The sequence below is a fragment of the Biomphalaria glabrata genome, chromosome 6, assembly GCF_947242115.1.
Source record: "Biomphalaria glabrata chromosome 6, xgBioGlab47.1, whole genome shotgun sequence".
Classification (NCBI taxonomy): domain Eukaryota; kingdom Metazoa; phylum Mollusca; class Gastropoda; family Planorbidae; genus Biomphalaria; species Biomphalaria glabrata.
Window position 1 is genome coordinate 51,931,018 of NC_074716.1, and position 144,179 is coordinate 52,075,196.

At 36.6% G+C, this 144,179-nt stretch overlaps 5 protein-coding genes across 20 annotated transcripts in view; 4 read left to right on the top strand and 1 right to left on the bottom strand.

The window, feature by feature from the left end:
- The first annotated feature begins 1,470 nt into the window (after positions 1-1,470).
- LOC129926976 (molluscan insulin-related peptide 7-like) lies at positions 1,471-32,172 on the top strand. Of its 5 annotated transcripts, none has more exons than XM_056033910.1 (4): positions 1,471-1,628; positions 29,086-29,209; positions 29,908-30,086; positions 31,670-32,172. In XM_056033910.1, the coding sequence occupies exons 2-4, from the start codon at positions 29,091-29,093 to the stop codon at positions 31,876-31,878; spliced, it is 507 nt and encodes a 168-aa protein (XP_055889885.1). In that variant the 5' UTR covers positions 1,471-1,628; positions 29,086-29,090; the 3' UTR covers positions 31,879-32,172. The 5 variants fall into 5 exon arrangements, with proteins under 5 accessions (XP_055889885.1, XP_055889888.1, XP_055889886.1 ...); XM_056033913.1 differs by having other exon boundaries at positions 1,473-1,628; positions 29,089-29,209; XM_056033911.1 differs by lacking the exon at positions 1,471-1,628 and adding an exon at positions 12,354-12,658.
- Positions 32,173-39,179: 7,007 nt separating this feature from the next.
- LOC106070486 (RE1-silencing transcription factor A-like) lies at positions 39,180-66,565 on the top strand. Of its 2 annotated transcripts, none has more exons than XM_056033233.1 (19): positions 39,180-39,289; positions 43,657-43,762; positions 43,856-44,112; positions 45,642-45,989; positions 47,485-47,653; positions 48,308-48,463; positions 49,398-49,454; positions 49,595-49,777; positions 54,576-54,703; positions 55,145-55,301; positions 55,423-55,527; positions 55,929-56,093; positions 57,821-57,996; positions 58,155-58,283; positions 59,194-59,360; positions 60,490-60,609; positions 61,938-62,094; positions 62,738-62,942; positions 64,276-66,565. In XM_056033233.1, exons 2-19 carry the CDS (start codon positions 43,708-43,710, stop codon positions 64,827-64,829), a joined length of 3,288 nt encoding a protein of 1,095 aa, XP_055889208.1. In that variant the 5' UTR covers positions 39,180-39,289; positions 43,657-43,707; the 3' UTR covers positions 64,830-66,565. The 2 variants fall into 2 exon arrangements, with proteins under 2 accessions (XP_055889208.1, XP_055889209.1); XM_056033234.1 differs by lacking the exon at positions 39,180-39,289 and adding an exon at positions 42,143-42,403.
- A 3,712-nt stretch (positions 66,566-70,277) lies between these two features.
- On the bottom strand, positions 70,278-74,876 carry LOC106070488 (uncharacterized). Of its 2 annotated transcripts, none has more exons than XM_013230409.2 (2): positions 74,000-74,876; positions 70,278-71,360 (listed from the first exon to the last, which is right to left on the bottom strand). In XM_013230409.2, exons 1-2 carry the CDS (start codon positions 74,712-74,714, stop codon positions 71,335-71,337), a joined length of 741 nt encoding a protein of 246 aa, XP_013085863.2. In that variant the 5' UTR covers positions 74,715-74,876; the 3' UTR covers positions 70,278-71,334. The 2 variants fall into 2 exon arrangements, with proteins under 2 accessions (XP_013085863.2, XP_013085862.2); XM_013230408.2 differs by having other exon boundaries at positions 73,938-74,876.
- Positions 74,877-83,140: 8,264 nt separating this feature from the next.
- LOC106070487 (histone-binding protein RBBP4) lies at positions 83,141-96,147 on the top strand. Its single transcript, XM_056033521.1, has 15 exons — positions 83,141-83,257; positions 83,576-83,723; positions 85,967-86,017; positions 86,240-86,334; positions 87,157-87,330; positions 87,443-87,497; positions 87,984-88,044; positions 88,156-88,248; positions 88,836-88,903; positions 89,798-89,924; positions 90,367-90,444; positions 90,565-90,641; positions 91,105-91,162; positions 91,819-91,929; positions 95,280-96,147. The coding sequence occupies exons 1-15, from the start codon at positions 83,230-83,232 to the stop codon at positions 95,346-95,348; spliced, it is 1,293 nt and encodes a 430-aa protein (XP_055889496.1). The 5' UTR covers positions 83,141-83,229; the 3' UTR covers positions 95,349-96,147.
- A 4,737-nt stretch (positions 96,148-100,884) lies between these two features.
- Positions 100,885-144,179, top strand: part of LOC106062819 (ralBP1-associated Eps domain-containing protein 1-like) — a 59,792-nt gene continuing 16,497 nt past the window's right edge. For 6 of the 10 annotated variants that reach the window (XR_008778378.1, XR_008778379.1, XR_008778376.1 and 3 more), the window contains exons 1-15: positions 100,885-101,224; positions 103,411-103,534; positions 118,472-118,519; positions 123,768-123,822; positions 126,458-126,605; positions 128,615-129,038; positions 130,695-130,877; positions 131,920-131,983; positions 133,356-133,501; positions 134,140-134,222; positions 134,407-134,502; positions 135,134-135,221; positions 137,805-137,996; positions 139,696-139,881; positions 142,121-142,203. Coding sequence is in view for 5 of the 10 variants with exons in the window: in XM_056032085.1 (XP_055888060.1) it covers positions 101,075-101,224; positions 103,411-103,534; positions 118,472-118,519; positions 123,768-123,822; positions 126,458-126,605; positions 128,615-129,038; positions 130,695-130,877; positions 131,920-131,983; positions 133,356-133,501; positions 134,140-134,222; positions 134,407-134,502; positions 135,134-135,221; positions 137,805-137,996; positions 139,696-139,881; positions 142,121-142,203 (2,070 nt within the window). In the remaining 5 variants the exon portion in view is untranslated. The remainder of the gene's footprint in view (positions 101,225-103,410; positions 103,535-118,471; positions 118,520-123,767; positions 123,823-126,457; positions 126,606-128,614; positions 129,039-130,694; positions 130,878-131,919; positions 131,984-133,355; positions 133,502-134,139; positions 134,223-134,406; positions 134,503-135,133; positions 135,222-137,804; positions 137,997-139,695; positions 139,882-142,120; positions 142,204-144,179) is intronic. The other 4 variants (XM_056032087.1, XM_056032088.1, XM_056032089.1 and 1 more) reach the window with 4 other exon arrangements.

Genomic DNA, 144,179 nt, shown 5'->3' on the forward strand with positions numbered 1-144,179 from the left:
CTAATTAACAACATAAATAAACTAAAACTCTATATATAAGCAATTTATAACAAGGGTGTATTACTGGTGTAATGCTTTTGCGTGACAATATACTGACTATATTATTGGAATGGTTTGTTTTTTTTTTGTGAAGTCCTCTGATTTTGCGATTCTTGAACATAAATATAGTATATTAAAGAACTGTTTGTTTTATTTTGTCTGTAAACTTGGGCTACATTTGTTTTGCCTTGTTTTATTATTTTTTATAGAAAATTCCGCAACGGAGTTTACCTTCAAGGGAGTCTAATCATACATATGTGAAAATTCCAGTGCCGTCAGTTGCCTCCCCTACTAGTCCTTGTATTTATTCAAAAATAGTTTATTAGTGTGTTCATACATATGCATCATTTCAAGAAGCACGCTTTAAAAAGTCGCACCTATTTTGGTCTACGCTGGAGGTGAAGGGGCCATTCTATTTTGTTCCGTGCTTTTGGTTTCTTTGTTGTTGTTGTTGTTTTTATTTAGCTGTGGACAAGACAGCAGACAACACAAACACAATAGTGGAAGAGGATTTGCTAAAGCATCTTTTTAACAACACTTTATACAATAAACAAAAATAACATAAAGTATAATAATAGCACTGTAACCATGAAACTATAACAATAAATATAACTATAACAGGAAAAAACATAAAATACTTTTCAATGACGATATCAGAAAAAAAAAAGGCCAAGCTCATACGAAGTGTAATTCTATTAGTTAGTTTGGATCAGTCATGTAATTAACTTTGGTTTATAAATCTAGACCAACAACTATAAACCTGTGCGATTAGAAATGTTTTTACAAAGCTTATATCAACTCACTCTGTCTGTCTGTCTGTCTGGTAAAAAAGCTTGATCACGTTATTTCTCCGACACCCAATCTCGAATCAAACCGAAATTGTGTCACCATTATTTCTTTAACCTGACAACATAAGAATAAAAAACAACAACAAATTAGTTAACGAACTATTGGTTATTAATTGTTTTGCAAGGTATCCCGAACAAGGGAAAGAAATCGTACTTGATTGAAATGATGGTATAAGCTGAAACTCTTTACCAGACAGAGTGAGTATGAGCTTTGTAAAAATAACACTAAAATGATACCATCGTGACAGAATAGAATATCATTCAATTTTCGATCTGAACAGCGCGAATAAAGTCTTGCATTAGCAGACGACCTCTCACTAGCCCCACTCCCGCCGCATTTTTTTTTTTCCTGATGTATTTCACAGACAGCGGAAGTATCCAGCATCCACCCACCGTTTGTATCATCCCCCAGGTACCTCGCGCCACATTTATTGTACTTCAACCCTCCCGCTGCCCATGCTCCCTGGCACCCTGGTCGCTGACACTTCAAAAGAGAGATCCACAAAAAAAAAATAATAATAACTACAACCTGGCAAATCGTCGCGTCTCCAACTGTTACGCTATAAAACAGCCTCTGTTTTGGTTCTGCGGTCTTTTGGCCTGCGTCTCTCGCTCTCACTCTCTCTCTCTCTCCCACGTGCACAACCCCCTCCTCCTGATACTTAAACTACAGACCCCGGGCTTTGACAGTCTCGGTCTTGTGGGGCCTTTCAGGGGCGTGTGAAGACTAACTAGATCAAGGTGAGTACTTAGACTGAGTGATAGTGCGCACGAGTGCATGGTGTGTGATAGAGTGTCTTGCATTTATTTATGTTTTTTTTCTTTATGTATCTGAATCAGTTAGGTTGTATCGGAATATTACAAAGCAAAGAATAAAAAAGTTTTCAAAAGTTTAATATCTGATTATTTGTTTACATTATGGGGTCTATTTAAGCTTCCAGACAGAATCTATGTAAAGAGAGTCTTTTGATAGTTAAGATGTTTAAGTAGTCCTTTTTCATTGGCACTTTTATCTATCTATCTATCTATCTATCTATCTATCTATCTATCTATCTATCTATCTATCTATCTATCTATCTATCTATCTATCTATCTATCTATCTATCTGTCTGTCTGTCTGTCTGTCTGTATGTTTGTCTTACTATCTATCTATCTATCTATCTATCTATCTATCTATCTATCTATCTATCTATCTATCTATCTATCTATCTATCTATCTATCTATCTATCTATCTATCTGTCTGTCTGTCTGTCTGTCTGTCTGTCTATCTATCTATCTATCTATCTATCTATCTATCTATCTATCTATCTATCTATCTATTTCTATCTATCTATTTATCTATCTATCTATTAATCTGTCTAAGACTTTCAGTCCTAGCCAGTACTAAAGTGTAATTCAGCAGTAATTCATACAGGTTCTAATAGATATGTGAGATGCCAGTACATTTTCTGTTACTTGTTTGTTGGTTATGACTGTCAAGGTCAAGGTTGATTTCGGTAGCTAGTTATGTCATAAAACTCATCTGGTTTCCATATGTTTTTATCTGGTTTCCACGTGGTTTCTCAGGTTCGGGCCCGTGCTTACAGCTGGCCTCGCTTTGTCCAAAAACATTCACTGATACTTAGCAAAACTACCAGGACCCACCCCCCGTTCCGCCCCCCCCCCACCCCTCAACGTATCTCCCGTAACGACCCTGATCGTCGTTTAGTACCAAGTACCATCAGTAGGTGCGGGGAGGGTACTCAGCGTCAGCGGGCTGGCCCCGCCCCTCAGGTCTCATTAAAAATGTATTAGCTGCGGAACTAGTTCTACGCAGGGGTGCTGATGGGGTTATTTAGAAGTCACAAGATTTGGCTCAAAAAAAAAGTCTCCAGAAATTAAACTTATGTTTTTAAGAATTTTACAGTCATTCCTTTAGCTTCTCAAGTTTTAAATTTATTAATTTTTTTTTTGGTTCTTTTCTTTTTGTGTCGCGTATTACCTGGCAATAAATACCTAACGGTAAATGAAAAATATACAATATAGTCAAAAATGAATCTATATTCTTGGGAATAATTGCCAGTGTGTATCGTGTCCCTGGCAGTGTCAATATGTTTAGTATATGTTATATAAGAATTAAAATCATGTTTTAAAAATGGTATGTTTGTATAATTGCCTGCATATTTAATTTTATAAGTTATTTAAAAGACAAAAGTCTCCTTTGCTGTGGTCAAATAGAAATTTCAATAGCGTTTTTAGATTTTATGATCTAAACAGACAGACGGACGGGCGGAAGGTCAGGATGCATTAATCTAAACGAGTTTTTTTTTACTTTTTTGTGGGTTGTTTAAAAAACAACCAGGTTTAGAGACTAGTGTCACCCTAGATTTTATTTGGCTGTATTTAAAGAAGAGAAGAAGAAAGATGTGTTTTTTTAGTTCTAGGGAAAATACCCCAGCTTCTGCATACCTGGGATCATCAACAAAACTATCTTAACACTAACACAATCATTCATCTTCCCGCCTTTTTTAAAGCCTTTTAACAGATGTCAAGGTCACGCCAGAAAAAAATCTTAATAAAAAACAAACTCAAAGAAGAAAAAAAAAAAGACCAGCCTCCTTTATTTTCCTAAACTAATGTCATGCTGGAATCAGGGGCGTCCAAACAAACAAAAAAACGGAAATTCGAAATCACAGCCTTCACCTAGATTCGAACCCCGAGGCTCCCTCGGTTCTGAAGCCAAGCGCTTTATCACTCAGCCATCACGCTTGTATCAATATATATCTTTGACTTTTTTAAATGTTAGTTTTTTATTGATTATACTCGTGTCCATCAGATGTGGCAAAATGTGTAGGTCGTATTTTGGATCTCGTTACCAAGTAAAAGACTGCATGTTTCCATTCATCTTAGAAAACAACGCCTTCTTATAATTCCAAACTCCGCCCCTGGTCTGTCTTGGAAAAATAGCTGGATAATTGAGCTTCCACTGCGTCATGTCTCTCTATAGTTTCAGGTCACTGACCTAAATCGTAGACTATCATTATCGAAGCCCCATTAATAATATTTGTTTTTTTTTTCTTTTGAATCAATTTGTCCAATTTTCGAGATACATTTTTACAAAGCTTATGTCAACTCACTCTGTCTGTCTGTCTATCTGTCCGGTAATAAGTGTGTAAACGCTATTTCTCACACAGAAAAGACATAAATCAATTTTTTTTTAAAAAGGAACCAAACAGACAATTAATTACGGATGATTAATTATTTTGTTTAGTAGCAACAAGGGAAACTATAACTTCAGTATACACTTATATGGCTAAATTTGTTGGGTTTAGTCCCCTTAAATAATTGTTAACGTTTTTTTTTTCCTCGCGTACTCTCCGATCAACTTAATACTTTAAACAATTATTTATTTTACCTAAAAACGTGAATCAATAAACAAAAACACTGAATTAGTCAATCAATTATTGGTAAATAATTATTTTGTTTGAAATCGAATACGGGAAATAGCTTGTACATATTGGTTGATATAGCTTTAAGGGCGGAGTTCTTCCCCTTTAGATAAGCTTAAGTTGTTGTTTTTTTTAGGGATTTTTAACACGTGAATCGGCTCTTTGTTTATTTAGAGATGCTTTAGATTAGGCTTGCATTCATTGGCCTGCTTCAGTCGTAGAACGACTATGGTTCATCTCGAACACTTGTTCATGTGGCTGTGGAGCCCTATTTTGGAGAGACACTCCCGTCCACATATATTGCAGGTCAAGGTGGCTTTAGTTTTGGTGGTAGAGGAGCCGGCCATTTTCCGTGTGGCACGCTTCTCTTCAAGAGCTGAGGCCCATGTTTTCCCGCTGTCTATAGCTTTCTTGGTCACCGTCTCTCTCCATCTAGTGCGGTCTAACTCCTAAGGCTGCGTCTTCCCAAAAACGTACATTATTTCATAGAACATATAAATAAGCGATAGGGGGAAATGTGGTGACGATATAAGGTAACCTAAAAAAAAAAAAGGGGGGGGGGGTAATTAAGAAAGGAAGATCAGCAGAGATTTTAAAATGCATAGATCAACTTAACAATGCCAGGTATTATTATTATAGATTTTATATAGCGCTACTTTCATGCTTTCATGTTCAGAGCGCTTTGGTCCAATCTCATTTGTGGACCAGTTGGGGGGGGGGGAGGGGGTATCTAGGAGTTGGTTTTCCGTGCTGCCTTTAGGCAACACAACTCTGCCCGAGTCGGGTGTCGAACCTCGAGCCCCCTTCTAGGTAGCCAAGACAAGCCAAGTTCAAGCGCACTTAGTCTCTCGACCACGCTTCCCACCGCTTCACTGTTGCCAACTACGATATGAAAATAAATTTTCGCTACAGGAGAAAGAGTTAAGAAATTTGATGTTGTGTGGCATCTCGAGAGATGATCTATTCCCTTTGCAACTTCTTGTGTGACTAAAGAGGCCAGTCCTTGATACACAGCTGCGATCACAGTTTTTGATGCTACAGTGCAAGAATTAGCACAGAAAATGAGCCTAATTCTTTTAAAATATATCAGGTATCAAAACGTCCTGCATTCCGTACACAAGAAATAAAGAGCTAGCCATTTCTAGCTATCGGCAGTAGTTGCAAGTCTATACAATACAAATCTAATTAATTTCTTCCTTTTTTTCCCGTCATGTTTTTAGAATATCTACACAAAAAAACTTAATAAGACTTGGGTTCAGATCTATGTTTCTTTTGGGTATTTATGTTTCATCAAAGATTCAGAGTTATTCAAATCAATTTTTTTTTTGTGTGGGTATTATTTGAAATTGATAATTAGTATTAAGTTTCATTCCCTTCTGGAAATGTTTAATCTTCCTTTGTTATTGTCGCGTGTCGGAGCAGAGAGCTCTTTGGATATCATAAAATAGTTTTCTTCAAATGATTTTTCTGTCTTTCTCTCTCCTTCATTTCTTCCTGTTTTCTTCATTTCCTCTCTTCTTTTGTTTTTTTTTTTTGTTTTTCACTATTTCATGATCTGCCTCTCTGTCTACCCTCCTTCTCTCTCTCTCTCTCTCTCTCTCTGCCTTTCTTTCACTTTTTAAAAAGCTTAGATCAACTTACTCTCTTTGTCTGTCTGTCTGGTAAAAAGTTTATACATTTTATGTCTCCCACACCCATTCTCTGATCAAGCGGAAATAAATTTTACACAATTATTTCTTGTATCTGACAACACAAGAATCAATAAAAAAAAAAGTTAATTAACTATTGGTTATAAATTATTTTTGTTTGGTATCTCGAAAAAGGGAAAGAAATAGTAATTGACTGAAGTGGCGGTATAAGGTGAATTAATCCCTTTTATAGGTCGCCGTCTGAGAGTAAGGGAACACAAACCTGAAAAATAAGCCGACACTATAGAAACAATAGATAACTAAACAATCTTTAATGTTCATAAGCTCTCCACTAAGCAAAGTGGTTACCGTGTTGGCTTGAGAAGCCTGAAAAGGCTTAAGCCGTAGGTTTCCCCCTTTTTAATTGTTTATAAATGCTTGTTTATAGTTAATTTAGAGCTATTACTAATATAATTACATGATTGATCCAAACTAATTGATACAAGTACGCTTATTTTATGCTTTGTGTTTTTTTTAAGTATTTTATTTATAATTTTTTTTGTTTCACTTTTTTTTTGCTCCTTCTACTTTCTCCTTTCTCTTTCATTCACACTCTCTTTATCTCTCTTCATCTCTCCCCTTCACTCCCATTGTCTCTCCTCATTTTCTCTCTCTCTCTCTCTTTCTTTTACTATTTCTGTTTGACAGCCGAACAAAAAAAAAAGGTGACTAAAAAACAACAACGAGATATTTAATTAGTCAATGTACAATCAATCTTTTAAAATCTTTTTTTAAACAAAAACATCCATACAAAACAGCCTTCAGTCAGTCAGTCAGTCAGTCAGTCAGTCACCATTGTTTGTTTGTGCTACCATTCTTACGTAACATAACGCGTTGGCCATGACATCTAGTGATAAATGATAGCCACTGGCGATACATGATGTTAAAACACTTGAATTGATAATCTCGAAACCAAGCTGTTTACAACATAGCCGTGATCTATTCATAGATAAAAGTGTCTTATAACACAGCTATTTCCCTTAGGGCTCATCATTCGTCAACTTGTGTAATCATGGTTGACTCTTGTCTTTCGGAAAGTGCATAGGCCATCTCTTTTAAAAGAGAATAGTAACAAGAGTTTCTGTTCAATTCTTTTCTAAGGCTGTTCACTGTCGTAAACTTTTCAGAGAGGCCTGCCAAACATTTCAGCAAAGACCACCAACTTAGTCACTGACGTAAGAATTGAGCTTAGGACTCAACACTAGACCAGTGTTTCCCAAACTGTGTTCCACGGAACCCTAGTGTTCCGCGAGGCCTGAATAGGTGTTCCACGAACCAAAACCATCGGTCTGTAATACTATTGATAAAAAAAAATGTTAGTTGATAGGCCTACCCAATATCTATAACTAATTAAAATTAGATCATAATTTGTATAGAAGAGATAGAGAAGCACGTGGCTTGTTTACGATTGGTGAATGAGGTCCATCATTAACTACGAGGCCACGACAATAATTTCTCTAAAGAAATAAGCAAAATGTTCCGCTAAATACACAACATGTGTGAAGTGTTCCGCTAAATACACAACATGTGTGAAGTGTTCCGGTATGGAGAAAGTTAGGGAAACACGGCTGTAGTGTAGACCAACTGAAACTCCCCCCCCCCCGCCTCCTCAATTATACAGTTGTTCTGTCTGGGAGAAAGTTAAGCTGATGTAAATACGTTATATCCCTTTTACCGATAGGACTAGAGGCCGAGCACACCAGGGAAACGCCTCCATTTTCATTCTATTTATTATAGTTGCCAAAAGGGTGTCTTCCATAAAAAAAACGTATAGGAACGCTGCTTGGATTGTGTCATAGGAGTTAGGGCGCTCTTACATTCCCGCTAGTTTTAGTTCTCAGGCGTCCAACAGGGTTTTATTTTGCTTCCATTTGGGCCTAATTGTCTCCTCTTATGACCGTTTCCATTCGGGCGACACGTTGAGGCCCTGAAGCGTTGTCCGTGGAAAAGTCCACCAAATATTTCTTTGAGGTCTACCAAATATTTCTTTGAGGTCCACCAAATATTTCTTTGAGGTCCAAATATTTCTTTGAGGTCCACCAAATATTTCTTTGAGGTCCACCAAATATTTCTTTCAGGTCCACCAAATATTTCTTTCAGGTCCACCAAATATTTCTTTCAGGTCCACCAAAACTTTTTTGTGAAGTGCAGCAAACATTTTACAAAGATCCACCAAACATTTTACAAAGATCCACCAAACATTTTACAAAGATCCACCAAATATTTTACAAAGATCCACCAAATATTTTACCAAGATCCAACCAAATATTTTACAAAGATCCACCAAATATTTTACAAAGATCCACCAAATATTTTACAAAGATCCAACCAAATTTTTACAAAGATCCACCAAATATTTTACAAAGATCCAGCCAAATATTTTACAAAGATCCACCAAATATTTTACAAAGATCCAACCAAATATTTTACAAAGATTCACCAAATATTTTACAAAGATCCAACCAAATATTTTACAAAGATCCACCAAACATTTTACAAAGATCCACCAAATATTTTACATAGGTCCAACAAACATTTTACAAAGGTCCATTGCACATTTTAAAAGGGTCCACCAGACGTTTTACAAAGGTCCACCAACCATTTTACAAAGATCCACCAAACATTTTACAAAGATCCATTGCACATTTTAAAAGGGTCCACCAGACGTTTTACAAAGATCCACCAAACATTTTACAAAGATCCACCAAACATTTTACAAAGATCCAACAAACATTTTAAAAAGATCCACCAAATATTTTACAAAGATCCAACAAATATTTTACAAAGATCCACCAAATATTTTACAAAGATCCAACAAACATTTTACAAAGATCCACCAAATATTTTACAAAGATCCAACAAACATTTTACAAAGATCCAACCAAATATTTTACAAAGATCCACCAAACATTTTACAAAGATCCACCAAACATTTTATAAAGATCCACCAAATATTTTACATAGGTCCAACAAACATTTTACAAAGGTCCATTGCACATTTTAAAAGGGTCCACCAGACGTTTTACAAAGGTCCACCAACCATTTTCAAAGGTCCACCAATAATTTTACAAAGGTCCACAACACATTTTACAAAGGTCCACCAAATATTTTACAAAGGTCCACCATATATTTTACAAAGGTCCACCAGATATGTTAGAAAAAAATCCACCAGATATTCTACAAAGGTCCACCAAACATACAACATGAATTTCAGAGATTCTGGGGAAGCTCTAACCTTTTTTTATAAAATCAATTTCTCGAGATCAGAAGTCGCCCCCTTTCTCCCCCCCCCCTCTCCCTCTTTCTAATGTGTGCTATTATCTTTGTAGACATATTATTTGAAAGTCTTTGAGAATATTGACCGAATGCAAATCATCAACAAAAGAGTCTGAGTCTAGATCACCGGTTCTCAAAATTTTAATCATCGAACTTGAACAAATCAATTTCGTTTGAAGCATTCGTAAGCAGGGCTGAATTTAACTATAGGCGACATAAACTAAAGCTTAGGGGCCCCCAGCCCCCCAAAAATGGTTTTAGTGATATTTTCAATCATTTTAAAGAAAAAATCAAAGGAAAAATTGAGTTATTTTGATTACACGGGGCCCCATATCCCAAATACCTTAGGGCCTTAGCAAGTGTAAATCCGGCCCTGTTTGTGAGTTTTTAACGGTCTGTCATTTCGAGTTGGGGCAGGGGGTTGTGTTGGTGCTATTCATTCCAGATATGTTGTCAAACAATGGACGTTGTTTTTTCAGAAATTAAACATCAAACATCTCAAACAAAGGAAAGAAATAGAACTTGACTGAAGTGGTGGTACAAGCTGAATTAGTCCCCTTTATATTAGGCTTAGTGAACGCAAACAAGAAATAGAAACACTAGATAAATATACAATCTTCCATGTTCATAGACTTTTCGCTAGCAGAGTGGTAACCGCGTTGGCTTGAGAAGCCTGAGAAGGCTTTAGCCTACAAGTTCAAATTAATGTAGTTTCCTTTGTTATTTTTTTTTTAATTTATTTTTATAAATGCTTTTTTATTGTTAGTCAAGATCTATTACAAATTTAATTAATTTAATGGAATGGATACAATTACGCTTAATATAAGCTTTGATTTTTTAAATTTTTTTTTTGTTTTTATTTATTTTATTTGTCACGCATAAGTCGTTAACAGAACGCTGTAGAAAAGTCAGAAGAAATAAATTCGACGGGGCTGACATGTCGAAAACAGTCGCGTTCATTTGAAATGGTTTTCTCTAAAAAAAAAATAATAATAATATTTAAAAAAAAAAAGTCTTGAGTCTCCTGTCAATGTTGTTGAAGACGCCTGTAGGCGAATTAATAAGGACTATTAAAATACTAAAAAGATTTTGTCCCCTGACCACTTTAGCGCCCCCTTAGCACATCGTACCACTTAGGGGTGCGCCCCCCGCAATTTAAGAACTGTTAATCTAGATTTTTTTAAAAAGGCGAAATAATAAATTAGCGAAAATACGAATTCTTTTTTTTTTTTTCAAAGGTATATTTAGATTTTAATCTCTGACCGAATACAACTAACTACTTTTGACATTTTTTTTTTCAAACGGCCATCGACTTTAGTAGTAGTCTACTAGAAGTCAGGCTTTTAATTTAACTATAAAATATTTGCGTAACTTGTCCTAAAACATTGGATTTAATTTGGTGTTTGTTTGTTTTTTTCGATGACTTATTTTTATATTTAATCAAATTATCTTTTCCTTAAGAAAATGTAGATGACTCAAATAGTAAAAACGTTTCCTAAAATTAAAGACAGAAATGGAGTATGACGGCCCCCTGGGGCGGAGGCTTGACCTCTTTAGAGGCCCCTGCATTTTGAAGTGCAACATCATGACATGAAATAATGGCTTAATATTTAATGTAAAAACACATTTCGGACGCTCATTTCTGAGACCGCCTCGAGTGGGGGCCCGGGTGGGGGGGGGGATACCAAATTTGGACCCCCACCCCAGCTACGCCTTCATGACTAGAGAAAAAGTTGTTTATAAGATAAGATAAGATAAGATAAGATAAGATAAGATAAGATAAGATAAGATAAGATAAGATAATTTTCATTGGTCCAGAAAAAAAAAAATGGGAAATTCAGTTTGACTACAGTTGTCGACCTCAACATTGCTGCTATTACAATAATGATTTAGATGTGAATACAGACTCAAAACACAAATACAATCAACAAAGACACATCGCTAGATAAAGTAGACTTCGATGCAGGTCTTAGCGGTGAGTTTTAAAAATCTTTCAACTCATGCCTGGAGATAAGCCAACCACTTCGTCCAGAGAGGATGTAACTTTGGTGTAATGGGTGTGTATGTATGTATGTATGAATGTATGTATGTATGTATGTATGTATGTATGTATGTATGTATGTATGTTGTATATAATCTGTGTATGTTATATTGTTGGCTTCCTTCAGTCGTAGAACGACTATGGTTCATCTCGAACACTTTTTCATATTGCTGTGAAGCCCTATTTTGGAGAGGCACTCCCGTCCACATATATCACATGTTAAGGTGGCTTTCGCTTTGGTGGTAGAGGAGCCGGCCATTTTCCGTATGGCACACTTCTCTTCCAGAGCTGAGGTCCATGTTTTCTATCTGTCCATAGCTTTCTTGGTCACCGTCTCTCTCCAACTAGTGCGGTCTAGTGCTATGTCTTCCCAATGTATGCATCTATGTATGTATTTGTGTGTGTGCGTGTGTGTGTGTGTGTGTGCGCGCGTTCGTGTATGTGTGTGTGTGTGTGTGTATGTTTGGTACCTGGAAATGAAACTGTTTCAATGTGAATCTCAGAGAATGTCTTAAACTGTTTCAATGTGAATCTCAGAGAGTGTCTTAAACTGTTTCAATGCGAATGTCAGAGAATGTATTAAACTATTTCAATGTGAATGTCAGAGAATGTCTTAAACTGTTTCAATGTAAATCTAGGAGAATGTCTTAAACTGTTTCAATGTAAAGTTCAGCAAACTTCAGCAAAGCGTGTGGGTTGAAAGGAGGCCTACACAATGGATTCTACATGTACAAGTATCCATACATTTTACCAAACAACCTGTCATCTGTATGTCAATAATTCTATGTCAAGGTCACTTCTGCTCCTCAACACGAAATCTGGTAGTCATTAAAAAGTCCCGGGGGTAGGGGGACAACGGGAGCTTCCATGTCATAAATCCCGCTACGATATCACCCCCCCCCACCCCACGCCTCCGCACATGTAGGCGTCCCTACCAAAATCTCATTCCCTCCCTTTCCCCAGACCCCCCCCCCAACCACGCTCTATCTATCCACGTCTGCTTCAGTTTGTAGTGCAAATCCAGCAGGTTAAAGAGCTCACAACTCGTATAGCGCCAAAAAAAAAAAAGCGACTCCTGTCTTCGCATACCGGACAGAGTCATCGGAGCCAAGATGGTCTCAGGGACGCTATTATCATTATTGGATTAACTGATACATTATTTTCAGACACAAAATTGTCTTTTTCAAAATAGGCCTATGAGTTACTAGTGTGAATATTGTTTAATTGTTTCGTTATTGTTATACTTTCTTGTGTCGTCTTCTTTTCCTGTTTTTATACGCACCCGTAGACGCAGAAGTCAGATGTTTGGTATTAGAAAGACAAAGCCAGAAAATTATGTAAGTTGTTTTTATGTTTCATTCAAACTGTATACACTATAGAAATTCTACTTCAATATAATTCATACTTTTTTTTTGTCTTAATGAGAATTCGGGGATAGCGATGGCTGAGTGGTAAAGCACTTGGCTTCCAAACAGTGGGTCCTGGGTTCGAATCTTGATGAAGACTGGGATTTTGAATTTCGTGATTTTTTTATGGTGCCCCTGAGATCACCCTGCTCTGATGGGTACCTGACATTAGTTGGGAAAAGTAAAGGCGGTTGGTTCTTGTGCTGGCTACATGACACCCTGCTCGCTAATCGTTGGCCAAAGATACAGATAATCTTAACATCGTCTGCCCCATAGATCGCAAGGTCTGAAAGGGGAACTTTACTTTACTTTAATGAGAATTCGATTTGTTTTGTAAAATGTTTTACATAATTCGGATGTTCCTTCAGAGTTGAAGATAGTTTACTTCCTAGTCCAAATCTCCCGCAGGACGACGGGGGATGGGAGCGGGCAGGGTTTGAACCCTCGACCGTCGATGAATCCGAACGACAGTCCAGCGCGCAAACGGCACGACCAGGCAGAGTTTAAGTCATTAATTGACGTGAACGACTTGATTAACAAATACGGGAAGGCCGTAATTATCTTATCTTTTGAAGGAACGTCTGTTATTTATAAGATAATACAAGTTAACGGCCATCTAAACTTTAGTTGGACCGGACAGGCATAAGACTGGTCACTCGGTCCTTGCCAAGTGGAATCCCAGTGGTACTCTTTCAAATGAGAAACATTTCTATGGCCTGCCTCTTCACCCACCTGTGGAAATGTTCAGGGTATTGATGACGTCGTTCAAATCAGTGGCGTAGCATGGGTTTTTGGTCCCGGGGGGGGGCCTTTTTAGGGGACCCCTGTATTTTGACATTTGACATCATGACATGAGATAATGTACTTATGTAATCATATAAGTCTAATGTGTTGAATACATGCATAATGGTCACTTATTGACATAACAACATGAATAGCAAGATAACATGGCTTTGGCTAGATATTTAATGTAAGAAAAAATGGTGACACTCATTTGGGAGAATCCCCTCATTTTGGGGCCCGGGGGGGGGATTTTAAAAAATTGGACCCCCCCCCACCTCCTCCCACACCTAGATACGCCACTGGTTCGAATGCTGTGTATTTATTATTCGACTCCAAAAAAGAGGCTAGAGCTTGACGACACAAAACTGACTAGATGAAGATTTTCATACATGGCGGAAGAATAATAATAGCTAGTTTTATTTTTGGGTGTAACCGGTGTACGAAATAAAGTGTTGATGATAAGTTATTTTTTTCTGGTAAATGGTATATCAAAATAGTTGTGCCACAGACCTATATATATATCAACAAAATAGTTGTGCCACAGACCTATATATATATCAACAAAATAGTTGTGCCACAGACCTATATATATATATCAACAAAATAGTTGTGCCACAGACCTATATATATATCAACAAAATAGTTGTGCCACAGACCTATATATATATCAACAAAATAGTTGTGCCACAGACCTATATATATTAACAAAATAGTTGTGCCACAGACCTATATATGTTAACAAAATAGTTGTGCAACAGACCTATATATATTAACAAAATAGTTGTGCCACAAACCTATATATATTAACAAAATAGTTGTGCCACAGACCTATATATATATCAACAAAATAGTTGTGCCACAGACCTATATATATATCAACAAAATAGTTGTGCCACAGACCTATATATATATCAACAAAATAGTTGTGCCACAGACCTATATATATATTAACAAAATAGTTGTGCCACAGAACTATATATATTAACAAAATAGTTGTGCCACAAACCTATATATATTAACAAAATAGTTGTGCCACATAACTATATATATATCAACAAAATAGTTGTGCCACAGACCTATATATATTAACAAAATAGTTGTGCCACAGACCTATATATGTTAACAAAATAGTTGTGCAACAGACCTATATATATTAACAAAATAGTTGTGCCACAAACCTATATATATTAACAAAATAGTTGTGCCACAGACCTATATATATTAACAAAATAGTTGTGCCACAAACCTATATATATTAACAAAATAGTTGTGCCACAGACCTATATATATATCAACAAAATAGTTGTGCCACAGACCTATATATATATCAACAAAATAGTTGTGCCACAGCCCTATATATATTAATAAAACAGTTGTGCCACAGACCCAGTGGCGGACTGGCTATATGGGCATTTGGGCAAATGCCCGGTGGGCCGATACCTAAATGGGCCGGTGGGCCAACGAAAGAGCCGCATGGATGCCACCATGTATTAAATTGTCAAAGGTTTTATAATGTTCTCTTATAAAAGCGGCATCGTGTTTTTAAAAAAATCTCTCTACAGTGTAATACTAATTTGATCTAACACATTTTCCGAAATAATGTAATAGCCTACATCCGTAGACAGTGCTACTAGTAGGCTTCATCCTTTTAAGGCCTACACACTTAGCGATTGAAAAGCATCATAAGGCCTATATTTCTGGTAAAAATATAGAGCTCATTTTATTCGATACTCGCCATACCGATTTTGAGGACATGCATGCCTATAATTGGATGCCCATCATATAATATGCAATTTATGGGCCTGATTGAATAGAAATGCCAGGGCCGATTTTGACACCTAGTCCGCCCCTGCACAGACCTATATATATATTAACAAAATAGACCTATATATATTACACCTAGACGGGACATGGAGATCTCTAACACTACACAAAAATGTCTTGAAAAACTAAAAAAAAAAAGCTGAAGCAAGGCGTTGTTTTGTAAAGTAGTTATAAGAAGTAAAGGTGTTGTTTTTTTCAACACTAACCTATGTAACAGACCGAACCTGAGTTTGTCTGGGACCCGTTAATGCTACCAGTGAACTGTATCGAGGACCTCGAGCGACACTGGGAAGTGTGTCGGTGGTCTGTACTAGTGTTTAGGTAGAAAAGGACTTGTAGAACTAAAGACAAGACTCCTTGTGACTTGATAGATGAATTCCATGTCTCACTGTGTATCTTTAACTGTAAATTAATAGATCGTCTATTTTTTACATACTTTCGTTGAGTAGTAAAGTAAAGTAAAGTTCCCCTTTCAGACCTTGTGGTCTATAGGGCAGATGATGTAAAGGTCATCTGTTTCTGTGGCCCACGGTGTCATGTGGCCAGCACAACGACCAACCGCCTTTACTTTTCCCTAATTAATGTCAGGTGCCCATTAGAGCTGGGTGGACTCAGAGGTGCCCGAAGATCCCGAAATTAAAAATCCCAGTCTTCACCAGGATTCGAACCCAGGACCCCGGTTCGGAAGTCAAGCGCTTTACCGCTCAGCCACCGCGCCTCACTTTCGTTGAGTGCTTGCCTTAAATTGACTACAGTGTGTATATTCAATTCCTAGTCCTTGTTTTCTATTATATACAAAGGCGGTTAGTCGTTGTACTGGCCACATGAAATCATCATCGCGAGTAAAGTTATACGTTGAGACCTTGCGATCTATAGGGCAGATGATATAAAGGTCATCTGTTTCTGTGGCCAACGGTTAACGAGGGTGTCATGTGGCCAGTACAACGACTAACCGCCTTTACCTTTACCCTACTAATGTCAGGTACCCATTAAAGGTTGGTGAACACACAATTAAAAAAAAAACAACACTAGACGGATTCGAACCCGGGACCGCTCGATCGGAAGCCGATTGCTTTACCCCTCAGCCACAGCGCCTCCCACACTTACTCGCCAAATGTAATCCCGATAGCCAATTTATGGAGCCGCCTTTTGATTCAGTAGGTTAAACTTAAATAGGCGGCTTGTACACCCACGACAAATGACGTCAGGTGAGCGAGGGAAAGTTTTGACAGTTTGACACTTTCACGTCACACACACACACACACGTCACACACACACGTCAAACACACACATATCACGTATGACAGAAATCGTAACTCGTCAGCAGAGCCAGTCCAATGCGTGGGTCAAGTAATTCTGTTTATGAAATGCCAGAGGCGTACACGACATCTACTTCAAGGGGGGGGGGGGGATTAAAGCCTAATTGCATATCATGTGCGGTAACTGTTGCATGTCTGACGGAGTTTCGTTGACGACCTGGTTTCACTTCACTTTTTATTTGGCTCCTTCTCTCTCGGAAGACATAGCTCTAGACCGCACCAGATGGAGAGAGAGAGAGTGACCAAGAAAGCTAGGACAGTGAAAGCACATGGGTCTCAGCTCAGGAAGAAAAACGTACAATCCGAAAAAAACGGCCAGCTCCTCTACCACCGAAGCAAAAGCCACCTTAACCTGCGCTATCTGTGGACGGGGGAGTGTCTCTCCAAAATAGGGCTCCAAAGCCACATGAGGAAGTGTGCTCTGAGATGAACCATAGTCGTTCTACGACTGAAGGAGGCCAATGGATGTCTCGGAAGACAACAGATGAGTCACTAGCTTTGGTTTCATCTTGAGACGGGGAAGAATCTGGTGTGGCTAATCAAGGCAATTCTGGAGCGGTAGATTACGTCTATATTTCATAATATAAGTTTATGCATGTGTATTCATCTGTTTTAGGGCTAGCTGACAGGGCACCATTTTTTTGTCCTTTCTCTTGACTAAGGCAGCTTCGTTATTGCTTTTTTTTTATGTTGGCGTGGTTCGTACCAGCACACGCAGTCTGTCTTCATGCTGTCCGATTTTGGGCTATCTCCTTCCACATACTTTGGTTGATGCCTCTAGTTCTCATGTATCGCTTGCAGACATCTCTGTAAGTTAGTCTTGGGCTGCCTTTGGATCTAACTCAATCCACAAGCTCGGCATATAAGATATCTTTAGGGATTCTTCCTTCTGACATGCACCTAACTTCTTATCTGATATACATGTATATATATATTCAAAACTTTAAAAATCGTTTTTGTTACATAGTTTACCAACGTAAGTTCGTTTAAGATTTAATTATTTTTCCCATCCCTCGCACTTTTTGCCTCTGGCTATGATGTAATGTAAGGATTTGTGACTTCAATATATTACCAATAATGTGAATGCTAACCTCTCGGAAGATTTACAGAGTGAATTATTCAACTTAGATAAATTTATATTACCAATTTTATTACTATTACTTTTCTTTTATATTCAATTTATTTTCATCTTCAATTCGAATAGAGCAGTAGCATATATAACGATGACTGATTTGGTATCACTTGTGCTTTATGGTAAAACACTTAATCGTATTACAAAACAAAAGTTCAAATGGAAAATAGACGAAAAAAACGAAATTTCCGATGGTCTTAGGCGACCCCTGGCAAATGCTCAACCTGTGGGTCGCGAACCCCTGATTCTAAAAGAAGGCTGATTAGAAATTGTGATAATAATTTTAGAGCCAGCCTCATGGGACAACAAAATATATTTCATTTTTCGTCCTCGGATTGTCTGGACAAATACATTCTTTCATGCGTGTCGATCAGTAATAGTCGGATTTTTTATAAGCTCGCTTTTTTTTTTTTTTTTTTTGCAGTTCGTGTTTCTGACAGCAGCTCTACCCTCCCCACCCCACCCCCACCCCACCCCAACCAAAAAAAAAAAAAAAAGATGAACTTTTAAATAAAAGTCAATTTACAGCCGGGAAAAAAAAACAACTCAACTACCATCATGTAAAATGCATTCTTACAACCGCAGACAAAAACATTTTCTACAGAAGGGAATTCCCCTCTGTCTTCACCTTGTCTCAAAATAGACCTACATTATAAGCCAATGTTTAATAGGTCAAGACCTAGATTAAAATGAAATGAGAAATTTCTGTTTGTTTATTTCAAATATTTACGAGACGTCTATCGAAGCCGTAAAGCGTTTAGATGAATTAGATCTTAGCATTTCAGAACGCATTCCTAAAGATGGTCTCTGTTAATTAACAATGAAAATTAATTGAAACCACTGGAGCTTAAAATCATATCAGCCAATCGAAACTGTTATTGATATTTGATATCTTATTTCCGCCCTGCTGGCCCCCGTGATCATATCACTTCAGCTACAAAGACCCACATATTTAAAAGACAATGATCTTCGTGAATGGGATATCACAGGGTGGGGGGGGGGGGGGAATTTCAGATTTAAAAAAAAAATTCATTGATCAACAGTCGGATGACCTGTGACCTGGAAACTAGCAAATATGACATTAGCTATGTCATTCTGATCTTGCCAATGTCACCTGACCTATTTAGATCCCGAGTAAAGTTATCCAGATAATTTTATCATTTTGAGCAACGCGGTTGCTGAAGTGCGAAATTTCTAAATCTATTCGTACCCTACTTGCTACCTTGTTGTGTGGTATGCGATGAGGACTATCGTCTCAAAGGTCCAGGGTTCGAATCCTTCCCGCCGGCATCCCCAGATGTCTTGCGAGAGGCCTGGGCTACAACGTAATAATCACACATCAGAAGAAACACCTGAAACAAGTAGCAAGTAGCAACAAAAGCTGATTCTTTTTTCTTTCAATTTCAATTCTTCCTTTCTGAAGCTGATAGTGCTCTTTAATTTATCATTCTATTATTATAACTCTGCTCTTACGCCGACGCCTTTGGTACGCACCAGCGCACTGTTCAACACAAGCGATGATAGGATTTAGAGAAGGAACTAAAGAAATGGTGGATTCCAGCTCATTTCTATGGAAGAAACTTTGGGTTCCGACGGTTGGATTATCCATATTTTTTTATTTGATGAGCGATTGTCCTAAATTTATAACACTATTTATATTCTAATACTTAAATATTGCTAGGAGTCTGTCCAGTAAGATTGCACATCAAGTTCTTCTATTATAGTCTAACTTCTACTTAAGGCGGTGCGTAAATTGTTCATGAAAGTATGTGGCCAGCACAACGACCAACTTTACTTTTCCGCAACTTAAGTCAGGTACCCATTAAAGCTGGGTGGACTCAGGGGCGCCCTGAAAATCCCGAAATTTATAATTCCAGTCTTCACCGAGATTCGAACCCAGGACAGTAGGTTCGGAAACCAAGCACTTAAGCACTCGGCCAACACGCCCCCCCACCTACTGGATGCTTGCGAATCTTAGACGCTAACTGCAGAACTAGAGAGGAGGATCCAAGCGATGGAATTGGGTTCTAGAAGGCTCCTAGGTATCAACTACAAAGACCGCATCAAAAATGAAATTCGGACAATGGTCATTGGGCCTCACGATGACCTGCTGACCACTGTCAAAAAACGTAAACTAAAACTGTATGACCACAAGGTCTCCCGGGACTCGCTAAGATCTTTATTTGGTGAACAGTACCAGGTTTTTTTCCTGGCTGATTCAGGCAACCCATTCCCATGATCTAATGACACTAGGGAAGTACTGTAGGAATGCAGTACTAGCATTTGGAATAAGAAATGTACATTTATGAATGAATTTATAAGGTCTGCCAAAGTTATGTACTTTTATACTGTGTGAATATATTTTTTAAACGTTTTAGATTATTTTAGAACAAGATTTGGGAGGCAGGTCGTGTTGATCCTAAACAGTACAATAAGGAGGTTAACTCTTTGTATCAAATGTAAAGTATTGTTATAACCCTGCTATGCACACATTCTGCACTATCTTGGATGACGGTGTGCATAGCAGGGTTATAAGTTGAGTTACCTCCCTTCAGTTATTACAGTATGATTACGACTGACCCGCAGGGGCCGCCTTTTAATAGCATTATTCTAATGATTTGTATATCCCCGCACTGTTTCCTCAACTGCAAGGCATGCCAAGAGTGCTGACCGAAAGGGAGGTAATAGGGCAAGGTCTCCGACTTCGAAGAATAAGGGGGAAAAGTAGTATTGTACACGACCATGCAAACCCAGTTAGGACCTACATAGTTTGCCACATTGGATGCAGACAAATCTGTAGGTCTATTTAAGTGCTCTTTTCGTCATGTCTTCGGCAAGGGTCCTTCTAAAGCAGGGGTTCTCAACCTGTGGTTCGCGACCCCCTTGGGGGGTCGATTGACCATTTGCCAGGGGTCGCCTAAGACCATCGAAAATATGGATTGTTATTGTCTAGTCTTCTATTGATGTATGTGTGTGTGTGGGGGGGGGGTCGCGTCAGAGTGGGGGATTGTAAAAGGGGGTCGACGAGCTTAAAAGGTTGAGAACCGCTGTAATCTAAAGGGGTCTCAAGTTGTTTTCCCCAACCTTCTCTTTTTCAGAGGCTATCAGCTGCTTGCTGCTTTCCTTTATGCCGGTGAGGGCAAAATGGCGTCTGATTTGCTTTTTATAGGGCTTTTGTAAAAAAAAACTTTGTTATCTATAGGTTTATCACAAAATATAAGAAGTATTTTTTTTTATTCTTCTATCATTTATTTAGCGCTCCTGGCTGTTACTGCTAAAACTGTACTTGTGTAACAATGATTTCTAATCGCTCGTAGAAAAACGTGAATATTACTTTAATATTTAAAACAGAGATATTAACGTCCTTTTATTCACTTTGTATTTCCTCCGGCCTTCACCTTGATGTGCTATTTCCCATTGTTGGATGCGTCGTCTGCCAAACTCATTGTCCCATAATCCTTCTGGGGCAGTGTTTCTCAAACTTTTGCCAGTGACACCCCCCCCCTTCCCAAACGAGAAGAATTTCGTTGCCCCCCCCCCTCCCAACAGCTAGCTGGAAAGTTTGTGTTGAGCTGGCGGTTATGACAGTGGGGTAATGAAAATGTAATGAAAAGACATAAATATACAAGTTTCCTTTTATATTTTTTCGCATAATTATTTACAATAGGTTTCGAATCCAACAAATTGGCTCATTAAGGATCCTTGAGAGGACCTCGCGACCCTCCACAGTTTGAGAAACGCTATTCTAGGGTAGTGTTCCTCTAGTCTGATACGAATGAAATATGTGAGAATCAAGTGTGCCTGTTGTTAGCTGAATCAAGCTCAAACTTTTTTTTTCTTTTGACTGTTCGTGATTCTAATGTCTGTGTATATGTGTGTGTGTATATATGTGTGTGTGTGTATATATGTGTGTGTGTATGTGCGTGTTGTTGTTGTTGCTATACAGACATCCCCTCTCCTTACTTATCTGTGGATGTGTGTTTGCTGCTACCTATTCTGGAACATCACGATGTCATTGCTTAAGTGTATGCGTGTGAGCATGTTGTGTGGGTGTTCGCATTTCTGCGTGAACGGCTGCGTGCGGGGGTGTGCTATAAAACTGGACCAGTCCCCGTAGAGTATTACACACGACCACCGGACTGTCCATCAGCTTGATCGTCCCACCAACCAACAAGGTAAACTGTTTTAAAACCACTTTATATTTAATGGTTGATTAGATTCTATAAATAGAACTTGATTGGTCTTATTTAGAATACTACTTAAAATTATCCAAAAATGTTAAACCGTAACTTTATAATTAAAAAAAAAAAACAACTAATAAAATACTCAAAAAGACACAAAGCATAAAGCACATTTCTTATTCCATATGCTAGTATAAGTTCGTGCAAGAGCTCCTTCTTCCCTAGTGCCATTATAGAATGGAACGGGTGGCCTGAATCAGCCAGGAAACTCAATGAAGTAATATGCAGTACAAGATTAACACGTGGTTAGACGCAGGACGTAATTATCTTTTCTTTATGGAACGTAATTTATTCTTGTAAACTAGCCGGATATGACCCGCGGGCCATAGTTTGTGTATTACTGATCTAATGGGTTGGATTTAGATGTATGTTACCCCATAGAGAATGTTCCCTTAACATTTTAATATATATTTTTTTTTTCCACGAAAATGAACAGTGAGAAAATGGGTTTACCCGATATGTTAAGTCTCTTTCTCTAATCGAGATAAATTTAGGTCATTTTTTTTTTTACGAACTTCCGGTTGTGGGAGGTCCATTTAACATACACTACAGTCCCCACCATGATCTAAAGAACATTAATGTAAAGTATTAAGATTGGTCAAACAGTTTTGGACCTCTATTCGGTACATACATACATACTCCTTACATTCTACTTTATATATTACATTTTTATCAATTTTATTTCAAAAACTAAAGTTTAATAGATATGATATATGATGGAAGTGAGAAAATTCGAGTGGGAAGCGTGGTCGAGAGGCTAAGTACGCTTTAACTTGGCATGGCTTGGCTACCTATGAAGGGGGCTCGAGGTTCGACACCCGACTAGAGCAGAATTGTTTATTGAGTGCCTAAAGGCAGCACGGAAAACCTTCTTCCAGATACCCCCTCCCACATATGAGATAGCTCTCTGGGCATGCTATATGCATGAAAGTAGCGCTATATAAAAAAAGCTATAATAATAAAATGAGAATCGTGTGTAGCGCTGTTAAGAAACAGTGTAGTCTCTTATCTTAGATTAGAGACGTTACTTCAAAAAAAAATAATTACATCCTTACGCCTTTCATGTGTTAATCTAGTCCTGCATGTTAATCAATGACTCTGTTACGTCGTTGGTATTCCCATTGAGCTATGGGAACCTAAAGACATTAAAAAACAAGAATTAAGATCAATTTTAATAATTTTTAAGCAACTAGGTAGAATGTGGGGAAGCTTTATCTATTGGCTCAGTACCAGTGATTTACTGATTATTTACTACTGATTATTTACTATTGATTATTTACTACTGATTATTTAGGCCCTACTACTGATTATTTACTACTGATTATTTACTACTGATTATTTACTGGTGATTATTTACTGGTGATTATTTACTGGTGATTATTTACTGGTGATTATTTACTGATTATTTACTGGTGATTATTTACTGGTGATTATTTACTGATTGCACGCTAATTAGCTTCATTTTTTTTTCGTTACGCTGGTCACCCTCGATAACATTTAACAGTAAAAAAACAACAACAAAAAACTGCGATAGTGACATCTAAAAAAAACTTTATTACACATTGGAGTTTATTTCTGATTCAGTAATGTATTAGTGAATGGCATCAAACCGAACAAAATGCACATTATGACCAGTAGTGCACAAGACTTTAAAATGGACATCAGTATTGGAGGCTGGCTGCCTGGTCGTGCGGTTTGCGCGCTGGACTGTCGTTCGGATTTATCGACGGTCGAGGGTTCAAACCCTGCCCGCTCCCATCCCCCGTCGTCCTGCGGGAGGTTTGGACTAGGAAGTAAACTATCTTCAACTCTGAAGGAACATCCGAAACATGTAAAACATTTTACAAACAAACTGTCAGTTTTTTAAATACCTCGGAGCTGAACCAAATCTGGCCAGAATTGCGCAATCCATAGCGGCACTTACACAACTCAAGAAAATCTGGAAAGACATCGCGCTCCTCGGTCAAGGCCACATCATTGTATGCTTGCTAATCTTACACGCTAACTGCAGAGCTAGAGAGGATTTAAGCGATGGAATTTGGGGTACAGAAGGATCCTAGGTATCCAACTACAAAAACCGCATCAAAACGGATGAAATTCGACATGGTCCTCGGGACTCGCTAAGATCTTTTATCGGTGAACAGTACCATGATTTTCCTGGCTGATTCAGGCAACCCAATGCTCTAAGTCTAATGGCACTAAGGAAGTAGTACTTTTTTTTAAAAATCTGTCCTAGCATTTGGAATAAATGTGTATTTATCTTTCTATTTTTATTATGTTTTGATTTTGAAATGTATGGTTCAGTTCTTTATCTAGGTCAGGGGTTCTCAACCTGTGGATCGTGACCCCCTTGGGGGTCGAATGACGATTTGCCAGGGGTCGCCTAAGACCATCGAAAATTGTTTACTCTTCTATTGCTGTATATGTGTGTGTGTGTGGGAGGGGGGGGGGGTCGCGGCAGAGGGTGGATTGTAAAAAGGGGTCGCCGAGCATAAAAGGTTGAGAACCGCTGATCTAGGTTTATCGCGACTTTACTTTTTAGTCTTCTGTCCTAACGCCTCTTTAAATTTTGGGATTTTACTGATGGCGATACTCTGATTAAATGTGACTATTCGTTTGTTATATATCTAACTACATTTTGCGGTTGTTCTAGATCAGGGGTTCTCAACCTGTGGGTCGCGACCCCCTTGGGGGTTGATTGACCATTTGCCAGGGGTCGCTTAAGACCATTGAAAATATGGATTATTATTGTCTACTCTTCTATTGCTGTATGTGTGTGTCGGGGGGGGGTCGCGGCAGAGTTGGAGGTTGTAAAAAGGGGTCGCCAAGCTTAAAAGGTTGAGAACCGCTGTTCTAGATACTATATCTTGTGTAAGATGTCCCAAAACAGAGGATGCGTATTCTAATTTTGGTGTTACTGAGGTTTATGCCTGGTCGTGCGTTTAGCTCGCTGGACTGTCATTTGGATTTATCGATGGTCCCGGGTTCAAACCCTGCCCGCTACCATCCCCCGTCGTTCTGCGGGAGGTTTGGACTAGGAAGTAAAGTATCTTCAACTCTGAAGGAACATCCGAAACATGTAAAACAAACATTAGTTTTGTTCTTTTTGTAAAAATGTCTTTCAATAAATTCCTAGTCTTTGATTCTTTTTTCGTCGATATGGGGACTCCTTGACTCCCTCCCTCTCTCTCTCTCTCTCTCTCTCTCTCTCTCTCTCTCTCTTTTAAACATGCGAAAACTTTTTATGCTAAAATGAAAATTTGTCCTAGACTAGCATTATGCATTAGTCCAGTCCAGTGATGCTCAAAATACGGCCCGCGGGCCAGATCCGGCCCGCGACGTGGTTCCATCCGGCCCACCGAAACGTCGGCACAGGGTGTGGAAATTGTCCATCCAAACAAAAAAAAAGGTTAAATAAAATTTTGCCTACGTTTGGACCCTCACTTTTTCTATGATGGATCGCTATCATGATCTTTAACATTTGTGTGTATATGAAATGGGACTCTGGATATAGAATCTACCAGTAAAAGTATACATATCTTTACTTTGTTGTTGAACATTATAATAACCCAACATATTTATTTTATAAGGAAAGTGTGGCTGTTTAATATAACAACAACATAAAAACGTCATTATAAAATAAATATGGCGGCATTCTTGGTTTGAGTCGCAAATAAAAGATTGGAGGTTCCATGGGAATAGTTACCAAAAAGAAACCACAAAATGTGTCGTTGATAAAGCTACTTACACTGTTGCTCGCATTTTAAGTAGAAATGAAGCTATTTTCTGACGCGTAAAAAATATAATTGTCAAATAACCTATTAATTAAGTCTTACACCCACAGGTTTCTATCAAAATAGTTACAGAACAATTTCATTTCGTTTTTGTAACTTTTCGCTCATGTGGCCCGCGAGACGAGTTAGAAATAAAAATGGCCCGCGGGTCGAATAAAGTTGGGCATCACTGCATTAGTCAGATAACGGGACTAAGCAAGGGGGGATAACCAAGTTAACATTTAAATGAATGGTCCGAATCTTGTTTAGCAAGAGTGAACTGCCCTTGTCGCTGTGATGTGGAATTTTAATGAACTGATATTACCATAAATAAGGGGCAATCACCGAATGTGAACTCGACCTGGTTATAAATGTGGACTTAACATTATGTTTAGACTCGATCATACTCGATTTTTTTTTTAAATCGTCTTATAAATTAAAAAAAAAAAGTTCATTTAAAATTACTATCCCTGGAACACATTCTGTCCCCGGAACACACATTCTATAACACGACCAACACACATTCTATAACACGACCAACACACATTCTATAACACGACCACCACACACTCTATAACACGACCACACATTCTATCCCACAACCACACATTCTATAAGACCAAACATTCTATCCCACAACCACACATTCTATAAGACCACACATTCTATCCCACAACCACACACTCTATAACACGACCACACATTCTATCCCACAACCACACATTCTATAAGACCAAACATTCTATCCCACAACCACACATTCTATAAGACCAAACATTCTATCCCACAACCAAACATTCTATAAGACCAAACATTCTATCCCACAACCACACATTCTATAAGACCACACATTCTATCCCACAACCACACATTCTATAAGACCACACATTCTATCCCACAACCACACATTATATCCCACGACCACACATTTATTCTATCCCACAACCACACATTCTATAAGACCAAACATTCTATTCGACCACATATCATTTCCAACATTGAGTAAGCTTTTACTCAAATGACCTCTCTCTCCTCTCCCTAAAACACACACATACACAATTACAGAGGTCCTCTTATCGTAACGCCCCGACCAAGTTCGGGTGTCGGGTTGAGGTCGTGACATTTCAAGTGCGACATCCCCCCTCCCCGGTCTTGTATTACATCAGAAGATTATATTGTCTCCAAGTTCGGTTTCAATGGCTATTAGCCGCTTAAATCTTACTGGCTCTTTGTCTGAGAATGAACAGCGCTCACGCACACACACACACAACTTACACACATACACATATACACGTCCTCACACACATATACACTGTTCTCTATTTCATGGTTTAACATGTCTGATCTGTAAAGGGTTGTTAACATTTCACATTTGATGAATCAAAAGAAAACCAAAAGGGAAAAAAAATGAAACTTTTTTTTTTTAAATTATTAGAAAGTTTCTAACTGGATGATGCAACATTTATTTTTTACAATTCCTCTATTCAGCTAGTAAATTCATGGGCATTGGGTGGGTGGACGCGGTTCTCGAAAACGGATCTAACGATTTTCCTAGAAATTTGACAGCTGGTGTATATTCACCTTGGGAAAAGAATTTCTAGCTCATTGGCCACACAGGGGAAACTCTGGTTTAACAATTATTTTTCAAAGTTTTAAAAAAAAATTGTTTATTTGGCTACAGGACTAGGTCTAACAGTCTTCGGGTATTTCCGCATGTATGCCCCATTAATTAAGTCGTTCGGTAACATTTCGCGAACTGTTTTCTAAATTTAAATCTATAGGCCTATCACTAGAATTGTCTATACCAGTGTTTCTCAAACTTTTTTGTCTGGCGGCACAGTAAAAAAAAAAACTACAAAAGTTTCGCGGCACACCACGAAGAGCAACAGTTGTTTTATAATAAAAAGAAAGAAAAAAATACCTGTTTTTAAGTAATATATTTAATGTTAAGGGTGTGCCTGTTTTTGAGAGCAAATTTGATCTAACCGAGGCTCCAGAGTCGACAAACAAACTAACATTTCATCGTCCATTGTAAGAAGTCTCTCTCTTTTCTAAGACTTGATTTCAGTCAGTGCTCAAAATCCAAACTCACAAAACCATGAAGATGCAAATGGAAGAATTAACGTATTTCTCCATGGATAACAATGAATATAAGGCTTAGTGATAAATTATTAGCATACACCTAACCAATTTACATGAAACACATCGCTTATTATTATCGTTACCAATTCGAGAACTGCTGTGCGTCTGCTAAGGCGGCCAACATTTTATTCATTATAATAATATATGTATAGTGGACAATTCCATAACCTGAATAGCTAACACCCCTTTCCGTCATAATGGAAAGATCCACTACTATTACTGGTCATTGCAAGTTGGGATGTCATCGCAACGTAAAATAAAAATTTAATATTAGGCAGACCTGTGTAACGCTGCACGTGTGGCGTTCTAAAAACTCCCGCGGCACACCTGCAAATCTTCGGCGGCACACTAATGTGCCGCGGCACACAGTTTGAGAAACACTGGTCTATACCCTGACTCAGTAGAAAATAGATTTAAACCTGGATTTTTTTTTTTCGTGGGTAGGGCGGGGTGGAGATGTTCTTGTTTTGTTCTTTTTATTTCATTCATTAGTTTTTAAGAGTAAAATATTCGCTTTTTCCGAAACAATATTCAGTTTTATAAAGGCGGAATTATTTGTTTTTATTTTTAAATTTTGTATGGTACTTTCCATAGTAGTAAGTCATAGACAAGAGAAACAAACCAGTAGAACCGATGGAAACCAGTAGAACCGATGGAACCAGTAGAACCGATGGAACCAGTAGAGCCGATGGAACCAGTAGAGCCGATGGAACCAGTAGAGCCGATGGAACCAGTAGAGCCGATGGAACCAGTAGAGCCGATGGAACCAGTAGAGCCGATGGAACCAGTAGAGCCGATGGAACCAGTAGAACCGATGGGAGGGCCAAGAAAAACTACTTAAAACGTGTTTAAATTGAAATGTTAGTCTTGATAGTACCTTGACAGTACCTCAATTTCTTTCAACTCTATTCCAAACTGAGTTGAGCTCGTGAAATTGGGCACATTTCGGTTTGGTGTCGCCTGGTGCTGTTCGCCCACCCCCACACCCCGCCACGCCACTTAAATGTGAGGAGCTATTTAGAATGCATGCCAACTCAAGTATAGTTTTACTTGTGAAAAAAAAACCTCAGATCTAAGTAAATTTGTGTTTTTTTTTTTTTTATGTTTTTTTTTTTTTACAATGATTTCGTTCTTGTTTTGACAGTAGAAATGAATGCTGGGATTGACGTCTGCTTGAGCTTCGTAGTCGTGTGCGTCACGCTATTCGTGGGGCTCTCTCTGGGTCAAGACATCAGTGCATGTGATGTCAGCAAGGGGACTCATGGAAGGTCAGTATAAGAACTTCTATCTATAATTGTAGGGGGGGGGTAGGCAAGGGGAGTACTGAAGGGCCTTGTGGTCAGGGCTCTTAAGTTACGATCAAAGCTTAAGGATTTATCAAAAAATTTTACACAAAACAAAAAAAAAACTAAAAGGTTGTAGGCTTATAACCTGGTTCTTGGTTATGCCAATATTAGAATATGCGTCCTGTTTTTGATAGAGTACCACGAGTGATAAAATCTCTAAATTTAGACTCTTCAGGACAGATGACTAAAAAATAAAGTAACAATTATTCATAAAACACTGAACCATAATTTACTAATACAAAACCAAAAATACTCAGAAAGACACAACGATAAAGGCACAATCTAAATTCCATTCGCTAGGACACTTACTAATGCTCCTTATTCCCAAATGCTATTAGAGCATGGAATGGGTTTCCTTAATCAGCCAGGAAAACACATTTTAATGACATTCCAGAAAGATCTCTTCATTGATTCTTAAATACATCTTTTTTTTTTTTTATTAACCTTTAAAGCGCCTCAATGTGCGACAGGGGAAACTACCAATTATAATATATTTTCCTTACGGAGTATCAGTAATATCCCTTTTGCACATGACCGCCCCCATGCAAAGATATTAAAGTTTAGTTTACTATATTATTCGAACATAAAGTAAGAATTGGTGACTTGTTTGTTTTTCTTAGAGGTATATGTGGCGCCCGCCTGGCCAGAGCTCATGCCAACCTGTGCTTCTTGTTGCGTAACCAGTTCCCAGACGTGTTCCAAAGGAAGCGCTCAGTGGAGAACAGCATTGGAGACGTGTTCAGTATTCCTTTGTCGACACTAGCAGACGTGGACCTCGCTCGGGACGACTCAAACAAGAGTAAGTCATTTCTTTGTTCTTCCACTGTCCAAATCCACGTAGTAGCCTGTTTAATACATCTCTCTAGACTTGGCCACATTTTCTTTCAACTAGGGAGAGCAGGTGTTGAGGGTTAAGTGATTTCAAAGACTGCTAGGATCAGTTCTGGACTTACATGTAGGCAACATAACCTATAGTTTAGGGACCCTCCCCCCCCCCACCCCCCTGTAAAATGTTTATGGTTCTTCTTCTGCTTGTTGAATGACATTTGATCTTGATATAATAATTAGGACACGATTTGTTTCGCTTGAGTTGCTGTACTACTTTTTATGTCTTATGACAACTAACATTAGCACAGCACAACAAGTATTAACAGCAATCAGTTAACTCCTCTAATAGCAGACATTTATTTTATTGAATATAAAATAAGATACACATATGCATGGCCGATTCCGCCATAAATACATATTTTGTCACATAAATCCAATGAAATATTCTATAAGTACAGGACTGCTACTCTATTAATAAATCAACTACATAAAACGTCAATCCAACTCAAAGACATGTCTACTACCACTACTTGACCATGTGAACTGATCTCGCTAACGAGATTTTATTCTTCCCATGATGCCCCTGTGTCCCTTTGATTTCCACGCGAAACATCTTATTCTCCATCAACAAGTGCATCTCGTGGTCCACAACCAATAAATGTCACCAACTATCAAGTAATGATGTGACACCCCCCCCCCCAAAAAAAAAATGGTCCCAGCGATATCTTCACAATCATTTAGAAGAAGAATTACAATGGGGATATCTCATATCTTGGGGGGCCTTATCTACTCCAAATTCGGAGCTGGCTATGATGGTTTCCCAAAGGATAGTAGGCCTATTTAATAAGAAATAATACTTCGTAAATAGTCCCTGTTGGATCCATCAAATTAGCTCTCTATAAGCCTGAAGTACCCTGATGCCTAGGTCGAATATGACTACTCAAAAGTGTTCAATACGTTACCAAGGGTATTATTTACATGTGGATTCGGAATTAGATGAAATAAACATTAAACATGCTCTAGAAAAATGACTAAAAAAACAATATTTAAAGTTAAAAATTACATATTTCAATGTTCAAAACTCGTAGATAAATGGATATACTTTCAAATGATGAAATAAAAAAAAGTTCGATTTTTTAATTTTAAATATCGATATTTTGCTCCTTAGTGGTGGTCCTCCTCCCCTTAAAGGGTTAACTTATTTTGTGTATCGTACGATTGGCATAACTTTAATTAATCCTCTGACTCCTATTGCGTTTGAGTTTCTTCCTATGCGCGTTGTATAATAAATATATGATGTAATGATCTAGTTAATAGTAATAGATGTTATTGTAAAAAAAAAAAAAGAGGGGCCTCGCAAGTATTCATAACATTGGGCAACGCAATTGGCAAGGCCGGCCTTAGAGAGGCACGTACAGACTGTCTCAATAATATTGTCTGTACCGCATTAAAGAAATAGTTCGCTTAAATTGAAAGTACGTAACGGCGGATCTTTAAATAATGCCTTCCCTTTAGATCTAACTTAATTGAAGCAATTCGTTGTTTGCTCTACAGAAACCAATATACCACCATTGATGGCCTACACAGATACCAACGCTCTTTTGTCGACAGAACCAAGAAACTTCAGAGACCTCTTCTTAACGCTGAGATACAGTTTGGACAATTCCCGCCCAAAACGCCAGAGCGATCAACAACCACGTGACATAGTCTGCGAGTGCTGCATCAACAACTGCACCGCCCGACAACTTGCGACATATTGTTAACCCTCCATCGCAGACTCTTTTAGCGCCATATTTGAAAATTTCAAGAATCTCCAAAATCCAAGCTGCTTCAAGATCCAGAAGTTTTTACAAAATAACCCCAATTATTTTAAATTTGTTTAATCTAATCGATCTTTCAAATATTTTTAATGTTTTGTTTTTAGCTGATTTTTGTTAGGGCCAAGTTAGTCTAAAAATGTTTTAATTAGGATGTTTTAAGAGATTATAAAACAAATGTACAAGATTTGTATTATGTTTGTGAGAAATTTTTATAATAAAGTTTATAACACATAACAATCCCTGTTCTATGTAAACTGTTTTAACATTAATCTGTAAATTTAGGAATACATTTAGCCTAAATTTTCATAAGAATATCAAGAATATTGTTGCAGATTAAAAAAGGTGCCATTTTGCCCTCACTGGCAAAGTGAAAAGTAACTGGCGGAAGATAAGCGACAATCTGAGAGCGCTAATGAAATTTGCGGCACACACATTTAAGACCTCAAAAGCCTTTGCCGAAAACAGGCGCAGAAGACGAAGACCCCGGCTGACAATGGCTTTGTCAGCATTAGATGAGGCAAAATATGCAGGTCTCGACTACGTTTCCCTCGTCACGTGAAATACAGCAATCTTCGGAATAAAACTGTGTTTTGAATGGCTATACATTGAAGTAGCCTGCGGATGAATTATCATGTATAGAGATTAAATTAAAACAGCTCTACGTCTGGTTGAGTTGAGTATGATTAGAGACGTACGACACCATACTGTCTTCACTTCAAGTCTGCTGCGAAATTATAAAACAATAAAATGTTGGATTTAATATATTAATCTTATAGTTAAAAAATCTTAGTCTGTTTTACTGATTCATCTTAGCTTATCTTATATAATACAGACGTTATTTCAAAAAAGTTGATCACGTCCTACGCGTCATGCATTTAGTCATCCATATTAACCAATGACTTAAATTCTGCCAAGTCACTGGTTTTCCTGGCTATCTCAGGCAACCCATTCCATGCTCTAATAGCACTAGGGAAGAAGGAGCATTTGTACAAATTTGACATGTAAGTTAACTAAATATCAAGAAAACATTAAAAATACTTTTAAAAGACAATACATCCTTAGTAAGTTAACAAGTATTTTGTTGATACACGGGTGTCATTACTGCCTTTAGTTGTCATTCAGTAGCGTAACTAGGGTGGGTGAGGAGGGGGGAGAATTTGAAAATCCCCCCAGGCCCCCACATTAGTGTTTCTACATTAAAAATTAAATATTACGCAAAATGCAGGGTCCCCCAAAGAGATCGAGCCCCCCTGGGCCCCCAAACATTGGAAAATTCCAGCTACGCCTGTGTTATCATAATCTTGTCTACAGAGGATCCTTCAAAAGAAAATCACGTGCTGTGCGTATCCGTGTGGAGTCGCGCATGTTAGAGACTTGAACTCTACCTAGTCATCGTTTACCCTGGCTGATTCAGGCAATCCGTTCCGTGCGCTAATGGATTACGGGCACGACATGGCCTAAATTGTGCCGATGTGCCTAAACTCAAACTCCGTGCGCTAATGGCACTAGAGGAGCACTTGTACGAATTCGTCCTATAAATCTTACCCATAACCCACTAACATTTGTGGATTCTCATCTGGATCCGCCTTTCAATCAATGGAGGAATGCCTGTATATTAAAACTTGAAGGGTTGAAATCGAAACAAAACGAGTTTCTATTAAGATTAGCATACGTCGAAGGAATTGAGGGGGAGACAATGCGTAAAATTCTGTCTTTACATCCGATTATCATTTTATGAATTCGGTTCTTTGAAAAAAAAAATTGGCAAAAAAGTATTATAATTTTATTTTTATTTTTTTACATTTTTTTTTTTGTAGTATTGTAAAATTAGACAATAGAAGCACAGAGCAGCTAAAGTATGAAAGATTTAATATTCTGATCCTCACTACCTAAAACAGAACAAACTATTCCTTTAATACTGTTAGTAGACGGAGACTTAGGGGATATACTATAACAGGGATTCTCAACCTGTGGGTCGCGACCCCCTTGGGGGTCGATTGAGAATTTGCCAGGGGTCGCCTAAGACCATCGAAATTATGGATTGTTATTGTCTACTCTTCTGTATGTGTGTTTGTGTTGTGGGGGGGGGGGTCGCGGCAGAGTGGGGGATTGTAAAAAAGGGGTCGCCGAGCTTAAAAGGTTGAAATCCGCTGTACTATACGATAATATGATAATATTGTACATCCAGAAGGGATTGTGAAAAGATCTGAAGTTACAGAAATTGCGCCATACTTTAGTGTAAATTAAATCTCGTCTGCTGACCTGTTGTACACTGCAGTGAAAGTTTACAATCGATGCGATGTCCTATCTGGACAGAACATTGTCATGTCGCACTCTCCACACTTACCTTGAACATGACATTTCAACATGGCATTTCAACATGACATCTGGTAAGTAGACAAGCAGATCTGATCTCTTGAATTCAAAACTAATGACGCTAATGAAAAGTGAAGTGAGCGCAGTTTTCTTACACTTCAAGGATGGACTCTTCCATGTATACACGCAAATGGAGATTTTCAAGATAAACTAAATGTCAAGGACGCTTAACTTGAGCTTTACCGTTTCTAACTAACAAGAGAACATTAAAAATACTTTTTTTTTAAAGACGATATCTTCTGTATACAACTTCTTGATAACTAATGAATGTTAGATTGAAAAACAATGAAACATTATTCATTGTAAAAAAAAAAAAAAATATATATATAATTTTTAATTTAAAGCTATAATTTTAACAATAAGCACCGCACAATCACCGCCATATCTCTCAATACTGCAAGAATATCTCGCATTTTTCTATATAAAACAAAATTAATTTATAACTACTAACTGATTAATTGTTTTTTTTTAATCATCATCATCATCATCATCAAACTCCATTAGAGTGAGGGCTTGAGAGGCTCAAATCCTCTCTTGCAAAAGCCCTGGACAGAAACCCTGCTGTCTTGCGTAGTGCATAAATGTCGCCATACAGGTCGAGAATTTTGGGTTTCCCAGACCTGTCGAGACGGAGATCTGCAAGTCTGGGGTAGTCAAACAGAATATGAGGCACGGTTTCCTCTTCTTCCCCGCAGCGGGGGCACCGTGAATCAAAATTTGGCCATAGCCGCGAGAAATATGAGCCAACAGGACAGTGGCCTGTCCTGCACTGTGCTATAATAGCTTGCTCAGGCCTGGACAGCCTCCACCACAGGGAAGTGCGGTCAGGGCGCCTCATGCGCTCCCAGACTCCACGGGCTTTTTGGGACTAGTCCCAGCACTCAAACCACTTTTCCATTTCTGTTTTTTGTATTTGTTTTTTTTTTAATTGATTCATGTATTGTCTTCCACTATTAATAACTGTACAAAATGTCAACTTGATCTGAGAACGATTAGTAGTGGGATAAAAGAAAACGTATGAAAGAAGACAGACAGACAGAGTGACAGACAGACAGAGTGACAGACAGACAGAGTGACAGACAGACAGAATGACAGACAGACAGAATGACAGACAGACAGAGTGACAGACAGACAGACAGAGTGACAGACAGACAGAGTGACAGACAGACAGAGAGACAGAGTGACAGACAGACAGAGTGAGTTAATATAAGCTTTTTTTAAAACAAAGAACAATCATTTATACCCTAGCGTCACGCTTGACTGCACATTGTCAAGCTTACCGTACTGTAAGTCAGAAAAGATATAAAATAATTGTACGTAATATTACGATCTAAATTATGACGTCCAGAGCAGCTTTAAGAAACTATTAGCCAACATTAAACCAAATAAAGCGTCTGGACCTGATGATATTCCAGCTAGATTACTCAAAGAACTAATCAATGAGCTAGCACCAGTGTTCAATATACTTTTTCAGGCATCTCTTAACCAGGGCAGAGTACTAAGGGATTGGAAAGAAGCTAATGTTTAAAAAAGGACAAAACTCTGACCCAGGAAACTACAAACCAGTATCACTAACCAGCATCACATGCAAATTCCTAGAACACATAATAATTAGCAACATCATAAACCACTTAGACAAACACAATGTCATTACTTCATACCAACATGACTTTAGGAAATATAGATCACATGAAACACAACTAATAGGACTAATTGATAATTTTCCAAAAGGTTTAGATAATAGTGAGTAAATAGATGCTATATTATTAGATTTTTCCAAGGCTTTTGACAAAGTTCACCACCATAGTTTGCTTTAAAAAATAATATATTTTGATATTGATGGTCCATTGAATCTGTGGATTAAGGATTTTCTGATAGGGAGAGAACAAACTGTAATAATAAATGGCTCAAAATCAACACCAATAACAGTAAACTCAGGTGTACCTCAAGAAACAGTCTTAGGTCCACTACTATTTTTAATTTACATAAATGATTTGCAAAATTGCATTAGTTCAGGAACAAACGTCAGATTATTTGCAGACGATTGCATAATATATAGAACAATAAAAACACCACAAAATACAGAAATAAAAAAAAATTAGATGAATTACAGAAATGAGAATCAAATTGGAGCATGTCTTTCCAACCAGAAATATGTCAGTTATTAAGAGTAACAAAATCAAATAAATTCCACTTATCTTATTCATGGCAAACCAGTAACACAGACTAAGAACGCAAAATACCTAGGTGTTATAATAAATGAAAAAACGGTCGGGGAATCCCCATATTGATGAAACTATCAAAAAATCAAAGAATTAAAATTTAAAAAAATTAAAAGAAATTTCTAAAAATCAAATAAGAATATAAAACTAAAATGTTATTTAACTTTGGTTAGGCCAATAATAGAATATGCATCCTCTGCTTGGCAGGGCCGGTCCTAGCAATTGCGGGGCCCTATGCGAAACTGATTGCGCGGGGCCTAGTCTGGGTGGGAATAAGGGTAATAAGTGAAAATTAAGATTTTGTATTAGAAAAAAAAATTCGACTTTGAGTTTTATTTTTTCTTTACTAAGAACAAAATTGCGATAAAACTTACTTTAATTTACGAACTTTGTAACCTATGGCATATTTATATGCCAGTGACTATAAAAGTTAATAAATTAAGTAACTTCCGATTAAGGTGAAAATTCTCCTGATTATTACATTTTATTACATGAAAGCTGACAATGTCTTTTTTCTTTTATCGCGCATAGGATTGGCGTTTTTCGCAAAGAATGACACCCACAAATGTCAATTTTGACTATTTTTCAGGAGATTTAAATGAATTCAGAAGATTTCCATGACATTTACGTATATATTCTACAATTTAATAATTAAACATAGAATTAGCGCGGGGCCCACTGCGACCGCATATGTTGCAGTGGCCTAAGACCGGCCCTGCTGCTTGGGACCTCTCAACTCAGAAAAACATTAAGAAACTGGAACAGACACAAAAAAGAGCAGTGAGATTCATAACAAACGAATATTCACATTTGACTAGAGTAACACCTTTAGTAAAATCACTAAATTTAGAAAGCCTTCAGGACAGAAGACTCAAAAGTAAAGTAGCAATTATACATAAAACATTGAACCATAATCTTCAAATACAAAAACAAAATTTAATAAAATACTCAGAAAGATACAAAGATGAAGGCACAATCCTCATTCCATATGCTAGGACAAATTTGTACAAATGCTCCTTCTTCTCTAGCTCTATTAGAGCATGGATTGAGTTGCCTGAGCTAGCCAGGAAAACCAGTGACTTGGCAGAATTTAGGTCATTGGTTAACATGCATGACTAGACGCATGACGGGTAGGACGTAATCATCTTCTTTTTTTGAAGTAACGTCTGTATTATATAAGATAAGATAAACCTAGGAACGAGAAGTCAAGAGACAAATGATAGGTCTATTCTTATCTAATTTTATACGATACAGACGTTAGGGACTACAATGAATTTTGTTTCTCTTTAACGAAACTCGACCCTGGCAGTGCCAGAAAATGACTACTCGTTTGTTTCTAACATAATAGGCTAATACTACTAATAATAGCAATGTCTTCGATTCTGAAGAGGATGAGCGCAGTGCATGACAATGCAATTGTAAACCCAGTTGCGACCTGCATATTTTCCCACATCTGCTGCAGACAAAGCCGTTGTCCGCTGGGTGTCTATTTAGATTTTCTTTTCGTCTTCTGTGCCATTTGAAATTGTCACGTAGAGTTGTGCACAGCACTTGGAACCCTAAGGCCAGCAAAAGCGAACAAGAGCTCCCTTCTACCGGCCTGAATGAACGATATAGCCTACACCTCGCAAATACACCGTTCTGACTGACGGGGGGTGAGACTCGGGGTTAAACTCGAAGTTTTGGTTTTGCGTTCACTTCCGGTGGACACGGACACTCCGGACTCGCGGACTAGAGACGCGGCCGAAGGCCGCACCACCGGGTCTCCCGTCATTTTCTTTTGATCTACCTGGCTGACCATGCGGGACACGCCATTTATGTAACGGTCCCATAAGTGACGACACCTTTGGGAGCTGAGCTCTTTTACATCCCCGCACAGTGCACGGGAGCCTTGTTTTGCTGCCCTCTCACGACCGTTTCCACCCGGACGTCACGATGAGGCAGGGCAGCGTGCCCGGACGTCTTTCTGCACCTGTCTTCAACAATGGTTTTTCTTCATGTCTCAAATGTGTGCCGCCCTCGGCTTTTGTGAGAGCTCTCTAACTTAAATAAACAAAAACAAAAGCAGGTCACATTTAAAGTATACCTAGGCTACATGTATATCTCTAAAATAAAATAAAAATAATAAAATACCCTGTTATCTATTAATATATGTACTCTGTTATATATATATATATATATATATATATATATATATATATATATATATATATATATATATATATATATATAATATATATATATATATATATATTATGAAAAAAAATATAAAAGGGTAAAAATTAAATTAAATATTAGGAAAACACAAAAAGAAAAAAAAAAGATATGTTCCGTTCAATTTAAATTTATTACTAGACCTCGCTAGATCAAGACCTAGAATTCGAGATCAAGAATAGATAGACTATAATAGGCCTAGATCTAGAATCTATAATATGCAGTAGGCCTACTCAAGGATCGACTAGACTTAGAATCTAGAGTTGCTAGAGTCGGTCGTCACTTCCCACAGGATACAGGCCAGCTGCTGAAAACATCTGTCACATGATCCTTTTTTTTTTAAACATTGTTTGCCCCTAAATTATTTTACTTTTACATATAATATTCATGGGCTTTTGTGTTAATACCCAAATAGAATGAAACAAAGAAAAAAAATTTTTTTTTGGACCTTAATGTTAATTTATCAACTCTTGTCGATAGGAGTTGCGGCCCCCCGCAAATTAGGTCAGCTAGGAGACGCCATTTTGTATTTAGGTTTAGTGGTAAGTTCAATTACATTCTAGATCTAGATTCCTTAAAATATCTAAGCTCTTTAAAATGTAAACGGCATCATATATTAGTCTCAACATAATTATAGTTTCTATATCATAAGATATTTCAAGTCGATGTACCATTTGGTGCGGAAAGATTTAACCAGGCTCATTGTTGTGATCCGGACAAAATAGAGCCCGTTCCTACCCCTGTAAAATAATTGTAACCAATCGCGACCAGGGAAGCTTGTATTCTCCGCAAAATATTAGATATTGATATGTAGACTTATACAAATCATAAAGAATATAGTCTAGATAGGATTTATAATCATATTAAATAATAATCATGTTCAAAAGCATTATTTCATTTCCTTTTATCATAAACTACTCTTACTGTAACTTATATATGTACATTTTATTATTATATAATCTAGATTATAGGCCCTCATCCATAAAAATTAAATTAATAATCTACGTACAAACTAACAAAGAAATTATTATTATCTGACTGAGTCTGACTTGCGTTTGAGGCATAATTAGATTAATCATTAATCGTTTCTACCACTGCAACCAAGGCAAATGTCACCATATTTGAGAAATATTAATAATATCTAGATTAGTAGAATTTATAGAATCTAAAGTCTAGAACCAAATACTAATAGAAGCTAGAGTCTAGATTGACTAGTAGAACGAAACACACAAGATCTAACCCTAACTCCAGTTATGAAAAATGAATATTTTAAAAGGAGCAACTAGGGAAAAAAGGCCTAGCCTAGTAATTCAGTAGATGTCTTCACTGTGACTGTGAACTCAATGGAACATAAATAACAACTACAAGAAAAACAAGCCTCAGCATGATCACCCTATACTACGGGCCCTACTAAACTTTGAAGTCTGAACAGAGATACAAATGCTCTTACCAAGCACTTGTTTCATTTTTTTTTTTAAGTTTCAGCTGTTCCTTCACAATTGTCAGCTAAATAAAGAATAGTATTTTATGTCCTAGCTCAAATCTGCTACAGAATGGAAGGGAATGACAGCTGCCAAGGTTCAAACTGGGGGCATGGTGGCTGAGTTGTTAAACACTTAGCTACCATACCTGGGTCCTTGTTTCAAATAACGGTGAAAACTGGGATTTTGAAACTCAGGATTTTTAGGAGGCCCCTGAGTCCACCCAGCTCTTATAGTTACCTGACTTTAGCTCAGAAAGTGAAGGCGGTTGGTCATTGTGCTGGCCACATGACAGCCTGCCCGTTAACTGTTGACTTGAGAAACAGATGACCTTAACATCATCTGCCCCATAGAACGCAAGTTTTGAAAGGGGAATTTTTTCCTTTTTTATTAAGGTTCAAACTTTGGACCATAATTCGACAAGCTGAAAAGCATACCACATTACAAGTGACAGCTTTGTTGGTAATAAGCAGAACAAAACTTATAACCTTCCAAATAATAAGGACATGGGAAATGATGGCTGAATGGTAAAGTGTTTGTCTTCCAAACCTAAAAGTCTCAGGTTTGAATCTCTGTGAAAACTGGGATTTTTAGGATACCCCCAAGTCCACCCAAAACAAATAGGTATCTGGCATTAGTTAAGCAAGTAAAAATGGTTAATCCAGGGCTGGCCACATGACATTCATGTTAACCATTGACCATAGAAACATGACATTTACATCATCTGCTCTATAGATCACAAGGTCTGAAAGGGGTACTTTACTTTTTGTTATGATGAGTACTGGTCACAATTAGTCAAATCCAAACAGTTCAAAGTTCAGAAGGAAGTTCAAACAGAAATACTGAATCAGATTAAACCTCAGCTTATAATGTTTCTGGAAGCGTACTTCAAAAAGTAGTTAATGTTCTAGCCAAGTGTCCTCTCTAACAAGAAGCTCGACATGGAATCGCGTCCGAGAAAAATTGAATGTTTTGTGTCATGTTTGCTTTTCCCACTTTAATTCAATGATCTAGAGGATGGGCTTGGGCCCCTGACAGAAATTTGGGGGATTAAAGAGCCTGGGCCTCCAACAGACTACTATACACATTACAGTATAGTTGTAACAGGGCCTTGTTACCTCAGAGACTAATAGAAACATTATGGTAGAGTGATAAATAACTAGCAATATAGAAATAAAATATTTAATGCATTGAATATATATATAATGAATGATAACCATTAAATAAAAAAGGGTGTTAGTCATATTATGCATAGGAAGAATGCATTATTAAATCCAAAAACATGTGCACACATTTTACATTAACTCCCTGATTGACACAGCCAACATAGGCCTAGATTCCTCACCAAATGACCATACCTCAACATTTCTTAATATCAAGCCAATAAGGTGACTGGACAGAGTTGCAGCTGCAGTTCAAACCAACTCAAAACCAAAAGTTCCCTGTAAAGATAAAAAAAAACAACAATAGTTTTGTAGTGCCACTCCACAGAATCTCAGTGGTGACACAATATAACAAAAGATTGAAACTAGCTGAAACCTACTATTAGGTGTAACAACAGAAACTTAGAACCTCTCAGAATGTTCACTCATCCAGCAGGAGTCAGGGGCATTAAAAAAATGACGTACACCCAAAGTCTTTAGCTGGCAACAAAACACAGGACAAGACTTCCTTGTACACTTTGAGCTCAATAGGTTGGTAGCCCTGGGGCCCCAAACAGACCCATGAAGAATAAAATTAGACTGCAAGAATGGTCTAAGAAAAAAAGTGAAAAAAGAAAATAATTAGATTAGACTTAAACCTACATTTGATGGCCTATCAATTTTATGGAGCTGTGAAGGATCCTAGGAATAACATATGAAAGTCCATTCCTGCGCTCTTCTTCTCAGTGAAATGGTGACTGAATGTCAAATGAGATTCACTGGACATATTCGTAGACAAGACAAACACATGTATCAAAATCAGCCTTAACATGGAAAGCAAAATCAAGGCTGCCCACGTATAACATGACTGCCTTAGAATTTAAATATGTGGGCACCAGCATGGAGGAGGAAGTTGCATATGACCTATCTTTGTGGAGAGCTTATGGCCTATGCACTGAATGATGTGGGAGGACCCTAAAGTCCTAAACCTATATTTGAACAGGATTATCCTTATAGAGATGCCAGTTGCAAGGTGAATACGATAGTGATGTTAGCAGTACTATTAGTAGTGATGTTTGTGCCACAGAGTCATGTCAAGTTAGCTAATTGAAAAGCATGTTATCTTTTTTTAAAAAAAGAGAGATAAATTATATTTTACATTAAAGCAAGTTCTAAAAAATATTTGTATCTTTTGTATAAATGGATTGTTGTAGAATTATAGATCTGTTACAAGCATCACACTTATCCATCATTTTATTCCTGTTAGATTTTGTCATTTCAAAGTGTTGACTTCCAATGCCTCATAGAAGTTCAAGGATGCCCAACATACTATCTTATAAATATATATTCAACTCAAAGTCAAAATGTAAACGCCCATCTATAAGTGAAATGATTATCACTTTAGTGATCTGAGTGATAAGTTAGGCACAGCTCACTTTTGTGTTGAAATTTGGCTATTGTGGCCTTTGAATTTAACAATTTAAATTTGTGTCAGTTCTGTAGATGGTCAACATTTAAAACTTCTTGAAGAGACATGTTTGTAAAGATATTTGTTTTTAAATGTTGTATTATTATTTTAGTGAAGTGCTCGGGTTCTTTCTTCCTTCTTTTTTTCATTCTCTCTATAACTTTGTGATCATTTCTCTTGAATATATATAATATAGCTTTTAATTTAATACAAAAAAATTTATGACAACTTAGATCAATGGTGTGTTGTCAAGATAACAAAAAAGTAACCAATATGAATGGATTAAAGGGAGTTAATAGAGATGTTTGGCTGTGTATTAATTATACTTATTCTTGCTCTGTTTAAACCAAGGATGCTTAAGACAAGTCATCATTGAATTTAGTAACTGAATCTTGCGTTAAACAAAAATATCAAGAGTTTTAAGGGGTGACCAATACTTACATTTTTCCCCTATAAGATTTATATTATATATGTTACCAAAAAAAAAAAAGATTTATCTGAATTTTAACGGGGTGGCCTGTAGTTAAATTTTTCTTCCATAAGTTTTAAATATTGTATTGTAAATGTTACTGGAAAATAGGAAATTATTTCTTAAATAGGCGTTCTATAAATGAGACTGTGTTCAGTTTTCTGCATACTTTCTTTTGTCATGTTGTTTTTCTTGAGCCTAAAAATGCCACAGACATATTAATATATAGAAAGATATAGTTTCATAATGTAAGAAAGTGTTGCTGCTTGGTAAAAGGTGACTTTATATTGCATGCTCACTAACACATTGTTGCCTTTTTAAGCAATTCAAGACTTGTATTTGATTTCAGAATGGCAGGTGATACTTTATTATATAACATATAAGTTCTAGAGTCTCCAATATGGACATTTCACAGAACGAAGTGCAGACCTCAAGCTCAGAGCACCTTAATGAAGGTAAAAATAGCAAATCTTTTTATTTTACTTGGAAAATGGATTTATTTTTTTAAAGAGTTTCTAAAAAAAAATTTTTTTTTATTATCATTATAGTCAGCGCTATTCCTACCGACTGTCACCTGGGTAGCCAAGTGCTGACATTGGTTAGCAGCAATGGAAATCAGTTTGTAGTCATGTCATCAGATTCAGATTCTCTGAGCCTTGCAGATGCGGGACTTATTCAGCAGGGAGGAGAATCTGTTCTCAACCTAGATGAGTCGACCAGGTATCTCTTCCAGAACCATGCCATGACCAACGCCGTTATGCTTCAAGATGGCACCTATCAGATTCTTGACCAGCCGTTGGTTCAGGTATTTTCACTGTATTTGTTTACTTGAGTATGCTATGGCTTATCTTTTAAAGTTTTTCTTTGAGGGGAATGTATGTTCACTTGTTCTAGAGCTAAAGATTAACCATGGTGCTATGTTAATTTACATATTTAGCCACCCTTTAAACTTCCTACCTTTCAGCCCATACACATCATCTTATCTTCTCTCTAGCCCTCACCCACAAATAATACTGGTGATTAAAAAAAAAACAATTTTCTTTTTGGGTGAAAAAGAAAATGAATACGTTTATTAGGCAGATAGAGTAGAATTCAGATGCTGCTGTGGTCATTTGTGGAGGGGTTGTCATGTTGCTAGCATTCTTCTTCTAGCCAGCTTTTGGCTGCTGAGCTGTCATCTCTTTTGCAGACTGTGCCAAGGAAAAATAGTGTGCTGTTCTCTTCAGTTGTTCAGTTGCCAGGATTAAAATAAATTGAAAATCTTGACTTTCACCAGTTTTTGAGCAGACTTCATAAAGTTTCATCATTGAAAAATCCCAGTGTCCACCTTGATTTAATATTCTAGCCTAGAGCTTTACCACTCTTGGAAGTCCCTCTTAGTATCTTTGTGCTCATTAAGAGATGAAAATTTCTATATGTAGTTATAAAAAACATAATAGATACTAAGTGAATCTCCTTTAAAATCTCAAGATCCTTGGAGCTGATGGAGATAGTTCACCAAGTTGATTAATTATTGGTGTAATGTAGCCATCTTGACAGTTGCACAATCATAGCAACTGCACAATTTTAGCAACAACACAAAATTAACAATTGTACTACACAATTCTAGTGACTACAAAAAATTAATAATTGTACGATATTAGTACCTCACAAGGTTAGCAACTGCACTATTTTATTAACTACACAATAGTAAAAACTACACAGAGTTAATAGCTACATAAAGCTAACAACTACACAATTTTAGTAACTACACTACACAAAGCTAACAACTATATAATTGAACCAACTACACAAAGTCTAACAACTACACAAAGTTTATCAACTACACAAAGTTTATCAACTACACAAAGTTTATCAACTACACAAAGTTTATCAACTACACAAAGTTTAACAACTACACAAAGTTTAACAACTACACAAAGTTTAACAAGTACACCAAGTTATCAACTACACAAAGTTTAACAAGTACACCAAGTTAACAACTACACAAAGTTTAACAAGTACAGCAAGTTAACAAGTACACCAAGTTATCAACTACACAAAGTTTAACAACTACACAAAGTTTAACAAGTACACCAAGTTAAAAACTACACAAAGTTTAACAAGTACACCAAGTTATCAACTACACAAAGTTTAACAACTACACAAAGTTTAACAAGTACACCAAGTTAACAACTACATAAAGTTTAACAACTACACAAAGTTTAACAAGTACACAAAGTTTAACAAGTACACCAAGTTAAAAACTACACAAAGTTTAACAAGTACACCAAGTTAACAAGTACACCAAGTTAACAACTAGACAATGTTAACAAATAATTTTTTTTGTGTCAGGTGGAAAGAGAAGATGGTACAATTGAGACTCAGACACTCCACATTGAAGTACTTCGGGCTCTACAGGAGAACCTGGCCCAGCAGATGCCAGTCATAGACTCAAACTACACCCTAGAAGGGATGGACAGCTTAGACGAGGCATCTTCTTCCTCTATTATAAAGGTGGAACCTCCTTTGAACCCAAACCTGGAGGAATCTGTGACCGAAGACTCTGTGGACCAGACAGATCTGCTGCCAAAAGAACATCAATTCAGCGAGCAGGATGATGAGTCGATGAAGGAAGCAAGAGAAACAACCCAGTCTGACAGCAGTGTAGAAACCAAAAGAAAGAAACGACAGCCAAAGGAGGTAACTCCTACTTTTGATGAAATTACTTTTTAAATATTGGTATCGACAACACAACATTGATGTTGACTGAACATGTACTTACTTATTAATTTTAATGAGTTTTTTTATTTCTTTGAAATTCAAGCTTTCTGTTTAAATATTAAACAGAATTGTTTTGGTTATGTGGAGACAAAAAAGGGCACAGCTTCTATAACAGTCCACATTGAGATTCACCAGATGATCACTATTCCCTGTTTAGTCTTGCCATTTTATGTTGTCCAGGCATGTTTGGTGAAATGGTTCTAGTAGCTTAAAGGACCAAAACTGAAATAGATATGACTTCTAGTAGACTGGTTTCTTTTGAAATTTATTGGACACACTGAAAAGTACAATATGACATTCTATATAGTTTATAAAATATTTGCAAATAGTAAATATTTTGACTGGTGAATTTTTTTTCTTTTATAGCCTTTATACTTAAGTGTTGTTTTTTTTTTTTTTTGTTTTTTTTTCAAGACTTTTTAAAATATCAAAACATTCTATGCATTTTTTTTTAAAATACTAATACAAAATATGCTTTTAGGCGATCATCCCAGTTGTACTGAGATAGAACTCTGACTGCCATTATCTCTTGCTGTCCTGCGGGAGGTTAGGGGTTGCACTTGATAATCTCTATTTCTAAAGGAATACTTTAAACTTACAAATTATGCGATGGATTCATGTCAAAGTTATAAAGTGCCTTAGGCTTAATTTTATGAACATTTGTTAGAAGATACTATATTTGCTATTAGGAGATACTATATCTGTGCACTGCTGAATTTGAAAAGATGTCATGTTTCCAGTTAGTGGAAGAGGGCTTGAAGTTTATACTTAAGGAATTTTTATGTCGGTGCTACTTTTGCAGCATGTTAAACAATCATATCTGTGAATCAGTGTCATTGTAGTGACTAGCTGTGACTCAGTGTAATTGTAATGACTAGCTTGAATCAGTATGATTGTATGACTAGTTGTTAATCAGTGTAATTGCTTGACTAGGTGTGAATCAGTGTATTTGTAATGACTAGCTGTGAATCAGTGTAATTGTTTGACTAGCTGTGAATCAGTGTAATTGTAATGACTAGCTGTGAATCAGTGTAATTGTTTGACTAGCTGTGAATCAGTGTAATTGTAATGACTAGCTGTGAATCAGTGTAATTGTAATGACTAGCTGTGAATCGGTGTAATTGTAATGACTAGCTGTGAATCAGTTTAATTGTAATGACTAGCTGTGAATCACTGTAATTGTAATGACTAGCTTTGAATCAGTGTAATTGTAATGACTAGCTTTGAATCAGTGTAATTGTAATGACTAGCTGTGAATCAGTGTAATTGTAATGACTAGCTGTGAATCAGTGTAATTGTAATGACTAGCTGTGAATCAGTGTAATTGTAATGACTAGCTGTGAATCAGTGTAATTGTAATGACTAGCTGTGAATCAGTGTAATAGTAGTGACTTCTCTCCTTACTTTCTACCAGCCCAAGAAAGTGATCATCAAAAAAGACCCAGAAACCAAGGAGCCAGATTTAAACAGCCCCATTCCTCTCTCAGATCAGACCATTATCACAGTGAAAGGGAAGAAATGTGTTTTAGCTTTCAACCAAGAAACCCAACAAGTTTGTGCATACCCACTTAAGCCAGCCCCAGGTAATGATGCACTGCTGCTACGGACTAGTGCTACTTTAAAGAGACAAGGTTAACAAAGAATATGATTTAGAATGGAATGGTCATGGGAGATTTTCCTTATGAAATCCTTAGAGAAACTGCCATTCTGTAGCAATAAAACACTGGACCATAATCTTCAAATACTCAGAAAGACACAAAGTTAAAGGCACATTCCTCGTCACATATGCTAGGACAAATTTGTACAAATGCTCCTTCTTCCCTAGTGCTATTAGAGCATGGAATGGGTTGCCTGAGCCAGCCAGGAAAACCAGTGACTTGGCAAAATTTAAATCATTGGTTAACATGCATAACTAGATGCATGAAGCGTAGGATGAAATCATCTTCTTTTTTGAAGTAACGTCTGTATTTCATAACATAAGATTAGACATGTAGTGATTTAAAGCTAATTAAGATGTTGCCTTTTGGAGGGGGGGGGGGTAGAAAAAGAGAAAATAAGTTCTTTGATTATGGAACTAATTTCAGTGTCTACAAAACCATTAGCCTCTATAGTTGTTGTTGTTTTTTTTTCAAATCAAGCTCGTATAGTGAAACTTTTGAATGAGAAGTCATAGACACAAACCAGATTCACCTGAATTACCATTTTAAAAAAAGAAATAATTTCACATTTTTTAAAAGGTACTAAACGAAGAGGTCGGCCCAGACTGACAGAAGAGGAAAAAGCAGAAAGAAAGAAAAATATTTCAGTGAAAATTGAGACCATTGCTGATCAACCAGCTTCGCAGACGGAGAAAAGTAATGCAGCAGAGACGCTCTTAGAGTTGTCAAATATAGGTAAAAAAAAACATGCATTGCTAACATGCCCAGTGTAGATATAACATATCCAGTGTAGCTAATAACATGTCCAGTGTAGCTAATAACATGTCCAGTGTAGCTAATAACATATCCAGTGTAGCTAATAACATGTCCAGCGAGTCTAACAACATGCCCAGAATAGCTATAAAAAATAACACTATGTCCAATATTAGTGAAGCTATTTATTCATTTATTGTAGTTGGCAAAATAATCAGAATTAGATTGATTGGTTTTATTTAGTTTATGGTCACTTAAAGTTATTATTAGTATGGTATTAGTATGCTAGTGGGTAAAGTGGCTGAGCGGTTAAGTGCTTGGCTTCCTGAGGGGAAAGAGCTCAAATCCTTGTAAAGATAACTTCAGGATTTCTAACATGCTTCCCAATTTAGATGCATGACATTATTGGATAAAATAAAGGCAGCTAATAGTTCTGCAGGCAATGTGTGACATCATTGCTAATGGTTGACCATAAAAACGAATGAGCTTTACATTATCTGCAGTGTGAATCCCAAGGTCTCAAAGAGGAACCTTATGTTGTATACATCTATATAATGTTGGTTTATCTTTAATAGTTTGTTTTTTTACTCCTAAAATAATCTATACGTTTACTTTGCAAAAAAAGCTGGAAAAAAAAACAAGTATTTTGACAGAATTAAACATAACCATTGATCGAACATTCTGTACTAGTATATGCTATTATTACTTACATTGCATAGTACAACTGATAACACACTATTCATGTTTGTCTGATAAAACTATTGTAAGACGCATACTCATTTAACTTTCAGCATTTTTCTGTTGTTTTTTTTTTGTGTTTTTTTTTTTGCTTGCATACATTTATACAAAAAATATTTGCTGACCTTCCAAATCATTTTACTTGTTCCTTATACTGATTTTCATCTTTTGTTTTTAGGAAAAGATGGAGTGAGAAGAAGTGCCAGGAAAAGAAAAAAAGCCAAATTGTTTGATGGTAACTTCTTTCTTTTTTTGTAATAGCAGAAGACAAAATTAGTGTAATGCCAAATGTAGTTTAATATTATATTATTTTTGCCATTTACTTCTGAAGAATCCTGGCATGTTGCTATATTTGGTTTCCCATTCCAACTCTAGAATATGAAGAACTTGAAGACTCTGATGAAGACAAGGAACCCACTTTTGTCGACAGTCAAGAGAAAGATCCAGACATAAAAATCGAACTCGCTGAAGCCAAGAAAAAGAAACTTGTTGTACCTAAAGAAGAAATTCCTCTACTGTCATCTTCTGCCATCATACTTGATAACTCAGTTCAGCCTCGTAAGTTGTCGCTACTTTATTTCTAGAAGGATTACTCGCAAGGGGATATAATCCATTTTGACTATTGCTACTTGACAGTGGTTAAAAGTAAAACATTTGTAGCATTCTCTTACTGCCTTGTGGCTCTATAGTGCTGAAGCCAACTGCAAAACAGGGTATAATGTTGAAATTTGGATATAATAAAGCCATGCTTTGTAAGAATATTTTTTAGGATGCACCAGATATAAAGTGCTTATCAATATGGTTTTAGTATGTCACAACACATGAGATGCCACAATGTGTGTTGTGGTGCCAGGGATTTTATTTGAATTAAAAATAGTTGAATAAATGACGATCTAGGAATCACAATAAAAGATTCTTTGTAAAAACACAACTCTGGAACTTTATTTAAATATAAAACTTAAGTATAGCTTATGTACAAGTTACAGATCAACACCTATAAAAAAACATTACAAAGGCTTTAAATCAGAGCTCTTAGAAACGTGACTATCTACTAGGAGATTCTTTTATCGACTGGCCTTCTTTTTCCCTTGTCAATTCTCTGGCGCCAACTCTTTAAAAAAAATGTCTTTATTTAATTTCAAATCAACCAATAGATTTGTAACATCATAATTACGTCTTGGGTAAAACCTGAGGTGCTGTCAAGGGTCTAGATTTGTGGAGTAATTCCTGAGGCTCAGTCAAGGGTTTATATTTCTATTTACACATAAGCTTTTTGAATGTGAAATATAAAAATAAATTTATAATGGCATCTGTGACATATTACCCCCCCTCCATTTAGCATTTGTATGGTAATAGAAATGCTCATATGTATTAAAATATTTAAATATACATAAGATACCATACATGAAATTATAGAAAAATGGTTGAGGTAACATATGACAATGCTCTGAAAAATAAAGTCAACTTGAAGATAACATTAAAAAAAATGTAAATGCAGTGTCAGGTATATGAGAACAAAATTATTGATGACTTAGAACACCTGTTTCACTATTCAAGTGGTTATGAAAATGAGACAATATCAAAAGTTGTACAAAGCATAATACTTGAATAAATTAAATCTTGAATTGAATGAGTTACTTCTCTTCATGGTGCTTCATGATAAAATTAAAATATGACATTATAACTCATTTGGTTAGTACTAATGTGAAAATGTGTACATGGAAAAATATATTGCATATGAAAAATTGACATAGAAAAAAATGATTTATACATGACAATCTTCTGAAAAAATAATACTCAATGTGAAATAAATCTCAATATGTGTGAAGCAATGAAAAATTCCAATTATATGTCATGTATCTGTACTATTATAATAGGATATATGCAATAATATTCGACCTGAAATAAAATACCTGAAATAAAATGTACCTGATTTAAAATTAAAATGACTAATGCATGTCATATGCAAAGATGCTGAAACATAATAAACAAAGTATCTTGAATGAGTGACCTTCCTCAGTGGGTTGCTTGGTGCTAAAAAAAATGGAACATCTAATATAGAACTCCTGTGGAAAAAATGAGTAGACAAATTAATTAATTAATTAAATATAACTGGATAATGTTCTTCCTTGACGAGTATGAATGATAATGGATCAAGTGACACTAAATATGGTATAGTACATATATAAAATGTAAGTGTGAAGTTCAGAACCCTTCTGAGTTGCCGTCATGGATGTGTGTACGCGTTTTCTAACCTTGAAGAAAAGGTCTTTCAGTTTATGAAGCTGTTGTCTCCATGTCATATTGATCTCACAGATAATGTCTGATTGAACCGCGTTTGAGTTTGGTGAAAATAAGAACTGTCCGAAACCAAAACTCAATTTTCTGGTTGATGAACTTTGTGAACAATTATTAATGTATTTCTTGACATCTTTGGTCAAGCTAGGCCAATAATATTCTTTGGCAATTCTCTTCTTAGTACTTGTTACACTCATATGTTTGGTGTCATAAAATTCATGCTTTGCTTTGATTATTTGTTGTCTGTACTTCTGTGGTACATATATTTGTTCAATTACATTGTACTTGCAGAAAATATACTTCTTGAGAAATCCATCTTCGAGATATGCTGTACGCTCTCTTAATTGAGCTTTCTGGTATATTCTTGTTAATGTTGCATCATTCTTTTGTTCAGCTTTGAATTCGTTATTTTTCAATTTTAATAATTCTCGTTTTAGTTCTTCTTGCCGTCTTTTGTCATCTTCTCTGTGTATCTCAGCTAATTTATTATCAAACCATCTTTCTCGTTCATGTGAAGGAATATTGAGTTTTTCTGCTAAAGCTATGGCTTCACCTATTATGTCTGTTGTTAAAGTCATGTTACAATGTACTTTTGCTTGATATTCTTTTTCTTCCTGTCGATGAACCCATTCATCTGGTTTAGGTACTTGTTTTTCTTTAGCTATGTCAAATAATTCTAACCATCTTTGTGTTCTTGTCTTTGGAGACATGTTGAAAAATATACCAACTTGGAATGTAGAAATATAGTAACGTTTTGAATATAACAAATCAATGTTAGTTATGCCGTAACTGGCTATGAAGTATAACTTTGTTTTACAGTAGAAGTACTACTGGAGTCGTTGTGTTCTAGAACCGGAAGCCATATTTAATTATTTTTTTTTTTTTTTTTTTTTAGTTTCTTGTATTGGAGCAAAATGTTCAATATTTGGATTTTGGCTTTATCTCAGATGTAATAATAATATAGTGACAAAGTTCTTGAAGCCTCAATTTGCTAATAATGCTTGACAGTAAACTTGTAGTTACTGGAGTCGTATGATTGAATATATAGATCTATTGAGCCGAGTACTTTTTTTCTGGTTTAACAGTTGGTTAAATCTGGTCTTCTGTTTACTTTGTGCCAGACAAATGATTATTTACTGGTCTTCTTTGTAATGACTATAATGCCAGTTATTTGCTTTACTGGTCATTTATATTGCCAGTTATTTGCTTTACTGGTCTTTTATATTGCCAGTTATTATGTATATTGGTCTTATTCCTTTTGCCAATTACATATAATAAGATTTCGTGAGTTAGACGTAACTCTAACGAAAATCTTTATAAAAGAATTATCGATAACCAACTGACCTGTTAAACACAGAAATTCTGTCCTCCGTTAAATAAGAATGAAGTTCCTTTGAAGAGTTTAGAAATTGGTCCTAGATCTTGAATAAATTTCGTTAGAAGTTGTCCATAAACTTTTATTAGTCGGAGAGTGCCAGAATGTCACAACACATGAGATGCCACAATGTGTGTTGTGGTGCCGGGGATTTTATTTGAATTAAAAATAGTTGAATAAATGATGATCTAGGAATCACAATAAAAGATTCTTTGTAAAAACACAACTCTGGAACTTTATTTAAATATAAAACGTAAGTACAGCTTATGTACAAGTTACAGATCAACACGTATAAAAAAAACATTACAAAGGCTTTAAATCAGAGCTCTTAGAAACGTGACTATCTACTAGGAGATTCTTTTATCGACTGGCCTTCTTTTTCCCTCGTCAATTCTCTGGCGCCAACTCTTTTAAAAAAATGTCTTTATTTAATTTCAAATCAACCAATAGATTTGTAACATCATAATTACGTCTTGGGTAAAACCTGAGGTGCTGTCAAGGGTCTAGATTTGTGGGGTAATTCCTGAGGCTCAGTCAAGGGTTTATATTTCTATTTACACATAAGCTTTTTGAATGTGAAATATAAAAATAAATTTATAATGGCATCTGTGACATAGTACAATTAAAAAGTAATAATAATTTATAATCTTATAAACATTTGAATGTTTCTTGTTTTGTTTATAGTAAAAATAGTACTAAACAAACATGCTGGTATTTTAATAATAATAATAAACTTTGAAGAGTGAAGAGAGGTAGTATTTCATATGGCTGTGCGGTCCTAGCTGGCTGTGATCTACATATTTTCCAAACTCAGTTCAGAAATGCCTGTTATCTGCAAGTGGTTAAGTTCTCTTTATGCTGTCTACGCCTGTCACCAGTACTAGATTTCCTTTATTTCTCAGAGGCTGATAATTAGCTTGATAAATAATGACCTAATTTTCTGTGAAGGGAAACTAGGAATTCAAACCTTTTGCCTAGTGGCTATACTCAGATAGGAGTCAACCCTGTGGAAAAATCAGGAGCCAGTGTGTCTTAGCACACAGTGCTGATCCCAAATTTAATCAGGTGCCTGACGTTTCCTTAAACGCATCACCCAAGGCTTTTATCTTATTTCTATGAGATGATCCTTAGTCGCTCCGCAACTGAAAGAGGCCAGCCAGTGACAGCCTGCTCATGGAGGTTTAATGGGCTCATATAGATCAGCGGTTCTCAACCTTTTAAGCTCGGCGACCCTTTTTACAATCCTCACTCTGCGGTGACCCCCATCCACACAGCAATAGAAGAATAGACAAAAGCAATCCATATTTTCGATGGTCTTATGCGACCCCTGGCAAATCGTCAATCGACCCCTAAAGGGGTTCTCAACCCATATAGATAGTATTCTATGACTTGAAGGGGACTGTTCATGTTCCTCTCATTGCTTACAAGAAATGTGTTGAAGAGATCACCTGTATTTGAGAGCTCTCTTACGAATCTTTTATTACTTTTATCCAGTTAATGTCTAGTGCCCAAAGTAGCTGTTGAATGAACTAGTTATACCTCCTTATGGTTGTGATAAAGATTTGTGGAGGCCTGTGTGCTTGATCATACAACTTCTACCATCAAGCCTTTACATTAAAATGCCTCTTTTTTTTTTTTTAACTAATTCAAGTTTTCACAATTTTGTATATTCATTTCTTTTAGCCAAAAAGCGTGGCAGAGGGCGGCCAAGACGGTACCCCAACCCTGGCCAGCAGCAGAGTCACACATCCATACCTGCGGTTATGATACCATCAGCCAATGGACAGACATTAGTTATGGCTCCTTTGCAGGTAGAAAGCTTATAGGCCATTTGAAAATGAAGATATGTCTTTGATTATAATATACTAGTTTACATTTATGGACAGTTTAACAATTAAAATTATTTTCATTTTAAATGATAAAAAAATTTCAGAAATAAAACTATTAAAGAAAAATTGCTTAAACGAATAAATAGTTCAAATCTTGGGGAGTATCTATTAGTCAGGATGTGAAAGAAATTCTTGGGCCAACCAGTGTTACAGAGTATGTATCATTCTAGTGGGGAAAGTTTTTTGTTTTTCTTTTGTTGTTGGCTATGAAACAGGCCTCTGCACTAAACTGGTCGTATAAACCTCGAGGTCTTGAATAGGAGCTTTAAATTTGGTTTTCAGTAACTAACATTTAATCTAATTTGCTTAGTCAATAATTATTTCCTTGTTGAACGCTTAATTTCATTTAGTAATTTTATCCAGGGTCTACAAAACCTTCAGAATTTTAGGCGACAGCTTCCAAATTTGGTTCCCAAACCTATCACTGACTCCAATGGTCAGGTGACTACAGAAGTGTCTGACGTGGGGACGTTGCCTCTTTCATCTGACACTGACACAATGCCTCTAGACACTTCAGGTGGTAAGTGACACGTTAGAATAGTCCTGACCTTAGTGCTGCTCGTGTTTACCTGTTTGTTGGAATAAAGCCTTTCTCATATTGTATCAAAGACTTACTCATAAACTGTTTGCTGCTATTTCAGCCCTGGACAGTAACAGTATAATACCTAAAGCTTTACAAGGAGACTCTGTACCTCTTGTTGGGGAAAATGAAACGTCTGATCAAGGAGAAACCTTGGACCAACAAAGTAAGAATATTCATGAGTATTTTCTATTGCCTTTCTTTGCAGAGTTGAGTTTTGCCTCATCAGTTTAACTCCCATCGTTGATTTTACCCAGCTATAAAGCTCTGATCAATGCTGGCAACATCAGTGTTTTAAAATGTATTTTTTTCATTGTTTTTCTTTTCTCTCCCGTATATGATTTTATTTTGTGGAATATACATATAAATTGGGTTGTCTTTAATCTCCAAATAGTTTCATAATGACACCCTGTCTTATTGTTAGCCTAAACTAGTCTGTCTATTTATGTCTTGTTTGCCAATAGATCTGTATTGTTGTATACCAATTTATAATTATCCTGAGTCTTTTTTTTTTGTCTGTCATTTTGTCTGCCACTGCCCAGATGTAATTATAACTGTTTGGTTTAGCTACAGGGCTGTTGACCTTTATGACCCCTACCAATACTGTTGGAGACAACCAGAAAGATGATTCCACGTCTGATAGCTCCCTTCCTTCTAGTCAAACTACAGTCATTAGGATTCCTAACAACCTGCTAGCATCTTTGGGATTCAAGAAAGACCCTGTGAAAATCGGTATGTAATTTTTTATGCATGCGTCTATTTCATGTTGGTATATTTATAGACTGTTTTTTTTTAGAGGATAGAGAATGATTAGATGCTTTGGAGTTGTCGGCTAGATGTTAAAGAAAAATCTTTTAATTTCATCGAGAAATAGTCATAGTTCGACATATCTCCCTTTCTATGACAACAGAAAATGTTCAAAGTATTGCTATAAATTTCCAGGAAAACACTCAACAGGTTAATGATAATATAGATAAGGATTTAATGATTAAATAAATAACACACACAAACCACAGAATGTCAATTTGTTCTAGATCTTGTTTGATTCAACGAAATAAGCCGGCATCTACTATCATGTCTCCATTTCCTCCTCTCCCTTGTTCCACGCTCGTGTGGAACAGTGCCTAGTGCGCACCATGTATCTCAGTGCGGAAATAGAGTTACAACACTGCTCCCCCCCCCCTTCTCAAACCTGTTCGTCCCGAACAGAACCTGTACTGCCACAGTAGGCCTACTGATGAAGTTGATCTACATGGACGACCTTCAGCTTAGACCGGGGACTTTTCTGAATGCGGTACACGACGTCGTTGATTCTTTTAATGTTGCGGTATGGACCTTCCCAGTCTCTCTGAAGCTTTGGAGACCTGCCCTTTCGTCTCTGCGGATTGTACAGCCACACCAGATCGTCCTCGTGGAACCCGGAGGCATTGGCCCGTTTGTCGTAACTTTTCTTCATCTGGTCACTGGTCATCTTGATATTTCTGCGGGCCAGAGCATGGGCTTCCTCCATTTGTTTTCGGAGATTAGTGATGTACTCCGTCAAAGTAGCTGGCTTATCACCTGGAACCCCGAATAGCAAGTCACATGGTAATCGCAGTTCTTGGCCAAACAACATCTTTGCTGGTGTATAATTTGTGGTGCCATGAACGGATCCCCTGTACGCCATGAGGAACATTGGGATATAGGTGTCCCAGTCATCCTGTCGTTCACTGGCGACCTTCATTAGGTGTTGTTCTAGAGTTCTGTTAAAGCGTTCTACCATTCCATCCGATTGGGGGTGTAGAGGCGTTGTGCGAGTCTTTTCGATGCAGAGTGTCGGCACATCTCCTGAAAAACTCTGGATTCAAAGTTTCGGCCCTTGTCTGAATGTAACTCAATTGGAGCACCGTACCGACGTATCCAGTTCTCTACAAGGGTTTCCGCTACTGTGGTGGCTTCTTGATTAGGTATCGCATATGCTTCAGGCCATTTAGTAAAATAGGCAATAACTACCAAGATGAACTTATTTCCTTTCTTGGTTTCAGGGAATGGCCCGGCAACATCGATTGCGATCCTTTCAAAGGGGTTCCCAATGTTGTATTGTTGCATATGTCCTCTTGTTCTACGTTGCAGGCCCTTGGCTACTGTACAGACATCGCATCTTCGGCACCATTCTTCAACATCTTCCCGGTAACGAACCAATTGTAATAACTTAAGTGAGGCAACTCAACGTGGACATAGACGTTTATTTACATAGAGACATGACAACACAAAGGGCATTTGCCTTGAGTACAGCATCTCCATATTGGCTCTCTCCTTGGGCGGAAATCGTTTGTCTCTCATGTCAACATCTTGGATGGCGGTGCGCATGGCAAAGTCATAACAGTATTTAAGAAATTGTATATACCTGATGTGCCAGTGTGTACAATTAATGTTTAACATTCGGCTTTAGTTTGATAAAAAAAAAATTTTCTTTTCAGGTTTGAAGGCCACAGAAAGAGAACTGGAAAAGTTAAAGTGTCCCAAGTGTGATTTCCAGGGGTATTACATGCAGCAGTACCGCAACCACATTGCAACTCATGGTGACGATATCCAGAAATGTAAATGCTGCAGTTATCTGTCCTTGGACAGTGATGACCTGTTAGAACATTTCAAAGTAAATATTTTTTTAAAACCTTGCTTTAGTTTTTACTATGTTTACTTTACTTTTGAGTATTGAATATTAGGTCAATATGTTTTATAGTAGCGAGCTATAGTAATAGTTCAATATTGGAAAGACTTAAAACAATGAATTGAAGGTGAAGTTCTTTGCAGGAACAACATCCGCGGTGTATCTGTCTAGAGTGTGACTACATGGCAGAGCATGCGTACATCATCAAGCGTCACATGATGCGTCATGACACCAAGAGCTGCACATGTAGCACCTGTGGGAAGGTTTACAAGGTATTTTAGTCTTGATGTCCATCTGCTTTTGTATATATCTAATTAGCTTTCTTAAAGGCTTTTTATCTTTACACATATCTTGAGTTGTAATTGATATTTTGTTTTGTGGAGTACTTTGGTAAGTATAGCAAGAAGATATGCTGCATCAAAAAATTAATGAAATTTAAAAACTTGGCAGTATTCCAAACATGGAACTTGTATTTATGAAATACTGTAAAATTGCTTTTTCCATTTCACTTTCTATAAACAATTTTGTTGTGATTCTGTTATTTTCTACTACATTCAATTTACATATTCATTTTTTTAAGTACACTTAACTAAAGGAAACAATTTTTTTTTTTTTACTGAAATGTTTTTTTCTTGAGGATTTGAATAAGAGATAGATCCTTTACAAAACAATTAGATCAATTAGATATTCATTATAAGACATCAGTTCACACCTAACTTTACATTCACTTTCACCTATCCTTTGGTCTGCTGGATCGCACCACACAAAATCTGTCAACCTTCTTTCTCCATTCTTCTCTGTCATTTGTCTTAGAATTTCATTCTGATGTTCTATCTGAAAATATTGAAACCTGCCTGGGTGGACCAATTTTGAGTTTGTTTCCACATAAACTGTCTTGTCTTTGTAACCTTGTTTATATTTTTTTTTACATTTGTGAAAAGCATTCGCAGTTAAACTATGGCCTCAATGGAAATAATAAATGCAATGTATGTATTTATTTTTGGTAAATCCATTTTAAATGTTTCCAGACAGTTGTGTCTTTCTAATAAAAAATTTTTTTTTATAAGTAATTTAATTTCTACAAAACTAAATTCTGGTCAAAAAAATAAAATTCTTATTCTGTATTATGGAATAATTATGTTACATTCATAAGAAAGTATTTTTCTTTTGTTTTATTCCCAGGATATGTATATATTAAAAATGCACATCAAGATGGTGCACATGCCTGCGGAGGTTTTATTTGAATGTGACGTGTGTTGGAAGAAGTTCACCAGGAAGGCTCATCTCAAACGTCACTTGCGGATCCATGACCCAGAGAAGCCCTACAAGTGCTCAGTCTGTGATTATAGGTAATATATCTGCCAGATGGGATGCATGCATGTGCCTTGTGTAATAGGTATATTATTTTTTAATCAGAGAAAAGGATGATTGTTTTTAAATGGCAGAATAGTGGGATGTTCTGCCAGGGGCATGAACCAGGGACCTCTGCCTAGCATCAACACAGGACAAGGTGAGTGAAGCACCATTGAGATTTTTATGAAACAAATCTTTACGATTGTCCAGTGTGAATAAGTCCATCCTTTGCCCCCCTTATGTCAAGCAATCACATGACCCAGACCAGGCCCCGCCCACATGCAGCTTCATCTACTTCACCAACTTAACAGAGATGTCACATGTATGCACCATTTATCTTTTCTGCTCTTAGCTGCTTATTTGTAGTTCTTGTTTGTCTTCACATTGCCTGAATCAGCCAGGAAAACCAACGACTTAACCACAGAGTTGAAGTCACTGATTAACACACACGAAAAGCTTAGGACATAATATTCTTCTTCTTTGAAGTAATATCTGTAATTTATAAGAAGAATCACAGTGCTGATGTGCACTTTTTTAACATCATATCCCCAGGCTACATGAATGGTTCCTATGACTGCCTTTCACCATAATTTTGATGGGAATGTAAAATGGTTGTTTTTTTTCTTTAGACCATGATGTCACAATTTTTTGGCATAATGAAATGTAAATAAATTCTCTTTATGACCTTGAATGCGTAAGGGCAGCTTATATTCAGTTATCGTTAACAATATTTGATCTTGCCCCTTGACCATCCCATGACTGTACAACAGAACAAAAATAGCCTACCTAAGATTTTCAGAAAGTGTGGGTTTTTTTTTAAAATCATAATCTTTGTAAGACAATTTTTTTTTTTTTTTGTAAGACATAAACAGTGCTCTGCCTACTGGTCAGTAGCCTGATTAGGGCCCCTTACTTAAGCTTTTTCTGCAAAACTGTCATGTGCAGCACAATCGTCCAGACCAGTTTCTCACATACATGAAGGAGTGTTACATGTAAATGCTTGATAGTTTTATGTAACAGATGTTGCCAGCATCAGATCCAATATTGTTATTATTACTATGTGAAGAAGAAAAAAATCCTATTTATACACATTTCTCTGAACTGAACATTTTCTTGTTTGTCCAGGGGCTGTGAGAGGTCAGACATATCCAAGCATATGTTGATACACCAAGATCCAAAGCATGCCTGCGAGCGCTGTGGTAAAACATTTAGGCATATAAAAAACAAAGAGCTTCATGTTAAAAGGTAAGAGATTGCCATAACATTGTTCACTTTCTTTGATCAAATAAATAAGAGACTGTTAAGATAGTATACAAGAGAAGATGTATAATGTTACACTATGGTCCCAGTAAAGAATGAACTCTGGCGTTGTATTAAAGTCTTGAATATGGACATACTTCACTATTAGGCATATATAGATGCTAGAACAGAGTGTGAAATATAGAAGACCATCTAATCATTTTAAGATACCCATAATGCATAGGGCTTGTCTTCGTGCACAAAGATTAAGTATTTCACATGGCTCTGCAGTCCTAGCTATGACCTAGATATTTTGCCATACCCTGTGCAGACATTGCTGTTGTCTGTTGGGGTTGGTTTCAATCTTATTCACTCCTGATTGCAATAAAAATTCATTTACAATTTGTCAGATCTGCCATTATCATACCTCCTCTGTCAATACTTTTAAATTATGAGATTGTTCCATCTTATGTGTAGACATGAGATTGTTCCATCTTATGTGTAGACATGAGATTGTTCCATATTATGTGTAGACATGAGATTGTTCCATATTATGTGTAGACATGAGATTGTTCCATATTATGTGTAGACATGGGATTGTTCCATATTATGTGTAGACATGGGATTGTTCCATATTATGTGTAGACATGAGATTGTTCCTTATTATGTGTAGACATGAGATTGTTCCTTATTATGTGTAGACATGAGATTGTTCCATATTATGTGTAGACATGGGATTGTTCCATATTATGTGTAGACATGGGATTGTTCCATATTATGTGTAGACATGAGATTGTTCCATATTATGTGTAGACATGGGATTGTTCCATATTATGTGTAGACATGAGATTGTTCCATTTTATGTGTAGACATGAGATTGTTCCTTATTATGTGTAGACATGAGATTGTTCCATATTATGTGTAGACATGAGATTGTTACACATTATGTGTAGACATGAGATTGTTCCATATTATGTGTAGACATGGGATTGTTTCATATTATGTGTAGACATGAGATTGTTCCTTATTATGTGTAGACATGAGATTGTTCCTTATTATGTGTAGACATGAGATTGTTCCATATTATGTGTAGACATGAGATTGTTCCTTATTATGTGTAGACACGAGATTGTTCCATATTATGTGTAGACATGAGATTGTTCCATATTATGTGTAGACATGAGATTGTTCCATATTATGTGTAGACATGAGATTGTTCCATATTATGTGTAGACATGAGATTGTTCCTTATTATGTGTAGACATGAGATTGTTCCTTATTATATATATTCTTGTGAGCTTGTTTCACATACACAGTACTAATGTGTGTTGCAGACATTTTGGTCAAAGAGACTACAAGTGTGGGGTGTGTGACTTCTTTGGCTACACGTTCACAGACATCCGTAAGCACATAGAGAGAAAGCATCAGGACATCAAAACATTGATCTGTGATAAGTGCAATAAGCAGTTTAAAAGTGAAGCTGCTCTTAAGGTAACTTTTGCCTTCTTCTTAGGGGAGGGCTTACAGTGTAACTCATTCAATTCTAGTAAACACATTTAGTGATACCATTAAACTATTTTATGTACAAGGGTTATGTAAAATATAGCTACATAATATCCCATACATTCTTCTTCTTCTAGCCAGCTTTATTGCTGCTGAGCTGTGAGCTCTTTTGCAGACTGTGCCAAGGAGAAAAAGTGTGCTATTTCCTTCAGCATTGCCGTACAGGGTGTTGGTTATGTTGGGCTGTAGTGGAAGTAGGGTCTGCCTAAGGTGGATAAGGGAGGGGCATTCAAAGAGGATATGGTTTACAGTTTCAAAGGGGTGTGTGTCCTGTTCTTAGTTGGAAAATTGTAGATTGTTCTTTGCATGGGAGGAAGTTAATACTGTCCAGTTTGTTAGGCGTAGTCATTTCTTTGTACATGGCATCCCATACATAAAAGATGTGTGTGTGTGTGGGTAGCAGGCTTGGGATGGCTTAATAAACAGCAAACTTTAATTTATTTTATAAAGTAAATTCTTTCAAACAAAGAGACTGACAGTAGAATTCATGGCAATTAAATGTGTACATATTTCAAAAGCAAACACAGTCTACTCAAGGGAGGCTATCTCATTTGTTTTCATTTCTTGTCAGGAACATCAGCCATCCTGTAACAGCGTGATGATGATAGAGCAAGTCCTGGCCATTCCAACATCTGCCGGCGGAACAAGTCAGGCCACCATACAGATTCCGTCCAACATACGTCAGGACGGCACTGTGATGATAGATGGCCAGGCCATCAATCTGAATGGCCACACAATAACTGTCAAAAAGAATAGAGTTCTCATGGTAGCAGGAGGTGAGACAAGAACCTTAACTCCTCCTCACCTTTTGTCTCTTACTTTTCTTCTTCATCAGCAGCATTAGTTTATATTTAGTAGCGATTACCAAAGGGAGGCAACTGTTGGTAAAGCATAGGCTTTTAATACAAGTTTTCTCTCTTCATTAGGGCTGCAACAGGCATTGTATACAGTGTCCATTGCTTAGGTGTGCACATAAACTAACAAATATGCAAACAGTACTGTATACAGTGTCCATTGCTTAGGTGTGCAGATAAACTAACAAATATGCAAACAGTACTGTATACAGTGTCCATTGCTTAGTTGTGCACATAAACTAACAAATATGCAAACAATACTGTATACAGTGTCCATTGTTGCTTGGTTGTGCACATAAACTAACAAATATGCAAACAGTAGTATACAGTGTCCATTGCTTACTTGTGCACATAAACTAACAAATATGCAAACAGTACTGTATACAGTTTCCATTGCACATAAACTAAACGCAAGCAGTACATTAACTGTTATGTGTTTTTAGAACTGTTCATTTACATACAAATTGTGAAGTTAAAGAAAAGCTTGTAGAAAAAATTCAAAACTCAGTCAAAATTCCCAATTCATGTGTTGGTCTTTAGACTTCCTACTAGGGAAAGACTATTACCAGGAGAAAGTGATACCCACTTCACTAATTTAGGGCCTTTAAAAACAAGATATTGTCATTTTTTAGCTTTCATGAAGCAACATTTTTCTCTTGATGCTCTCCTACTGTCTCTTAGATTTATCAACAGGCTATGAAAAATCCGTTATCATCATAACCTTTTTCATAATCTTGAGAGTCAATATATTGAATGGTACCTTACCCCACATACCTTAGCTGGAGTCTTTTTTAGATTGTCAAAATTTTTTGTGTTAACTTTTTAAAAAAAAATAAATTAAAAAGGCAAATTACTGGAAGCCTGGTCAAGGATTGCATCAAAAGTTTTTTGGTCCCATTGCCTGAATAGTATTTAAATTTCTGTCTACACTTTCATCAACCACCTGTGGACAACAGCTTTGTCTGCACGAGATGGGGGAAGAATACACAGGTCACAACTGGGTTTGCTGCTTTGCATACTCATGTGAAACACTGCACTCATCCTTAATCTTTGAAATCTAACACATTGCCATTATTATTATAAACTTTCATCAGGTTTTTATAATTAAAATCTCTTCGTAAATGTCAAAAATTCAAACGAAATTCTGTTGCCTTTCATCTCAAATGAGTGTGTTTCTGTGACTTTTTATCTAGATCAGTGAAAATCTCTTACTATCTGTTATTATTATCTCCAATATCTGTGTCTTATTCATCAGAACAACGCCTCGTCATGGCTGAGCGAACAACAGAAGAGGATGAAGACGAGATTGACGATGTGGAGTCTGGGATCAACCAGGCCATGCAGATCATCGGCGAAACGATCATGACAGAGTCCGGAGAGGAAATGCACATCATATCCCAGGAGTCTCTGAATGACCCCACTCTGCAGAACAGCCTCAGGCAAGCTCACCTCATAGACCAGAATGGTCAGTTGTTTCGAGCCGAGGACCTGCACAGCATTGTCAGTCAAAATGGGCATATTTTTTACAAAACGGAACAGGATGGCATTGACCAAAGCGTAGACATGATTGAGGAGCCCAAACAGTCGATTGACCGGCAAAGTCAGCACTCGGAGCTGGACGATGAGATGGGGCACCAGTTTATGGGTCAGGCAGGACAGCCGGGACAGGAACTTGAGCCCCCCTCGGAAGAAACATTAGAAGAGAATCTAAAAGAATTTCATGAAGTGATGAAACAGGAATCATCTGAGAATTACAGTCAGGACGGCACAGAAGCTTTAGATCATGACTCGGCGGATACGCATTCTTAGCAAAACGTATTTTCCCTTGTCCCGTCACATTGGAGCTTTACTCTCATCTCTCAGGAGTTTAACTTTTGTACACATCATGTGTATGCCTTCATTTTTACATGTGCGTGTGAACGAGTGTATTTATTTTGACATTTAATTTATTGCAAATTTGAATCCAGTTTTTTTTTTTAGAAAACTTTCTAACTATTGACATTTACGTCCATGTTGCCATTGGAATATGCAATGCATTATTTACAATATTTGTAATTGTCATTGGATTTACTTCACCAACTGCCTGGTCGTGCGGTTTGCACGCTGGACTGTCGTTCGGATTTATCGACGGTCGAGGGCTCAAACCCTGCCCGCTATCATCCCCCCGTCGTCCTGCGGGAGGTTTGGACTAGGAAGTAAACTATCTTCAACTCTGAAGGAACATCCGAAACATGTAAAACAAACAAATTAGTGCACGCTTTTATTGACATTGATAGGACTTGATATCTTCATCATGGTTAAAAAGGATATCATTGGTGTTCTGTCTGTAAATAGTAGATTTATCAGGCCCTGACAAAGCATTGCTCTGGGGTCTATCATTTAAGAATGACTATTTTCAATAAAATAACTGGATAGGTGTTTTGCCCCCCCCCCCTCACTAAATGTGCCTGGTGCATTTAAACACACTATCGGGGAGTATAAAAATACAGAGAAAAACCCAAATATCCATTACATATATCATTTCACTCTCAACTCTCTGAAAAGAACAAATCTGGAGCTTATGTTTCTAAGTTTATATCTGTTCTGTGTTCATGTGTACATTTGATCAGTACTGGACTATCTGGTTGATGTTAGCTGAATGTGATTCTCTCTGACCTAATGGAGGAGAAACATTTGGAGAAAAAGGATTTGAAAAATGATAAAAATAAATCTTGGAAATCCTAATTGTTGGAGAGCCTAAATATCTTCACTGCCACGTCTGAATAAATAACTGAATGAAATGAAGTCTTTTGACATTGAGTTTATCTTCTCTGATTTTCTGTTTTCTTGATTTAAAAAAAAAAAAATGTAATGGCTGCTTTCTTAAATTAAACAAAAATTTGTAGTTGTAATGTAAATGCCTTGATGGTTTTAAAAACAGCCATTGTTGGTCATGTTGCTAAGCATTAGGTAACATAATTAGAAATCATTGTTGGAATATTGTTCATGTCTCTCTGTATTTGAGATCATTCTTTTGATTTCACATAATGTCTGTATTATATGAGTTTAAGTTATTGGTTAACATGCATGACAAGATGCATGACAAATAAGACGTAATCATCTTCTTTTTTTGAAGTAACGTCTGTATTATATAAGATAAGCTTAGGATATTTCCTAGCATTTGAACATCACCCCAAAATAAGATAAAAGAATGATAATCTGCTATAACTCCAGTGATTAGAACTTTCTGTGAGACGAGCTCTTGACCAAGGTAATCTTTTAGGGTAGTGTACAGAGAAGGTGCTGGAACATTGTGCTGGACAACTTCCTAACTGTAGACCCAGCTTCCCTCTTCATATGTTTCTGATGGGCATGTCCTGGGTTGTGATACTTAAGGTAGCTGGACTCTCGACCAAGATTTTCATTGTATAGAATTGATTGTGGATGTTTAATTTTCTGTTTACATTTGTTGTGTAACTGGGCTCATCAAATTGCAACTTAATATTTCCAATGTAAATAAAAAGGAAACAAAAAATATTGCAATAATTTTTTAATTTAATTGAAAATTGTATGTATTTTTTATTTTTTTTTTTACATTATTTGTTATGACTCTTGGCACTGACACTTGGCCAAGTAGCCTTATCTCTTAACACAGCTTTTATAGTCTAATCTCTGTTCTTCTAGTCTAATCTCTATCTTCTAGTCTAACTTTCTTCTAGTCTATTCTCTATTTTCTAGTCTAATCTCTTTCTTATTTTCTAATCTCTTTCTTATTTTCTAATCTCTTTCAGCTAGTCTAATCTCTATCTTCTATTCTAATCTCTTTCAGCTACTCTAATCTCTATTTTCTAGTCTAATCTCTTTCAATTAGTCTAATCTCTTTCTTCTAGTCTAATCTCTTTCAGCTAGTCTAATCTCTATCTTCTAGTCTAATCTCTTTCAGCTAGTCTAATCTCTTTCTTCTAGTCTAATCTCTTTCAGCTAGTCTAATCTCTATCTTCTAGTCTAATCTCTTTCAGCTAGTCTAATCTCTTTCAGCTAGTCTAATCTCTTTCAGCTAGTCTAATCTCTATCTTCTAGTCTAATCTCTTTCAGCTAGTCTAATCTCTATCTTCTAGTCTAATCTCTTTCAGCTAGTCTAATCTCTTTCTTCTAGTCTAATCTCTATCTTCTAGTCTAATCTCTATTTTCTATTCTAATCTCTTTCTTCTAGTCTAATCTCTATTTTCTATTCTAATCTCTATCTTCTCGTCTAATCTCTATCTTCTAGTCTAATCTCTTTCAGCTAGTCTAATCTCTATCTTCTAGTCTAATCTCTATCTTCTAGTCTAATCTCTATCTTATAGTCTAATCTCTTTCAGCTAGTCTAATCTCTTTCAGCTAGTCTAATCTCTTTCTTCTAGTCTTATCTCTCTATCTTCTAGTCTAATCTCTATCTTCTAGTCTAATCTCTATCTTCTAGTCTAATCTCTTTCAGCTAGTCTAATCTCTTTCAGCTAGTCTATTCTCTTTCTTCTAGTCTAATCTCTATCTTCTAGTCTAATCTCTTTCTTCTAGTCTAATCTCTATCTTCTAGTCTAATCTCTTTCAGCTAGTCTTTTTTAATATGTTACCATCATGGCATCACTGGACAGCCTGCCTTTGGATGTGTTCTAAACATTGAAGGACGTTGTCTGGTCCATCTCATTCCTTTCACTTTTATATCAACCTCTGCGAACAGATCATTTTCTTCTGATGTTTTTAATATAGTCAGAGTTGCACAGCAAAGTCACTTTTGATGGGACACATTTATATTTTGACGGGCACGACATGGCCTAAATTGTGCCGATGTGCCTGAACTCAAAACTCAAACCCATTTATATTTTGACGGGCACGACATGGCCTAAATTGTGCCGATGTGCCTAAACTCAAAACTCAAACCCATTTATATTTTGACGGGCACGACATGGCCTAAATTGTGCCGATGTGCCTAAACTCAAACTCATTTATATGTTGTTCCCTTTACGTTTCAATGATATACAGGGAAATTAAAACTAGAAGAAATAAAAGAAACAGCATTAAAAAGGAATCAGGGTCATCAGCGCACAAGGCATTAAACTAGACCCCCAAGAAGGTGTAGTCCATAGTGGTTCTTCAAACGTGCAGCAAGCCCAACGGTTCTGTGGCATGGTGCAGTACCTATCAAAGTTCCTTAGCAACATGTCCGCCATATCACACCTCCTGCGGGAACTCCCCAAGAAAGAAATGGATTTTGATTGGAATGATGAATGCGAAGTCTCCTTTAGAAAATTTAAGGAAATCATCATCATCATCAAACTCCATTAGAGTGAGGGCTTGAGAGGCTTAAATCCTCTCTTGCAAAAGCCCTGGACAGAAACCCTGCTGTCTTGCGTAGTGCATAAGTGTCGCCATACAGGTCGAGAATTTTGGGTTTCCCAGACCTGTCGAGACGGAGATCAGCAAGTCTGGGGCAGTCAAACAGAATATGATTCACGGTTTCCTCTTCTTCCCCGCAGCGGGAGCACCGTGAATCAAAATTTGGCCATAGCCGCGAGAAATATGAGCCAACAGGACAGTGGCCTGTCCTGCACTGTGCTATAATAGCTTGCTCAGGCCTGGACAGCCTCCACCACGGGGAAGTGCGGTCAGGGCGCCTCATGCGCTCCCAGACTCCACGGGCTTTTTGGGACTTGTCCCAGCACTCAAACCACTTTTCCATTTGTTTTTTTTTTGTATTATAGCCAGGGCTTGATGAAAGCTTACAGCCTGTTCAGTGGGTGGAATTTGCCCTCCCTGGTGGGCCAAAGAGTCTGAAGTTGTGTTGCCAGTCACACCTATGTGACTCGGTACCCATTGCATTATTACAGGGGTGCCATAGCGTTGTTTAATGTTATGTGAAGCCATGATGACAGTGTTGATATTGGGGGGCCATGGTCCGGGGCTTTGCAAAGCCTGTAGTACAGATTTTGATTCAGTGACCACAACAATCTGTGTTGCCCTCAAATATTCCTCGCCGAGTTGAGAGTCAATGACATTTAAGGCTTCACAGACTGCCATGGTCTCCGCATCAAAATTGCAAACACTACCTAACGGTCCAAAGATTTTGACCGTGTAAGAGCCAAGAAAGTCGATGTAGGCTCCATAGCCTGCTCTTCCAGAATCTATTGATGGAAATGATAAAGCAACCCCTGTGCTGGGTTTGTATAACGCAGCCAAATCTTTCGAAATTCAGGTCGTCAGCAGCCAAGATGTTGATTCAGGAAGGGAAAGCTTTATGCCTTACACACCACAACAACAAAGGGATATATCTCAGATATAACAAGAATTAGCAGAAAAAAAAATGTGTAGGCAAATTTTTCGTAGCAAGACCATTGGAACAAATATATGAATTACATTTACATATTGTTTTTAATAAGTAATGAAATCTGTGACAATATATGTATGATATGACAAAATATAAAGTATGAGTCACACAAAAAATAGTGCTAGTGTATGATTAAATATGAATATGGTTTTTTTTGTTCTATTAGGCAACAAGAGTATTTGTCTTGTGGAAATGTATTTTATTTATCAACATAGTTAATCCAAGAATGACTCAAACAATAGGAACACAGCAAATGTATCAATGGTTCAACCTTTGCCCTGCGTGAAACTACACAAACACTGCGAATAGGGGAGATAACTTACAACATTAATTCTAGGACATTAATGATTAGTAATATTCAAAATGGATGAAAAAAATAATAATGCGAAATTTAAATTAAAATAATCGAGCTCCCTGTTAAGCCATCTGAACTCATAGGACATGAAACGTTAGATAATTTTAGAGGGGGGAAAATCCTGAGGGCTATGGGAACATAAAAAAGCACCAGATTATATTCCTTTGCTTCATACACTCTATTAGAATGCTTGGAAAGAACCATTCAGTGGTGAGAATGAGTCTTTATGCTGTAGGCATTTTTTTTTTTTGCTCCACATATAATTAATTCAACAGTTACGTGTGACAGATACCAAAGCTAAATAATTACATACATCAGCAATTATATAAAGACTCAATGATGTAAAAGTCCTGCTTTGGCAGCTAAACATTTCACATATATATCAACTCTTTGCAAGCACACTTGGGGGATTCCAATTGGACACGTGTATTACAAAAAGGGTAAAAATTATTTAGAACAATTGAACAATACAGGTCTATAAGTTAATCTCAAATTTAAAAAATGCGGGCTATTCCCCTTTACTGAAAAAAAAAAAAAGAAATCCGCTGTTTTAATTAAAAATTAAAACCTAAACATTTAAAGATAGAACGACCTATCCCATGAGCCTCTTCACCTTTATGGAACTTGTCTTCTATGTAGGCCTATAGCATTGAATGATAACGCAAGAAGCTTAGGCCAGATTTCATCTTATTTTCATTTCTCTTTCAGATTCCTTTTTTTTTTTCCCCTAGATCCATTAAACTAAATATTCCGTAAGTTGAAATTCTTAAATAGTACAAAACTTTCATCGGCTGAATTAACCAGTAACCCTAACCTAATATTTTCACTTTTTTTTTTTTTAATATATTTCTATAGACTACAATCTCTTCCGCGAAGTTGGGTTTTTGTGTGTTGTTTTTTTTTCATCAAGAATTCATTACATAAGAACTTCAGTTTACCGGTACACTGATGATAACATTTTTATAATTCAAAATTAGGCCTAAATATTGATAATCTTCCAAGAGAATATTTGCAGTGGCGTAGCTAAGGAGGGGGAAATTTGAGTGTTCGAAATTGTTTTTTTTTACATTAAATATAAAATATTACGCAAAATGCAGGGGCCCTCAAAGAGGTCAAGCCCCTGGGGCCCCCAAATGATGGCAAATTCGTAGCTACGCCACTGCCTATTTGTTCTATTTTGACCCCCCCAAAAAAAATGTTTCATTCCTACATAAAAAAAAGTCTATAGACAAACATAACTTCACATAAAGCCAAGGAGGAGAAATGCACAGGAGCACAACAATTCAATTAAATGTAGAGTAAAAATGCGAAAAATATCGCCTTTATCTTCCGCCATCAGTCTTTTGAATCATAGGCGAAATAAAGTCCTTTTGGCGTACCTCGTACTATTACTTGTCCATAGTCCTAGCTAGGCACACGTCTTTTGCATGCGCCACGCCATTCGCTGTAGAGGCTACCACATAGTCCTAATCTACTACATTTTTGCACTGCTCTCTTTCTGTGAATTTTCTGCCATTTTTTCCAATAGCATGGTCTGTGTTGTTAAGGGGTCATCAGCCTCACACACCTGCGAGTGCGGGACAACGAAATGGGCGTACTCGTCCATTTCCGGCTGTTTACAACAGAATCTGTATTGGAAACGCTGTGATGAAAAAGAGAGACATTGTGTTTGTATATAATTAAGGCTTGGTGATTATATAAACTAATACTAAATAATGAAGAGCATAGCCGGGGCCGGCCCTAACAATCGCGGGGCCCTATGCGAAACGGATTGCGAGGGGCCCAGTCTTGGATAAGGATAAGTGAAAAATACGATTTTGTATAAGGAAATAAATTAGTCTTTGCGTATTATTCATTCTTTACTAAGTACTAAATCACGATTAAATCAACTTTACTTTACGAGCCTTGAGTGTAGCTAAGTCATACAGTATGTCATCAAAATTCTGTTTCCTACATAGATCACGCTCAAAAGCAAGAATTACCGAATTGTTCAATCTGTCTTCGTGAATTGTTGACTTCAAGTAATCTTTTATTAGTTTGATGCGCGAGAAGCTTCTTTCACTGGATGCCACAGTTATGGGTAATGTACAATGCCTTTTTTTTTTATCGCGTGTAGGATTGGCATTTTCCATATTGAAAGACACCCCTTTATGACAATTTTATTTATATTTCAGGAGATTTTAATTATTTCTGGAATTTCCAGGATTTTTTCATATAGGCTACTGGTAACAACAGTTCGGAGAAACTATTAGTTAAGCATTTAAAGTATAAGGAGAGGCTACTCCGCTGCACGCTAGAAGCAGACGGCAAACATTTATTAGTCCTATCATATCTTTCTTCTTATTCTTTTTTCCTTAGTGCTATTTGAGCATGGAACGGGTTGCATGAGTCAGCCAGAGAAAAAAAAACAATGGATTGACAGAATTTAAGTCATTGATCAACATGCATGACTAAATTGACATAAGAACACGCTTAGGGCGTAATCATCATCTTTTTTTTAAAGCATTGTGTGTATTCTATAAGATAAGAAGTATAGACGATCTTTCAAAAGAGATGGCAGCCTAATAGGCCTACATTATTTCAGAAAATTGTGTTCGGTTAAATTAGTATTGCACTGTCGAGACTGTAAAAGGTTGTCTAAAAGCGACGCGCAAAGGGTCACGTTTATAAGAGAATGTTATAAAACTTTTTTAACAATTTCATACGAGTCATAGTGGCAGGGGCGTAGCTAGAAATTTTCATCGTTTGGGGGCCCTGGGGGTGACCTCTTTGGGGGCCCCTGCAGTTCGCGTAATATTTAATGTTAAAAAAACACACTCATTTCAAATTCTCATCCTCCTCCCCCCCCACACTAGCTACGCCACTGCACAGTGACCCTTTCTACCCATTAGGGTACCTGCCCTGTAGACCACAAGTTCTGAAAGGGGAACTTTACTGGAAGACTGGGATTTTTAATCTCGGGACCTTTGGGCGCCTCTGATTCCATCCAGCTCTAATGGGTACCTGACATTAGTTGGGGAAAAGTAAAGTCGGTTGGTCGTTGTGCTGGCCACATGACACCCTCGTAAACTGTAGGCCTCAGAAACAAATGACCTTTACATCATCTGCCCTTTAATAATAATAATAATAATAATATTTGTTGTCCGTAATTAAATTAGTCTTACAATTTGTGCATTACACCAAACAAAACATTGTAACTATAAAAAAAATGTACATTCACACCAGACTCACTCATAATTTACATGTGAAAAGTTTATATCAAATTGTTTTTATTTAATGATTTGATTTGCCAGCGGAACAAAAGAGTGTTTGTGTCTGTTTGTCTTTGCTATCGGTGTCTTGTATCTCTTTTGAAAGATAAGATACGATAATTTTTATTGATCCAGTCAAATGGAAATTCAGTTCGACTACAATTGATAACCTCAGCATAACTGTGCTATAACAATATAGATGCAAATACGAACAACATTCACACACGAAACACATACACACTCATAACCAGCGCTTTATGAATTAGACTTCTATGAACTTCTCGATGATGACAGATGATCTTATAACACTGACCGAAAGTGGGATGAAGGAGTTTTATCTTTAAGAATTGTGAGTGTTTTGGAAAGGCATCTTTCATGAAAAATAAAAAGCTTTTCAAGAGATCGTAGCTGTGTTCGAGTGTTATACGATGCTTATTTAATAAGTCTTTATGCCAGTGAAGTATTACCATACCAGCAGGTGATGGCAAAGTCAATTAGACTGCTGATGGTTGCTGTATAAAAAAGTTTAATTATTGTTTTGTCGATGATAAAATCACAAAATCCTGCCCAAAGGTTGATTTTTTATTTCTAGAATCTTTTTAGCTTTTTTTATGGATGTTTGACCACAATGAAAGGGGAACTTACGGGATTTTTAGTCGCTCCTGAGTCCACCCAACTCTAATCAGTACCTGACTTTATTTGAGGAAAGTAAAGGCTGTTGGTCATTGTGCTGGGCACACGACACCCTGCTCGTTAACTGTCTAAAGACCGCAAGATCTGCAATGGGGAACTTAACTTTTTCTTCAAATTTATTTGTGGTAATTATTAACTTTTTTTTTTATGTAGAAAAGTGAGATAAATCTAAGCAGTGTTTAGAGATGGTAGTAATTGCGCGGTTCTTTCCATCATACCAGTTTTTTTTTTTGTTTTTTTTTTAAAGCAATTTATATATTTTGCTTGTTTTTTACCTTAAAATAAGCCTCACTTCTGTATACGTGAACGTCCACGGAGTCAGAAAACCGGACTTTACCTTTCTCCCCTGCCCCAGAGTCTGATTCATTCTTTTTTGAAGTAGCATCCAGATCAGAAGAGATATTATTGACCTCATGATGAGCATCCGTTGACAAATCGCCCTGCTTCATTAGCTGTGACTTGACAAGCAACAGTTGGCTAATGGCTATGTCTTGCAAGTAGCGAGACTGTCCATAACACAGTGCCGGAGGCTGCAGTGTGGGTTCCGGTGTGCTCCGAGGGTCGCCCCCTTTCAGCGAAGATGCGGTAATGCGCGAGAACTGAGCGTGTTCCCGGGCCCCGAAAGTTTGGGCTATGAGTGCGCTGGAGTCTTGTTGGTCATACTCATCGTCGACATTCGAAGAGAAGGACTTTGAACGATTCTTGTGGAACGATGCACTGGCATTATTCTGTTGTATTCTTTCTGATAGCCTGTCAACAAGAAAAGCCGGGGAGCTCTTTGGACTACCACTTTGAGTTGGCAAGGCAGAAACAGGTAACTCCTTCGTTTGTGAATCGGAGAAAGGTGCAGTTGTCGCGTCCACGGCTTGCGCCTCGGAGTAATTCTCAGCGTCCACGTTCACGGTGGAGGCAAATCTATTTCTTTTTCTGAAAACTAGATCAGCAAAACCGTCTTTTGACGTATGCATACCATTCAGGCCAAATTCACATAGATCTAGATCTAGATCTCTTAACACTAATGATACATACAATGTGGCTAATAAAACAGGCATCGGCAACCCGCAGGACCCGTTAGCCGTAAAGAAATGTCCAATCACGACCTTTTCTCAACCTTATATATATACATAAATACGATATACGCAATTTCAGGATAGATCTATATTATTTTTAAAAAATATCTTCCACTGTAAAGATTATTTTGTTTCCATTATCTATTCGTTTAGAGAGTGCGTCTTTCAGTGCACTACACTATTTCTTGTTATTGCGCACATATTTGTCTCTTAATTTTTTTAAATCTTATCTTATCTTATCTTATAGACGTTACTTCCAAAAAGAAGATCATTACATCCTACGTGTCATGCATCTAGTCATGCATGTTAACCAATGACTTAAATTCTGCCAAGTCACTGGTTTTCCTGGCTGGTTCAGGCAACCCATATTCCATGCCCTAATAGCACTAGGGAAGAAAGAGTATTTGTACAAATTTGTCCTAGCAGTCAACGTCTAATCTTTCGACCGAACACAACAGAATGAGACAACATATGTACCAGAAGCTCAAAATTGGAACCAGTGAAATCTGCCCATGTGGAGTGTCAAGAGACCATGTCCTTCAAAACTTGGCAGAATTTAAGTCATTGGTTAATATGCATGACTGAATGCATGACGCGTAGGACGTAATCATCTTCTTTTTTGAAGTAACGTCTATATTATATAAGATAAGATAAACTGCTCTCTTTCCAAAGAGGCCCGTACAAGACACTAACCCTAAAACACTCCAATAGAAAGAAAACTATATGGAGAGCTCCCTGTCTAGACTGCACTGACTGGAATTTGTTCAAAGAGACCACTTCAAATCTGGAAGAATGGGTCGACGCAGTGACAAATTACATCAAATTCTGTGAAAACATGTGTGTCAGTACTAAGAGCATCAAGATATACCCCAACAATAAACCATGGGTCACTGCAAAAATAAAACGGGAAATAATCAAAAAGAAAAGAGCATTTATGAGTGGCGATGGACAGACAAGGAAAATTGCTCAACGAAATCTCAACGTCGTTCTTGAGGAAGGGAGGAGAAACTACCGCACCAAGCTGGAAGACTCAATTAATACAAGTGACATGAGACAGACGTGGGGCATCATGAACAAAATGGCAGGAGCACAAGTCAAATTTAAAAATAATCTTGCTACAAGAGACGAAAAAACATTGGCCAACGAGTTAAATGATTTCTATTGTCGCTTCGACACGAAAGATTTTAATTATCTAAGACTCAAAGCCCTTGAGGATGTCAATGTTAACAACTGCTTAGAATTAGCGATTACTAAAGAGCAAGTTTGTAACATTTTCAAAAACGTCAACCCAATGAAAGCTGGTGGGCCTGATGGAATAAAAGGGCGAATCTTAAAAGAATGTGCTGAACAACTAGCTGAACCTTTCCAAGATATTTTTTCTACTTCATTACTAAACCATGAGATACCACCTGTGTGGAAGTCATCTATAATTGTACCTGTGCCAAAGGTTTCCAAACCAAAGGAAATGAATGACTATAGACCTGTTTCACTTACTTCCATTGTGTCTAAATGTTTAGAAAAATTGGTTAAAATGTTTCTTCTGAATGATCTTTGTAATAAGTTAGACCCTTTACAATTTGCTTACCAAAAGGGTAAAGGTGTAGACGATGCCATCCTAAATATTTTAAACTGTGTCTACAAACATCTGGACTTACCGAACACTTATGTAAGATTGCTCTTTATGGATTTCTCATCAGCTTTTAACACTATACAACTTCATTTACTCATTGAAAAGATGAAAGCGTTGCAGATTAGTCCATACATAATACTATGGGCTAATGAATTTTTGACCCAGAGAGCTCAGAGGGTTAGGGTAAACAATGTTATATCTAATGAACGCATAGTTAACACAGGGGCGCCCCAGGGGGCTGTAACATCGCCATTGTGGTTCATTTTGTACACCAATGATTTTCAATCCGATAGTTATTGTTGCTCCTTCACAAAATTCGCTGATGATGCGGCTCTTCTTGCCCTGCTCTCAGAGAGCTCAGACGTAAATGAGTATTTCAAAGAACTAGAACACATTGAGGAATACTGTAAAGATAATTTTTTATTATTAAATGTAAAAAAAAACAAAGAAATGATAATCGATTTTCGTAGGGACAAGAAGGGAAATGATATTGTTTCTGTAGCTGGAGAGACTATTGAAATTGTGCAAACCTTTAAATACCTTGGTACTATCCTAGACAATAAACTAAATTTTACTGCAAATACTGATTATATCAGCAAAAAAGGGCAGCAAAGATTACGACTACTAAGAAAACTGTCCTCGTTTAATGTTAGCGAAAAGGCCTTGGCTATGTTTTATCACGCTCACATCTGCAATATTTTAAGTTTCAATATCACTGCCTGGTATGGCAATCTGAGCATTAAAAATAAAAATAAACTTAATAGAATCCTAAATGCTGCTGGCAAAATCATTGGCAAAAAACAAACCCCATTTGGGCAGTTGTTTGAGACAAACATCTATAAAAAAGCTAACAAGATCCTCGAAATAAAGAATCACCCTTTGTGTCAGGACTTTGTGATTTTACCATCACAAAAGAGATACAAGACACCGATAGCAAAGACAAACAGACACAAACACTCTTTTGTTCCCCTGGCAATCAAATCATTAAATAAGAACAATCTGGTATAAACTTTGTCACATGTAAATTATGAGTGAGTCTGGTGTGAATGTACACTTTGGTTTCTTATAGTTATAATGTTTTTTGTTTGGTGTAATGCACAAATTGTAAGACAAATTTCCTTACGGATAATAAAGATTATTATTATTATTATTATTATTATTATTTGGAAACCACTGCGCAGTTCATCTCATGTATTGGTCTAGTCATCTGAACACTCTAACATAACAATGAGAACAAAGAAGAAAAACGTGGCTAAAGAATGATGGTTACTTTGTTGAAGGATGGTTAAATCTATTCATTCAAGGGAAATCAATGATTAGCAAATTTATTTAGTGTTCCTGGTGTACAAAATACGGAAGTAACGATAAAGGAAGTGTACCATTGTAGGGCCTACGCCTCGCGAGATTCTTTTTGTCCTTTTGCAACATCACGTGTGACTAAAGCGGTCACTTCTTCTTCTTGGTTTTCATTTTACATGTCGAAGGGTTCAGATCAGTAATCCTATATTTGAGATGAACTGCGCAGTGGTTTCCAGATCAGGCAGTTCTCCATATAGTTTTTGTTCAATAGGAAGCGGTCACTAAGAGAGCCAAATTCTTGATATAGGCCTACACCCAAAGTATGAGGGTAAGCATTTGTAATCACAAGTTTGGTTTCGTCTCGAAGAGCTTTATAGAGTATCGTAGGAGTGGTTTACCTGCAAATCTCCTGTTCTCTATAAGTATATCTTCACATGCATGCATCTTCTGTTTATTAAAAGAAATGTCTACAAATCAAATAAGAACATAAAGCTAAAATGTTATTTAACCTTGGTTAAGCTAATAATAGAATATGCATCCTCTGTTTGGGATCACTCAACGCAAGAAAACATTAAGAATCTGGAACCGACACGAAATAGAGCAGTGAGATTCATAACAAAAGAATATTCACATTTGACTAGAGTAATACCTTTAGTAAAATCACTAAATTTAGAAAGACTTTAGGATAGAAGACTTAAAAGTAAAGTAGCAATTATACATAAAACACTGAACCATTATCTTCAAATACAAAAACAAAACCTACTAAAATACTCAGAAAGACACAAAGATAACGGCGCATTCATAGTTCCATATGCCAGGACAAATTTGTACAAATACTCCTTCTTCCCTAGTGCTATTAGAGCTATTAGAGCATGGAATGGGTTGCCTGAGCTAGCTAGGAAAACCAATGACTAACATGCATGGCACGTAGAACGTAATCAATGTAACGTTTGTTTGTTTGTTTTACATGTTTCGGATGTTCCTTCAGAGTTGAAGATAATTACTTCCTAGTCCAAACCTCCCGCAGGACGACGGGGGATGGGAGCGGGCAGGGTTTGAACCCGGGACCATCGATAAATCTGAACGACAGTCCAGCGTGCAAACCGCACGACCAGGCAGCCATCGTCTGTATTTCATGAGATAAGATCTTTAGGGAGTCGACCCTGTGGCATGCTTGTACACGACCAAGCCAGCGAAAGCATCTACTGATATAGCGGTATGGCTGTACTGGGTTGGAGGATATTCAGTTTCTTTTCTTGCCAAGAGTAGGTGAATTACGTTTTACTGCAATGTTGCAGAGTGCTCAGCACACAGGATCGATAACCTTAGCCTTATAGAGCTTTGATATTAATAACAAAGTATTGTCCCTTACTCTTCTCTGCAGCCGTGAAATAGTACACATTGCCTTTACTCACTAGCGTATTGAGACTTAAAATGCCCTATTTGAAAATATGTGGCTCTTTATGTAGTGGAGTGAATACCTTTTCAGGAAACACCGGCCTCCCCGATAATCCACGTGACCCTTCCCCCTAGATGGCACCTTGTGTCCGCGCATAAAAAGGCAGACAACGTGGGCACTGTCCATTCTACCGGCATCTTTTGTCGCTGTAGTGTCCGTATGTTACTGGACCTACGTCGTCTCCACTCCCTGTTTGTGCCTGGTTCTACACCATGTGTTTACGTATAGCTGCAGGTCTTTAATGTATAATAAACAGTTTGGAATCGTCCTACGAGTTGCCTTCGTCATGTCATTTAGTTTGTTCTGTGCCAAACCCACCACATTTATAAGTCCACATGACCCTTCCCCCTAGATGGCACCTTGTGTCCGCGCATAAAAAGGCAGACAACGTGGGCACTGTCCATTCTACCGGCATCTTTTGTCGCTGTAGTGTCCGTATGTTACTGGACCTACGTCGTCTCCACTCCCTGTTTGTGCCTGGTTCTACACCATGTGTTTAGGTATAGCTGCAGGTCTTTAATGTATAATAAACAGTTTGGAATCGTCCTACGAGTTGCCTTCGTCATGTCATTTAGTTTGTTCTGTGCCAAACCCACCACATTTATAAGTCCACATGACCCTTCCCCCTAGATGGCACCTTGTGTCCGCGCATAAAAAGGCAGACAACGTGGGCACTGTCCATTCTACCGGCATCTTTTGTCGATGTAGTGTCCGTATGTTAGTGTACCTACGTCGTCTCCACTCCCTTTTGTGCCTGGTTCTACACCATGTGTTTACATATGGCTGCAGGTCTTTAATGTATAATAAACAGTTTGGAATCGTCCTACGAGTTGCCTTCGTCATGTCATTTAGTTTGTTCTGTGCCAAACCCACCACATTTATAAGTCCACATGACCCTTCCCCCTAGATGGCACCTTGTGTCCGCGCATAAAAAGGCAGACAACGTGGGCACTGTCCATTCTACCGGCATCTTTTGTCGCTGTAGTGTCCGTATGTTACTGGACCTACGTCGTCTCCACTCCCTGTTTGTGCCTGGTTCTACACCATGTGTTTACGTATAGCTGCAGGTCTTTAATGTATAATAAACAGTTTGGAATCGTCCTACGAGTTGCCTTCGTCATGTCATTTAGTTTGTTCTGTGCCAAACCCACCACATTTATAAGTCCACATGACCCTTCCCCCTAGATGGCACCTTGTGTCCGCGCATAAAAAGGCAGACAACGTGGGCACTGTCCATTCTACCGGCATCTTTTGTCGATGTAGTGTCCGTATGTTAGTGTACCTACGTCGTCTCCACTCCCTTTTGTGCCTGGTTCTACACCATGTGTTTACATATGGCTGCAGGTCTTTAATGTATAATAAACAGTTTGGAATCGTCCTACGAGTTGCCTTCGTCATGTCATTTAGTTTGTTCTGTGCCAAACCCACCACATTTATAAGTCCACATATTATATGTCATTGCTAAATATTTCTTGGAAGTCCAAAGCTATAGCTTGTATTCCCTCACCCTCACCTATCCGTGAGTCTGTTTGTCCGTTGGGGCACCACGCAAGATCTGTCGACCGTCTTTCTACATTCCTCTCTGCTTTTTTGCATTGGATAGACCCTCTATTCTTTTATGTTGTCTTCCCATCGAACCCGGGACCCACGATTCGGAAGCCAAGCGCTTTACCACTCAGCCACCGCGCTTTCGGTTTTACCTTAATTAATGTTTAATTAGCGACACATTGAAAAAAAAAGCACTTTACTGAAAGTTCACTGTTATCAGGTAAATATTTTTAAAAAGTAGTTTGTGTGCAAGCAAAGGAGCCTTAGACCGACTATACATAAAGCTTAGAAAATTAATATCAACTTCCTCATCATAATCTAGGTGTTATAATAAATGAAAAACTGTCATGGAATCCACATATTGATGAAACTACAAAAAAATCAAACAAAGCATTATGATTTATTAAAAGAAATTTCTATAAATCAAATAAGAACATAAAACTAAAATGTTATTTAACCTTGGTTAGGCCAATTATAGAATATGCATCCTCCGTTTGGGACCCCTCAAAACAAGAAAACATTAAGAAACTGGAACAGACACAAAATAGAGCAGTGAGATTCATAACAAACGAATATTCACATTTGACTAGAGTAACACCTTTAGTAAAATCACTAAATTTAGAAAGCCTTTAGAACAGAAGACTTAAAAGTAAAGTAGCAATTATACATAAAATACTGAACCATAATCTTCAAATACAAAAACAAAATTTAATAAAATACTCAGAAAGACACAAAGATAAAGGCACATTCCTTGTCCCATATGCTAGGACTAATTTGTACAAATACTCCTTCTTCCCTAGTGCTATTAGAGCATGGAATGGGTTGCCTGAGCTAGCCAAGAAAACCAGTGACTTGGCTGAATTTAAGTCATTGGTTAATATGCATGACTAAATGCATGACGCGTAGGACGTAATCATCTTCTTTTTTTGAAGTAACGTCTGTATTATATAAGATAAGATAAGAAGAATCTGTCCCTTGACACCGTCGTAGCGGTGCTGTGACAGTTCGCGTAACCAACTACAAAAACGATATCGACCTGTAGATCCTGTGCTTCATTAATTAATGGGATAGTTGGAATTCATCTTTTTTCCCCGCCTCAGAAGATGGCTTCATTTCTGTACTTAAAATATGAGCAACATTGTAGCAAACTTTACAACTGCGTCATTTTCCTGTCTCTTTTTGGTAAAGATTCCCACCAATCCTCCAATCTCTAGGCGTAGTTTAACAATCTTTTATTCGCGGCTCAAACCAAGAATGACGCCATATTTGTTTCATAATGTCGTCTATCATGTTTTTGTTTTTTAAAATAGCCACACTTTCTCTAAAAAAACAAATATGTTGGCCTAGTATCATGTTCCACAAAAAAGTAAAGAACCGTGTCACTTTTCCTGGTTGAAAACGTACATTCTACACTCAGATATCTATTTCATAAATGCACAAATGTTAAATGTCATGGAACCAATCAAGCAGGAGAAAAATTTAGGGCTCTATGCCCCTAACGTAAGTAGAGATACATTTTTACACCTTCTAATTTATTTATTCTTTTTTTTTTGGAGGGGGGGGGGAAGGGGATTTTTTTACACTTTGTGCTGACATTTTGGCGGGCCGGAGGGACTCACGTCGCGGGCCGGATCTGGCCCGCGGGCCGTACTTTGGGTATTACTGGCCCTATCTCATCTGAGGCATTTTACGTCGAGGTTACATTTTCCTTTACAACTTCTCGTGTGACTAAATCCTTGATACACATTTCCGGTTACCGGTTGGGTATCTGTAATAGCCTGCATCAAAAAGCTATTTTTTTTAGGCCTGAAGTTAACCGCCACATATGAGAATCTCGACCACATGTAGCCTATTGTCTGTGAATCTGAAGATTAAGTGACTATAGAAGTATAATTGTTCAATATGCAGACAAAGCCATTGTCCGCCGGAGTCTAATTTATTTTTGTCGTCTGCGCCTGTCTTCTGCAAGGACTTTTCTTTATTAACTCAAATGCGTATCCCGCGATCTTCCCGAGAGTTCTTCATCTGTTGCCAGCTTCTTTCCTCAATACCAAACAGCAAAATGGCACATGATGTACTCTTTGTAGCGCTTCTGCTACGCCAAACAATAGCGCTTTTGGCATGTTCTCATTCCCATATGGCTGTGTTTCGCAAAATACTGGAATATTTAACTAGTAGGCTAACCGCGAATTAACCTCTCTTAAAAAATAAACAATGTGTTCCAGAGGATTTTGCCTAAAGATTTAGGTTTGGGTGATAAATGGAAAATAGTAATACTACTAAGAAAAAAATGGACATTCTTCTACATGGACGCCATTATTTTTATAGTAATACTACTAAGAAAAAAAAAGACATTCTTCTACAGGGACGCCATTATATTTAAAAAGCGGCCTCCTTGCATTTTTTGCCATTTTATTATTTTATAATTTAAAACATGGTATCATTATTATAACACCGAATACAAAATATGACGTGGCCGCCATTTTAGATTCTGTGCCGAACTGTAGCTTGGCGCGAGCAAATGCTGCTGTATTTTTAGCTCGACAATATAATCAAGTTTAATGGCCAATATGACGGATAAAGAAGCCGGTAAGTAAACTCTAATGTTTTACTTATAACAACACTATTGGTCTATTAGTATATGTACTCTACATTGCATTTTTTCGATTTCTTTGTGAGTTGTAGAATGTGTTTTTTTTGTGATTGTCAAGAATGATTGTCACTGTGTAGTGTGTACCCCCCCCCCCCCCCCCCCAACAAAAACAAAATTATCATCTGTTTGGTTAGCACTTGGCCATTAATTTTAAGATGATTAAGAAAGAAAAAGTTTATTGGGGGGGGGGGGGGGAATTTACAACAGTATAATTAATATATTACATCAATGTTCATTACTTTTTTTTTGTTTAGAAAACTTTGATGAAGCTGCTGAGGAGAGAGTGATCAATGAGGAATATAAAATTTGGAAAAAGAACACACCTTTTCTTTATGATCTGGTTATGACACATGCCTTGGAATGGCCAAGTCTAACAGCACAGTGGCTAGCTGATGTCACAAGGTAATCTACTATAGAAGTATAGATCTAGTTTCTAGTACACTGACTAGCTGGCTCTATTTATTGGATTATAATTATAACTAATCAAACGGATATTTTGGTCATCATGTTCATGTATTTACATTGTAAATATTTTTTTTAAAAAGTATTTCAGGAGCTTATTTTCTTGTTTATTTTATTAGTTCACTAGTTTAAAAACTAAACCTTGTCTTAAAGTAGTAATTGCAATAGATTTGCTAGTCCCTTTTGAGTTGATGTTTGGGTAACCGATGTTAGTAGTTGGGATGAGACTTGACGAATCTTGGGCAAAATGGAATTTGTTCATCGCTGCCATTAATTAAATACTTTTTTTAAAAAGTATTAAAGTATGCATAACATAAACCCTATAGCTCCTTTTTTTCCAGTCTGAAAATTAAAATCCTTTTTAAGCCACAAGCAAAGAGGTGTAACTCTGAAAAAAAAAACAACTTAAAAAATAAAATTAAAAGATATACAAATGTAAGAACTTATATTGATAAATAAACGATTTAAAATTAGATTATGTCCAGATTAAAAAATATATATACTTTTAATACCTTTGGAATATAAAAAAACTTTTAAAATATTCATTTTCCAGTGTGTTGGCTTATACACAGGATCTATGGGCATGTTCCTTCTGAAAAATTCTTTAAAAATGCAATGTGCATCTGGTTTACATTATAAAAAAAACAATCACCACACTCTCATTCTCGTTCTAAATGACCCATGATTAGCTCTTCTTATAGGAAAATTTTGAAAATAATTATTGTATCACAACATTCTGGACCATTTTAGGCATAAATGTAAAAACATTCTGAACTACCTTAGGAGCTAATGGGTTTAGGCAATTTCAAACTTGATTAATTCTTGTGCATTGTAAGTTTCCTTAAGCTTGTACCAAAAAAAAATTTATCAAGGAGTATAATTTTTGTTATATGATGTATAAGTAAAAAAAAAATATAGTTCCCCTTTCACGCCAGGCGGTCTATAGGGCAGATAATGTAAAGGTCATATTGTGTTGTCTGTGGACCACTGTTAACTCTTTCTCACATGATGATACCATCGTTGATTCGGCCACTTTAAATTATATTAATATTTAATTTTAAAAACTTTTCTTTATGTTATATAGAAGGAGCCTGCATTCCTTTAATCTTATACCAAATAAAACATTTTATGATCACAACGCACAAAGCTATTGAAGCTTAATCATAATATGGTAGTGAAATAGTAATGAGCAAAATGAAGAATCCCGTCTGAATGTGCAAAAATAATTATGGAGGGAAAGAGTTAACAAGGGTGTCATGTGGCATGCATAGTGACCAACCACATTTACTTTTTCCCCAACTAATGTCAGGTACCCATTAGAGCTGGGTGAATCAACTCACGCTAAAGACCCTGAAATTTAAAACCCAGTCTTCACCAGGATTTGAACTCGGGACCCTCCGCTCTACCACTCAGACACTGTGCCTCCTCTACTATGTATAACACGCCAAAATGATGTGTGACTGTGTTTGTGTGGTTGTCGGTTATGCTGACTTTATTGCACATCCTTTCACACCGTCGATCCTCAATAATTAACTCTGCTTTAAATGTACCATTTAGTTTCATCCAACTAGGAGTGGGACTTTTGTCTGTATTGACACTGTGAAGATCTTGCTGCTAACCTTTTGTGTATATTTTTATAATATGTACGGTACATCATTATTCTGTTTATAGTGTAATGTCACAAAGCACACATTCTATTTAGATGAGACTACACTTAAAACTGCGCAGGAAATGTTTGTCATTTTTCTTCAAGTTAAAATTAATTAGTTGCCTCAAGGTTCTGGAAGTTAGAGGCTGATCTCATTGGATTGCTTAGGACCTATTTTATTTAATGGGGTCACATTTTTTGTTTTGGCTTTCCAATGCTGTATACAACAATGAAAAATAATGTCTTAAGACATAACGTTTCTACACGAACCATATTTTATGGCGTTCATTATCTCTACAATAAATTCTATGTAACTTTAGTGTCTAGGGAATTTCTTAGCTCAGATCTATGTGTCTAGTTATTGTGCATCTGCTTCAGAATATGGAATTGTGATTGTTATGTGGAATTATTAAGTGAATTCATTTACTTTCATATAAAATAAGTTCATTTAGATACATATAAAAACACATTTCCTTTAGGATTCCATAGATTTTTTTTTTTCTTCGTTCAAACCTGTTTGTTTTATCTTCTTTAGGCCTGAAGGTAAAGACTATTCATTACACAGACTTATTCTTGGAACTCACACGTAAGTACAGACAGTCTTGTTAGCCCTTCCATGTAATATTCAAAATTCTTTATTTTTTTTTTTTATTATTGATATAGAAGCTGTATTCATGTTCATATTGACAAAAGTAGTAACTCAGACTAATGTTTAAATGCTAAACACAATGTCTAATTGTTTTCTATATTAGTGTTGCATTTTTTAATGTTTAAATTGTGATACTTATGTTTTTCTTATTGTCTCCAGTTCAGATGAGCAGAATCATTTGTTGATAGCCAGTGTACAGCTCCCTAATGACAACGCACAGTTTGATGCTTCACATTATGACAGTGATAAGGGAGGTCAGTCTTGTTTAGTGCTAGGTGTGGAGCTTTGCGCTGACACCAGTGGTGAATATTATGAAAAAAACATGACATGGAATATATAAAAGCAGCTTTTGGGTATGCTGTTTTTTTGAGAGAGGGGGGGGGGGGGGAGAGAAAATATGGTGAAACATAAGCAATCCCAAATAAGGGCTCAATTAGTGCTTTAATGATACTATTCATTCATGTCATCTTTATACCTAAATCTCTAACAATTAAGTGGGTCAAAAAGTCACATGCACTCCAAGGAAACTAAACAAAGAGAAATAGCTGTCATAGCCATCAGAGTTGTTGTTTTCTTTTTGTGCCAATATATAGTGCATAGACACTTGTTGTTTTAATCTGTTTTGAAACTTCCTGGCTAGACACTTGATCTTCCCTGAAGATACAGTACATTTGATCCAGTCTGTAGTCAGGTTTCTTTTTATATTGGAAGACCTATGAAATTTTTTATTATTATTTTTTTTTTTTTGCTAGAGATTAATTAAAACATTTTACTTTTGCAAATGTCTGGACCCCCCCCCCCCCTTTTTTTTTTTTTCCCCCAAGTGTTGATATTGAAATAGATGTGGATTTATGTGGAAATGTTTATTGCTTCTAATTATAAAGAGATAGTAAGAGCTGAATTGATCAGAAAAATCTTGAACTTTATTAGCTCTAGAGTTACATAGTAAGTAAGGAAGTGGGACTAGGGGGGTGGTAGTGTTAATTGGCCTGTATATTTGATACAGATATTTTTTTTATTATTATGTTAATACTTAAAAGACTTTTGAAAACTGGTACCTGTTTATCTGCTCTTAGAGTTTGGTGGGTTTGGATCTGTCAGTGGTAAGATTGAGATAGAAATCAAGATCAACCACGAAGGTGAGGTCAACCGAGCCCGCTACATGCCACAGAACCCGTGTATCATCGCCACCAAGACTCCCTCCAGTGATGTCTTAGTGTTTGACTACACAAAGCACCCTTCGAAACCTGGTAAGGAATTTGTGGCGTATCATTGGCCAGCATTTACTGTCTTTATATATACTGCTAGGGAAATTGTTTTTATATTGTTTTTAAATTTATATATTTCTTATGTTGTTCTCAGATCCAAGTGGAGAATGTATCCCAGAATTGAGGTTGAAAGGTCACCAGAAAGAAGGGTATATCTTTTAAAAATTTAAATAATTTGTCTTAAATCTAAATCAGAGACCAGTGTAGTTATTCTATAGATATATAATGGTTTTTTGGGACCTTGCAGGCTTTGATTTTCTTATGATCAAACAGTGCAATACAAACAAATCTAATAATGTGAAATAGTACTTAATGTACAATTAGTGAACTCATGCCACCACTTACTTATGGAAACCAATATATTTAACTCGTCAGTAGGAATGCGATACAACTGAAATGTCAGTTATAAATTGTTCAAATTAAAAGGACTCCCTTGTGAGCTCAATCTCTTGGCTCAGAGTTAACAACACTGGGTTGTATGAGCCTGGACAGACTGGCTATGTTGTAAAGGATTAATAGTATGATCATATTCAAACCAAAAGGTCTCAGTCTAGAGAAGTATCTTTTTCTATCAGTCTAATACGACTTGAGAATAATTTTACATTTTGTGTGTTGTTTTTGTTTTCTTCCATTAGTTATGGCTTATCCTGGAACCCAAACTTAAATGGTCACTTGTTGAGTGCTTCAGATGATCATGTGAGTTTCGAGCCTCAATGCTTCTCTTAAAATAGTTTTATCTTATTTTTAAGACTTAGTTCTTAATATGGCATTGTTTCATTTTTTTTTTTCTTCTATTTTTTTTACCAGACCATTTGCCTCTGGGACGTGAATGCTACACAGCGCCAAGAGAGAGTAATAGAGGCAATGACAATATTCACTGGCCATACCTCTGTTGTTGAGGTTGGTATCTATATTTTGTTTAAATGTAACATTGTAATAGTGTAAATAAACTTTAAAAAAATATTTTAGGCATGGTACATATTAAATAAAAAAAGTAAAGTTCCTCTGTCAGAAATATGTGATCTATAGTGCAGATTGTGTAAAGGTCATATGTTTCTGTGGTGTCAACCAACTACCTTTACTTTCCCCAACTATTGTCAGTACCCATTAGAGCTGGGTGAACTCAGAGGCGCCCTAAAGATCCTGAAATGAAATTAAAAATCCCAGGATTTGAACCTGGGACCTCTGAGTTTGGAAGTCGAGCACTTTACCATTCAGCCACCACACATTTTGGTCTATTAAATAATGTCTTGATATGATTCTCACATTCTATGCCAGAGCCATGTTAATTATTAAAGCTAGTGCTATTATTACTGATACATTTTAGGCTTTTCAATCTATCTTCTCTCAATCTTAGGCTGTTTTTTCTATAACAAGAATTTCTCGGAATTATTAGAAATGTAGTTTTTTTAATCCACATTGTTAAATTGTCCAAGGCACTTGAGCCTTGTAGTTAGCAAACTATATATATTTCTTCTATCGTGTAGGATGTTGCCTGGCATTTACTTCATGAAAGTTTATTTGGTTCAGTCGCTGATGATCAGAAGTTAATGATGTAAGTAAAACACAAATTTCTTTTTTTTAATCTGCGGTCACGCCCCAGCATTCTCTCTTGTACTTGTCTTATGTATAACATTACTTTCTACTTCCTGCACTAAGCATACAGCAAAAGCATGCCCTGTGGTAACTCCTACACTTTCGCTTTTTTTTTTTAAATAAAATTTGTTACACACTTAATTAAAACACAAAATTGTAAAGATGATTTAAATGAATGTATGAGGACATCATGGCAGGACTTTATTTTATCTTACATCTGCGTGTGATCCCATCTGGGGCATAGGTTACCAACCAGTTATCACCTTAGTATTGTAGTTCTGGGTGAGTCTCTCCAATCTGATCTGTCCCTTAGCTTTTGCCATAGTGGGGTGCTGTGACAGTTGGCATAACAAGTCCATCCACTTTTCCTGGTCAGCAGCTAGCAGGCCAGTCCATTCTTTTATGTTCTTCATCTGCTCTGCGTCATGTCTTTCTGGACATTCCCCTCTTCCTCGTTCCTTGGGGAGTATCATGTGACAGTCTTGAGATGTTGATGTTGGTTGCAAAGGGTGTGGGTGCTTACCCATCATCAGCGTCTCTGGATAGGTGGCAACATTATTCTTTGCCACAGTTCCCCATTAGTGATCTTGTCAGGCTAGCTGATCTTTTAGAATCTTCCTGTGCCCCATTACACTCACAAGCGATACATCTCAGCAGAAAGGCTATTGAGGAGAAAAGAGTATTTACTAATCCTGTTTGTTGTAAACATGAAAGCCAATGTAATGGAAGCCTTAAAGTCAGGACTGTCCTCTGTGCTAATGTTGAATTGTATAATAATATTAGAATTGGTTATTTTTGATGACTTAAGTGTGCCTGTTTTAAATAGTTAATGCGTTACATTTGTCTCTCTCAGCTGGGACACCCGCTCAAATAACACCAGTAAACCCAGCCACACGGTTGATGCCCACACAGCGGAGGTCAACTGCCTTTCTTTTAACCCTTACAGTGAATTTATTCTAGCCACAGGATCAGCAGATAAGGTAAGACTGGAAACCTAAAATCTTTTTTTTTTGTTAAATTCAACCAAAGATTTGTTGATCGAGCATTGAAATTTAAATTGTCCTTTTGAAAATAAAATTCTAACATATACTAATGGACTACCAAGCTTGTAATGTGGTAGTGACATACCATCATTCTAATGGCCTCCTTATTTCTTCACAGTTAAAGTAAACAACTAAAAGACTCTTGGTGGTCTTTTAAAAAGGGCTTTGTTATTTATCTTTTTCATCATTTTCCTCTTCTTTAAGCAAATGTTTGGGCAATAAGGTTGGATTAAACTCTGTTCCTTAATGAAAGTAAAACTTGGTAGCAAAGTTTTTACAAAAGTTAAATTATTTACTTAAAATTTCTAATCTATGCATGGTGCATGCACATCGCTAACTTCATTTATCTTAATTTTCCATTATATTGTTCTCTCTTCAGACGGTTGCATTATGGGATTTAAGAAATTTAAAGCTGAAGCTTCATTCATTTGAGTCACACAAAGATGAAATTTTCCAGGTAATTTTTTTTTCACTTTTGATATGTTGAACATAATTGCATTGATTTTAAACAACTTCTATACATCAGTAGACTACTCATGATTTTATGTTAATGTTTCCATTCTGTTCTCATTATTAGGTACAATGGTCCCCACATAATGAAACAATACTTGCCTCCAGTGGTACTGACAGACGGTTACATGTTTGGGATCTCAGGTGAGTTAAATTGTGTTTCTAGTCGTAGTTGATGGAATTTTTGTGTCTTCGTATCTGGTTATCATTTAAACCAGTTACATTAACGTTACTATTATAATTTAAATTCATGAAATCTTAATTTTTATATAACTGGGAAGTGTAATAACCAAGTGATCTCAAATTTGTTTAAAATCCTGATTAAGACAGGGGAATTTTGATCTTCATGGTCAAACTTCAATGGGTACCTGGCGTTAGTTTGGGAAAGTAAATTTGGTCAGTCTGTGTGCTGGCCACATGACACCCTAGTTAACTTTCAGCCATAGAAACAGATGAGCTTTAAATCATTTACCCCATGAATTTCTGAAAGGGCACCGGATACGTTCAACCATATATAAGATATAAAATACACATCAATTTTAATTGAAAAAGCCAGTCTCCTATGTTATATTAGTGTGTCCTGATTGTTTGTTCTATTTCTGTGTAGCAAAATTGGAGAGGAGCAGCTACCAGAAGATGCTGAAGATGGTCCTCCTGAACTGTTGGTAGGTTATCTTTCTTACCTATAGTTAAAACTACATTCTGAGGGTCATTTGTTCTGGTAACTTTGGACTATTTTCCAAAGCTGGTGGTCGGAGTTAATTACTAACATAGGTACAAGTGACTTGAAATGAGGATAATTTCCAAGTCTTTCATAAACATGAAGATAAATCACACTAGTGTTGTTGAGAATAAAGATAAGACTCTTGGTGAAAATAGAAACTATGTTTAAATGATAATATTTACCCTTTTTCTATTTTGCCTTGAATAAATATGAGTACTTTAGGGAGAATTTAAAACTGTCTAGAAATTATCACATCTTATTGAACTTGAAGAAAACCTAGATGTTTGTTAAATTTATGAACTGGTAGTCTCTTTATTTACATGTTTTTAAGAAAATGTTTCAAGGTAGAATCTATCATAGACTCTTTTCTTTATTCAATAGAATTAGTTCAGAGAAAGAAATATCTGAAATTTAATGTAGAAATAAGATTCAATTTCTTGTTATTTTTAATGGTTTCAAGGGCAGTAAGTACATCCTCAGTTTTGCTAAGTTACTATGCCATAAATAATGAATGAGTTTCTTCATTACAAAAAAAAAAATGTTGTTGTGTTGTATTAAACATTTATTTTGATATATTTTGCTTTTTTCCTTGTTTAGTTTATTCATGGTGGACATACAGCTAAAATCTCAGACTTTTCCTGGAACCCTAATGAGCCCTGGGTCATCTGTTCTGTATCTGAAGACAATATCATGCAAGTCTGGCAGATGGTAAGTGACTGTCGTGAAACACTGGGGGGTTAGCATTTATTTACACAAAACATTTCAGTCCATTCTATTTTCAATGGTCATTGATTGATGTAAAGCATGAAAGCAATCCAGAAAATTCACTTTGGTTTCTTGATGATTCTGGCTTATGTGTTATAAGTTGTAAGACTAACAATAACTAACTTCTCATTTTTTTTCTATTTTTGTCTAATGATAAGAAAAAGATATTATATTAGTTGTCCATTTCATTGTTTATTCATCACATTGTGTTTATATTGTCAGGATAATTTTTTAAAAAATTGAAATACTGAGATCAAATTTACTTGTAAAAAATTTCTATTGTTTTTGCTACTCAATAGTCTTCATATATTTATATATATATATGTGTGTGTATCAGGTGTGTAGCTAGAAATTTGAAGGCCTGGTTGGGGTTGACTCCTTTGGGGGCCCCTTGCATTTTGGCATTCAACATCATGGCAAGAGAAAATGTACTTAATAAATATATAAGCCTACATTCAAATAGGTACATTAATCAGTAAAATGTACAAGTAGTAATCATTAAGAATTTTTTAATGAATAATACCGTTGTTTATTGGTGAAATGATGCAGGGTGAAAAATCTCAATTCATATTGCTTCAAGTCGTCCTTTCCATGCAGCAAAGGCATTTATAACATCATCTACATTGATACTGTCTAGTATTTGTGACTCCACTGACATTAAAGCCATGCTAAGCCTTTCTTGCATCATTGTGCTCCTGATGAACTTGAGCTTTGAGAATGATCTCTCACATGAAGCAATGAAAGTTGCCTGAGTGAGCCGTATTCGGGTGGAGGTTGCAAGTTTTGAGCACACATCATTACCATATGAAGCCAATTTCCTCAATATGTCAATATATCAATTGCTGATTGTGGCACTGGTTTGTTGATGAAAAGTTCTTGTGCATCAATGACATTATTGAATAAACGATTTGCCTGTATTTTATCGAGCAGGAAAAAGTAACACAGTTTGTAATCAGCGTGTCATCATCCATAGACTTCAAAAGGTGCCTTGGTTCAAAAAGAAACCCAAAGCTGTCCACATGGTTTTCCAGCCTTTGGAATCTGTCCTTCATCTCCATATGAAGTCTGTCCAGCACTTCTGTTGCAACACGTTCTGAATTGCACTTCTATTGACAGTCCTGCATTAGAACTCAACTCCCCATCAAGTCTTTCCTTTCGTCTGGTTATTTTCATTACAGGAACTCCATAGCATTCACTACCTTCTTTTGCTTTTTCGATGGATTGGGTGATCAGTTTCATCCGTTTCTCATTTTGCAGAAAGCATGAAAGGTTTAAATTTCTTAAGCAGCTTCCCTATGTGCAGTCGAGACGTTTCTGAACTTTATTAATTGGTGCAGGAGATTTGACCAGAATTCAAGATTAGCAAAAATTCACAATTTTCCACTGCAAAAAAAGAAGATTCTGTGCACTGCTTCTAGTGTCCATTCTTTCAGTTGTTGATTCAGAATGTTTCTCCAACAGCTTGATGATTTTGTCTTGCGGACCACCTTGTATTACTCTCCTTTTTTTTGAACTCTTTCAGTTTGGCCCATCTCTAAGGTGAATTGGAAAAAAAGTTGAACAATTCATGTACAGTTCCAAAAAAAAGATGATAATTGCTGGATCTATCTCAGCAGAATGAAGAGCTGCCAGGTTCAGAGAGTGGTTGTCACAGTTCAGAAATGTTGCCTTTGGATTTGTCTAAGAGACGTTTCATCAAGCCAGACAGACGGCGACTCATTGTGGCTGCTTTATCATAGGTTTGGCCTATGCACAGATCAAAGTCCAGTCCAATGTCTTATAAACTATTTTGTAATTTCTGGTGACATATAATGTGTCTTCCCATATTCGATTCTATGTAAGTGGTGTTTGGTAACTTCATAAAATTCAAAGAAATTTCAAAGATGCTAGGAAGTTCCCAGGATTGGGTGAATTCAGTTTTTCGTAGTGACCACGTAAGCTTGAGTTTGTTTTTGCAAAGTACTTACTTGCTGCTGCTTCACGCTTCAGAATATCTCTCCAATGCTGCTTATTTTTCAAAATTTGCGTATGAAACATATGTGACAGTTCATCTGGTTCTGCCTTAAGCTTTTCTTCTTCTAACTTCCTCTTCAAAAGAGCTTGTCTTTGGTAGACTCCTTCTTCATTCAGTCTCTCAGGTTTCTACCATTTGTTGAAACCAACTCCAGGTTTGCTCAATGCACTAGATGTCTTTTCTGATGCCTCAGAAAACACTACACGTGCAAAATAAAACAGACATTCCAAGTGTGGAGAGAAGAGGAGACAAGATCGGTTGCAGATTTCTCCTGTTGGAAGCTTTCTAGTGAACCATGATGTCAAACTTCGCGATTTATTTTGGGTAAACTCTACTGGAAACAAATACCATTCCTCTTTGTTTTGGAAAAATAAGCTACCCTTAACAGAATTTTGCTCGCAGTTCCTCAGATAAAATTCGAGGCTGGATATATCCGAAGTCTTTGTACTTAATTACAGCTTCTTCCACTTCTGGAGAAAGTAATTTTGGATGACCATCACTTGATCATCTGTATCACTTATTTCAGATGTTTTCTCTGTCTGTGGTAAGAGGTTTTCCCCTGGAGTCTCTTCAGCACAACTTCTCATCAAGAGACATTTTCACTTCTTCGACTGCTGTATCTTTGTATGAATCATCTGAGTAGTAATACTTTTCTTCGACACATTCATGGTCTCCTTTGTTTTTCAGTGCTCTTATCAGGTTTCTTCTTAAATGACAAAGATGATGAAATAAACAATCCTAAATACCAAGTTACTTCCTTAGAGTAACACGGCACTACTCCTTCCTGCACGGAAAGTGTTTCTAATCTGTGTGGACTACACCCAAAAGGGTCACTAACTTATAACAACGTGAAAAGCAAGATTATATGACAGTGACGTAATATTTAATTAACTTATTTGAAAAAAAATTTTGGACACTCATTTGGGGGCACCCCTCAAGTGGGGGCCCGGGAGGATCTTCTAATTCTTCCCCCTCCTCTCCCCATCCCTAGCTACACCACTAGTGTGTACGTACTGTGGCTAGCTAATACACAAACTTAACTTGTATACATATAGTGATAAGACATAGGTCAGTCAATCTTGTTTAGTATAACACTAGTGGAGTCTTTTACACGTTACTTTTTTCACTTGATCAGAGGATGGGACAAATATATTATTGTTAGTCCAGATCTATTAAAAATGTATTACATGATCAATTCAAAATAATTGATGCAATTACACTCAGTATAAGTTTTTTTTTGTTTTGTTTTTTAAATTTTTATATGCTATTTTATTTACAGGCTGAAAATATTTATAATGATGAAGAACCTGACCAGCCAGTTGGAGAACTAGAAGCAGCAACATCATAGTGCTACCAGCCATCTTTTTATTCATGTTGAATCATCCCTTCTGTCCCTCACATTACTGGCTCATTCTTTTCATGCATTGATGTATTATTATCATTTTATACTATCATTATTGGTATTTTGTCATTTTTTTAATTATTTTTTTTTTGAGTTTCAAGTTAAACACCTAAAAATAAATTATTATTTTTTTGACAATTATCTTGTAAGGTCACTTGCTTTATAGTTCAAATTCAGTTTATTTAGAGAAGTTGAACAAAAGCTTTTTTATAATTTGAATGTTTTCAGATGAATTGACGAATCTGAGAAAAGCAAAATGTTAATGTCAGCTCTGTAATTACTGTTGAACAAAACAAATTTTATTTAAATGTTTCTATATGATACTGTACATAACACTCAAACCCTATGGGAAAAGGAATGGAACTTAAACTCTGGACCGGCATCACGTTTTAAATATTATTTGTTTTACATTGTGTTGAACCATAAATAGCAATTCTTGAATGAGGTTTTGTTTCCTCTGTATTGCACTATCTACAAATGTTACCACTTAGTCGGAACGGTGTAGATTTCATCTCAGAATTCTGAAAAAATGTGTCTCGTAAAACTAGGTGGAACAATTTTTTTTGAGATGTCCTCTTGCTTTGGTAGGGGAGGGGAGAGAGAGAGAGAGAAAGTACAATTATTTTTTTACCGAAAGACATTGATATTTCTGTTCACATTGAGTAGATACCCTTGCAATCATCCCTTCAACTCAAAACTAATCATTGGCCTCTTGTCAAAACATTGTTGGGGGTTAATGATAATTTTTTTTTAATGTTTTTTTTTTTTTTTTTTGGAATAGTTGCTAGCTGAGAATTTTCCAACTGACATGTAAACAATTGAATAAATTGTTTCATTTTGATTGTTAAAGTAATTCTGTTAGTGTTTTTTTTTCTTTAGTTCAAGACAAATAGTTTTGTTCCCAGAACTACACCCCAGTTGGTTTATTGTACCACATGTTACCATGACAACCCCATTAGTTCAGACGTCCTGGCCCAAATCTCCAGCTGGACATAAAGGGGTGGGTAGGGAGAGTTTCGAGCACATACCAGGTGGCCATGGGTGATTTCTTAACTTGAATATTCAAAATCTTAAAACAAGCTTTTAATGCTATATATATCTGCATTCAGGGCTGGATATAAGGGAGGTCAGGTAGGGCTACAGTTCTAGGGACTCCAAAAAAAGAGTTAAAATATATATCCAGATTTTGATGGGTCAGAAACGTTAGGGTTTTTAGTTTCTTTTTTTTTTTTTTTCCATTTTATGGACTTCTAAAAATTTGATTAGAAGTGTGGGCTTGTAGCATGCTTGGAAAAAGTAAATACAGCTTCGGATTTTTGACAGTGTGTCTACTAATGGGCCTTACCCTGCACAAACTCAAAAATAAACATTTTATAAAACTAAAATATGCATAATATTTTTTTTTAAAAGGAATGCTAGATTAAATGTATAAAAACTCCAATTCTTTATTCTAAAATATAGCAGGCTTTTAGATATAAATATTTTCATTCATAAGTTGATCTTTATTTAAGCTTTTGAAAAATTGTAGGGGCCTCCCTTTCTACATTAAAATTCACCGCCCTAAATGTCTTCCTTCTTCTACTTTAGTGACCAGGTTTTTTCAAGCGTCATTCTGCTTTCAAAAATATTTCTCAACATTATATAAACTAAAGATTGCCGGTTGCCACTAGGCTCAAGCTTCTCTTTTTAGGATATCTCTGATTGCATGTAACCAAAGCTTATAGTCGAGTGTAGTTTATGTCCGATAACTATAAATAACTAGCTTGTTAGTGTATCAGGTTTACAAAATATAAATTGATTGTCTATTTTACAATGGTTATTTTGTGTGCACTTAGTTTTATTTTTTTTTTACAAAGCTTATATCAACTCATGTCTGTCTGGTAAAAAGTGTACACGTTAGTTCTACCACACACATTCTCGGACCAAGCTGAAACTTAGCACAATTATTCATTGACATAGACAAGACATGAATCAATACAAAAAAAAGTAAACAATTAGACAATTAATTACTGGTAATTCATTATTTTGTTTAATAGCAACAAAGGGAAACTATTACTTCAGTATTGACATATATGGCTAAATTTGTTGGGTTTAACCCTTAGATATTTGTTAATGCTATTTCTCCCTCACGCATCCTCCGATCAAGTTGATACTTTAAACAATTATTTATTGTACCTAACAAAACATTAATCAATAAACAAAAATACTCAATTAGTCAATTAATTGTTGCTAATTGCTTATTTTGTTTTGATATTGAATAAGGGAAATAACTTGTACATTTTTGGTAGAAATAGTTTCAAGGATGGAGTTCTTCCCCATAGATAAGCTTTTTTTTAAAAAAAAAAAAGCGGTTTTTATATTTTGCTTGTTTCCACTGAAAAATCCATTGTCTAAACTTAACTCTTTCGCTTGTAGTTCAAACAAAGATGCTAGTTTTGATGCTATTATGATAATTTTTGTAAAAATAGACTCTTTTTTAAAAAGTTGACTTTGGGAAAAGAAAGAATTTGCTTTAAAAATTCAGAACTTTTGTGTTATTTATGCTATATTGGCGGCGTGGTGGCTGAGCGGTAAAGTGCTTGGCCTCTGAACTAGGGGTCCTGGGTTCGAATCCTGGTGAAAACTGGGATTTTAAATTTTGGGATCTTTGGGCACCTCTGAGTTCACCCAGCTCTAATGGGTTGGGGAAAAGTATAGGCGGTCTGCATGAAATTTTATATAAAGGATCCTTTTACCACTTTGGTGCTCCTGAAGACACTGTTTCGACATATTCGAAGCCTGAACATAGCAGTTCCTGAAAAATCCTTAATTTTTCTATTAAACTTGTGTATTTTATTGTCTGTCAGTTAGTGGTATTTACAAATATAATGACTTTAAAATGAATAATGTACAAAACAAATGCAGAATATAAATATAAAACACTTAATAACTCCAATTGAGAAAAGACAACTTTGCAAACCAAACCCACATTGAAGGACATTGAGCAGGTTTTGTTGAGGCAAAGATTCAAAGAATCGACTTCGTTTAGTTAACACTTTATCAGTAACAACTTGTAACGTTCCTACTGTGCTTGTTGAATGGAGGGGGAAAGGGTGGGGGTCCATGTAGGACTATGGGCAAGACATGGCCTAAATTGTGCCGATGTTCCATTAATTCTGAATGTAATCTTTCCGTTAGCGTAATATCCCGAAACCGTGACGTCACTTGAATATTTTTAGTCACGCTGTTAGCTATGACGTAACCGATTTACGATGACCAAGAGACCTACACGCCCAGAGTACAAGCCCTAGGTTGCAGTGGCCTAAGACCGGCTCTGGAGGCAGCCATCCTTAGACATCCTCCCGTGACGTTTGGCGCATAGGGCGACAAGCTCTTTCCACTGAGACAAGGCCATAGGCGACCCCTGCAGCCTCTTTCTGGTTTCTTATATATTGTAGACGTTACTTCAAAAAAAAAAAAAAAAAAAAGAAGATAACTACCGGTACGTCCTACGTAATTCCTGTGTCAATCTAGTCATGCGTGTCAGTCAATGACTTAAAAAAAACTCTGCCAACTCGTTGGTTTTCCTGGCTGATTCAGGCAACCCATTCCATTCTCTAATGGCTCTAGGGAAGAAGGGGGCACTTCTACGACTTTGTCCTAGCGTATGGAATAAGAAATGTACCTCTATCCTTTTGTCTTTCTTGGGTATTGTATTACCTTACCTTTACAGATCCCGTTGGGGCACCATGCAAGATTCGTCGATAGTCTTCCTTCATTCCTCTCTATCTTTTGCCTTAGTTAGAACCTCTTTCAATGGCAGGTCCGTCCATTCTATTAGGTTTTGTTTTTCTCTTTGTAAGTTCTTTTGAGCTGGTGTCCACGGATGTTGGATCTTCTGAGGAGGTTGGAACGCCATGTTCTACGTGGACTGGTCTTGCTTTCGCGTTCCTCTTTTCGACTTCCATGTTATGGCGGACTTTGGTCAACAGGTTTTGTCAAGCCCAAGGATTTGTCCCGCAAATCGTTATTAATGCAAAACAAGACGAGATTCTGCTACTGCGCTCTTGCGCACGCCCCATTGGCTTCCCGTGAAGGCGAGAATCGATTACAAGGTCGCCACACTTTGTCATCAGTGTATATATATATAACAATGAGATGCCTTTGTACCTTAGCGAACTGATCACTCCATGTGTCCTTCAGAGAGCCCTGCGCTCAATGGACTCAACGCTTTTAGTGGTGCCACGTTTCTCATTCAAAAGCTAGGGTCTGCGGGCTTTATCAGTACACGGACCAAAGGTTTGGAACTCACTCCCCATTGATCTCAGACAAACAACATGCTACACTACTTTCAAGAAGAACATTGAGACCTACCTGTTTAAAACTTTTTTTAGATTAGTTTGTCAATTTAGCTCTCGTGTTTGTGTTATTACAGCGCTTTGAGCCTACGTTTTGTTTGTTAACAGCGCTTTATAAATAAAATTATTATTATAATCTTAGTATGTTTTATCGATAAAACAGCCAAACTTGAAGCCTTTTCTCACCCACTGTAGGCCATATTTCTTAAAAAAAAACAAAAAAAAAAAACCCTTTCATTTTAGTTTTTAAAAGCTCCTTTCAGCGGAAGCTTAAATTACCAGTATTACTAACGAAATTCAGAAAGACAAGTGTCTTGTTAGTTAAATAATCTCCAATAATGTTTTCTACTATTGTGTGGATCTGTAGATTGCCGGTTAGTTTATGACAACATTTTAAGATAACTGACATTTGTTGAACTTATTTAGCCTACAGTTTCTAGAGCATTTGAGCAAAAAATAATAATATTTTGTCTCTTTCACTTCATCGGTAACTGTTGTTAACACCTGTATGGTATATTATTTAGACTACAAGTTGAAGTAGTGTATTAAGGTGATGCACGGACGTATTGTAAAATGGATAAACATTCGAGGCCCAGGCTTAGGCTCTGATCCTTTCTCGCAGTGCTGGTTCTGGCCTTGGAAATGATTACATACCGGATACCGGTACACCAATGTGATACATTCAACAAACACATAAATTTACATATATATATATATATATATATTAAACAGGCACACACATGTCAACATGTAATAAATAGATCTAGTTGGTTAAGCTACATAGATTCAGGACTATTTTACTTTAGCTTGAAAGATATATATGGATCAAGAAGTCTAGATCCGTATTTTGGCACTATTCTAAACTTTTTTTTTTCTCCTAGTCATGTGAATCGAGCCTAAAGTTTATCATAAATAATATTACGAAACAATAAACAAAAGTATTTATAAAAATCTTTTGAGGTTCAATAATATTTTATTAATTTAATTATGTGTAGCAAATATTTCTGTTTTATAAATAAAACATAAAATTAAAAAGTAGTATACATTTGATTATAAGCATATTTTGAGCAGTTATGTAGATCTAGATCTAAAATAGAACAATCGAAATTTGTTGTAAATAAAAATTACATTAGCCTGGACTATTGTTGATGCATCTTTTTAATTCGACTCTACATAAATAAAGATGGAGGATTGACTAATTTTGCCTTGTAAAAACACACATTTAGGTCGCTCTAATAAATCGACCATGGGTTTAAATATAATATAATTCTTAAGGGATTAGTGCTTTGTGAATATAATTATAGATATTTCATGTGTAAACATTAAGTTCTAAAGATGGAGAAGATGAATTTACAATCGAGGGAGCAGCAGTATTATGCAGAACTGTTCCAAGCTTGCGATGTAGAAGGAAGTGGTAAAATATCAGGTCCCAAAGCATCTGAACTGTTTATGGCCTCTGGTCTTAATCCTGAGATTCTGAAGCAGGTAATTATTAATAATATTTAGAAAATCTAGGTCTAGATGTAGATTTACTGTAATACTATCATTATGTCAATTGTAGGTCACATTATCAATAGCCACTTCACTAGTAGTCTTAGTAGACTACTCATTTACAGTTTACACTGTGACTATTTACACTTACAGTATTTACAGTAATATAGTATAATGATCTTGAATCTTGATTGTAATTGTAATGATTACACTAGCTAGTAGTATTAGTAGTGACCATAGTCATAAGTCATTGCATTAGCATGTGTATTACAATGACTGTACACTGTTTATTGTATATGATATGATAATCATAATGATAGATACATTACAATTTACAATTACATCTTATAGAAGACGTATATTATTATTATATATATATATAGATTATAGATCCAGAGATATTCTTTAGATATAATATAGATATATGAATATATGTATGTATAGGTCTACATCTGATTTAGGACTAGATCACTAGACTCTACTAGATTTTAGCTAGTAGACAGTAGGTATTTAGTTACGCTACAGATCACACTGAAGTGTGTTACACTAGATCTAATTACTAGTAGAATAGTGGATATATATATATCTATATTCAATTCTAGATGAACTAGCTAGTACTTAATCTTAGATTCTAGTACTAGAATTGGACTAGATTCTCACTAGCTATAGAATCTCCAATACTTGACAATAGACATAAGTTGTCATAAATAAGCGTTTTAAATGTAGAATAATCTAGATAGGTTCTTGGACTTGGTAGTATTTAAATTATAAATTATTATAATATAATTTTTGTCATATATTTGATTACAATCTCTCTAGGTATCTAGCTACTAGATTTACATTCTAGGTCCAGATTATATATATATATATATATATATATATATATATATATATATATATATATATATATATATATATATATATATTAGACCATTGTAAAGTTTTCTGCTCTTACCACATTTTTCATTCTATGTTTTGCTCACTTTCTTTGTCTATAAAAGCCTTTCCCTCTTTCTCATTAGGGATTAGGCCTAACACTAAATTTCTTATTGTAAAGCCTCTCACGTACAGAGTCTAATTGAAGATGCTAAAACTGAATTTATATAAATGAAAATATATTGTGTTGTGTTTTTTCTAATTGTACACAGGTACAATCCATTGAAAAACTTTGGCAACTCTATTTTTAATTTCTTATTAAATAATTTTATTTACTATACAAAATAACAATTTGTCACTGTACTGGGCTGTACTTTATCTCTATGGTTTATAATATAAGGTCCCCACAAGCATCTGGAAGCTCACAGAAACAACAGTCCTATTTAGAAAAGTGGTTCACACGCTGATTGTTTTCACATGTATAAAATCCAGGAGATTGCTGATCTCAGTTTAATATGCCAGTGGGGCACGCACAGTGACCCCTACCTGTGCAACTATTTCATTTCTAAAAATATAAAATGTAAATGGACTCTTGGCTAAGAAATCAGTCATATTATTTCCATAAATGTGCTGGCAATTATCATAAATACTACACTACTATCAATTATTTGAAGAACATTATAAAATCTATTTATTGTGTCTAATTAAAGGATTAGAAATAGAAATATATTCAGATTGGACCAGAGCATATTAAAGTATATGATTCCGAATGAATAGTATTACAAATACCTTATTTTGCTGGATGTTAGCAGATGAAGCAGGCATCGTTAAAACTTGAGACTCATGAAGTTAAGCTTCTGAGAGTTCTGTGTTTCTAAGCAATCAGAGAATGTAAAATTTACTTAAGAATCAAATGAAGTACAAGCCTTTCATTTGCAATACAAAATAATTTTTTTTAAATGTATACAAATTGTTTTATTAAAATAGAAAGTAAAATGTGAACATGAAAAAAAACTAATTGACTAATATTTTATCTGTACCGGTACTGAAAAACAAGGTTTAACTACATTTTGTATTAACATTAAGTTGAAAAAAATGCTGACAATTACTTGTCCTTCAGCTATCCCTTAGCCTGTTGGACCGTTGGGGCACCAAACAATATTAGTCGACCATCCTCCTCCATTCCTCTCTGTCTTTTTTATCGCATAGAACCTCTTTCAATGATTAGATTTTAAGTTTAGTTTCAACAATAGTATCTAAATGAATGTTTACCAAAATAAATGTTGATGTCTCATCTTTGACAGATAACTGAATTATGTGGAGCCAAACGCCTGGGTCACTTTGGACGCAGTCAGTTTTATATTGCATTGAAGCTTGTTGCTCTTGCTCAGAGTGGCCAGCCTGTGAAACTGGATGCATTGAATTCAGGTAAGATAATTCATCTGTCTGTGGCATTTTACGTCTCGAGAGACAATCTTTTCCCTTTGCAACTTCTTGTGTGACTAAAGAGGCCAATCCTTGATTCGCGGCTGCAGTCGCAGGTTGGGCACATGCCATCACCAGGCGCCGTCGCATTTTCACCCTTCTTTCTGCTACTGTTGTGTATGGCATTCATAGAGAATGAAATAGGGGTCTGTGTTTGAAGAATGCACATTTTAGGTCGGGGTGTTGATCAGAAGGTCACAACTGCTTTTATAAATAACATCTACGTCTACACTCAAATAGTTAAAGAGTGAAAATGCTTGTACACAGTTTTGAGGTCTGTTATTGAATAAAGACCAAGCTAAAGCTGACTTAAGCATTAGGAGGTCTGCCTGGTTGTGTGGTTTGTGCTTTGCTCTTTTGTCACAATGGTCCTGGATCAGAGCCCGGCCAACAAACTTTCTCTGTTGTCATGCAGGAAGTTTGGGCTAGGACCAAATAATCTTCATTTCTGGAAGAAGGTCTTAAGTTTTCTATCCAAGGCAACAGTTTTTAATCATAATGCAATGGCACAGGAGTCTATATTCATGGTGTATAATTTATTTGTATTTAAATTTTTATACTCTTTTTCACAAAATTTTTTTTTTTTTTTGGGCATCATTCTTGCATTAAAAAAAATCACAAACATAAGAAAATAATGTTGGGGCTAATTACATAATATCTCATAATAATGAAACAAAGAAAAAAAAAGAAATTAGATTCAATTAATATGGTGAAGATTGAAAAAAAAAAGTATGTAATTAAATTTTTTGAAAAGCACAGATACAGTACTAATCCAATGTGGTTTTATTAAAATAAGGTCTTGAATCTCTCATGTTGAAAAACAGTTTTTATATCTAGCCAAAAATGATGTGAACTGCACACTCAGTAAAGACAACTGGCCCACACACTCAGTAAAGACAACTGGCCCACAGACCACCAATTTTTAAAGGAAAAAAAAAACCCAACTTTTTGATTCCTACAACTTTTTAATTTCATAATATTTTTTATTTTTATTTTTTTGCACATCAAGGGCTTGTATATTACATAGTTTAAGAAATGTTCATGCCAATTTGCATAAAAAAACAAACAATTTTAAACTTTCATTAATTTAATAATAAATTTTAAATAGTTAAATAATGAGCTTTAAATAATTAAAAATTGAATTTTAAATAATGAAATAATGAATATTATATAATTAAAGAATGAAATTTAAATAATTCAATAATGAACATTAAATTATTGTAAGATAAAGGAACATCCAGAGCCTAATTCTAAAATCAGCCAAAAAACCTTCAGTTGTTTTATCTAGCACAGAATATTTGTGGGGTAACTACATTTCAGATTTTCCCTATTTAACAAATTAGGGTCCCCACATAATCAATGTTGGGCATTTGAACACATTCTTCAATCCCCTCTGAAGGTCTACAAATTTTCACTCTGTATATTTTGAAGTTGATTATAAGTTTTTTTTTTTTTTAATTTTAAATAGATATTTCTTGACCTAGATTTAGTCTGATATCACCTGACAGGTCATCCCAGCTTATTTCTTTTTTACTTTAAGGACATCAGGAGGGAATTCTGGGATAACTGCATGTCTTTATTTCTTCACATAGATTGAAGAAGTAGTCTCTAAAAAGAAGAATTTACTGTACAATGCAAAAAATTATAAAGTGTTTATATTATGTTTAAATTTCAATGTTTTCTATGTGCGGGTAATTAGCTAGCAATTTCTTCTTCCAAAGATATAAATAAACCCTCAATTAGGAAAATCGTTACAGAACTTGTCCTGTATGAAGTGAGAGTAAGCTAATAGAGTAGTTATGGAGAAAAAAAAAACACAGACACAAACAACTAAATTACAAACAAAACACACAACAAACATTTAAAACATTCTCTTCACAGCAGTATAGGTAAAAAGTAAAACCAAAAATCTAATCTTTGCACAGGCAGGCGACCTTTAGAACCAGGTACAAAAGGGGCCATTTGAACGGGTTCATACTATTTAATTAACTATTTGGTTAATTTTTTTTAATTGATTGATGTGTTGTCTTCGACAATAAACAATTGTGCAAAGTTTCAACTTGATCCCGAGGTATGCAAGTGGAAGAAATAACGTGTACAAAGTTTGTACCAGACAGAGTGAGTTGATGGAAGCTTTGCAGGAAACAATTATCAAGTTTTGTTGTAATTCATTGCTAGCTACTGTTAATCACCCACTTTCAATTAAGCTTCCTTATTATTGGTTTACCGTATTAACTCTTAATACTGTAATACATTTTACCTCTGTTTACTTCTCTCTGATTTATGTAATAGTCTGATTCATATTCGTTTTCTGTGATTGAGTTTGAAGAGGTTAAACTTCAATTAACTCAGCATAGATATCAAATCCTTGGCCTCTGAACCTACAGGTCTTGAGTTCAAATCACGGTGAAGACTGGGATTTTGAATTTCAGGATCTTTAGGTTCTCACAACTCTTCTGGGTGGGCAGTTGCTGAGTGGCAGAGGCGTAGCTATGGTGGGGGAGGAAGGGGGAGAATTTGAAAATTCCCCTAGGTCCCCACTTGAGGGAGGCCCCCCCAATTATTGTTTTTTTTTATACATTAAATATTAAGCAAAATGCAAGAGGCCCCAAAGGGATGGCAAATTCCTAGGTACGTCACTGCTGAGTGGTTAAGTGCTTGACTTCTAAGACTGTTTTCCTGGGTTTGAATTCAAATCTCTGTGAAGACTGGAATTTTGAATTTCAGGAATTTTAGGGCACGCCTGGGTATACTAGACGTAAGTTGGGGAAATTAAAGGTGGTATATCATTTTGGGGGCCACATGACACCCTGCTCATACTTTAACAGATAACCTTAGCATCAATTGCCCTATAGATGGCAAGGTCTGAAAGGGGATGAGACAGCTGGGAGGTCATTTACAAGGGCCGCGGGATACACGTTTGAGACCAAAAGAAAATCCGCTTCTAGACGGCGAAAAGAAAATCTTAATCGACCACCAATGGACAATGGTTGTGCTTGCCCTGGATGTGGCAAAATATGTAGTTCACAGCAGGGGCTGCATAGCCACGGGAAATACTTCATTCCTCATTAATCTTCGGACTTGAAGATAAGTCTTATTATTATTTGGGTTCTTGTCATACGGTGGGGAAGTCAAGTCTTCATCGTTGTGCTGGCCTCATGAAGCCCTTTTTAACTGTCGGCCATAGAAACAAATTAGCTGTACATCGGCTGACCACCTTAATCGCATTAAAAAGGTACCTTTGTTTTGTTTTTTGCCAAGAGTGGGAGAACAAACTCACAAATAAACTCTGCACTCTATCCAGAAGAAATGAAGAAATTAATTGTAGATAAAATAAATGAGAAATGGACGAGCTCCCATCCAAATCACAAGAAAGATGACGCTTACTATAAGCTATCCCGACAAGACCAACGTCTAATCTTTCGACTCAGGACCGGACACAACAGAATGCGACAACACATGTACCGGAAGCTCAAAATTGGAACCATTGAAATCTGCCCATGTTGAGTGTCACCAGAGAATGCAGACCACGTCCTCCAAAACTGCTCTCTTTACAAAGAGGCCCGTACAAGACACTGGCCCCAAAACACTCCAATAGAAAGAAAACTATATGGAGAGCTCCCTGCTTTAGAAACCACTGCGCAGTTCATCTCATGTATTGGTCTAGTCATCTGAACACTCCAACATAACGATGAGAACGAAGAAGAAGAAGTTAGAAAAATCTGCAAGTGTGTTTGTTACATGGCGTGACCCAATGACATCAAATAATACAAATATTCACAAACTCTCCAAAGAAACCGTCGCACTAAGAAAATCAAAACTGTTTGAGAATCATGCACCTTTGACCACAGTGGAATATGACTATCACTATTTATACATTGAGAGGGTGTCGTAAGTCTCAAGGGGTTTTGCCGTCCAGTGACTCTTCTTCACTTTGAAAAGAATATGTGAATACTAATTTACCTCTCGGCTATTTTAAGTTCGGGTTCCATGGGATACGATTTCCTTATGGTCTTAGAATTTAATACTAAACAGAAGCTAACAGAGAGCGTGCTGCGGTGAGAGGCAGCACTGGATTCAAGTGCTAATGGGACATAACCCATCATAATCTATGCTTTAGTTGAGCTTGTGTTCGGAGTTGCACTTCTTGATGGTTACGACAGAATAAATATAGAGATGAAAAAAAAATGATCTAGTAAATGAGAAGGGTAATGTTTATTTTGTTTTGTCTTTTACTAAAGACCTAACCTTTGATGGTAGTGAAAAAAAGAATTTAAAAAAAGTATTGATTGAATACATGGAGATATAATAATTAATCGGTTTCAGGATAGTTTCAATATTTAAAAAAAAAATCATTTTAATGTCTCATCATTAGGGTTTCATTACCACTAGTGACTTTAGCCTGTTCAAATACAATTACAACATACATGGTACTGTGTCATGTAATTACTTCTAGTTGTTGCGAGATTGTTGTTTAATGTTTCGCTTCCTGTGTTCTGGCGTGTCAGTTATCTGACATCATACGCAAATGTGTTTGATTGACTAGTGGCGTAATTCAGTAGACATGTTGTCTAGAGATGTCACAGTATGAGTTTTTATATCCAAGTGACTACGGGAATGCTACCCCTCACTTCGGACTGTTTCTCAAACCAGGTTTCACACCTGGCTGTATCTCACACCTGGATGTTGGTCACACAAGGCTTTTCACACCTGGCTGTATCTCACACTTGGCTGTTAGTTACACCAGGCTTGTCACACCAGGCTGTATCTCACACCTGGATGTTGGTCACACAAGGCTTTTCACACCTGGCTGTATCTCACACTTGGCTGTCTCTTACACCTGGCTGTATCTCACACCTGGCAGTATCTCACACTTGGCTGTCTCTTACACCTGGCTGTATCTCACACCTGGCAGTATCTCACACTTGGCTGTCTCTTACACCTGGCTGTATCTCACACCATGTTGTATCTCACACCTGGCTGTAACCGGCTGTTTCTCACTCTTTCTTCTCCACCTCAACAAGATGATACACAGTGCCTGTGATGAGTCCACACTGCTATAGTTAAAGGTCTGTTCTATCGCCTCGGTGTGATAGTAAGTGTATGTGTTTTGCGTGGCTGGTAGTGCAGTGTGTGTGCCTGTGTATGAAATGACCAGTGGACCTTGAGTGTACATGCTTGAGTGAACAGCAGTGTGTCAGGGACTGTGTGTAAAAGTTGTTAGAACTGTACAGCTCTTGTCTAATTTAATTTGCCAAAAGGCAGAGTTGGCATCTAATACCGTGAACACTTGACTGCCACTTAGTCGACTAGCTATTTCTTCTATAGTAGGTCATTGATAGTGTTCTCTTTGAATGGCTTTGTTGAGGTCTCTAGGGTCTAGACTTATCCTTAATCCGCCTCCTTTCTTTTCAATAATAACAAGTGAGTTGACCCATGCAGTGGGAGGATCTACTTTTTCAATGACACCCTCATCTTCCATTCTTCTCAATTCCTTTTTTAATTCCTCACGTAGTGCCGCTGGGACTTTCCTTGCTGCGTGTACAACAGGTTTAATGTTGGAATTGACCTTTATAGTGTATTCCTGTTACGACACAAGACTCTTTGAAATAATAATAGACTCTCAGGTTATTACTCTATAAATACTTTAATATTACAACCATTTATGTAAATACGAACATTTCATTTCTCTTCCTGTCAATCTCCCCCGGCTTCCCCTTTTTAACATCACTTCCATTCATTACACAAATTCGCACCATTATTCATGCACACCGTGCTGCGCTACGACCGTAACACCCCCCTTGTTTGCCAAGTTCGATGTACATCGAACGTCTTTTAAATATCAAATAAAATTATAAATCACTGTTCAATATAATTATATTATCTTCATTAATTCTCATTCTTTTAAACCAGGTAAAAGCCAACAACAAAAAACAACAACAACCTCCAACAGCAACATTACATATCACCATTCTCTACATTATTATTTTAGGTTCAAAATTACTTACATCCATCCCAATGTATAATGTCCAGACTTCCCCAACGAACCAATCAGAGTAAATCTCATAATTCACAATTATAAACTATAATTAACTATGTAACTGTAATACTATATTTTACATTTCTAACAATGGTTTCATCAAATTCTCAATATAACACCATATATTAATATCTCGACACCTCACACATGTAACAAAGCTTCGTCAGTCCATACAGTCTTCGATTACATATACATGTAGTATGTGTATATTTACAAAATGTTCCAATCTGTTATAGATGTCTATTCATTACACTGCTATTCATTGTGTTCTCACCAAAATGATTTTACTGACATTATTCTTTTGACCAACCAACAGAAACAAACTTGACGTGGCCTAGCTCCTTTCCTTACTTCCATTTCTTTTCCTCCCTAGGTACACCGTGATAATGTGTCCGCTATCACATTGTCTTTCCCTGGTATTGTCCTGACCTCAAAGTTGTAATCCATAATTTGCAATGCCCACCTGGCTATTCTGTTGTTCCCTAGTTTATTTGTATTAATGAAGGCCAAGGGAGCGTGATCCGTCCATAGTTCAAATTTAGCTCCCATTAGGTAGAACCCTAATTTTGTTATACACCATACAATGGCTAGTCCTTCCTTTTCAATGGTGGCATATTTCAACTCAGCTGCGGTCAGTTTTCTACTCACATATAAAACAGGATGTGGGACACCATTCCATTTTTGCATTAGACAGCCTCCTATTGCAATGGCTGATGCATCAGTAGCCAAAATAAATTCCTTAGTATTGTCAGGTAATTTCAAAATCGGTGCCCCAGAAAAGAAAGTTTTAATTATGTCCAGTGCTTCTTGACATTCCTCCGTCCACACTATATTGTTAGGTTTTCCTTTCTTTGTTAAATTTGTTAACGGTTCAATTATTTCTGAAAAATTTGAGATAAATTTTCTATAAAAGTTGCATAGACCCAAAAGGCTTCTAATTTGCTTCTTTGTCTTTGGTACCTTAATGTCCAATATTTTTGATACAGTTTCTTCTAATGGTGTAATGTACTCATTTTTAATCTTATACCCCAAAAATGAAATTTCACTTAGGCCAATTTTTATTTTTGTTGGTTTCAATGTTAAATTGTTTTCTTTGATAATTTTAAAAACCTCCCCAAGGCTTTGTATATGCTCATCCCATTGCTCACTAAAAATGCATATATCATCTAAATAACAAATTGTGTCTCTTCTATGGCTGAATAATTTGGCCATCATTCTGTTAAACGTAGCTGGAGCATTTACCAAGCCAAAGCTCATCACATTCCATTGATATATGCCCGAAGGTGTCTTAAATGCCGATAATGGTTTAGCTTCTTGTTTTAGAGGTACTTGCCAGTATCCTCTTGACAGATCCAACGTGCTAAAAATCTTTGCATTTTTTAGCTTAGTAAACATTTCTTCTGCTTGTGGCATTGGAAATGGGTCAAATTGTGTGACTTTATTCAACTGTCGATAATCCACACACAATCTTAAGTTGCCACACTTTTTTTTAACAAGCACGACTGGTGCAGCCCATGGTGAACTAGATGGTTCTATCACTCCAAGTGTTAGTAGCTCGTCAATTTCCTTCTGTAATGTTTCTCTGTGGTGTAATGGGATCGTATATTGTGGCAGTTTATTCGGTACTTTGCCGGTTAACTTGATATCATGTTCTATAATACTTGTTTTCCCAGGTAAATCCGTAAAAATATTCTTATACTCCTCAATTAGTGCCTTGATTTCTTTAGCTCTATCAAGCGAAACTCCATCCACCATGACATCCTTCCATGTTTGCCTACTTTCTGTTGCCACTGTCTCTATTGGTCTAAACCTTTCCTCTGTCTCCATTTCTTCCGTCACACAGGCACTCATTGTCATTGACTCATCCTTACTCCTTTCTTCACTTCTTTGTCTTGGTGTAAATTCTTTTAACAAATCCACATGAAATATTTTTAACATCGAATCAATGTCTATTTCATAATCCATATCGCTAATTTTCCTTGCTACTTTGTATGGTCCCAGCCAATTTGTGCCCGAAGCATTATTGTTATCCTTACGTAAGACCAAAACATCTTGTCCTACCTCTAATTCCGTCATTTTTCTATGTTCATTCACTCTGGAATGTGTTAATTCATTTCTCTCTAGCATCTGTCTATCCGCTTCTTCACATGCCTTTATAATCTGATTTCTAGTTTCTGTCACAATATCATAACTGTCATTAGTTACTATATGATCATGTGGGATTATCAAATCTTTCAATATTGTCATTGGACCTCGTGGATTTCCTCCATAAATCATTTGAAATGGTGAAAACCCTGTTATTTCATTACGACTCTCCCTGTATGCAAATAGTATTGACGGTATTGCCATATCCCACTCTTTGGGTTTATCATCCATTACTTTATATAATGATTTCTTTAGATTGACATTAAAACTTTCACAAGTGCTCTGTGGATAATACGAGGTTGTAAACCTTTGCTGGATCCCAAACATGTTCAAGAATGTTGTAGGCAATTGACAGTTGAATTGAGTCCCCCTATCCGACAATATTTCTCTAGGAAATCCAAATCTTGTAAACAACGTATATAATGCTTGTACTATATCTCTGGCTTCAATTTGTTTGAGTGGGATAGCTTCCGGCCATCTGGAGCACACGTCTATCACAGTTAGGATATAACGGTGACCCCTATTTGATACCACTGGCATTGGACCGATTAAATCAATCGCTATTTTACTAAATGGTCTATCTGGTACATCCACCCTTTGTAATGGTGCTTTTATGTTTCTTGCTCCTTTTCTAGAACATAATTGGCACGAAGTCACATAACTTTTTATGTCCTTATTTATTGATGGCCAATAAAAATTCTGAAATATTCTTAGTTTCGTTTTGTGTAGTCCCAGATGTCCTGTGTGTGCTATATCGTGTCCATTTTCCATTACAAGTTGCCTGAATTCTCTGGGTACCACAAACTGGATTACTTTTTTTCCATGCCATTCAATCTCTCTAACAAGAGTTCCTCTTTCTACATAGAATCTTCCTCCTCTACCTCCTTTCTTTGCTAGTTGGCGTAACTCTGGATCATTTTTTTGTTTTGTGATAAATTTTTCTTTGTTAAATCCTATGTCTTTGATTTCAATTGTTTCTGTGTTTTCATCTTGTTCTTCATCTTGCTCTTTTTCCTTAGTTGATAACTCGAACAACTTTGCCAAATCTCCTTCATCCACATCTTTACTACAGGATCGAGTAGTGGCCATTCCACAACAATTTTTCCAAACTGCTATCTCATTTTCCGTGCACTTCTTTATGTTTGGTATATTGCCAATAATCAAATCAATTTGATCATGGTCTATAACACATGCCTCTACGATCCCGGACGAGCCCCACGTTGGGCGCCACTTGTTACGACACAAGACTCTTTGAAATAATAATAGACTCTCAGGTTATGACTCTAGAAATACTTTAATATTACAACAAGTTATGTAAATACGAACATTTCCTTTCTCTTCCTGTCAATCTCCCCCGGCTTCCCCTTTTCAACATCACTTCCATTCATTACACAAATTCGCACCATTATTCATGCACACCGTGCTGCGCTACGACCGTAACAATTCCTCTTCCATGCAGCCTAAGCCAGTAAATACATCTGCGTAGCCTGAGAGTGTATCGTCCTCTATAAAGTCAACTCTTCTGATTAAATTCATTTGTTGGCAGCCTGGTAGACCCACAATTGGCTTTGAATGTGTCTCCACAATTTGAAATTCTATTATGGCTGTCTTACTTTTAACACACCTTTTGCTCCCTACAAGTTCCTTCGTCTACCATTTGGGCTAAACTCTTCTGCAGAAGTATTTGCAAAACGTTTCCACCAAGCTTTCGACGTTATACAAGGGGTTGAGACATACATGGACGAAATACTGATAGCAGGTAGAACAATAGAAGAGCATGATGATAGACTTAGGCAAGTTCTTGACATAGCAAGAAGGAAAGGAATCAAACTGAAGCCATCTAAATGTAGCCTAAGAGTACGACAAGTCAAGTTTGTAGGACATATCATTACAGATAGTGGTATAAAGCCTGATGACTCACAGATTGAAGCAATACAATCCATGCCATACACTACAGATCGAAAGGAACTAGAAAGATTTTTGGGTATGATTAATTATCTTGGTAAATTCTTACAGAACTTGTCAGAAATAACTGCCCCATTAAGAGAGCTACTTAAACAAGACAACGAGTGGGTATGGTTGGAACAACATCAGAAGGCTGTTGATTATTTAAAGAGTTTGATCACAACCGCCCCAGTTTTAGCCTTTTAGGATGTTTCACAGCCAGTCAAGTTGTCTGTGGATGCTTCACAGGAGGGACTTGGAGCAGTATTAATGCAGAATGAAAGGCCAGTGGCTTACGCCTCAAGTTCTCTTACAGACTGTGAAAAACGATATGCACAAATAGAAAAAGAAATGCTTGCCATTGTCTTCGGAGTTGAACATTTCCATTACTATGTGTATGGACGTCCAATAAAGGTTGAAACAGATCACAAACCTTTGGAAGCGATTATCAAAAAGCCTTTGGCATCTACACCACCCTAGGCTTCAGCGGATGCTTCTTCGACTAATGAAATATGAAATACTGCTGGAATACAGGCCAGGCAAAGAAATGTCTATTCCAGACACACTGTCAAGAGCATCGCTACCAATCAGATATCCCTCAAGTGATGACTGGGATGCACAAGTTCATCTGATCGTCAATAGTTAACCCATGTCAGATGAATATATGAACATTTTTCAGCAGGCCACTGCAGATGATGCTGTTTTAAGGCTGTTAAAGAATAATAATATGGTAGGCAAGTTCGGCCACCAGTACGTTACCCTGACGCAGATAATTAGATACATGTATATCTTTTTATTATTATGCAATTTGTATATAATTAATGTCTATTTGTAAACCTAGACTGTTGTTGTTTTTTTACTACACATTTTATAATTTATATTGTTAATATTGATAATATTAACAATTGAACATTCTGTGGTGTTAAACATGTATTCAGTTTACTCATTTGTTTATAGTGAGACAGAAATCATTTGTATAGTCAATTGATATCTCAAAGCTTTTAAGGAGGGAGATGTGATAGTAAATGTATGTGTTTTGCGTGGCTGGTAGTGCAGTGTGTGTGCCTGTGTATGAAATGACCAGTGGACCTTGAGTGTACATGCTTGAGTGAACAGCAGTGTGTCAGGGACTGTGTGTAAAAGGAAGTCAGAGTATAGAGAACAAGTGGCTGGAGTAGAGAGCATAAATAAGGACGAATAAAATCATTGTGTTTATTGAAGCTCGTGTTGTTTAAGTCTATTACACTCGGTACAGTCATGTCGACATCTGGATCCTAGTTGGCTCTTGTTGGACAATGCCTTGTACGAACACATGACAACTATTGCTTGATCCTTTCTGTCTAGCTGCCGTCAATCGTTTGTTCTGTTTGGGGGAAAGGGGGTTAGGTACTCACAGACGGTACTTCAGATCCCGTTCCATGATGGACCAAGCTATCGTACCATTTGGACTTTTTTTCATTCCTTGTTCATGCAGGAACCGTAACGTAAGTTTGCGGTTCAGGAACCGTAAGTTTGCGGTTCCTCCATTGGGTCAAGAATGGGATCTAGCGATTGGCATTGTCCAAACTGATCACGAAATCCCCCCCCCCACCCCCGCATCGGGCTGATACTCTCCAACAGCATGTAACAACACTCTTTTACTTTTTCTGCCTGTCAGTGGACGTCCTCTTTGCTGCCTGTCAGTGGACGTCCTCTTTGCTGCCTGTCAGTGGACGTCCTCTTTGCTGCCTGTCAGTGGACTTCTTTTTTGCTGACTGTTGTGGGACGTCCTCTTTGCTGCCTGTCAGTGGACGTCCTCTTTGCTGCCTGTTGTGGGACGTCCTCTTTGCTGCCTGTTGTGGGACGTCCTCTTTGCTGCCTGTCAGTGGACGTCCTCTTTGCTGCCTGTTGTGGGACGTCCTCTTTGCTGCCTGTTGTGGGACGTCCTCTTTGCTGCCTGTCAGTGGACGTCCTCTTTGCTGCCTGTCAGTGGACGTCCTCTTTGCTGCCTGTCAGTGGACGTCCTCTTTGCTGCCTGTCAGTGGACGTCCTCTTTGCTGCCTGTCAGTGGACGTCCTCTTTGCTGCCTGTTGTGGGACGTCCTCTTTGCTGCCTGTCAGTGGACGTCCTCTTTGCTGCCTGTTGTGGGACGTCCTCTTTGCTGCCTGTTGTGGGACGTCCTCCTTGCTGCCTGTTGTGGGACGTCCTCTTTCTGCCTGTCAGTGGACGTCCTCTTTGCTGCCTGTTGTGGGACGTCCTCTTTGCTGCCTGTCAGTGGACGTCCTCTTTGCTGCCTGTTGTGGGACGTCCTCTTTGCTGCCTGTCAGTGGACTTCCTCTTTGCTGCCTGTCAGTGGACGTCCTCTTTGCTGCCCTCCAAGCGCTGTGCCACTCAGCCAGTGCGCCACCCGGCAGGCCTCGTTATACTCGTGTACATTTCGTAGAGACTGGCACCATTCCTGCGCACAGCAGATTAACTCTTGCATCTCTTTAGGTATAAACAAAAACACTACATTGGCATAATTCGTGGTCATGTGGCAGTCACATGGTATCATCCCAAGGAGGCTGTCGTGTTTATTTACATGTGTAGAAACATCTGCCCAAGAGTGCTTGATGTAGACAGCACGCGTGTATTGGTGAAAAGAAAGGGCGGGGAAATACTTGGCAATGAATACCAACCACACTCAAAAGAGATGCTTGGTCGAGAGCCACTTGAGCACGCGCGCACACACACACACACACAGCCGGGAGGCGTGGCCAAAGCCACTCGGCCAAGTCACGTGTATTGATGTCCAGGGAACAGGATCATGTTCACGTTATCAGTGACGAACATGGAGGGGGAACAAAAGGAGGGGGGGGGGAGATATTGCGAGAAAACACCGAGACCAGTGATGGGGAGAGACAGGGAAGAGAGAGAACATTTAGTATCTCCCTTATAGACACACACACACAGATGCTTGTCTAGCACTTGGACTTCTTGATGTTTTCTCTCGCTTGGCCTTCCACGCGGTATCGCCTGTCATGTCTTGCACGCATTCATTGCCTTGCCTCAAAACAGGGCCAGCTAATCTGTACGATGTTTTCATTTCATAGAGTTGTTCCCCCTGGCTTGACAGTTCTCAGATGTGATACACAGGAAGAGAATCGGCCTTTGATATATTAATAGTTTTTCTAAACAAAGCTTATTTCAACTCGCTCTGTCTGTCTGGTAAAATGTTTGTACGCGTTACTTCTCCCACGCCTATTCTCGAATAGATAAACTTTAACAACTATTTATTGTGCCTAACACAGCACAAATTCAATTAGGTAAGGGGGGAGTATAAGGCTTTAACATCACTGGGGGTTGAACTGTCTTGGCTTTCATCTTAGTATTAAATTCTGATAGTACTGAAGGGTAAAAGCCAGTTGAAGAATACACATTTTCAGTGCTTAAAGTTTGTGTGTTTGTTAGATGTAAAGAGGTAAAACTAGTTTCGGTTTCAGTTGAAATAAATGAGATGCAGTTTACCTTTACCTATCCCTAAGTCTGTTGGACCGTTGGGGCACCAAGCAAGACCTGTCGACCATCTTTCTCCATTCCTCTCTGTCTTTTGCCTTGTTTAAAACCTCTTTCAATGGTAGGCCCGTCCATTCTTTTATGTTGTCCTCCCATCGCTTTTTCTGTCTGCCTCTTCTTCTTTTTTCCTGGTACTGTTCCCTGAAGGAATGAGCCCCACTGATCTTGTAATATGGCCATAGATTTAAAGCTTGCGTTTTTTACAATAGTTAGCAGGTGATCATGGGGTCCGATCGCTGAGTAACCCTGTCTCTAATCTCTTGGTTTGTGATGCGGTCTTTGAATGTGATACCTAGGATCCTTCTGTACTTTCTCAATTCCATTGCTAGGATCCTCCTCTCTAGCTCGCTCTGTCTGGTAAAAAGTTCGTACACATTATTTCTCCCACACCCTAACCCTAACTCAGATCAAGCTGAAATTTTGCACAATTATTTCTTTTACCTGACAACACAACAGTCAATAAAAAAAACAACCAATTAGTTAGTTAACTATTGGTAATTAATTATTTTATTTGGTATCTTGAACATTGGAAAGAAATTGTACTGAAGTGGTGGTATAAGCTGAATTAGTCCCCTTTATAGGTCCCCGCTCTAAATTGAAACAAACAATATATAACAGTACAATCTTCTCTAGTCCTAAGTTCCTTACTAGCAGAGGGCTTAGCACATCGGCCTGAGGAGATGTGAGCCAGCAGTTCAAATTCAGCCCATTTTCTTTTTTTCTTTTAAAAACCAATTATGGTAAAATCCATCCAGATATTCCTTTATCTCTCGCTCCACCCCCCCCCCCCCCTATGGTTCAGATAAGTGATAGGATCGTAGCATATTGAGAAATCTAAAACCATGGAATAGTGATAAACGAAAACAAATCAGTAAAAATATAATTAATTGCACAGATTTATTGTTCTTATCTTATCTTATATAATTCAGACGTTACTTCAAAAAAAAAAAAAGAAAAGATGATTACGTCCTAAGCGTCATGCATTTAGTCATGCATATTATCAATGACCTAAATTGTTGGTCTAAATTCCAGATCTATTACAAATTTAATTTGAACTTATCCAAACTGGTACAATTATTACACTTCGTATAAGCTTTGTGATTTAAAAAAAAAGTATGTTTTTCTGATGTCCTACTGCTGCATGCTTCAAATAGTCTGTTGACAAGAAGCTAACTGAAACATGTTTTGAACAGGAACTCTTTTATTTTTGTCTCCAGGGAAAGAGCTTCCTTTACCAAAGTTCTCCTCCAAGGGAAATGATCAAAGTAAGTGCAGAGTTGTTGTTCCTGAATGTAACGCTGTTGTGGTTGTTGTTCATTCTTTATCTAGTGTAGATTGTGTGTTGTGAATAGTGGTGGTGCTTTAGAGAATAGGTTCAAAGTGAGCCTTGACGAAATTCAATTTTAACTCTTACTCTCCGTAACTATTTTTCCACGTTTCGACGGACGTCTACATTTTGCTCATTACTATTTCACTACCCTGTTATGATGAAGCTTCAATAGCTTTGTTGTTTTTTATCAGAAAATGTTTTATTAGGTATAGAATTAAAGGGGAATGCTTGCTCTTTTTATATAACACAAAGTAAAGTTTATAAAATCAAACATTAATGGAATTGAATTAAATGAGGTCAAATCAACAAGGAGAGAAAGAGTTAAGAAGATTATATTGTTAAGTCCAGGTTTTTGTATATTGTTGAACCTTTGCAGACTGTACAAGCTGATCAAAGGAATTGTAAAAAAAAGTTACAATAGTTAAAAAGTAAAGTTTTGAAGTGTACAGATTAAAACAGACCAACAGGTTCCTTTTAAGAGTTCAGAAATGAAGTTCACTTGTGATTTTGGTCAACTTTTGACAATGCTTTATACATGTATCAGCACAATTAGTCTTATGTAAAAAGTTTGAACACATCTTTTCCCCATTTCTCACTTGTATCTGGCAAGACATTAATGAATCAAAAAAATTAACCAATTAGTTAATTAATTTCCCCTTTATCTATACCTATCCATTAGTCTATTGGACAGTTGGAGCACCATGCAAGATTTGTCAACCCTCTTTCTCCATTCCTTAATTAATTAACGGTGATTATTATTTAGGTTGATATAATAAAGGGGAATAACTGCTACTTAATGAGAGATGTGGATTTATATATGGATTTAATTCCCTTATTACATTTTGTCATGTTTTTTCTCCCACTTCCCATTCTCAGGTCAAGTTGAAATTTTGCATAATTATTCATATTCACAAAACTCTTTTGTTTTCTTTGGCAATTAACTCGTTGAATAATATAAAAATGACTTTGGTAAATTTCTAATGTAATGTTAAAGATAAACTGGGGTATGAACATATATTTTGTATGTTATAGTAAAAATTTTTGCTCTAATTGTGAATTATTTTTTTTTGCACAATTGTGAAACAAATTTCTTCATAGATAACAAAGATTATTATTATTATTATTATCATTGTTATTATTATTGTTATTATTATTATTATTGTCAATGACACATGAATAAATCAAAAAATTAACTAATTTGTTAATCAATAAGTACTATTTAAATAATTTGTTTTATATGGCAGAAAGGGAGCTAAACCCTGCAATTTTCAGATAAATGGCAGCAATTAATGATTCTTTCCCTTACATAAGCTTTGTTTTTAAAAAGTGATCTTTTTATTTTGCTTTTTTATTTTAGTTTGAGATCAAAACATTCTCCTCCCCTCCTGCTGGCTTGAACTAGATTTTACTTCTTACTGCTGGGCAACCCAGCCTCTAAAGTTTCAGGTCATGGCCATCCACTGACAGTGATGGGTTACCAGACTCTTTCTGTGAGCACAGTCACTACACACAACACACACTTGTAATACACACGAGAAGTTAGCGTAGAAGAACAAATGTTATAGCGGAGAAAAATGCCATTTTGCTATTTAGAAGCAGATGCTGTCTGGACTTAATGCAACTCCAAACTTCTCATGCATGTGTATTACAGCACCTTGAGCCTACATTTTGATGGTTAACTCCGTAATTATTTTCCAAGTTCTGACAGAATTGTTCTTTTTTCCACACTTGTACATTCTACCCTGTTAGGATTAAACTTCAATAACACCTTTGTTTGTAATCAGAAAATGCTACTTTTGGTATATTAAATAATTATAGGAGAATGCTCTTTTTTATGTAACACAAATTACACTTTCTAAAACCAAAAATTAATTTCATTTAATGGGGTCAAATCAACGATGGTATCGTTCATTAGTAGGGAAAGGGTTAACAGCGCTCTATAAATTAAATTATTATTATTAAGCTCTATCTAGTAATTCAAAATAAGTTCATTTTTAATTGGCCAATGCTCTCTACAAGACCTTAAGGTTGTTGTGTACATTTGACATATTTCTACGTTCAAAGCTATTGTGTAGATGGTACAATGGCAGCCCAACATTATCTATCACCATCACCAATCTAAATTAGCACAGAATGGGTTAATTAGCCCAGGCAGTCATCTTTTCACACTTTCTGCTCAACTGTTGGCATTGTGACCTACTTTGGTGTGTCCACTGCCACAGCAAGGCTGATTACCACTTGTATTGGGAGGGATGTTTATGTGTGTGTGTGAGGCGGGGTGGTGGTTTGTGGGGGGGGGGTGGGTGGCTAATGAAAGGCCACTTAGTTATCTGACGCCACATGGAGCTACAGGTCTTAGCATTAGCCCTTGTACACTCCACTCAGTGGGAAGATTGAAGTTATTCATCATTTTATATTGATCTCAATGAATTCAATGGATTTAGATGTAGTTGTCACAATGTAGGTCTAGCTATTCAACTAATTATTTTCTTCCTTGTTAGTCATTATTGGTAGGATGCTGAGTGGCGTAGACCACTGTAGAGTAGCAGTTCTTAAATGTGAAATTTGACAGAGTTGTGTTTACTTAGCATGGAATCTTCCAGATGCCTCTTCCCAACATCATAGTTACTAGAGCATGAAAAGCATGAAAGACAATCTACACTAAAGCAATAATAGTAGTTATTACATCATACAAAGTAACATCATACAAAGTATACAAAGTTACATCACACAAAGTTACATCACCTGAAGTTACATCACACGAAGTTACATCACCTGAAGTTACATCACACAAAGTTACATCACCTGAAGTTACATCACACAAAGTTACATCATCTGAAGTTACATCACACGAAGTTACATCACCTGAAGTTACATCAGATGAAGCTACATCACACAAAGTTACATTACATGAAGCTTCATCACACAAAGTTACATCACATGAAGCTACATCACACAAAGTTACATCACATGATGTTACATCACACAAACATTTCATCTTTTTAGCTAGTTCTTGTTCAATGACCACTTTAGAAGGAACAAGGCTTACCTGACTTTGATCTTACATAAGAGCTCCCTATCTCTTACCTGACTTATATGCGAAAGTTTGTGATTTAGGCTACAGGGGCTGTTCACCTTCAAAGTAGGAAGTGACTTGGAACACAAGTTTTACTAGAGCAAAGTTTTTTTTTACAGGAATGTTAGTGAAAAAAAAGGAAGAATCCTTTGCACATAGAGTCTGTCTATAGCTCATCTTTTGTGATCGAAGATGAACACATTTCTCATTTCCTATTGACTCGAAGATGACTGTAAAGTCCAATTCTCGCTTTTGCAGGCCGCATACATGGCATGGGTAGGTTTGGTCAGTTGCAGATAGGTCTGCTTGTTCTAGAAGTGAATTGAATGCTATGCAGGGTATACATTACACCTTATATTTAAATGCTCACACTATTGTATATTTTAAAATTATTTTTAGAATGGTGTGACCTTGAATAAAAAAAAAATAAAAAAAAATATATATATATATTATGTAACTGAGATTTTTTTAGACTCTGAGTCTTGTACATTCTACTGAAACACTTTGACTAATGTATTCTATGAGTGTTTACCCATTACATTTTCATGTCAGTGTCAATGAGCACAAAATGGCATAAACAGTGCTGAAACTAATACTGTTACAGCGATGTTCTGTAACCTACATTCATCTCCATGTTAACTCTAAATATATTCTAGCGATTAAATTGATACAGATTGAAGAAGTGATCAAGACATTGTTATTGAGCCTGAAGATACTTCTCATGACTATGGCCACGCTGCTGAGGAGACTAACATTATGTTTATCACATCTGAGGCAGACAAATCCATAGTGTGGAAATAAGAACAGAGAAAAAAAAATATGATTTTACAATGAAAGATGTTGCCCTCTGATGTATGCCTGTAAAGCAGGGGTTCTCAACCTGTGGGTCGCGACCCCCTTGGGGGTCGATTGACCATTTGCCATGGGTCGCCTAAGACCATCGAAAATGCGGATTATTTTTGTCTATTCTTCTATTGCTATGTGTGTGTGTGTTGGGGGGGGTCGCGGCAAAGTGTGGGGATTGTTATAAGGGGTCGCCAAGCTTAAAAGGTTGAGAACCGCTGCTGTAAAGTATGTTTCTTAACATCTTGAAAGTTTCTATTGTCACAGTACTCTCAGCACAGAGTGTACATAATCTTAAAATGGTTGAACTGCACCAGTTTTTTTGTATGCAGGAGAGTATTGACAATTGAAATGGTTGAGGCAAGCCAATTAGTATGTCTATTACCCCCACTTATCTTTCCTTGTCTTGCATCAAACACATGGGCTGATGTGTTACAGATGTGTGAAATATTTCCAGTTGCATCTTGATGTTTACCATCACTTAGAATGATAGGCTGTTACTTAGATGTATGTTACTTAGACTGACATGATGTTTGTTACTTTGACTAATGTTACATAGACTTCTGTGTTGTTACTTAGAATGATGTTATTTGACTGATGTGCTGTTACTTAGACTGATGTTTTAGTACTTTGATTTATTACTTAGACAGATGTCCTCCTTACTTAGACTGCTGATGTGCTTTTAATTAGACTGATGTTACTTAGACTGATGTCCTAATTACTTGGACTGCTAATGTGCTTTTACTTAGATTGATGTTACTGATGTTACTTAGACTGATGTCCTGATTACTTAGACTGCTGATGTGCTTTACTTAGATTGATATTACTTAGACTGTTGTGCTGTTACTTAGAATAATGTGCTGTTACTTAGACTGATGTCCTCTTATTAGACTGCTGATGTGCTGTTACTTAGACTGATTTCCTTTTATTAGACTGCTGATGTGCTGTTACTTAGACTGATGTCCTCTTATTAGGCTGCTGATGTGCTGTTACTTAGACTGATGTCCTCTTATTAGGATCCTCTTAGTAGACTGCTGATGTGCTGTTACTTAGACTGATGTGCTATGAGTGTGTGAACTATGACCAGTTCAGCTAGCTGACACACTGGCACAATTAGACTAATCAGTTACAAGAGAGTGTTTGTGCTGTGAGTGTTTACTGACATTCATTTGGGACTGTGACCTATCTCCATGTTAATTGATATGTCCACTCAGCGGACTTATTGTTAACTAGTGCTTGTTGTCTCTCTCTACTAAACTTCTAGTGGCATCTGACAGAAAAAAGTCTTCAGGAGAACCAGACAGTGCTGGTCTTGAATGGTAAGTATCTATTTTTTGCTCAAGTTTGGCTTAAAACTATGCTAGGGCTAGCTGTATTTTTTTTTTAATTTCAGGCTCATAAATACAAATTTACAATAAATATCTTAGAAAGAAACTAGTAATATAATTTTTTTTAAAAATTCTTACATTATGTTTAAATGAAATCAAATCTGCTTGGATCTGATAGGATTAAATCTGATCAGATCATTGTGTAAAAAAAAAATAAGCCAATATAGGGATAAAACCACTGACATTCAGGTTATTAGCTCTATGAAATTTGCTGCCAGTTTAGGGGATTTCCAGAGCACCTACCCATGATAAAGAGTGTAAGGTAATGGAAGGAACATGTGAAGACAAAAATAGTGACCTAGTTCTGATCAATTCTTTATGAAACTTGAGAAGTGAAAAGTTGGCGGTGATGACCAACTGTAAACAGCTTTCATGATTCTCTGTGTCCATAATACTGTGCTCTATTGAACTCTGGGATGCAGGCTTGAATAGCTGCTCTCAATGTGCAATGCAATAAAACAAAAAAAAAAAGATTTGTTATAAACAGCCAGTTGTTGGTTATTAGAAATTAATTCACTATCTAGACTCGTATATCCCCAAGGAGTATGAGACACAGAGTCCTACTATCAGATTTGAATCATCAAAAATCTGTTCTGAGTTTTTAAGAGGCCCTCAATTCAAGTGTGCTGACAGATAAAAACCACATTAACTTATCTTTTTGAACCACATTAACTTATCTTTAGGAACCACATTAACTTATCTTTAGGAACCACATCAACTTATCTTTTGGAACCACATCAACTTATCTTTTTGAACCACATTAACTTATCTTTAGGAACCACATTAACTTATCTTTAGGAACCACATTAACTTATCTTTTGGAACCACATCAACTTATCTTTTGGAACCACATTAACTTATCTTAAGAAACCACATTAACTTATCTTTAGGAACCACAGTTACTTGATTAAAAAAATTCAATGAAATGATCTTCTTTCTTTTTTGCCATCTGTCCCTAAACCTTTAAAAATCAAATTGAAATATGCATTTATTGTAAACCTAAAAAAACTTTCACAACTGAAAGTGTCAAGTGAAAGTCAAATGGATCTGAAATAGAAATAGGTGCAATGAAATGAGAGAATGAGCAGTTTAAAACGTACAAGCTTATAAATTTCTAAAATCGCTGCATTGTACTGGATCGGCACATGTTTTTCCATCCATCCCATTGGCGCCACAGCCCATCCATTCAGATCTCTCCTGGGCCTTTCATCTCCATGTCCTAACCCCCAAGCTGTTGTAGATGAAACATGTTTTTACAAAGCTTATATCAACTCACTCTGTCAGTCTGTACCTTGCCTGACAACACAAAAATCAGTAGAAAAAAATATTAACCAATTAGTCAATTAGTTTGTTTGGTTTCTTGAACAAGGGAAAGAAATAGTACTCGACAGATGTGGTGGTAAAAGTTGAATTAGTCCACTTGTGGACTCTTTGAGCCCGGAGTGAAAATTTGTTAAATGCATTTAAAACTATGATCCTGTAAACATTCACCAAGATACCCCCCCCCCTCTTCTTCCCTCCCCTTTCACAACTGGTCCAGACAAGTGATAGGATCATAGCGCAATGAGAAAGCTAAAAGCTAAACAAAAACAATTGGTAAAAATAGTTCTAATCGCACAGATTTATTATTCTGGGCAAGTCATACATGTAATTACATGACTAATTGATACAATTACACTTAATATGAGCTTAGTGTTTTTTTAAAAGTATTTATATGTTTTTCTTGTTGTAGTTATTTAAATCCTATAGATATAATTATTTTTTTTTTAAACTATAGTGATAGTATGTGTTGTGTATGAGTGTGTGATCTGAGTATCTTCTGTGTGACTGAGTGACCTCTGAACTGTGTTGTGTATAAGTATGCAACCTCTGACCTGTGTGTGTGTGTGTTAACAGTCTGCTCTACATTTGACTCTGTCAAGATATTAGCCAGTCATCATGCTGGTATGCACAAATCAATAAAGATTCTGCAACATGTGGTGATGTTAGCCTGAGACATAGAGAGTGGAATAGATTTGCTTTTACAGTGACATATGTCTTAGTCCCTGTCAGAAAGTCTGGTCACTGATACTCAATCACCATTTCACCTGACACTGTTGAACTAATTGTATGGACACTGATGTACTAATTGTATGGACACTGTTCAACTAATTGTATGGACACTGTTGAACTAATTGTATGGACACTGTTCAACTAATTGTATGGACACTGTTGAACTAATTGTATGGACACTGTTGAACTAATTGTATGGACACTGTTCAACTAATTGTATGGACACTGTTCAACTAATTGTATGGACACTGTTGAACTAATTGTATGGACACTGTTCAACTAATTGTATGGACACTGTTGAACTAATTGTATGGACACTGTTGAACTAATTTGTATGGACACTGTTGAACTAATTGTATGGACACTGTTGAACTAATTGTATGGACACTGTTGAACTAATTTGTATGGACACTGTTGAACTAATTTGTATGGACACTGTTGAACTAATTTCATAGGTTTCATGAGTTGAAGTGTTCGTAATTCATGTTTTTGTTTTTCTCTCTGGTGGATGTAGCAAATTGAATTCTCAACTCTCAGGCCAGCTGCCCCCACCTCCAGGCTCCAAGAAATCTCATAGCCGCTCGCTGTCAGGGCAGTACAGGGGGGTCGTGCATGATCCCCCTTCTGTGGTGACCAGTCAATCTGGTCAGTTTCCTACCCAGGTAAGCTTATTCTTATGTACACTTTGGTTTCTTATAGTTATAATGTTTTTTGTTTGGTGTAATGCACAAATTGTAAGACATATTTCCATACGGACAATAAAGATTATTATTATTATTATTATTCATTTAACCAACCTTAGATTTAGATAAGTTTTTTCATTGTTTACTTACAAATAATCAACACAGTCCATAATTTTAAATAACCCAACTGACTCTTCAAAAATTAGAATACTCTTGGTCACAGTTCCATAATTCTAAAAAAAAAAAGCAAAAAAAAAAAACATAGAGAAACTTTTTGCAATTTAAGTTGAATTGTGTATTTTTATATGCTGTTTTCTTGGTTATTTGTGAGATTTGTTTCACTTGTATTGATTGTCTCAAGCCGAGAGATGTTTATTGATTACTCTGTTTTGGCAATGGCTGAGAGAGTGTTCAGCAGATTTTTGTGAAGCAATTATTTCAATTCTAGCTGATGTTTGCATTTATTTTGTCCTTCTGTGGGTATTGATCAAGACAGGCTGACGCTCTGAAAGACAGGTTTGAGTAGCGTTGCAAAAGGTTCAATATATTATTGATCATTCCATGGGCTATTGATTCTATGAAAGTCATCTTTTTTTTTTCGGCTGTACCATCTTAATATTGACACAATGCACACACACAATGAGTAAGGTGAACAGGTTCAGTAAAGCTGACGCTTGTTTAGTAAATCTATGGGTTATAAAATAATTTTAACAGTGTTAAAACTGGGTCTGAAATTAGAAAGTAAGAGGGTTTTGGAATACAACATTAGTTAGTCTGTTAGAGTTGCACATCCGTTAGAGTTAGTTGACATTGTTGCTAGAGCTGCATTAATTTTATGTCTTTTTTTTTTTTTCGTTGTGTATTTTACTTCAGCATTTCAAGACTTTAAATCTCAAGTTTTCCTGTAGAATAAGGGTTTCCTCTCTCTCTCTCTCTATATATATATATATGTATATATGTAAAAAAAAACCACAAAAAAAAACACTTATTCTACAGGAAACTTGAAATTCAAAAAGTTTGGAAAGGCTGATATAAAATACAACAAAACACAAAAGACATAAAATTAATGCAGCTATCTCTTGCAATGCTAGATCGCAAAGTCTGACAGGGGAACTTTACTTTTTTTTTTGTTGTTATCTTTAGCAACAATGTCAACTAAAGTTCTGATAGATAGATACATATAGATATAGATATGTTGTGTGTGTGACGAAAATGCATTCAGAATCAAAGTTTTGAAAATATCCCAAAACACAACCTTTGAGTTTTGTTGATTGCGAAAAAAAATGCACACACTATATAACTCAAATTTAACCAAGCCCTTGTTGTAAACAGTATATAATAGAATTTAGGGAGCTGAGAGTTTACATTGTGGTCAGATAAAGTTATGTTTATATTGCATTTCAGTTTCTGTGTAGGTAAAAAAAATCTTGATATAAAGTGGCCAAACCTTTATGTTGGTTAAATCATTTGGCTCATAACAGGTCATCTTCTTCTAGCCAGCTTTATTGCTGCTGAAATGTCAGCTCTTTCGCAGACTGTGCCAAGGAAAAATAGTGTGCTGTTCTCTTCATTTGTTCAGCACTGCCGTACAGGGTGTTGGTTATCCTGGGCTGTAGCGGGAGTAGGGTCTGCCTAAGGTGGATTAGGGAGGGGCATTCAAAGAGGATATGGTTTATGGTTTCAAAGGGGCGGGCGCAGTGTCTGCAAACGGGGAGTTGTGTGGAGCTTATTTTGTTCAGGTAACAGGTCAAGTAGGAGAAGCTCCTACTTCTGTTTGTTGTTCATTTGATGTTGTAAAAAGGTTTTTGAAGTTAGCAATCGATTAAATTTGGTGGACAAGTTGAAGAGATGATTGTCACCATACAGCATTTATTGTTAGCAATAGTGATAAAAGTTTTTGGTTGTTTGCAGACAAGTTTAAGAGATAGTTGTTACTAATCAGTGTCTTTTTTTTAGCACTTGATAAAAATTGTATGCTTATTTTGCAGACAAGTTTACGAGATGATTCCCCCCACAACTCAAAATCTCCACCATTCTCACCCACACAGTCGCCACCCACATCTCCAGCCAATCAAAAGTCTCTTATCAAACAGCACACAGCTCCAGCTCTGGTCTTTGCCAACTCTCAACCAAATCTAGCCTCTGCGGCAGTGGCATCTCACCCATCATCTATGACGAGCAGCCTGGAGAGTGCCGAGGCCACACGGCACCTTGTCAATCCCAACTCCATGTCAGTGGAAGGTGGGCATGTGAATCCTGTAGCTCTAAGTGAAGTCACGGTGCCGCCCAGAGTTGCAGCTACTGTGAATAGCGGCCCTGTTGGTGGATCTAGTCATCACCATCATCCACAGTCCGGTGGAGCTGGAGTGGAGAATGGCAACTGGACGATGTTTGATGATGAAGAAAGTCACAGTAAGTAGCTTTGTATAGATTCTTTGACCAACTCAGTGGTCAGCTAAAGTCACAGTACGTAGCTTGGTATAGATTCTTTGACCAACTTGGTGTTCAGCTAAATCACAGTACGTAGCTTGGTATAGATTCTTTGACCAACTCAGTGGTCAGCTAAAGTCTTAGTACGTAGCTTGGTATAGATTCTTTGACCAACTCAGTGGTCAACTAAAGTCATAGTACGTAGCTTGGTATAGATTCTTTGACCACCTTAGTGTTTAGCTAAATCACAGTACGTAGCTTGGTATAGATTCTTTGACCAACTCAGTGGTCAGCTAAAGTCACAGTACGTAGCTTGGTATAGATTCTTTGACCACCTTATGTGTTTAGCTAAATCACAGTAAGTAGCTTGGTATAGATTCTTTGACCAACTTAGTGGTCAGCTAAATCACAGTACGTAGCTTGGTATAGATTCTTTGACCAACTCAGTGGTCAGCTAAAGTCACAGTACGTAGCTTGGTATAGATTCTTTGACCACCTTAGTGTTTAGCTAAATCACAGTAAGTAGCTTGGTATAGATTCTTTGACCAACTTAGTGGTCAGCTAAATCACAGTACGTAGCTTGGTATAGATTCTTTGACCAACTCAGTGGTCAGCTAAAGTCACAGTAAGTAGCTTGTTATAGATTCTTTGACCACCTTAGTGTTTAGCTAAATCACAGTAAGTAGCTTGGTATAGATTCTTTGACCAACTTAGTGGTCAGCTAAATCACAGTACGTAGCTTGGTATAGATTCTTTGACCAACTCAGTGGTCAGCTAAAGTCACAGTACGTAGCTTGGTATAGATTCTTTAACTTTAAGGTCAGCTACTTCATGCTATAAAGCACAAGCCCAAAATTAGAAGACATTGCTTCATAATGAACTAAGAAAAGTTGACGCTCACAAGTTCAAAGCAAACATCATTCACTTGAAAAAAGAAATCTTTCCCAGTGTTATGATCAGGTTACTTGTATACTAAATATCTTCTTATACCATTGTAGCATAGTTTGAAAAGCTGGTACTTTAATTTACTTTTGTTAATTATTGATATTTTATGTATTGTTTTGTTGGCATAAAATTTTATGGAAACATTAATGCTTTAATTAGAACTTGCCCCTTTAGAAATCTTCATTGTGAAAGAGAAGATTTAATGACTTATTGAATAAATCTATTATAAGATAGAAGAGAAACGTTTCAAGAGTAAAACTATTGGTATTAGCAGTAATACGTATGTAATGAGATTTAACCGGGGGAGTGGTAGATGTGTGGTAAAGCGCGTGGCTTCCAAACTAAGGCGTCTAACGTTTGAATCTCATTAAAGAGTGTAGTTTTGAAGTTCGAGATTTTTTTTGGATGCCCCTAAGTCCACCCAACTCTGATGGCTACTGGGAAAGTATAGGCAGTTGGCGATGCTGGCCACATAACACCCTTGTTAACCATCGATCATAACATCACAAGGTCTGAAAGGGCTACTTTACTTGCAAGGTCTGAAAGGGCTACTTTACTTATTACTTTTAACGAGATTTAACACAATACTAACTCAAGTCAGAAAAAACAAAATGTTATAAGTTCTTGCATTGTTATCACATTGGTACCTGTTTACTAGATGCTATTATATTCCCACTTATGTGTCTTCAACAGTGCTGATTGGTTCCGGGGTCAAGCAACACTATAACAACCTGGAACCCCCCAACTTTGACTCCTCCTCCATTTCATCAGAGGCGGACAGCGTGGACGACATTTGGTCCATCAATGATGAACAGAGAGAGTATTATGTTAACCAGTTTAAGACGATGCAGCCAGACTTGAACGCCTTCATCACAGGTAAGGGCCCATTGACCTTGTGAACTTCGCACCTTTTCTGTCGCAATTTGAGCTGATTAAAAAGGTTGGGCATAAAACATCATATCATCTGTGTATCATGGTACACACTGAAAAACCTTTCTTGCTTTGGGCAACTTATCATAGATCTATTTTCATAACATACATGAGACAGTATGTATTTCTTTTACATATTAATATTTTTAATACTTATTTGGTGACAGCTATTATTAAATAAGTCAAAGTTGATTTTGATAATAACATTCTAAAAAAAAAACAACTTAAAAAAAGAAAAGATTAATCAGTAGATATTGTATGTTTGAAGAAACTTTTCAACAGTTAGTCTTATTATATCATCTTCTAAATGTTAAACATGGAGATTTTATGAACCTCTGTTAATTGACAAACATTTGTATCAATCGAGAATCAAATGTATAAGTTCAGTTTTGATTTGTCGGCCGAGTTCTCATGCACATGATGAGTTGACTTACTCAGACCTAGATCCTCCCTCACCATTGGGCGTATTGGGTGGCAAGCTGTTAAACATATGTCACTGGCAATGTCTGAAGCCTCTTCCCACCTGGTGTCCACTGCTCTGAGGTCCTCCATGAAAGTGTGGCACCAAGTTAGCCATCTTTTTTGAGCCACATTTAGCATTCTCTCAATTTTGGCAGATGACTTCTATGTCTCGCATGCCTATGTTGCTGTTGGGATGACGATTGTGTCAAGTATGTGTATTTTTGAGGCCCTTCAAAATTTCAGCAAGCAACAAGACATGTATCCACAAGACATGTGTCCACAAGACATGTATCCACAAAACATCTGATGATGACAGTTCTTTTAAAACCAAGATTTCTGTAAACTATCATCCCTAATCAATCAATTTCAAGAAACTAGTGAAGCTGTTCAGTTGGCATGTTTTTAGTCTAGAGAAAGTAGTAGTTCATCTTTGAAACTAAACTTTACTGACACAAGATCACTTTTTTGCTACTGAGAAATGTATAAATAGAAAACATTAATGGTCATTCTTTTTTGTTTAAACTAGGGCCAGTAGCTAAACACTTTTTTGAAAAGTCCAAACTGCCAGTCATTGAATTGTCCAAGATCTGGTAAGTGTGCCTTGGCTTTCCTCTCAAATATATTCTATAAAAGTATCTGGTTAAAGAATAAGATAAAGCTGGCAGAAACAGTAGATTTATATACAACTAGCCAGATTTTACCAGCGGCCTGCAGGTCTTAATATTTGCGTATTACTGATATAGTCACTGATATAGTGTATTGGAAACAATTATACAAAATAATAATGATACAAGTAAAACGAATGTGAATGTAAACAAAGTATGAATGGAGCTATTAAAATAGCTAATCGACCTAAACCCATTTTAAAAAAAACAACATTTGCTTGTAGGCCTATATATATTTAAATCTCAATCTAGAGTCTAGATACTATTATAATAGATGTAGATCTTTATATTATAAGAGTGAATTCAAGGGCTCAATAAGCTTATTAATTATTGAATGTGAATGTAAACAAAGTATGAATGGAGCTATTAAAATAGCTAATCGACCTAAACCCATTTAAAAAAAAACAACATTTGCTTGTAGGCCTATATATATTTAAATCTAGATCTAGAGTCTAGATACTATTATAATAGATGTAGATCTTTATATTATAAGAGTGAATTCAAGGGCTCAATAAGCTTATTAATTATTGTACGTTAGTATATTTAATGTCCCCCATATAACACATCATCATAGTGTGTTTACACATGAATGGAACTATTAAAATGTATGTCAATGCAGCTATAGTCACATTTCGCAGATATAGCAAACGAATTTATGTAAAAATGTTTTTAAAACACAAATTTGAAGGTTAAGTTTTACTAAATAATGAAATGAATACACTTTATTTTGTACATTCATGTGTTAGATCTAGGGTTCATATATTTTGTACATTCATGTGTTAGATCTAGGGTTGGAGCGATTTTAAGTTCTGTGCCTGGGTAACCTTTCAGTCTTGTCTCTGAAAGAGTCGCATGATGAATGGAATATAAAGTACCTCAGGACGTCTAAATTCACAGATATGTCATCCAGGTTAACTGAGATCCTGGCTCTGCATTTCCAAGCCTTGGCATGGAATTCTTGACGCCTGTCTGATCCCAGTTTGTTCAGCGACAAAACTGGGCATAAGTTCTACCTAGCAGCATGTGGAAAGAGTCAGTGTATAAGATATTGTACTGGTTTGAAGGAGTTGCATGTATGTCTCTGGAAGGGAGCATTAGATTTAATCTTTACATCCTTTGCTGTTAAATTTAGTCATCCACTGCTGCTTCTACCCAGCCTTTGTCCAGATGGCTAGGTCAAACACTGTTACCCAGCATGGCAGTGAAATGGCTTTAGTCAGAAAAGGTTAAAAAAAAGGGCAAATTCTGTTCAATCTTCTCATCACTTTCTTACAATATATTTGTTGTAACTTTTCAGGCAACTGTCAGATCTAAACTGCGATGGAGCGTTATCCCTGGAAGAGTTTTGCATTGCTATGCACTTGGTTGTGCTGCGCAGGAATGACATTGAGCTTCCTGATCACCTGCCCGTATCGCTAATGCCATACTCCACACTGACCAGCGGTGAGTAATGCTGTTTTAACAGTCTTCTCAAAATAAAAGTTTCTCTACATTTTCATTAATGCCAGTCTTTATGAAATCCAATGTTATCTGAATGAAATCCAATGTTATCTGAATGAAATCCAATGTTATCTGGGTGAAATCCAATGTTATCTAAGTGAAATCCAATGTTATTTGGTTGAAATCCAATGTTATCTGAGTGAAATCCAATGTTATCTAAGTGAAATCCAATGGCATCTGAATAAAATCCAATGGTATCTGAATGAAATTCAATGTTATCTGAGTGAAATTCAATGTTATCTGAGTGAAATCCAATGTTATCTGAATGAAATTTAATGTTATGTGAATGAAATCCATTGTTATCTGAGTGAAATCCAATGTTATCTGAATGAAACCCAATGTTATCTGAATGAAATCCAATGCTATCTGAATGAAATCCAATGTTATATGTATGAAATCCAATGCTATCTGAATGAAATCCAAGTTTATCTGAGTGAAATCCAATGTTATCTGAATGAAATCAAATGTTATCTGAATGAAATCCAATGTTATCTGAATGAAATCAAATGTTATCTGAATGAAATCCAATGTTATCTGAGTGAAATCTGATGATATCTGAATAAATCCAATGTTTCGTTTAGATGAACCATTCGCCGCTGACTTACCACCTGGCAGTACTCTCAAGCGAGCTACCCCTCCCTCCCCCCACTCTAATGTGGCACAGGTAAACTGCCATGCATTCTGCTAACACTTTTGTATTGGTATCACATTTTGTAGTCTTTAATTCTTGGGGTTGTTTTAAAAGTACAAATTAATTCAATTTGTGAAATCACTCTATTTGATGTTCTTGCTTTGATGCCTTACAAAAAAAAAAGGCAATAAAATTGTTTTTACTTGTTGGATTGCAGTGGACTGCTTTTGGTCAAGAATCTCCAGACTCTAATGGAGTTCCCTCCCCTGCACATTTGGTCAATTTTGAATTCTCTAAACCCAGTGCAGACCCAGTAAGTTTTAGAATAGCAACATTTAGAATATTATTAAGACTTTTTAGTTTAGATAGAACAAAAAAAAGACTCATTTAGCAGAACAATTTTAAATATTTTTTTTCAGTGAAAAAAAATTGCACTGTTTTAAACTCATGATGGGATTATCTTGTAAAAAAATTCAACAGATTTTGTAACTAAAAATATAGTTTTAAATTTTTTTTTTTCCAATTATTAAGTGTTGGAAGGGGAATCATTGTAAAACCAAAATAATGGTCTAACTAGTGTATTCAAAATGTTCAAATACTTAGTTTAGTCAAGGTAACTAAATGTAGTCTTCAAATAGTTTGGTCAAGATGATGAAATACTTTTGTCAAGATGGACAAATATAGTCTAGCTGTTCAAATACTTTAGTCAAGATGACATGTCAAGATGGACAAATATAGTCTAGGTGTTCAGATAGTTTGGTCAAGATGACATGTCAAGATGGACAAATATAGTCTAGGTGTTTGGTTAGTTTGGTTTGGTCAATAGTTTGGTCAAGATGGACAAGATAGTCTAGGTGTTCAAAAAGTTAGGTCAAGACGACATGTCAAGATGGACAAATATATTCCTTGTGTGACTCATATTTTCTCTTGAACTCTATTAACAGGACTTGAAAATTGTACAGCCTGTGCCAGTTCACATGCTGCCAGAAGCCTTGCAGAATGAAGGTTATGATCGTGGTAGGGCTTTTTCAGGTACCTTGTCTGGTGTTGGGGCCTGTTCTAATCAATATCTTCTTGTGTGCCTGTGTATTTAACTCTAACTCTCCTGTGGCCAACTACGGTTGTTGTTTTTTTTTAGATTTAACTGCGCATTTTTCTGTTCACATGTATGTAATAGTAATCAAACTTGGCATCTAGGTCAATCAGTGGGATTATATAGCATGTAATATTTATTATTTTATTTATTGCTGAAATCAAACTTATATTAAGCACACAATGCTTTTAATAAAAAAAAAAAACAGACAAACAATTCTCATGACACATAAGTTTTTTTAGTGTTATAGAGAAAGACATTGGACCGTCTCTAATTATTAAGTGCACACTCTCCAGGGACCTTTGCGGATCTATAGTTAGCATTTTGTGTACAACATGAAGAGGGAGAGAGGCTTGCGCATTGTTAGTCCCAACAAAGTGACGAACTATTATTTGTTTAAGATGTTTGGGAGTAAATAGAATAGTTGGCAACAAAGCTTGAAGGATGTTCTCATCAAGAGAACTATTCCATTGTAAATCTCACTCTGTTTAACAGCCACTCTATTTTTTTCCCACCCTAGAATTTTTCTTTGGTCATTTCTTAATATTATTTTCTCATTGATATTTTTACTTTTAACATTTTATTTATCAGTATTTACCTATTATTTTCACTCTTCAATCAGAGAACATTTTATTTATAGCTAAATTGAATTTAAACAAAATAATTTTGAGAATATTATGGTGACTATACAAGGTGACATTGTAAGGGAGTATAAGTTGGTCAGACTAGGTTGCTATATCAAAGTAATTTCACACAGATATCTTATGTAAATTTTTGGTCTGAAGGAAGTAATGAGCAATGGTTTAATTTGTTTAAAAACTTGCAAGGGAAAACATTACAACCTTTTATGATTATGCCAGATCTTTTTTTCTAAAGTATTTAAAACACTGTGTTGGCCAGTTAAGCCTCTAGTAAATCATAGGTCACAGAAGTTGGGGAACTCGTTTCCACTATCCCTAAAGTCTTAATTTCAATGAGGATCTCTGCCACTTTGCAGTTTATGCCACTTGGCAGTTTTAAATGAGCTATTAAGAGCTTCAAGCTATGATATAAACAGCGTTACTGAAAATCACTGAACTATATATTACAATAGAAATATTATTACACTGCAATATAGAGATTAGCAACAAAGTTTTAACAGTAATATACCATTAACAGTCCTATACTCCACAATATCTCATATACTGTATCCAATATGTACAACTAACAGACCAACAAATTCTACCAGTTTACCTAGAGACCATCATTTGTTTGTGTTTGTTTTTAATCCGTAGATATTTTAATCTCTTCTTCTGCATGTTGCTTAGCATGGCCTAAATGGTGATTTGTTTCATTGTTGTTTTTACTGCAAGATTGTCTTTTGTAATTTTTAATGCTTCACACTTGTTAAAACATTTTCTGTAACTGTTATCATAGGGCTTAGCCTCTTAAACACAAGAGCTCAGTCTAAATATTAGATAAGATAGTTTTATTGGTCAAAACAGGATGGAAATTCTGTTAACTACAATCATTCACCTCGGCATAACTCCTGTAACAATATTAATATATAAGATGCAAATACTAAAACATTCACAATTCACACACAAAATGCATACACATTCACTCATTTACATTATTTATATATGACATGATGTAACGATCTTATGTTTAAAATGCCTAATTAAAAATCGAAAACTTTGATAAACTTAGAAGAAATAATACAAACTAGACGGGGAAATTGTCAGAGAAATCAAGATGCAGTATGGGATAATTAAAAAGAAGATTAAGCCTTAGCCTGAATCAGGATAAAAGGAGTTTGAAGTTTTAGTACAACTGATGAATAAACATGAGACGTAAAATAGCAGCGATAGGGTACAATAGTTACAGAGAGAAGGGAAAGAAAACTATGGTTAAGCATAGATTAGCTCAGACGAGGACATGAACCACAAATGTTCGAATCGACATAACTATGTGACTCTTGGTGACGATATGGATTCGCCTAACTTAACTGACTTGAAAGGTCCTTTTTTTTTGGGGGGGGGGGGAGGGGGGGAATGGGGCCTGAATGGTTAAGTCAGATATTAGTCTGGAACTTAGTTGGTCTGAAACTTAGTTGTTGCTAGTCGCTGCGCCAGTTTGGAGGTTGGTGGTTCAAGTAGTTTTATTATATGTTGAAGTCATGTTTATTCATCGACTGAATCGGGATGTAGTTGTTTTGAGGAGATAAACAACTGTGATAATTCTGGCTGCCATGAAATAGCAAAGTGTCAGGTAGTTTTTTGCCATGACTGGAAACTTGGGTAAGACCTCCTACATATTTTTACCCATGAATAGACCGGGTGCATGTGATGTTAGACATAATAAGGGCAGTCAAAAGTAGATTTCTATATTTTAAATTGTTCTTTAATTTTCCCATACTGCTGAGGTTTCACCTGTCAATAAAATCATTGATGTTATGTAGTATTGATGTACTGGTGTGTTTCTTATCATTGCTGTATTTGGTGTGTGCCTGTATGTTCTGTGTTGTGTCCCTGTGTCCACAGACTCCTCTGTGCCTCACGAGTCCTGCGGAACTGACCACGGGGACAGCAGCCCTCCCTTGTACAAGCAGAGGGCCTACACAGAAATACACCACCAGGATCCCGGTCACTTGGACTCGCCCAACTCTAAATATAGCACACCCATTCAGGGGCGGCCTCGGCCGGTGCCCCCGAAAAAGAACAGCGTTAACACAGGTATAAAAAGCTGACAGACGTCGATGTCATGATAACGTTGATGTGTTTATGTCCTTGGTCTGGCTATTGTGTTGTTATTGTGATGTTGTTTTGTTTTACTATAAACTAATCTAGTGTTTCTCAACTGTTTATAATTCCCCTTTACCATCTAGACTAAGCATTTTTTGTTTAAATTACCTTTCCGCTATTTTATCAATTAATCAGTTATTTATTTAATTGCCTTAGAAACATTGTTTGCAACTTATTAAAATTTATTTGTATCCTTAACTGTAGCACTCTTTACCTTGCACTGGGTTCCCTAAGGTTGAGAAACGCTGGTCCAGTAGATGAGGCTTTTTTTTTACAATTTGTGTTTAATATTAACTTTTTGATCTGTTGTAATCCTGGAAACTCTTATAACCTTTTAACCAAACTTTTTTTTCCATCACAATTTTTTTTTTTTTTTTTAATGCTGTTCAAGATGTATATCATTAATTGGCGTCTGCCACGTGGGACTTTGATTTTATAACAAGTAGTGCTATTAGATCATATTTGTTAATCTGCATAAGATTTTACAATAAAAACATCAGGTTACGTACAATGTATAAATGGGTAGCTAATTGAACCTCTTATTTGACAGGTTTGTACATTCAAAGAACAAGTCCAACCTTGTTACGCTGATTTCACCTCTTCTTCCTTTTTGTTATATGTTCTCGGTACATTTTTTAGAGACATTTGGGGCGTGGGGAAATGTTTTATGAGTGTAAACATATTTTTTTTTAAGGGAATATAAAAGTGATTTTTTTTTTGGAATTTCATCATTTATGTGTGGATTGCTTTTTTATATATATAAATGGATTCGATTCCTTTGTTTTGTTTGGCTTGCAACATACAATGTCTCTGGGTGGAAGTGAATGTCCGTTTTGGTTTAGAATACGTCTTGGGTTTTCTTGATATTGACTGGCTAAGTGAGAAGTGTAAGATTTGTTTTTCAAAACTGTATATTTATACATCAATTAGACATGACTTAGTGACAGTAGGACCTTGCAAGGTTGCTGGGGTGTTAGTTCAGGTCACATTTTAAAACATGATGTTAATTATAGTTCTTAACAGACTTTTTTTTGTTATTTGTTGACATCCCTTCTTTCGACTTTCTCCAACCATCATTTGTTAATCTTCAGTTTAAAACATGATTGATTTCTCACCCTGTTTCTACTTTCAGAAATGTAACCATATGGCTCCTTTTGTCTCGAAAGGCAATGGATGCGCCCAAATGAGTCACTGGTTTTGGTTTAATCTTGAGACGGGGCAGAATATGGTGTGGCTAATCAAGCCAATTCTAGAACGGCAGACTTTGCCACAATTCATACATGTGTATGCCTCTGATTCAGGGCTAGCGGACAGGGCAGCTTTCTTTTTTTCCCTCTTGATTAAGGCCGCTTCAATTCTTTTGTTCTCAGCGAGGGTTGTCCCAGCACGCACAGTCTGTCTCCATGCACTCTGGTCTTTGGCTATGTTTTCCCACATACTTTCGCTGATGCCTGTGGCTCTCATGTCTCGCTTGCAGACATCTCTATATGTTAGTCTTGGGCGGCCCTTGGGTCTGACTCCTTCCACTGTTTCTACTTTCAGAAATGTAATCATCAACTCTTTTCATTACATTCAAATCACTTTGTTTTTTATTTCTCACTCCGATATTTTCTTCTTGTCTCGTGTACAGTCCCTGCTGTCCTACTGGGTCAGCTGCAGCCACCACCAGGCACATGTCCTGAAGGAACGGCTGTGCCTGGAAGTATTGGATACCCTGATCGTCCCAGTGAAGTACCTGTCGCCCCAGGACATGGGCCCCCTACACCACCCCCTAGGCCTCCGCATGGCAGGAGCATGTCGATGGATGTGAAGCTAGGTGAGTAATTTTCCATGAGCAACAAATTAACTTTTTTATGTTGGTCAACAGCCATCTTTCTGAGAGGCTAGGAACAAAACTGTTGTAGCTTTAAAGTGGGTTTGACATTTTTAGGAAAGATAACACCTCTTTGTATAAGGAGGTAAAAATCACCAAATCATAGCTTAAAAATTAAAAAATTAGTTTGCTTTTATCATGGACGATCTCAACCTCCTTGACCTTAATCGTGGGAAAGCGTGGTCGAGAGGCTAAGTATGCTTGAACTAGGCTTGGCTACTGATGAGAGGGGCTTGAGGTTCGACACCCGACTTGAGTAGAGTTGTGTTTACTGAGCGCCTAAAGACAGCCTGGAAAACCTTCTCCCAGGTTACCCCCCTCCCCTCCACACACACACACACACACACACACACTCTGGTCCACTAATGAGATAGGACCATAGCACTCTGAGCATGCTATAAGCATGAAATAGGTGCTTTATAAAAGCTATAATTATTATTATTATTAATTATTATTTATCGGAAGATCAACATTTAAATCCTAGAGATTATAAATTAATTAATTAAAGATACAATACAAAATGTTCAATTTGTAGTCTCACATCTACACAGCATGTGCCACCAACTACTGCAGGGTCACTCCCAGTGGTAGACTATCATCTCATTTCAACAAAATCAATTTTTTTTTTTAAATTTAAATTTTTCCCCAAAATGAATTCATTAATACAAACTTTCAGCCCCCCTTCCTAGCAGTATAAAGCTGCAGCCTGAATTAGTAAACAATATAATCATAACTGTTTAATAGATCATCCTACATTGAATTTAAAAAAACATGAAATGACAGGAATAAAACCCAGTAAATGCATAACTGTTAGTGAAAGAAAATAAATGCTAATAGATGCTTTGTAGCAACATCTTCTATACCAGGGATCCAGGGTTTCTTCAAAGGTAGAGAGCTAATGGACCTCGTTCACCAACCGCAAACAAACATCATTTAGCCACGTGGTGCTCTATCTCTTCTACATAATTTTACGATCTCATGTTTAATTCATGATGGCTGTCACGTGACATTTTTTCCCCCTTGTTTTATCAATATGATCACGTGACTAAATGTTGTTTGTTTACGATTGGTGAATGAGCTCCATTGAAATCATCATTAACTGTACATTCAGGATTTCTTCCAAGAACAGGTCAATCCTGTAAGATAGGTTAGACTTTAGCAGACAAGGTCGGAAGACCTTATACAGAAATAATTATAAAAATGGAAATCTGTGGTAGCATTATAAGACTTACTTTAGACTAAGATTCTCCTGCGCTGTTCCACACATAAGCTAGCATGCTGTTCCCATAGAAATCAGTCTCCAGTAATGTCTGCATCCTCTTCCTAGCTGGTGTCCACTGTCCTGAGGTTCTCCTTAAATATGCGCCACCAAGTTTTACGATGGCATCCCTATTTGCATTTTCCCGGTATCAGCTACCCGTGGGGTGCACAGAGGACATGTCCCACAAACATCACCAAAACCTAACCAAAATTAAAAAAAATAAATAAAAATCAGATCAAGATTGTAGCTGTTAATAATAATAATTTAATTTATAGAGCGCTGTTAACAAACAAAATGTAAGCTCAAGGAGCTGTGATAACATTACAAACATGAACATGAGAGCTAAAAAGAGTATGCTGTAGTATGCTGTAGAAAGTTATTCATAAATGCTGTCAACTGTTGTTTTGATTGAAATATGTTGTCAGGGTTCATTTCTATGCTTTGCTTGACTTGGCTCCTTAGGGGTTTACTTGATTATTACTATTACAAACAATTATTACTTGATACACTTTAACTCCAATTATAGAAGTCCATGGAAATATAAATACTACTTTAATCCAATAAGCACACAGTGACATCGACTCTCAATAAATATTTAATACACAAAACACCAGTCCATCAACTCAATGAAACATGTATACATAACACCAGTCCAGGAAGCGACGTCCAACCTTCCTGGACCGGGAGCAAGACCTCACGAACGTAACACACTCTCTCGCACATTCAACGAAGACTAAATCATTCAGTTCATAACACGTGCAAGACTATCCACATTTGTAACCTGGGAGTACTAAAACAAGGGGATATAACCATCATACCAAAATATCAAAGTAACATTCATTCTCACCATGCCTCCCCCCCGACATATGTGTACATGACATCACACTCAATTTTTTTTTTCAACATTCATTTTCCTTACAGCCCCCCAACTTGTTGCTCCAGCAGTCCCCCAGCTTGTCGCTCCAGCAGTCCCACCAAGAATATCTCCCAAAGAAGTTAGTCATGTAAGTGAACATATATTTTCTGAAGCTTTAGTTATTATGTTTATGTTTTAAAATCTATTTCTATATATGTCTGTTTGTATTGATATCGTGTGTATCATAAGATACTCTAGGTTGTTATCTTCCCCACATTGCTTTATGCCCCCTGAAACGCGGACAGTTTACTGTGGACATGCAAAGAAACTGTATTACTTTCATAAACTGCCTTAGAAAAATTCAATATGTTACATGGCATGATGAGATAATCTGACACAGTCCTCTGAAGAATGGGTCTGCTAACTGTACCTACAACCTTTAATGCAATTCCAACTGGGGTGGGCAGGTCATGGATGCAGAATGAATGACATCCTAAAGAATTACAAATTGCAGAGCCCTCAGCCCCCAGATGACATAAAGGGCATGACATGGTTTAAATATCAAATCTCTGGATGACATAAGTGGTTGTCATTGAATCAATGCAGGAATGGTACACCACAAGATGACTGCTAAGCCAAATGTCTCAATTGAGGTTTTATGTTTTGTTAGGTATCTTTTATTCTCTTTTTACAAACTATGGAACACATTTGAAAGCTGGCTTTCTTAATCATACAAAACTGTAAAATGAGTTTCCCCTCTTTTAAAATTAATTAGTTAAAAAAAGCTCCAGTTGCTTGGACATATTTAGCCTATATATAGAAAGGCATTACCTGGAAATCCTAGTTGATGAATTACTAGTGCAATTAGGATGTTGCTCTTTCTGTCTTGAAAGAGACATTGAAGGCCCCCCACAGGAATCACTGGTTTAGTTGTTTTTTTTTTAGTCCAGGCAGAATCTGGTGTGACTAAACAAGCCGATTCTTGAGAGACAAGTTTGCCACAGTTTCTGCATGTGAATGCATCTGTTTGAGTGCTGTCTGATAGGGCAGCTTTCATTCTTGCTCTTTTGTCTAAAGCTGCCTCATTATTTGTGTGAGGTTTGTGCCAGCACACACAGTATGATTCTATGCTGACATAATTTCCTCACACATACTTTTATTGATGCCTGCAAGCGAGGTCTGAAGACTACAGGCATCACTATGCAATTAGTTTAACATTAAGAATTCACATAGCTGGTTATAATCTTCTATTTCTGAAGGAATGTCTGTAACTTGGTGCTGTGGTTGTCATGTTTTTAATACAAAACTAGCTGCAGAAAATTGGCTTCTGTTTCTATCTCCAATACTGTCATCTTAGTACATTTAACTGGCACAAAACTGTCATCTTAGTACATTTAACTGGCACATAACTGTCATCTTAGTACATTTAACTGGCACAAAACTGTCATCTTAGTACATTTAACTGGCACAAAACTGTCATCTTAGTACATTTAACTGGCACAAAACTGTCATCTTAGTACATTTAACTGGCACAAAACTGTCATCTTAGTACATTTAACTGGCACAAAACTGTCATCTTAGTACATTTAACTGGCACAAAACTGTCATCTTAGTACATTTAACTGACACAAAACTGTCATCTTAGTACATTTAACTGGCACAAAACTGTCATCTTAGTACATTTAACTGGCACAAAACTGTCATCTTAGTACATTTAACTGACACAAAACTGTCATCTTAGTACATTTAACTGGCACAAAACTGTCATCTTAGTACATTTAACTGACACAAAACTGTCATCTTAGTACATTTAACTGGCACAAAACTGTCATCTTAGTACATTTAACTGACACAAAACTGTCATCTTAGTACATTTAACTGACACAAAACTGTCATCTTAGTACATTTAACTGGCACAAAACTGTCATCTTAGTACATTTAACTGGCACAAAACTGTCATCTTAGTACATTTAACTGACACAAAACTGTCATCTTAGTACATTTAACTGGCACAAAACTGTCATCTTAGTACATTTAACTGGCACAAAACTGTCATCTTAGTACATTTAACTGGCACAAAACTGTCATCTTAGTATATTTAACTGACACAAAACTATCATCTTC

Coding starts and splice junctions, on each gene's coding strand:
- LOC129926976 (XM_056033910.1), top strand. CDS start 29,091: ATGAATGCTGGGATTGACGTCTGCTTGAGCTTCGTAGTCGTGTGCGTC. Junction 29,210..29,907: donor AGCAAGGGGACTCATGGAAG/GTCAGTATAAGA, acceptor TGTTTTTCTTAG/AGGTATATGTGGCGCCCGCC. Junction 30,087..31,669: donor TCGGGACGACTCAAACAAGA/GTAAGTCATTTC, acceptor TTTGCTCTACAG/AAACCAATATACCACCATTG.
- LOC106070486 (XM_056033233.1), top strand. CDS start 43,708: ATGGACATTTCACAGAACGAAGTGCAGACCTCAAGCTCAGAGCACCTT. Junction 47,654..48,307: donor CCCACTTAAGCCAGCCCCAG/GTAATGATGCAC, acceptor ATTTTTTAAAAG/GTACTAAACGAAGAGGTCGG. Junction 57,997..58,154: donor ACCTGTTAGAACATTTCAAA/GTAAATATTTTT, acceptor AGTTCTTTGCAG/GAACAACATCCGCGGTGTAT.
- LOC106070488 (XM_013230408.2), bottom strand. CDS start 74,714: ATGCCTGTTTTATTAGCCACATTGTATGTATCATTAGTGTTAAGAGAT. Junction 71,361..73,937: donor GAAGTGAGGCTTATTTTAAG/GTAAAAAACAAG, acceptor TTTTCATCACAG/CGTTTCCAATACAGATTCTG.
- LOC106070487 (XM_056033521.1), top strand. CDS start 83,230: ATGGCCAATATGACGGATAAAGAAGCCG. Junction 87,331..87,442: donor AAAGCACCCTTCGAAACCTG/GTAAGGAATTTG, acceptor TGTTGTTCTCAG/ATCCAAGTGGAGAATGTATC. Junction 88,045..88,155: donor TGAGTGCTTCAGATGATCAT/GTGAGTTTCGAG, acceptor TTTTTTTACCAG/ACCATTTGCCTCTGGGACGT.